At 38.7% G+C, this 111,641-nt stretch overlaps 1 protein-coding gene across 4 annotated transcripts; it reads left to right on the top strand.

The window, feature by feature from the left end:
• Positions 1-11,543: 11,543 nt before the first annotated feature.
• mtss1 (MTSS I-BAR domain containing 1) lies at positions 11,544-91,973 on the top strand. 4 transcript variants are annotated; one of them, XM_085160459.1, is made up of 15 exons: positions 11,544-12,385; positions 35,802-35,863; positions 41,847-41,920; positions 59,310-59,394; positions 61,537-61,628; positions 61,713-61,787; positions 73,900-74,057; positions 74,160-74,267; positions 75,232-75,329; positions 75,985-76,060; positions 76,948-77,124; positions 78,497-78,625; positions 80,583-80,733; positions 81,232-81,258; positions 82,550-91,973. In XM_085160459.1, exons 1-15 carry the CDS (start codon positions 12,314-12,316, stop codon positions 83,653-83,655), a joined length of 2,490 nt encoding a protein of 829 aa, XP_085016585.1. In that variant the 5' UTR covers positions 11,544-12,313; the 3' UTR covers positions 83,656-91,973. The 4 variants fall into 4 exon arrangements, with proteins under 4 accessions (XP_085016585.1, XP_085016586.1, XP_085016587.1 ...); XM_085160462.1 differs by lacking the exon at positions 11,544-12,385 and adding an exon at positions 21,191-35,459; XM_085160460.1 differs by lacking the exon at positions 81,232-81,258.
• Positions 91,974-111,641: the final 19,668 nt, after the last annotated feature.

Raw genomic sequence — 111,641 nt, 5'->3', positions numbered from 1 at the left:
GATGATACATGCTAACTCCTGATGGCCTCAGCTAGGTTCCTCAAGACTAAGTCTGACCAAGAATGTGGATCAGGTCGTTGAGGGTTTTTTTTTTTAAATTTATAAACTGGCAACTCCCATTGTTTCTCCTCTTCCCACCAGTTCTTTAGAGACTTCCTCCTCCCCAGAATGGAAAGAGATCTTTTCTCCAAGTGAGGCTGAAAACACACAAAACTTTTAGTTGGGTATTTAAAAAATGTTGCTTAATGCCTGCCGAAGGTGGAAGTGGTAATTTTCATTCAGCATACCAGTACTTCATCTATCAGCTGAAGTTGTGATTTTCTGTATTTATTTAGATGAATCTTCTCATGGTCCCCTGAAACGTTTCTCAGAAGAAGAGCTCTCAGACCTGAGTTTTATCTATTTGTTGTGGATCATCACAGCAGAGATGCGTTTCATTTTAAGGTGTACATTTGGTTTATCAGAGCATGTTTGTTGGGTCAGTCTTTTCATTTCTTCAAAGTTGGCTGTTTGGTAGTCTGTGATTTATAAATAGGAGCAAATTAGAAAAAGACAGTACACTTATGCTGTGAAATTACTGCTGCCACCTTTTATTACCTTAAACATTAGTATGTTACTGGTGTAATCCAGATTTCCATTTGTATTTCTTTCTAACTACACCTTTCTGTACTTTGGCCTTGAACCCATGTTACTTCAAAGACTTCATCCCCTCTCCTCCAGACTGTTGCTATGAATGATGACATCATCCAAATAGGTGGCTGCATATGGAGTTTGGAGGCACTTGGTCCACGAAGCAATGGAAGGTGGTTGTAGCCCTAAATGGAAACCTAAATTTAAGTGTCATGAGCTCGTAAGTTTTTTTTCCTAAAGGGAGTTCACACAGGAAGTGTGCAGAGATGAGGTGATCACATCACCACAGACCACAGAAAGTCAACCAATGATGGGTGAAGAAAAAGTTGGGGATAGAAAGTAGGCATAACCCAAGTTTAACTTCTTTCAAATTTGAGGCAAGTGACTGAGCGACTTCCAATGAAAACAAAGGATACAACTGACTGACATATGATAGATATGTTAATATATTACAGGGTTACCTAGGCAACTGCAGTCTTCAATCAACTCTAGCAACCAACCGCCAAAGGGACAAAGTGATGGATGATGAGCAAATCAGCTCCTGTTTGGATGTCCCTTTGGGCTCTGAAAAACCTGGGGATTAATCTGAATCCTGAGTCATTCACCTGACAAAATCCACACAGAACTGTACAGACCAAATCTTCTTAACCACAAGAACAATGAGGCTAGATAAGAATATCGTAACAACCCATCTTGCATTTTCAGACTAGCTTTCAGTTCTTTTTTAAATTTTCTGCAAGAACTGGTAGCATGTTGATTGCACTGACACATACAGGTGAGTCTCACTCCCCCAGTCTCACTGTTTATGATTTTTGTTTCATTCGCTGTGACACCACAGAAGGTGTGTCCCACTTGGTGAGCAATTTAGAGCTAGAGATGAAAGCAATATAACTATCTCCCCTTGCAAGTTTTCTAAGCTTGGTATTGTAATGTTGCTGTTTCTTGCCCTGGAGCAAATTATGCAGTGTAAACTACCTTGATAACTCTCAGAGCCAGAACATACTGAATTTAATCCCCCGCCCTCCCTACCAGTTTTCCTAAAGTAGCCAACAAGGGTTTCTTTTCTCATGGAACCCACCAACAACTCCTGCACTGCAAACAACATAAAGTTGAGCCACTGCATTCATCATTGTGTATGAACCTACAAGTCATGAATTTTACATGCTTTGTCTAATATTCAGCAGTTCATACTTGGGTCACTACCTTTGCAGAGATGTCGTGTAAAGGGAATTGCTTTAGCTCTAACTCACCCACAAAGTCTGGATTTTATTGTTTTATTGTCAGAACATTTTTCTGTTGGAGTGAACTGGTTTGCAGTAAAATAAATTGACCACAAGGTGGAGACAAACACAAACTGAACTTAAAGATGCAACCAGAGATGAACAGCCAGCAGTTTGTGGGCTGTACAGGGTGGGCGATTTATATGGATACACCGTAAGAACATGGGAATGGTTGGTGATATTAAAGTCCTGTTTGTGGCACATTAGCATATGTGAGGGGGCAAACTCCTCAAGATGGGTGGTGACCATGGTGGCCATTTAGAAGTCGGCCATCTTGGATACAACTTTTGTTTTTTCAATAGGAAGAGGGCCATGTGACACATCAAACTTATTGGTAATGTCACAAGAAAAACAATGGTGTGCTTGGTTTCAACGTAACTTTATTCTTTCATGAGTTATTTACAAGTTTCTGACCACTTGTAAAATGTGTTCAATGTGCTGCCCATTGTGTTGGATTGTCAATGCAACCCTCTTCTCCCACTTTTCACACACTGATAGCAACACCGCAGGAAAATGCCAGCACAGGCATCCAGTATCCATAGTTTCAGGTGCTGCACATCTCGTATCTTCACTGCGGAGTGTCTTTATTCTTTCATGAGTTATTTACAAGTTTCTCTTTGTTCACAACCATTGACATGTCAAAGAGGTTGACACGTGAGGAGCGGATCGAAATTGCTTAGATATCTGGTGAACGCAGTAACCGAGTCATTGCAGCAGATTTCAATGCAAGACACCCTACGAGACCACCCATCTCCCATGCTACAGTTAGCAAACTGCTTGCTAAGTTTCGTGAAACTGGTTCAGTGTTGGATTTGCCAAAATGTGGACGCAAGAAAACTGTCACTAATGAAGAAACATCAGTGGCTGTCCTAGCTTCATTGAGCAAGAGCCCACAACGTAGCACTCGCCGCATGTCACTGGAGAGTGGCATTACTGCAGCATCTCAACGAGGATGACCCAGATCGGCGCACAGAATTTGCAGAATGGGCAAAACAAAAATTGGAACAGGACCCTCAGTTCACGCAGAAGATTTTGTTCAGTGATGAGGCAAACTTTTATGTGAATGATGAAGTTAACAAACAAAACCACCGCTATTGGTCTGACACTAACCCACATTGGATGGATCCCTCCAAGACTGTGGAACAACAAAAGTGATGGTTTGGTGTGGTATATGGGTGTGGCGAGAATAAGGCACGGCGGGTCCAGGGATCAGTGTTTTGAGCCATTTTATTGATTTACATCTCACCACAATACAACACACACCTGAGTCCCCGTGTTTTAACCTGGCGGACGTGATTGCGGATGCCGTGCAGGTGCGTCTGCCCTCCCTGCACGCCCCGCAGACCACGCCCCACCACACCCCCCCATCGCCCGTTTGAGGCCGGGGAGTCATCCGGCCGAACCTACTCCCCCACCCCACCGGTTCCCAACCTCGGAACAGAGCAAAGTCCCTTGCAGAGGCCGCCCACACCTCAAATGGCGGCGAGGCTTGTCCGGGGGTCGGCCACGCCTCCCGCAGCAGCGGCGAAACTGGTCCGGAGGCCGGCTACCTGGCAAGCCGGCACGACCCCGCCGGCCCCGGGAGGGGCTCACTGCCGGGCGCATCTGACGCTCCGGGGCCGCTCGATCCTCGACCTCGGGCCCAGGTCGCGCAGGCTCCCCTGGCAAGGGGACCGCCATCTCCCCTCCCGGTTTCTCCACCTCTTCCGGCTGGAATGGCTCGTCCACAGCTGGCGGGGGCGGCTCGTCCACCGCTGGCGGGGGCGACCGGGGGCGGGAGCGGCTCGTCCACCCTACATCCGGCTGTTCCCCCTCCTCCGGCAGGCGCAGATCCCCGCGCGCCTTGTCTGCCACGTCCGGCTGCTGAGGTGCCTCACACGGCTCCTCCACCGCTTCACTGTCCTCGGGACACACATGTGGGGGTGGCGCCCAGGCCCAGAGCAGCGCCGCCAGCTCCCCAATCCGTTCCAGGTGGCGCTCGGACTGGTCCCGCAGCTCTGCCTGCTGGCGACGCACCTCCGCCGCCTGCTCCCGCTGGGCGGCCGCCATTTCGGCCACCCTCTGGGCCAACTCCTCCCTTCCCTGGCTCCGATAAGGACCGCCTCCTTGGTTTCGGCACCACTGTGGCGAGAATAAGGCACGGCGGGTCCAGGGATCAGTGTTTTGAGCTCTTTTATTGATTTACATCTCACCACACACCACAATACAACACACACCTGAGTCCCCGTGTTTTAACCTGACGGGCGTGATTGCGGATGCCGTGCAGGTGCGTCTGCCCTCCCTGCACGCCCCGCAGACCACGCCCCACCACAATGGGGTACAACAATAGTGGGTCCATTCTTCATCAATGGAAACCTCAAGGCCACTGGATATTTGAAATTGCGACATGATGATGTGTTTCCCTCTTTATGCACTGAAGCTGGCACGTTCCCTGAGTTTTTCCAGCAAGATGGTGCACCACCACATTATGGGTACCAGGTCCAAGCATTCCTAGATGAACAGTTTCCTGGAAAGTGGATTGGTCGTTGTGGGCCAGTTGAATGGCCCCCAAGGTCTCCCGATCTGACCCCCTAGACTTTTATCTTTGGGGTCATCTGAAGGCAATTGTCTATGGTGTGACGATACGAGATGTGCAGCACCTGAAACTATGGATACTGGATGCCTGTGCTGGCATTTCTCCTGCGGTTTTGCTATCAGTGTGTGAAGAGTGGGAGAAGAGGGTTGCATTGACAATCCAACACAATGGGCAGCACATTGAACACATTTTATAAGTGGTCAGAAACTTGTAAATAACTCATGAAAGGATAAATTTACGTTGAAACCAAGCACACCATTGTTTTTCTTGTGACATTACCAATAAGTTTGATGTGTCACATGGCCCTCTTCCTATTGAAAAAACAAAAGTTGTATCCAAGATGGCCGACTATTAAATGGCCACCATGGTCACCACCCATCTTGAGGAGTTTCCCCCTCACATATACTAATGTGCCACAAACAGGACTTTAATATCGCCAACCATTCCCATGTTCTTACGGTGTATCCATATAAATGTCCCACCCTGTCGATTAAATTTAACAATAATTTTCTTACATGACATTTGACAAAGGAAACACTGAACCCTGTAGATTAATCGGTTTAGACTATAGGTATAAAATACACACATCAAAAGAGTTTGTGTATTATGTAAAAAGATGTTTCAGGCATTGCAGCAGAGAACAAACAAATGTTTCCTGCAGCATCACTTCAAGTAGTTATAATTAGAGTAAATCTGCTGCTGGTTATCCTCCTAAAGGATATTTTTTATCTCATTAGAAAAACCCTCAGTTTAACAATAGTGGTTTAGTAAGTTGTAGTATTCAACCTTATGTTTTGATGTATTCATTTGTACAATTCAAACAGCAAAAAAATCATTTGATATGAATAACTGGTTTAAAAAACGCCTTAAAATATAATGAAACACATTTATACTTCAACCTAAAATTCATTTTTGAATGTTTTTCCTTGTTTCTCTGATTATTTTACTTGAGTACAGAATCTGAACTCTTTCTCCACAACTATTTTTTTTGTTCTGTGTAACTCATGTGCTACCTCTGAAAAGTCTAACTTTATTTTTTAAAAATGCACAATGATGTCAGTGTTTGCAGATGTTTGATCAAATTTCTAAGTGAACCTTCTCTCTGGTTTAAAAATAGAACATTTGCTGCTTTATTGTTGTTACATTATTCTAAGCAGATGTTTTGGTCTCCATGTAAACCACATTTGTGTTTGGTATATGGTAGTCAGTGATTAGGCACACACGCAAACACACACACACACACACACACACACTTACTTACTTTCAAACATGAGCACATACCATTGTGGCATGCTGGTAGCCATGGGAACAAGATTGGTAGGAAGGCTGGTGTAGTGGTGACTCAGCTTGTTGCCGGGTGAATCAGGAAAATACACTGAGACACACACAGATGCACGCACACACAAGCATTCGTACACACTTTGTGTTTATTATGTGCTCGTTGCCACATAATAAATATGGAGTGAATGTGAACAGCCTGCATGTTTGATAAAGTGAACTGACAGCGCATAATCGCTGGTGAGTCATTTAATGGTGGTTTCCTGTCGCTTCCAGTGGTGCTTAAAACCGGAACAGACCAACACAAAAGAACTAAATGGGACATCTGAGAAGGCTTTGGCATTTATCAACAATACCCAAGCACATATATGAACATTTTTAAATGTTCATTAATGTAAAAAAAGCCTTCTATGAAGACCTCTTTTATGTTACAACACCTGTCTCCATTGGGAAATGGGAGCATTTTCCTTCATTACGCAGACTACTTGAAATTTGGGTCATCTTTGAGACATGCAAAAACAGTACATGTGTACATAGTACAAAAAATGCAGCCACCACATCATAAACACAAGTATCAACTATAGTTTTACTATTAAAGATAAGTGATTCTGAATATTCAAAGCTCTTTAGTCTATGAGCCACATTTGCACATTAATAGCATGTTTTGTTCTATGAATTTTATCTGCCCCACATCCAAAGCTAATCTTGAATCTGGGAGGAGACTGTATTTTTAGCATTTCCTACAACTAAAGTCATACAAACTCCACACAGAATGACCCCAAACCCCTAGCCCTGGGGGCAAAGGTAACACTAAAAGAAGTCATTTTAAGAAGCCATATTAACCCTCCATTGGGCATGGGGAGCAAAATTTCATACTCACAAAAGGGAAAATGCTCAAAAAAGTTCGGATGACCAAAATGCTGAAAAAGAACAACATGACATCAGAGCTTAATCTTTACTCAACTCCCACACAACCCTGACTTTATTTCCTATGTGAAGTCAGCTAAGGTTTTAAGGTTTATACAGCTTTGTTCAAGTTCACTAGCCAAGCACGCATTGCTCATGAGGCCTATTTTTAGTAGGCAATAAAACAATATTTGTGTGGCTTTTCTGTTGTCTCATACTAACAGCAGCAACCACATTAAAAAAAAAAACATGGCAACAAGATGCACTCAAACTTATACATAACCCTACATAAGTAAAGGTTTTGTGAGAGCTGTTCGCAATAAACTTTTGAGCTGAATGAGTGAGTTTGGATTTACAAAGGTAGGAAAAATCAATGCACTATTTACTTATATCCAGTTATAGTAACATTGCAATGCTTTTTTTTTTTGCTTTTAATGCTTTTTATGCTCATTTTAATCTCGATATTTTTTTTTTTTTATCATTGGACTCTTCTACAGGGGGCAGCAAGGTGGGGTAGTGGTTATCACTGTTGCCTCACAGCAAAAATGTCCTGAGAAGATGGCCTCTGTGACATCATCAAGAGCAAAGAGTAGAAAAAAAGCTCTTTGCTCTTTCAAAGATCGAGCTGGACTGGTCTGAAGTGAATTTGTAATTACCATATTTACTTGTGTGCATGATGATCTCAGTATGTGAAACTTTGTGCATAATACGAACGTCCAACATGACAATATAAAAATACTGAAAACCATAGGTTCCATTATAAATATTAGCATTTATTAAATGTTGTTCTGCACTCATAAACAAAAATCCTGCCTGCCATAAATGGCAATAAGAGCCACATTTTCAGAAAGTCTCTCCTCTAAAGCATTTATGGTGCTTTCCTCTGGACTGTTCTCACTCAAAAGACCTGCGTCAAGAATGAAAAAACAGAGTTCAGTCACCTACTTTCACATCTGGCTAATTGGTCCATGGCTTGGATGTGACTGTTGGGTTATTTGTTTCTTAAAGCTGCAATCTAAAAAAAAAGTCTCACTCAGCTGCAGACAATAAAGAGGAAACAGCTGGACACCACTATAATTACAAGAAAACAAATGACTCCAAATGATTAATTTCAATTTTTTTAAGAATTAAAAACAGCAAGTGTGGCCTGTAAGATAACATGACCCTTGAGACGCCTTTTTCCTGTGCAGGCATTATGGTTTGAGCACACTAAACCGTTCAGAGACAAGGATTTCTGAAGCCAAATGCATCTGTGGCTCCTCACGGACAAGAGTGCTATAAATGTAATCCAACTCACACAACTCCCAAATTTTTAAATAATCATCAGGACAAATGTGGAAAAGACAGCTCAGAGGCGAAGCGTTAGAGAATAATATAAGCAAAACCTGGTAGCAAATCATCAGGTGGCCCTCACTGAACTGCAAACCAGGTGTTGGAAACTGTAACTATTTCCTCTTTTTCAATTTCACTTCATTTAATTTCATATGCAGCACCACTTCACAACAGTCGTCTTCAGGTGCTTAATACAATAAATAAAGATCTTTCAATATTTGAGAAAAACTAAAACAATCTCATAATCCACTATGAGCAAGCACTTGGTGGTAGTGGGAAGACAGAACCTTGTTTATAAACAGGAAGAGACCTCAAACAGAGACATATAAGCACATGGGAAGTGAAAAGAAGGGAGTGGAGAAAAAGTGTTGATTACATCACGGGAAGTCCCCCAGCTTGCTGAGTCTATTTCAGCATCACTAAAAGTTGGTTCAGGGTCACCTGGTTCAGCCTTAAATACAAGTTTTATCAAAAGGGAAGTTTTAAGCCTGATCTTAAAAGTAAAAAGGGTGTTTATCTTCCAAATCCAGACTCGGTGCTGGTTCCACAGGATCTGCCTCCCATCCTACTTTTCAATTTTCTGGAACCACAGGTAAGCCTGCTGTCTGATGTTAAGATTATATGGTACTATGAGTTCTCTAAGATATGATGGGATCTGATTGTGAGAAAGAGATTTTTAAATTCAATTGTGGGTTTAATAAGGAGCCAATGAAAATAAGCTAATATGAGAAAAAATATGATATCTCTTTTCTTTAGTTTTCTTAGTTTTTTTTCACTTACATGTTTTTGATCAACTGAAGGCTCTTCAGTGAGCTGTTAAGGCAGCCTGACAATAAAGAAGTACAAGAGTCCACCCTAAAAGTAACAAATGCACTTATTTTTCTGCATCATTTTAATTTAATGCTGTTTTAACAATAATGTGCAGATGACAGAAGGTATTAGGGCTCGGCCATATCATACCGTTCAGGTAATGATAGACATATCAATGATATAATGATAGACAACGAAAATGAAATAACGCAATAGAATATGGGTAAAACGAGCACGCGCAGTGTCTTTGTTTTCATACGCACATGGTAAAAAGCATGGCGGTGACAGAGAATTAGAAGGTCGAAAGCTGATCGTTGATTGAAACAAATAAACCTGAATTGGTTTGTAAAAATGGTGCCAACTTCAGTGGTGTGGAACTGGTTTGGTTTTTGTCTGTCAGATACACACCAAAGCACAATTTTTGGTAGAACATCTAAGCTGCCTTTAACCTGGGGCTGCACGGCGTCAACGCATTAGTGCCGTCCAGCCCCACACACTGGGCAATCCGCGTTAACTCGCTAACGCGAGATTTGCAGCGTTAACGCGGTTATGGCGTTAATATCATTTTAACAAGATTAACGCTGACAGCACTAGTTTTAATACGACTTTAATAAGCTACAAAGCCGCATCGCTTGATTCATTGTCGGAGTATTACGGCTACCATTTTAGGAGTCTTGTGGAGTAATACCTACTGTGCTTCAACATAATATTACGGTATTGTGTGTGTATAACCTCTTTTTAAGTTTTGTGGATATTATACATGGTTATGCTCAGGATATGTTGGCCAATTTCCACTGGAAATGATTTTTGGTTAAACTGTCAGCAAGGCATTTGCATTTGCGCTGTTAAAATTTTATATAGCTTTGATGCACATAATAAATAGCTGCTTGTTTAATTGAAAATATATTAATGGGTTTTTTTGTACTAATAAAGTTGTGAAGTATGTAAAGCCTGTAAAGTATTTTGTCTCACGTCAATTATATCGTCAGTTGTATCTTTATCGCAAATTTTCAAATATATATTGTGATAAATATTTTTGGCCATATTGTCCTACTCTAGAAGGTATTCCTAGATATTTGTTTAATATGCAAGTTAAAGGACATACCCTGCTCCAAACTCACTCCAAGGTTCCTCACAGTGTCAGTGGAGGCCAAGGTAAAGCCTTGAGAGTAAATACCTCCTTACACAGTGCGATTCTCAGATTTTTAGAGACAACTTGCTACAAGTCAGTTTTGGCAGAAGTGATGAATAAACAGGCACACGTACGTTTTCTGCAAAGACTCCATTCGTGTTAAACTGGCTGATGACCAGTTTAGCTCTTAATGTCATCTCCCAGTAAAGTCACATTAAAGTCACAGCTTGTAGCTCCGCCCCGGCAGACTGCCGCGTCTTCAACACACAACAAACCTCCACTATGCACGGAGGCAGCAGCTTCAAGTGAGCCGAACGCTGCCTCGACAGGAAATTACGTGGCACTACAAATAAAAAGCCCCAACAAAGTAAACGTTTAAAAACACATTTTGACTCAGGTCTACTTATCAATGCATTTCAAATGCAACTTTTCAAGATAATTTCTTGTATATAAAATAAGGGATTGTGCAAGATGTTAAGGACAAAAATAAAGTGAGTTATTTTATTTGTTTGCTTACAAAAAAAAAATGAATTGCCGTTACTGGAACCTTGGTAAAAGTATAATGGTTTAATAAACTTCACACAGAGGCAAAATATCCATTTATCACATTTAGCCAAGAAGACTAATTTTCACTTGGAGTCCCCAGCCAGGAAAGAGGTTTATTAGAATAAAATAGCAAAAAGAAAACAAAATAAAATTATAAAAGTTATCCCAAACAAATAAATGTTGTTGCTGTTGTTGTCAGATCATGCGACCTAATTGATTGTTCAAAAGGAAACATTTTAAGGCAATATATTCATATTTGGAGGTAATAAATTCCAGGCAAGAACTGCTTGAGATGAAAGTGCTGACTGGCAAAAAAAATTGTTATCCATAATAATATGCAACAATTAGCGGTTAAAACTGACCACATGAGTCAATCTGTAGATGCAGTCACAAACTCCTAAAGTACTGATGGAGCAGCTCTATTTAAAATTTTACTATCTAAGAGAAGTCATCTTAAATTAAAAGTAATCCCATCTCAAATTACCAGTTCACAAACTAGTTCAGTGGGCTTCAGGTGGTTGCTGGAGTGTGGTTAGGCAATTAGTAATATGAGAAGGGATTGTATGCTATTATCCTCCATGTACAATATTTTTGTATTTCAAATGCATTTTGTTTTAAAGTCTCATTTCTACACAGGAACAGACAGGTAATTTTAATCAAGTAAAGCTGCGCAGAGCTGAAAAACTTACCTTGCTTTAATGTATAAATTTCCTGTAAAATAAGAAACAAAAAGTGCCTTTTAGAATTTATTAAATATACTGTTTAACGTTACATGTATAGATTTCAATGGGAACTGGAAATGTCCATCTCAAAATTTTGAGCACATTTTTCCCAGCCAGTAAAAACATGAAAGAAGCAAATAAAAAAACAGCAAGCACTTTGTGAGTGAGTTTGGTACTTTTTTAATTATAACTCGCCGAAACGTGAAAACGCAAATTTCTGTCAATGACAGAAAATTTTAAACTAATAAAAAAACCAAAAAACTACAGTGACTGAAATTTTAGATTGATGGCTTTTATTGTGAAACTCTTGACGGGATGTGGGCGCTGTCACTTCGGCTACCTTGACGCGCAGTTCGCGGACGCGCTCATTCACTTCAGGTTAGGACTCCCACTGGAGTAAAGAGAGAAGGACGGGGCAGCGTCTGTCGTTAAAACTCGCAGGAGGAAAACGTCAAATCACTCGGATACACTCCTGGAAACAACGACTTTCAGAACGTTAAACCTGAGCAGCACACCAGCCGAAAGCCGCGTCGGTTTATTTTTGGGCCAACGGATTGATCCCGGACTGTGTGTGCGCGCGTGTTTTCCTTTGGATGCACATACACACACAAACACACGCGCGCGCAGTCACACAGGTTGCTAGCGGAGTTAGCCGGGTTTGCTAGCTCGCTGTGGTTAGCTCGGCTTTCCGTCCGCTGGGAGTGAACGCAGAGCGGGGTTAAAGTTTAGAAACAGTGCCCGACATTTTCCAGACAGAAGGCTGCTGGTTCAGGCATGATGTGTGGGTTTTTCGGAGGTTTGTCAAGTTGGCCGGCTGGTAGCATCGGCTGACTGAAGCCCAGCATTAGTACCTCGGATTGGACTCATGTGTGTTCCCCCCCTTCTCCCTTTTCCACTGCTGTTTTTAAACAGTTTTTTTTTAAAAGCGGACTTTGCCCTCGGTGTTGTAACTCCGCTCCCTATATTAAATAAAAGCCTCAATTGATTCTTCTTTTGGAGTTTCTCAACACTTTGCTGGAAGTTTTTATTTCTTTCTCTTCAAGGAGGAGGTAAAAAAAGTTTTTGGGAAGTTGAGAAGGATTTTTCCGAGTCTGTGGAAAAAATGGATGCGGGAATAGAGAAAGAATGCAGCGCCTTGGGAGGGCTCTTCCAGCTCATCATGAACGACATGAAGGTAAAAAAAAAACAACGGACATACAAGTCATCTCATTACATGTCTCTACATCTTTTTTTATCAAGCCCCTTTATTTTTTACATACTTATCCCGATATATTGATCCTGTAATATCAGCCTTCACTTCAAGTCATATCTGCTTCATATTAAGTAACTTCATGGCAGCAGCCTGTAATATTGTAAGCCTGTTATAATATTGTATTGAAGATTTGACCCTTGCAATGCTGATTTGGCAGTTCTATTTATTCTCCGTGAGACTTACACTTTAAAAAAAAATTAAATATATTTTTAAAATTATGACTGTCATGAACTATTTGATTGGGACAGATTTGGACATAACATCTAAAAAAATGCACAAACAAAGTGGAATTTAAAATATAGATTCTCAGGAAAGTACGAGTAAGCTTGAAATTTAGGTTATTAAAGGCTTGACATGGGATTTCTGGATGTGCAGTGCTGCTGATGTTGATTAGGTAATGAATGAGCAGAGGTTAAAACTGGAAGTGGGCCATCTGAGAGGGTAAGAGAGCTGGATGGGGGTGGATTTTACCAGCTGTGCACCCTTTGATGTTTGTCAAGCACTCTGCCCTTTTGCTGCCTGTCTGTCTGAGTTCCACTGCTCTCAGATGTTCATAGTTAGCAGCTTCTCTTTTCCAATCTCATCTCTTTTTTCCCCCCTTGGTCCAGAATAGGCAGCAAATGGCTCTGGTTCTACTGGACTTTCATGTACTGGCACTGGCATGGGTGATTTTTACTGATCAGGTTTAGCCATTTGTTGACATTTTGGAATCTGTTAATCAGACTTTGGGAGTTTTTAAATTTTACTTTTCACTGTGGATTTCCTTTAAACTCAGCTTATAAAAATAGATGCATAAATATGATCTGAAGTAAACTCGGCACAGCCTGCTGTGCTTGTTTGGGCTTTTAGGTCATGCCAAAATGAAGGTAATGTATGCAATGCATTTAAAACATAGGAGCCCATTGTGCTATGTTTAAGAAAAAAAAGGTGTCCAGTCCAATTGGTGTGCTAAAATGTCTATATTTGGGTAAGGTTGGGTTGAGTACAGTGGGTCGTCTACCAATGGGAAGGTCAGCGGATTGATCCCTAGCTCTTCCTGTAGAAAGGAGTACCAATATATAAGTACCAGTCTGTTTACCAAATCACCATGATTTTTCTAACTTTTTTTAAGTGACCTTTAATTTACAGAAAAATCCATAGCTTACTTTTAAGTAAGGTAACTTTAGCAGTCTTCTAGAGCAGTTTATGTTTCTCATTTACATTTTTACCATAGAATTACAGATTAAAAGATGGAACTGTATACTGGGAGGCATATTGAGCCATGTTGTTGGACCAGGAGGTGACCATGAAGGGAGTAATGGATGTATATTCAGTCCTGTTCTTGGTTTTTATAGGGATGATCCCTGTACTTTTTGAGCATGGCTGTGTACTTGAGTGCACCTGTTATTAATTATTTATTTTTAAGCCCAAATGCCCTTGTTCTTGATATATTTCTTCAATAACAACATTTTTTTTTTCTTTGTCAGTATTTGCTGTTATGTATTGTCAGAGGGGGTGGTAAGAAGTAATATTAATAGGTTAGCAAGGTATTCTAATGCTTAAAGTCAGAGTTTTCTGTGTCATGAAAGTTGCTCTCTCCTTACCTGGCTAAATCACCATCATAACTTCTGCTGAACATATAACCAGAGCAGGTTATGTTCAGAGTCTGGTTTGAAATCGCCTGCAAGCTCCAGGTTTTCACGGTTTCCTTTATTCATAGCACGTTTTGTGTGCAATATAGATTGTTTGTTGGGGAAATGTTAAAATGTGCAGCCTGATGAATAAAGACTGCTTTGTATTCTCACTGTGATGTGCAGGATTCAGCTGGTGATGCAAAAATGTGTACATGTTTTAATACTTCATTCTGCAGGTGCTAGAACACAGAACAAACAGCAAGAATACCAAGTCAGTTGGTCAAATTAATTAATCATCTACTTTATTATACTATGGGACAGTAACATTTAATGTTTAAATTTGTCTGGTTAATGTACCGGAACTCTAATGCGCCACCACCTTGTTAAACGCACATACTCAGCCATAAAATAATAATGAAAACTGAAACGTTTTACTAGAGTATTGATTTTCTCCAGTAGCTTGTCTTATTTGCAACAGTGTTGCATTTTATTGTTATACATTTTTATGTTTCCTATAGGTCATCATTATGTAGATAATATTGTGGTAGGTGGCACTCATAGGGATCATTTTGTTATATGACATGTGAGCGCGCACAGAGCCTGAAGCAGATGCTTAACAGAGGAAGTTGAAAACCACCGTTGTGTTACCTGCCATCTCTAACTGGGGGTTTTAGCTTTTGTCAAGCCTGGTAATGCAAAAGAAGGTTGTTCTTACAAGTTCACTGTATCTTAAAGATACAGTGAATTTGCTTCACTGTATCTTTATGCGTGCTCAAATATCCAGATAACTCATCCAAGTGACTTCTTCGCTACGTGCAGATGAACAGAAGCAACTTGTTGGGATTCCTTCATTGTACACTTTTCTGGTGTCCTGTTACGAAAATGACCTGCAGCAGATGATTCAGTCTCAGAAATACAGCAAATTGTGTAACAATGGATCTTCGGGTGACTCACGGAAGCTATAGCAGCCCTACTTTGAGCTGTTTTTATTTTTCTCAACATTGTAATGCACATTCTTGGACTGAATAATAGACCTCTGATTGAAGCTGACCTTCATCTCTAATAGAGGGGTCATGTTGCTGTAGTGAGTGAGTGTTTGTTGTCTGTTACTGGATCTCTGTGTGATGAAGAGTCTGAGGAAAATTAGTTAAACGTTTTGCGTGTAACATGATGGAACTTGCAGACGTCCTGTGGTGAGAACAGCAAGCAGTACACATGAGTCACTTCTGCTGTCAGATAACAAGGAAGAGGAATGGTTATGATTGAGTGTATGTGCGTGCGTGTGTGGCATCATATCCTAGTTCACCAACATGGCACAGACCCAATAGGGGCACTGCTACCATCTGCCACACACACACACACACACACACACACACACACACACACACAGTCATGTCTAATTAAGTAGAGTCTCTCTTCAGATAAATCTCTCCTTCGGGCATCATAACATGCCTGTGAAGATCTCACACTTCTGAATTAACCAATAGGCAGGGAGGCACAGATGCTTTTAGCAGATTGTAGGTCATTTTGTGATGCACTTATCCAACTTCTTCCAGTTCTGTTACTGAGTACTGATCCAGTACCGGTGTTAATAGTCAGGATTATCCCTATGTAGATTATGCTTTTCATCAGACTGTAAGGAAGAACATGAGAATATTATTTCCTGTGTAAGAGAATAAATCAGGAACTAGCAGGACCAGGATGGATTAAATTTAAAAAAACCCATGTATTTACATTATTTACCTAATTTATTTACACTAGTGTCAATTCAGCTCTGTGTGAGAGTTTTATACTGGATGCTGTTGTCATTTAATGTTAGCAGATCTCACTTATGTGTTTAGACGAAACTTCTCTCCCTCTTCGGCACTTGTACAAATAGGACTTAAGAGTTGATTGGTGCAGTAGTAGTCCTGCATTTCCTCTCCCCATTGGACGGCTAGGAAAAAAAGTGACAGTGTTTCAACTCATGGTGGCCAGGAAAAAAATTACATAATGGAAAGGAGAAACCAGTTCAGTTAATCTAGTTACAGTCTGGATTATTAAGTAGATATTAATGGTAAATATAACTTCATTTTTTTGCCCATGGACTCCTCAGAAAAAGGTGATGGGTGTGTCACGACATAGCCCAGCAGAGTGAATCATAATAGCACCAACAGCCCTCTTTCCTTCCAGGCTATTGTCCACACATCTGTCCTGATGTGGTTATGCGTTGCTCCAGTGGAGTGGTTATTCTTACACTTATTCTTCTTTCTTACAGCAAAAATCTTAAACACAATTATTTTGAGAAATATTGGGTTATTAATATTAATTACTCACTGACTTTGGAGAAATTGTGGATTGATTGAACTCTTCATTGCATTTAAGTGGATTTCCTTGAAGTTTATTTATAATTTTTATGAAAACGAGAAAATAAATGAATATGAGCTTAATTAAATTTGTCTGCCAGAGCGTTAACTTGGACCTCCACAGAGTAGCAAAAGCAAAGGAAAGGGTGTCGTGAAAGTTTGAGCTAAAAAATTGCAAAGCACAAACTTGCATACAGCAATTTAACTTCTATATTTAAATATAGCTTAACTGTGCTAGGTAGTGGCATTGTCATCTGCTTTACATTTGGCCATCATCGTTTACAATTAAGAGAGAGAGAGCAAGGGCTGCAGCATTGGAAGCTTTGACTAACATGCACGCCCACACAAAGGACCGGATGTTGCCTAATTTAAATGGACTATGGATTGCAGTGAAATATGTGGTTGATGTTTCACCATCATCTCAAAAATGTGTTGGATTGTGTGTTTTCCCCACATTATTACAATGCTGAATCAAGCATAATGAACTTTTAGATCCGAATGCCCCTTCAGTTCCCATTGGTAAATGAACACCGAGACGCTGCTGGGAGTTAAAGTGTCTTTCTCTCTCACCTCCAATAAAATAAACAGTGTGTATGTTCTTTAGGTGTTACAATAAAGTTGAACATTCAGACATCGATTCGAGGTCGAGCAAGTTATGGTCAGGCTAACATAAAAAAATTAGCACAGGGGAAATGGAGGATGAGGGTAATTTTTTTTTTTTCTGAGTAAATGTCCATGTTGAGGGTCCTTGATGGACAGTGATAATTAGCATCATAGAAAACAAAGGAAAAAAATAGACCAAACTTTAGCCAAGAAATCATCTGAGATGATACAAGATTAGTAGTTCAAGTGTTTCCTTGTCATTTGGATTATTTGGTATTGGTAAAGTCCCGATCCTAAGGTTAATGTTCACATAGAAATTTTAGTCTGACGAAGGGGGAATATTTTCTGAAGTGTTCTAATAGCACGAGTAAAAAAGCTGAAGAGTCCGAGAATAACTGTTGAATAGTTTTGCGAACTTGTGTCTGACAGAGCTCGGCAGAATGTTTACATCATCAGTTAACACATGGACTGTCTTAATATGGAACGCCAGGACTGCCATAATGAATTAATTAAATACACCATTAAATAATTAATTAAATGTGTCAATAATTAATTAAAATGGGAAATAATTAATTAAATAAATAGTTATGACACATGTAATTAATTAATTATTGACACATTTAATTAATTATTTATGTATTTCACATTTTAATTAATTATTGACACATTTAATTAATTATTTATTGACACATTTAATTAATTATTTATGTATTTCACATTTTAATTAATTATTGACACATTTAATTAATTATTTAATGATATATTTATTTATTTCATTTTGGCAGTCCTGGCGCCTGGCTCTCATCATGAAATAATTTTATCTGTCAACCTCACCCATCAAACGCAGGGGGCGGGGTTAACGCTGCCCATGCAGCTTCTCTAACATTTGATTGGTTGCCGTGCAAAGTAAGTCAAAACAGGTCGATCCTAGATAATCGATTGCTTGTGTAGACTTGGGGCAGCCAGGTATCCCAGAATGCATTTCAAATCACAGGCAGCAATGTTGGTGGTGTAGTTTTAAAATACCCCGTTTTTCTGTCACCAACTACACTTTTAACCGTGTTTTAGCCGCGAATGTCGCGTTGTAATCTTCACATGTCGGGTCAGGTTGTCAACCTTTGCAAACATGTTCTATACATGTTTGCAAAGGTGCTCAGATGTTTTCAGAGATTTCAGTAGCTCTGCTAACAGTCAGCATGCAGAGTGCACCGAGGGGGTTACGTTAACCGGTTTGTTTACATATTCCACTCTCCGTGTTCCACGTGTTGCATTCGCAGATTCTCATTTTCACCGAACGATCGTCTCTTTCCACCTGGTCTTGTGTCTCTGTGCTTCTGTAACATAAAGAACGAGCTGACATTTTTCTCACGAAACCAGCGATCAGCTCAACAGACCCTCAGTTTACCTGCATGCATCCTCCTCCTCACCTGTCAGCTGTTTAACACCTGCTGCTAATTCAAGAAACACGCCCACGTTATCTGGTGATAGTCACAGTTTAACTGGGCAGCCGGTGCTCGATATTACGCAACGTCAGCACATTTTTCTGCACAAGATAAGTAAATATAGTTTTTCCCGAGCGCAGAGCTGCTGGAGCTTGTTTCCCAACAGAGCACTTTATTGGCGAACCCACTTCATCAGCGGCTGATGTCCAATCACCGGCACAGCTTTGAAACCTCAGCTGAGTTTTAGCTCTCAGTGGTTAAACGCTGGACTTAATTCACTCAGGTTCTGTCTGTCGGGTCACGTTTACTTCGCTGTTTTATTTACAACTGAGCAAATCGGTTTGGCTGAGGTTAAAGTTACGTTTCATAACTGCACAGTTTTACAGACGTTTAATGGTTCACTGGCACATGTGTTAGACTGAACCATTCGCTTTTCTTTATCTGGTGTGTTTTGGATTTAACAGTAAATTTTGAGATTAAACTGACTTTTAAAATGTTTTTATACAAAGAGGAAAGAGAAGGCGCATTTCCACCGAGAGGAGCAGAGTTTCCAACTACATGTTCATAATGCAGACTGCAACCTGGACAGAAATATTATATCATCTGTTTTTAATAGGTTTTCTAAGCACCAGCGATCTGTTAGAATTTTTAGAGTTTACTTAACTAAAAATAAATGAGGTTAACATATAATTTGTGTGATTTTTTTCTCTCTCTCTCTTTTTATTTATTTATTTATTTTTTTTGCTTTTTCGGTCATGTTATGTTTAACTGTCAAAGGTTTGTTACAAACTATGAAACACATGGTGCAGACTTCTGGATGTTAGAAGAAAACTAATACTGCTAATAAGGCAGGAAGGTGTCCTTTAAAACTAAACATGTTAGTAGGACTTTAGTATTTATATCATAGTTTATGAAATAGCACGTGTATTTCAGTAATAGCCTACTGATTTCAGTGTAGTGGTGAACAGTCACACAGCTCACGTGGGTGTTATCTGTGATACTCCTTAACTATAATTTATCCAGGTTAACTTCAGTTAACTCTGAGCGGCTGGATCGACGGAGGTCAGACAACAATTTTACATGTATGATCTTAAAACAGGACACAGCCATTATCCGTCCTGGCCTCATATCAAATGTGAACGCAGACTGAGTCTATGTTTGACGATTGCTTTATATCTAATCTTCCTCTCAAACATTTAAACAGTCTGCAGCTGAGGGAATACAAACTCAAATTGTCGGAACAGGTTTGCTCGTTTCTTGCGTTCATTTGGTAATTTATTAAATGTATAACTGTTATAACTGCTGAGTCTCTTACGCTGATGAAAATGCAGAAAACACAGATCACGAACACCTGTTCAACCAATCGCTTTCATTCCACTTTGACAAACTGACGCGTTCATCTCTGTTACAGTGTTGCGTTAGACTGCTATATTTTTGTGTTCTTTATGCTGTAGATTTTCACGTCTCTGGAATAGTTGGCAGTACTAAGGATGCTTTTCTGTAAAATCATATTGATATGACCCGTGAATTATTCGTAGATGACAGTTAGATTAGTCAGCTGGGAAACTCTGTGTTACCTCAGAGAGCTGAAGATATCGTGGATATGCTGACCTCGCTCTGTGGTGTACAGGTCCATTTACCCTCATGATTAATATTCACAATAAAAATATTAGCCGAACATCATGAAGTCTGTATGTGTGTCATAGTTTCGAACAACCTTTGTACAGTTAAAGCCAGCAGTTACTACATGAGGAAACACCAACGTTATCTCTTTTATGCGTTTATACACAGGTCACACTGATTACTGAACAAAAACCCAAAGATCAGCTGTTAATCGAATTTATTTGCTCTCTCTCCTCCTTAAACATGTTTTTAATGTTAGTTATAATTCAGAATTATACTGAAACATGTATGACGAACATCAGGAAATAAAACCCTGATAAATATAACCTCAGTAAAAGAAGTCCGTGTCAGCGGGGGTTATTACAGCTGTGTACCGGGGCCTGAGCTTTGTCGGTGGTAATAACAGCTCGTTTGCTTGTGAGGCGAGCGGGTCTATCCACGCTTTGCCGTGAGACTGGGCAGACATCTCCGAAATCATCGAAGCACTTTTGCAAAGAGGCTCTATCTTGAGAAACCGACCAGACACATGAGGATTAAACCACTACATTCTCGGCTAAAAAAATATTAAAACTGTATTTGGTGACACACATAAACAGGGTTTTCAAAGTTCAGTTCTGTTAGTTTCCACATGCTGGTTGTTGTGTGCTAAAAACAATGGCCACCAGGCCAAAGCAATGGTTTTGAGTCGATCAGCGTTAACCCCGCCCCCTGCGTTTGATGGGTGAGGTTGACAGATAAAATTATTTCATGATGAGAGCCAGGCGCCAGGACTGCCAAAATGAAATAAATAAATATATCATTAAATAATTAATTAAATGTGTCAATAATTAATTAAAATGTGAAATACATAAATAATTAATTAAATGTGTCAATAATTAATTAATTAAATGTGTCAATAATTAATTAAATGTGTCAATAATTAATTAAAATGTGAAATACATAAATAATTAATTAAATGTGTCAATAATTAATTAATTACATGTGTCATAACTATTTATTTAATTAATTATTTCCCATTTTAATTAATTATTGACACATTTAATTAATTATTTAATGGTGTATTTAATTAATTCATTATGGCAGTCCTGGCGTTCCATATCTTAACAGCATGTGTGGAAATGCGTCTAAGAGATAAAGAGGCTCTCAGTGTTTATTCACTTAAGACTCCTTAGCGAGCAGACTTTCTGTGCTGTCTTAAATTGAGGCTCCAGTCCGCAGCTCTATAAGATAATGCAATTATCTTATAGAGCTTACAAGTGGTCAGCTGTGTTTTAATCTCAACTCATTAAGTTATTATATTCTCCTCCAACTTCCTCTTTGATGCAAAGACATGTTACATATCAGAAGAAAATCCATGCTGCTGCAGCTTCATTAGACCTTTGAGTTCTCCTGGAGAGAGACAGACGGATTATTGATTTCTGTCTCGGCTATATCAGGAGTGGCGTTATGAGCCATCGACCCCCCACACTCATCTGTTTTTGCTCACATCTATCCCTCCATCCTGACATCCTCAGTACTTCTGTTTTCATTCTCTGACTGTATCCCCCCCGTCTTTATTGGTGACGTCACACTGCATTTGTCACATTGCTCATATAACGTTTATGGTTCCTCATAGTTTAGTGTGTGTGGGAGCGGCTGATTTCAGGGAAGTCTAGTGTTGTTGACAGGATTATAGGCAGCCTCAGGTGAATGTGGGCGAGGACAGACACTCTTAATGAGCATGCGTTTCTTCAGAACTGGCCAAACAAACTCACATGTAAAGGTGTGTCATCTCTGTGTGTTTATGTTTTGAGGGAAGGAGACAGAATAATTAAAATGAGAGCAAATACAGAACTGAAGGAGGGACATTAGAAATAACAGGTTGAGAAATGGATTATTAGGAAAACAGAAGACAAAGAAGAAAAAGAAAAAAGTAAATGAAAGAAGAGATGTGTTTTAAAGTTGAGACAATGAACAAAGACCTGAGCCTCCTCCCTGGATAAAATGATCAAACAAAGTAAAGCTATGATGCATTCAGGTGCTTTTAAATCGATCATTGTCATCAGTAAGCTGCCCTCTAGCGCATTAAAAAACAGTAAAATCCTGCTGAGAAAAGCTTAGTGCTCACCAGCTTACACTGTTATGATTTTTCTTCTGAGCATATGATAGATTAGTGTGCAGAGTTCATTGCAGCTCTGAACTTTTCCAGATATTACTCAATGGAGCTGTAAGGAGAAAAGTGAACAAACTGTGCACATTAAAGAGTGCTAGCTTCCTGAGTACAAGGGTAAAATGATGTTTTATTGTGCCAATGTGAGAATAAGCTAGCTAATTGAAGCTAAATGTAGTGTCAAGTTTCCTTCTTGCCAAAAACCAGTGTATTTTTCAGGACTAAGAAATGTCTAACTGCGTGTTGAGCTGGGGAATTGATAAGATTTTAATTTCATGAACAATTTTGTCTTCCATCAATTATGAAAACTAGATAATCTAGTTAAGCTCTTCGTTGCTGTCTTCATGGCTATCATGCAAATCCCTGTGAATCCCTGTGAGCAGTCTAGACCTCTCTTTCCCCCGTCTGTCTTTTATCTCCTTTAAAAAAATCTCTTGATAAAATTAAAGTGTAAATATACATGTAATTTAAAAGTTAAGTAAATTTTAAATTTCAGTAAGTATATGATATTGAAGTTAATAAATAACTGAACAAATGAACAACATTGAAAATATTGACTAAAAATAATAAACATACACCTTAATAAAAAGGTTTTAATGTTATTATCCAGGGCTTTTATTCATGTGGTCTACCTCTGTTCAAGCTGTCCTTTATGAGGCACTAAGATGTGTTAAACATTCTGGCCTAGCGTATTGTATTTCTTAATTACTGAACTTAGAAGTGGACAGATATTAGCTGCAGTATTAAGGTATGACATTAACCTTATTTATTATCTCTTTATCAAACTTCCTGTTTTGTTTTTTTTTTAGTTGTTTTATGTGTAAAATGGTTAAAGGCAGCAGTAAGATAATAAGTTTATAACTTTTCTATTTAAAAAAAAAAAAGAAAGATTATTAGGCTCTGTGGAAGGTCACCTTAGGTCATGTAGGCTGCTGAGCTTGCAATGCACTGGTTTAAACCCTGAGTAAATTAACCTAGTCTCATTGCCTTAGCTATATTTGAACCAATAATGCTTAAGCATACAATCACCCCTGAAGGCAAATTTGAGCAGGAAAAGTCCTGTGAAGACAAACTGATCGTGCCCGTCTTATTCAGTTAAACAGACTACATTTCTCAGATTTTACTGCAACCTTTCAGGTCAGGCTGATCTGTTCTAACGTGCAGAAACGCAACCTCACGAGAATCCAGCTGATGAATCAGGATACAGCAACAGACTTGACTGTGCATGGAGTTCAGCTTAAAAGAGGGTGTTGGATTTAACTTACAAACACCTGGATATCATTACATACATTACCTATGAACAGTAGTCATTACATACTTATTTGGTAGTTCTTGATGCAGAACCTTTAATTAGGTGCTGGAAATCAGTTGAAAGTTTCTTCCAAGAACTGGAAATTTTCATCATTTTTGTTTTTGTAGCTCTGTAATGCTTAATGTTTTTTTTTTATTTTTATGAGATGTGGAGAAATGGATGCCTAATCAGAAGGAGATTAAGTGGCAAGACTGAAGAGAAAGAGATACTCAAATCATATGCAAAGAAATGGTCACATGGAGATCTGCTGTCCTTTACTTCCTCTTCTCCACCCTAACGGGAACCCCTGTCAGCACTTTGGAAAACGACAACTGAAGATTAAGGAAAGAGCCAAGAAAATTACTTAACTGCTGGTTTGAGAACATGAAGTGATGAAATATTGAGCGTTTCAACATGAAACTACAAGAAGCCACATATTCAGAAAACATTCAAGGCATCTGTTCAGTCTGTCTACAATGCATTAATGATTTTCTGTAACTGGAGTTAAAACAAACTGCAAGTACATCAACTAATGGGCCTAAAATAATATAGTAAAGAGTTTAAAGTACTACAATGTTTTTCCACAGTTTTATGTTCTGTTTGTTGCAGGACAGCTGCGAGCGCCTATGATATCAACCAAAGCTGACTCATAAAGTGGTAGATAACAGACTTCTTGAGCCTGGGGATTTCATCCTTCTTTTCTGTAAATCTATAATTAGCAATTTAAAAAAAAGTACATTTACCATTTACTAAACAGGGCTGAATGGGGACAGCAACAATTATATTTTGATCTGCTGTGTTATCATCTGAGCAAAAGCAGCCTGCTTAGGGTCTCATCTCACCAAAATTAAAGAACTCTTTAGACTCTTTATTCTCATTCTCATTAGACTTCGCCTGTGGTAAAAGAGAAGCCATACACAAAGGGGGGTCAGGTTTAGTCTATTGCATTTTGGAAAGCAGATGGTTGTCCTTATTCTGCTCTGCAGCCTTATGGGTCCTGGTTTGATGGATCTAACCAGGACATATCTAGTACTAACTTTTTCAGTTATGGAGAGGAGAGTTGGAGTATGACTGACTATGAACCAGGATATTCTTTGGGGATGAAGCAGAATGCTACATTTCTACATTTCCAAAATGAGAATGATACATTCTGCACAAAGAAACTGGCCATGGACTGTGTTGGAGAGATGGAAAAATAGAAGTGCTATATCTTGGAGTCACAGCTTACCTGATATGAAAATTCAATGTTGAGTTGAAGTGGCCACTGTTGTATAAATGAAGAGGAAGCGCGTGAATAGAGAAATATTATCTTTCATCTCTTTTAGTTCCTATTGTACTTCTAACTGTTCAGCATAATATATTTAGTCTGGAATCAACTGACTGAGTCTGGCGGGTGTTTGTGGACCCTAAGGAGTAACCTTTTTGGCTCTTAAATATAGCAAACTACGTGAGCAACTTTATGGTATTACAAATGTTATATGAAGAAAGTAGGGAAAGATGCAGTCCAAAGAAAAAAATCATGAAACAGAGGAGAGAACAACAAAGTGTACGGGAACAAACTGAAAGAAAAAATATTTGCGTGACATCAAGGAATGTATAATAAAAGAAGAGAAAGTCCCTTTTCCCCCTGCCATTTTCTTATGAAAAAGAAATTCAGATAAAAGATCAGACTGCTGAGTGTGGACCACGTAGACTTTATAGAACAAACCATTAACTCTGCCTTGACACATCCTTCCATCAATCCCCACTCCTTTTTATTCTTCTGTCTTTGAGTCAACCAGTGTTACTCAAACATAACGTCAAACAAACTATCAATGTGCTGTTTGAACAGTCTCACCCTCTCTCCCCTTTGCTTTCTGATGCCTTCAGCACAGTTCCTTTGAGTGCGCCGACTGCCTCCGACATAATTGGCAGGCCAGTGGACAAAATGTCTAGTTTATATTTCCAAATATATATATTTAAGCTAATGTAGTAATTATTAAATTAACTTCTAAGCTTCAGCTGTGCTTTATCCCAGATGAGAAAACTTTGTGGTTATGTTCTAGTTTATTTAAAAAAAATTCTTTTAGTATCGCCATACCCTTCCATTATTGAATGAACAATCTCAAAAACAAACACTGATATTCCTGTGCCTTAAAAGTGCGACCAAAATAGGGTTGTGCCAGTGAATGATGGTCTTTTATTTCCAATAGCTTGATATGAATCAGTCTTTTATTTAAAGAAAAAAAATCAAGCACATTCCATTTCTTTCTTTACAGTTTTGTGTTTTTGCTCTTCACTTAAAGCTCACTCACATCTTAGTTCGGCTCCAGTCAAGAAGACTAGAAAAGCCTGTGGCCAACAAGACAAATCGATAGAAAGTAAAACTCTAAAGGTTTATGTGGGTGGGATTATTGAAGGGTGCATTTTTCTCCAAATTACTCAGGGTCTCTCAACTTCTGTGACTGATGGCTTTGACTATCCGTCACTTGCACTGTTGTTATCATGCAGGTCTCCCAAGGTGTGAACATCCGCTGCCCCTGGGGCTTTATAGTTTGAGCTTTCGGATTATTGCTACTGATTTTTGTATCGACAGATGGTTTGTCAGATTAGTTTTTGACATACTTGACATACTACTTTGGGAACCCGTGGTTCAGTTGATATTTATAAACGGGACAAGTTCTTTATAAAGAACACACAGAGATATAAATTGTTCAAGCAATTAAAATGTCATTTATTTAGCTGCAAACTCAGATTGAATTTTCCAGAAGGAAAAGGCTGCATACAAAAAGCAGCCAAGCAATATTGCAATCAAGAACAACTGGACTCTTCAAAATTTCCTAACTTCACCGTCTGCAAGTATTTTCGTGCCCGAAAAATGTAATTTATTGAACAGTTTGTGTTGCATAGACTGCATAAATTGCACTATTTTGAATAAAATCCTCACTCAGCGACCGTCTCAGCTGCCAGGGAAAAATGCCAGACAGTGAAATTTGCCCCCATTGTGATGCTGGTAACTTTTCCATCTTTAACCTGTGGGGACTGTGGTCGCTCAGCGGTTTCTTATAAACATAGTGGAGTTGTTTTTCTGTTTTGTTTTTTTCATTTTTTGTTTTTTTTGTCAGAAGTTCAATCATGTAAGAATGTGCTACAAGTGAGCATTTAGCCATTTGTATTTCTAATAAATAATACAATACGGTTTTACATTTTTAGGTTAAGAATTCCTAGAAAATGAGCATAGATACATTTTTGAAACCTGAAAAACACAAAAGGTCTTCTTTTTTGAAAAATTTCTTTTAGCTCTTTTAGTATAAAATTTTCACAAATGGATCAGTCTAACTCAAAATGTATATCTGGGTTTTCTAGATAAGTTTAAACATGCATCCAACAGATTTTTGGAGATTTATTGAAAAATATAAAACAAACAAAAATAATGATGCTCAGAGTAAGAGCTCATTAGAACATCGTGTGCATTATTCAGTAGGTCAGTGAGATACTGAGAATGAAATGCAACCATAAAGCCTACAACAATGTTTTCTGTTAATGAAATGAAGATGAAATAAAGGTAAAACTTAAACATCTTAGTGGTGCGTAATCGCCAGGTTTCGCTTTCAAACTGGTTTCTGTGGAATTTCAGCCATCATATTGTTTTAGCAAATAACTTTTCCATGGTGTGACACTCCGTGATTTATGAGAAGGTGTGTATCAATAGACCCACACATGTCAAGAGTGGATTTTTCCACTAATAAAACTGTGGAATTAGAAGTAAAAGATGGGAAGGCTTGCATTAGGTGACCAGATGTTTTTTTTTTTTTTTTTAAAGTAGATTGATGCTTTACTCAAACAGTGATTAGTTTCCGATGATTAAGTTAACATTTAAACAGACCATTCTGCATTCTTATCCGATAATCTGCGACTTGGTGAAATTGGCAGCGAGTAATCTTCTAGGTGTACTCAAAGACACTGAGGTCATAGGTAACTGTGGGTTGTTTGGGCAGTTTGCAGCAATGCTTTGTTCGGCCCTGCTGGTGAAGCAAGACAATTGGTTGATTCAGCTTCCTATGTGAAAGATGGAAACCAAACAATGCCTGTTAATCCATTTCACTAGGGTAAACAGGGGTTTTCCCCGTACAGAACTGCCCTTTCAGGGAGTGAATATGGATGCAAGAATGATTAGTCCACATTTGAACTGATGAGTCTGTGTTACCTTACCATTTCATCAAAATGAAACTCAAATAAAAAAACGTAAATTTTTTTTAACCTCTTAAAAATATTTTTTATTACAGCTGTCTGATTTTCCTTTGGAGGATGGTCAACGCCTCTTCCATAAAATCTCTTTAAAATTTCTTATTTTAATTTTTTTAATTTTCTTTTTTGCCTATATAAATTAATTTGCGTGCTGACTGATGGATACAAATAGAGAAGTGAGGTTTAGCCTTAATATCATCCTTTCATTAGGTTATGCTTGTTCACTGAAGTTCATGTAAAACCTGCTTGTTCTGGAAAATAACAGCTCCTGTCTGTCAGTAATACCCACATCTACACAAACTCTTCTCAGTTTATTTGTGTTTTCTAAAAGATGGAGCATAAAAAGCACACACACAAACTATGCAGTGAGCTGCACGCATGGCTGCACAAGTGCAAGTAAGACCTAAAGTACTTAACTGTATTTGTACAGCAGCAAAATGCAGTTACATGGACAGAAAGAAATTCAATGGGAAATGCTACACAGCGCAGAAGAAAAGCTTAAAGATTATTTTAAGTACTCCTTGAATTATTAAGTAGACAATACATAGTAAATAAACCAAGCAATATATATATATGCATATATGCTTCTGTTCTTCTTAATCTCTTGTTGTTCTAGCACTTTTGCTGTGCACTGCAGAAGTATTAGCAAGTATTAGCTATTTTTCCAGACTGTTTTGGGAACGTCTCAGACTACTTGATGCCTTGATTGTACTTTCTCGGAGAGCTGGAGACATGACAGCCAAATAGTCATTCCTGTTATTATATCCTGTTCTTATACTTCTTGGAAGTCCACCACATGGACAGAATGCATAGTTCATGCAGTGTAACGTAAAATCTCTGTTGCCGAATCCTAGCGGCAAAAAACAAACAAAACCTCAAAGACTAACAGGTCTGTCAGACTCAAGCAGACCGTAGTGAACTTGCAAGTGCAGAAAGTGTAATTGAAACATTAACTGTTCGCATAGCTTAGGGTAGCATTATGGTTAATTTACACTTTTGTGTTGAAGCATCATTTATACTTATTTATACTTATGTATGTGGTGTGTGTACATTGCTCTGCAATTTTGCCACCAAAACAATACTTGGTGCTGAGTTTGGCCTCTCCCGGTCAATTCAAATATTGGCGGTATCTTTGGAAATGCATAGGAGGTAGGAAACGCAATCGCAGTTATTCTGGGTTTCGCTGAGGTGACATGTAGTCTAATTTTTGGGGAAGTTGGGGCATAGGGTTTCAGGAGGGTTTGGTTACAAAATAGTTTTGGCATTGAAGCATAACCTCTTTCAGTATTTCTGACATGGCTTTGTTATTTTGATAATCCCAGTGACGTTAGTATGTTGCACCAGTAATTGTGCTTTTCACTGGTATCTGAACCTCATGTTATATCTCTGTCTGGCTGATTGAATGAATGAACCAATGAACTCAGTGGTTGGCTGACTAGTTGAAAGAGTGGCTGAGTTAATCCTTGACTCTAGGAAGGTCACCAGGGCAGTATACTCACTTTCCTGAGATGTCACGCCTATCTCTCCTCTGTCGCTGCATCATTTCTTTGTGTTGGTCAGTACAGCAAGTCAGGATTACCGTGGTAGGATTAGATGCTAATGGCAGGTGACTACACACACCGAGGTAATTCTATACCTATTAATGCTGCCCAGTTGACTAAGCAGATAGGATAACAGCCCTGTGTGTGTTTGTGTGTCTGTCTATGTATGTATGTATATGTGTTCTCTACAAGGAGAGCTTAGGCTGTGTGAATAGAGTTTACTGTGTCAGTGCCAGTGGGGGTTACGTACAGTTTCCACTCTTTGGGCAGAGCTTCAAGCAGGTATAAAAGCTGTTTGATTAAAAGAAGTGAAGATGTATAGTAATTATCAGACACCAAGTCTAACACTGATTTTAAAACAACTCAGGGATTAAATTTAGGTTACAACATTGGGGGAATTCCCCTTTAAATGTTTCCTTTAATCTTATTTATAGACTTTAGGGGAGGGATACTACCGATTGGAAGTACTATTCTTATCTCAGATTGTGCTTTGTCATCCTCTTTTCTGTCTTTGTTTTTTTTTCTTCTTTTTCTCTTGATCCCCTCTGTCCCATCACGTCACCACCTCAACACTGGTTACAAGTTGAACAGCTTTTTTAAACAGTATTTACATAAACATATTATAAGCCACTTAACCAAGAAATATATGTTTGGACTAATGGTTCACCTTGGCGCTACCTATATAATGTTCTTGAGGATTCACATCGTAAACGTTGGCTTCAGTGGGACTTACGTTTGAACTAATCGTTCCAGAGTCAGTCGTTTTTTGCTGAGGTGTTTCCTCATTGGTTAATTTGCATTTTAACTAACCGAATAGCTTGGAGTTTGCACATTTGAACCTGCTCCATCTGTCTGCCACTTTTCTGCTGGAACACCTGAATTATCCCAATGAGGAACAGTAAAGGATATTTCTGTTCTTTTCTATTCTATCTGTGTACATTGGCAAGAGTTTCATTCACATCTAAGGGAGATTTTTAGTCTACCTCTGCAGCACTTATTGTCAGTTGTTGTACCTGCTAGATTTGCAGGTATGTTGATATTGTTTACAATACCCGCAATTCAGAACTGAAATTCAAGCCCTGCAACCAGGTCAATAATTTATTTAGGATTTTCTTTAAAAAAATTGTAGACAAAATATTTATTTTATAAAAAAAATAGATTCTTATATAAACACAAACATTTACTAAGAGTACTTGGAGTTTTAACTATCAGAGCTTTTTTTTTTCCTTCTTCTACTGTAGATACCCATTACCAGTTGACCAATCAAGAAATCTTTTGGCTAATCTGCTGTGTGTAAACACATAGCAAACAACAGCTACCCAGTGCTTGATTTCCTGTTCCAGATGTTGCTCATTGGTTTTGTAAGCAGATAGATAAATGTAAAAAGCTAATTAAAAGCTAAATCAGCATACAGAGGGCTATTGTTTCCATGTTATATTTCGTCAAATGCAGTTCCCCTTGTTTTCCACGTAATTCATTTCAATTTGGACTAAAAGTGGACTACGAATGGAAACCAGAAAGCTTCCAAATCAAGGCTCTTTCACACAGATGGCTTATATTTCTACGCTGTGATATTCCCATGTGCTTAACAACAGCAGTGTAAAGAGTTACCATTTTGTTTAATTAAATTTGCCACTCTTGGAAAAGTTTTGGGAGCTTCAATAGGTGCATCTCTTTTGATGTTTTAGAAATGGACAATTTCTGATTTGGATTTAAACAGAAAAAAGACCCAAATGGCATTTTGGAGTAACAGTAAATACCACTACCATTTCCATTTGTATTTTCTACTAACACTCCAGAAATGTAGTAGAGTTAAAATGTAAAAATAGCTGTCCAGCCAGATGAGAGTAGACAGTTGTTTCATCGGCAGCTGTCTCGGGGAACCCGCTGGACATCATCAGTGACCCTTGTGGGTCCTGGGACCCTAATTTAGCAACCACTTCTCGAAACCTCTTAGTATCAAGCTGCAGTGGACCCTGATACTCTGGCTGTCTGCGGTCTCTTCAGCCCTGCCTGCTGCAGAACCAGTGCTGGAATATTTTGTCTGCAACCGACTGTGACATTCCTGGCAGTCACAACAAAGCCAGGCAGAATTTTAGGTTTAGCCGAGAGGTGGCAGGGGAACAAGAAGAGGCCTCCAAGAGCTGCACAGACTGAAATACAAGCAGCGGGATGTGCTTTTTAGGGTACGCATTCTTGGTTTGTAGCTTGACGTTCTTGTCCAGGATGACGCTTAGTGTCTGCTCAACTTTAAAAAGGAGTCCAAGTTTAATTAGTACGGATTACCAAGATTTGTATGCAGTATAAAAGAAAGACTAGATTTGACTTCAGCACATTGGTCATAATTTCTACTTTGAAATTCAAGCAAATTTTAACATAATCTATGGGAAAGAAATGTCAGTTTGACCAGATTAAATTTATATGAATGCTAATAAACCTGGGTAAGCATATGTGAACCCAAAAATGATCAGAGATTTGCAGCAACACAATTCAACAACCATACAGTACAAAACATGCATATACCCAGGCACAAGAGGTTAGACCTCATGCTATTAGATGTTAGAAATTAATTTCACATCAATTTCAGTGTTTCCCACAGATTTAGTGTAGTTTCTCTTTGAATATTTTGCCATGTGAAACTCAAAATCTCTTTGGACTGCCTGACCAGGCCGGTCCTAAATTTGCAGAGTATCTCCAGAGCATACAATGGACTACTGCCATATTACAAGTCATTGTTGTACTCTGTCTAGTCAGTGGAGGGAATCGTCACTGAGAATAAATCTGAATAATGTAGAGCATAGGTCTTCAGTTAAAATTTAAGGAGGTCCATTTAGAGAAAATGTCCTCAAACAAATGTCCAAAATGAGAGACACAGCACTACTCTGGAATCAACAGGTAGTTGGAGCCATTTTTCTGCAGAGCTTATGGTAAATATTAGGGATGTTCTTGATGATCAATTTATTAGTTGATTAAACTTGGAAAATATAAAAGCAGAAAAGCCTCAGAAAACAATCAGAACTCAGCACAGTCAAATGGACATGTTTAACATTGGCCATATATATTGTTGCTTAAAAAACTTTCATTATATTTAAAACAATTTGATAACAAAATTGTAGTGTTTTAAACTGTTTTAAATGTCTCTGAAATGAGTGTCACACAATGCCACGCCTATGGAGAAAACGGTTAGGCAGCACTTCAGTCAAGTGGTTATATCGTTTTACTTTGACAAAGGCGACATACGACTGCTTGTTTTTGACATTAAGGTATTCCAGAAACGGTGCTGGTTTGCTCAGCTGCCATCTGCTTGCTTTGTACCTTGTTCATTTCCAACCTCCTATCACTGAAAGAGGGAAGGGTGCGGTTGCCCATCAGTGCTACAGCCCTGGTTAATCAAAGCTGCATCAAAACATTGTTAAACCAACTGGTTACTGCTGTTATACTTTAATATAAATAAATATATCAAGTTGTTTCTCCACAGATCAACTCTGTACTGTGTTAATGCCAATGCTGATAGAGATAGGATAATTAAAGTTGACTTAATTTGAAAACGTACTCGCTTATATATGTTAGTATATATAAGTTTTCAAATTAAGTCAACTTTAATTATCCTAAGCTATATAAGCTTTTTCTTAAACCCCAGTACAAATTTACTCCAAGTTCATCCTATCACTCCTCCACCCACAAGTCAGAAATGGATTTGGAGTGTAGTCTTTCCTTTTCTCTTAATTTTTGTAATTTTCTATTCATCACAGGCTCGCTGTTAGATGTTCACCAGATACATTCTGCCCACCACCTGCAGTATTTCATCATGCACAGCTAAATCCCTGCAGCTAGTAAACCTGTCAGCCCCATGCTGCGTGCATACTTGGCTAGCTGTAAAGCGGGGGCTGGCTAACGGCTTTAGCAGTGTAGAGCTAAGAGGCTAATGTTGTTGTGTTAGGGGTTAAATCGGTATTATCCTCTCCTTGGTGGACCAGCAGAGACAGAGGACAGACAGGGTGACTGGGTTCATGAAAATAAAGAGAGAGAAAGTGGAATCGGACCTCTGTTCGAACAGGGCTTTCCTGCGTTTTAATTGAATAACCAGGACACTGCACCAGCAGCTGTTCCTTCAGATATAACCCAAGGTCAGAGCCTGCATGAACCAGCGTTACATTACATAATCATTCAGCTGCTTTTACAAAATGTAGATAAAGAAGTAGCTTTGACCCCTCAACGGTAAATGCCAACAAGATATGTTAATAATTAATTTTTTTTTCCACCTCCAAAACAATGGTCTCTTTATTTTTCTTTCTTGTTACAGAGACCTGCTGTGATACTAGTGTTAAATTTAAAAGCTGTTTTACTCACTTTGAAGAAGTGACTGAGCAATTATTCTTGTGTCTCAATCAACATCAAGTTCGGCTTAAACATCACTTTCCCAACTTTGGAAGTTAAATATAAAAGGTTGAACTGAAATGATGTGAGTGGAGTTGACTGCAACATGTTATGGTAGTGCAAACACAATAAAAGCTTCCTAATAAGTGTTAAACTAAAAGTACTGACAATGACACAGAGAGAATGAAGTCGACAGGGAGATTTTTTTTGTTTGCCACACTTTAACACAGTTTGTTATTTAAGTCACAAACAAATATACAAACTGCAAAACAAATTAAACTAAAAAATTTAAGAACTTATACAAAAAGTTAAATTGTAAATAAATCACAGATATGACACAACTATTTTAATAGCTGAATATTCTGGCTTTGTAAAAGATCCCTGAAGCAAATTCAGTTAAATTGTTTTAGTTTTAGATTTTTTTCCAGACAGAGTAGAGGGAAAATGAACACATTTCTAAAACAAATACTCGAATAAATCTGAATATGTAAATCAGTTACCAGGGCATGTTTGCAAACCTTGACAAGCGGTTGGACCTGGCTGATCGAAAGTAAGCATGGCCTCAAAAAGAGAGCTGGAATGCATTATACAACTCCTTTCAAAAAAGAAGTCAGTTTCTCGAGCAGTTCAGGCTGTTGAGCAAAGTACTGATTATGATATATATGTTTAAAGATGCAATTAATTAAACTAATTTGATTTGCTTGAAGTATGTTTCATAAAAAAATAGTTTTGCCTGTTATGTGGGATGTGTTTATTTGCTGCAAGTAAGCACATTTGGTGATCCCATGATTTTTGCAAGGGGTTTGTACAAAACAAAAAAAGTAGCCATGCCAAGTCTCCAAACTACTAACATTTTTCTAACTTTGGTATTTTAATATGTTGGCTTTCCAGCTAGCAGCTAGTGCACTGATGACGTCATGTGAAGTAGGTTTTGCATTGAGATCCCTGGTGTTCATGCCATCTTTTGTTTTTGTTGAGCCCTTAGGGTGTGTTAAATTGGTAAGGAGATTTAAAGCTTTAGGGATTAGGTAACTAATTCATTAATCAGTTGAATTTCTCATGTTTTCAGTGTTTGTTTGTTTGTTTTTTTTGAGTGCAGGTTAAAACTGACATCATGAACATTATGATGGATTCAGAGTGTGAACTGCAGTTTCATGGCAAATCAGCGACATCTGCACAAGAACATTAGTTTGCTCATGTTTAGCGCCACTCGGGTGTTTCTGCTCATTAGTTGTCAGGCTCAGAATCCCCATCCCCTGTCATAACACGCATCTAGAAGCAAAAAGTAACATGCCGAACAGCTGATAATTGCTTTGTTTTTTTTTTTTTTTTTTTAGAGAAAATCTGAAGAACTCTTAATATATGTGAATGTTAGATCCCCTAGGATTCAGTTAAGAGCTGCATTTATTGCTTAAATCTGTCATTAGTTAACTGAAAACTGGCAATAAATTATCCAGCAAAATAGAAAACAAGGTTTTTGTCAAACCTTTCACTTATATTCAGTATTTATTTTTAGATTTTCCATCTCATTTGACCTAAATGTTTTACTTTCTTTAATAGCTTCATGCCCCCCTCCCCCGCATTTGTACATTTCAGACCTCTGTTCTCTTTCTGTCATCCTGATTTTCATTTTGATTCAATCCCATATTCATTTAAGTGGAGTCCATTAATCCTCACTGGATTTAATACTGCAGCTGTAATGCTCTGCTAAAGCACTGACAACATATTTTCTGTAGCGCCTTTCTTTCTCTTAACATAGTTTGTTGGAATATGAACTCCCCTTAGGTATGTAATTTTTTACTGTTTTTGTTTCACAAAGTGTTGATGTTGAATGCTCCTGTTGGATTCAAATAGGTCAAATGTTTCAGCTTTACGCGTCTCTGTTCAGTTTTGTGTGATTTGTTTTCTGCACATTCCAGTCCTGTGCAGACAAATGTCCGGCAGGTTTAATACTAATACCTAAATAATGCCCCTTTCTCCCTTCATTAAGGCTACAACTCCTTCAGGATTATGGCTGTGAAAGAAATATTGTTAACATCTCTTTTAGACTTAAGGAATCTTGTTGCATCCTGACTTGTGTTATAGATGTTTAATGCCCTCATTTGTCTTCTCATTTTCCCCCCGCAGGCCAGTTATCCTACATGGGAGGACTTTGTATCCAAAGGAAATAAACTGCAGTCACAGCTCAGGTAAGAGGCACATTTTAACCCCTTTTTTGTGTGTGTTTTTAAATCAGCAGCTCATTATTAACATGAAACATTTTCACCTGTAGAGCAGATTAACCTGTAGATGAGGTCTCCTAACTGTATCACTAATTTTTGGTCATAACCTATTGTATAAAACCAGATATTGCCGTTTCACGCAACGATACTGTTTCAACCACTCATCAAATAATCAAAGACAAGCTGTTGAACATGTCATAAGTGTGTCACAGTGACATGTTAGTTTTAACAGTTTTGCATGTTTCTCCCCTATTTATTCTCTCGAGTGTTATATTTTTGTTGTTTAATAGTGACTTGCAAACAGTTTTTGGTGTTGGTAAGTAGGGCTGGGCGATATGGCCTAAAATCCATATCGCAGTATAATTTGAAGCATGTGCAGTAACGATATATATCGCAATATATTTTTTTCTTCCGTATTTTCTGCACTATAAAGGTGGAATTAAAATCCTTTAATTTTCTCAAAAATCGAAAGTGCGCCTTATAATCCGGTGTGCCTTATGTATGAATTCTGGTTGTCCTTACTGACCTTGAACCGATTTTATGTGTAACACGGTGCTCAAAAATCTATCAAAAATGTTTTAGTACCACTTTGGTAAACTATGAAGCCACACCGCTTGATGGATTGCCGGAGCATTATGGCTTCCGTAGTCAGGAGCCTCGGTATATAATATATAATGATGTGCTACGTGATTACTAGTGACACAGCTATGTTAGGATAACATTAGCACAGTGAAGCTAGAGGATGAACGCTAACTTCTTTCCACTCGATAAAAGTTAATGTGAGGGTCAAATGCAATCGCATGGCAGGATGCTGTAAAGGGACCAAACTTCAGTCAGGACAACAACTGAGATAATCCATCCACAATATGAGGTTAGTTATTAATATACTGCAACAACATAGGAATAGAGCAGCTGCGAGAGAATTCAACATTCAAGCGCAGTTTTTGGCTTTCCTCAAATTCCAAAACGTGCTTCCTCTCTTCACTATTACTGTCGCCCGGCATAATTTGCAGATGCTACTGCTTGCAGCTGCTGCGATGCTTTCAACCAAAACAGGCGCAGCTTGATGACTCTATCAACATGCGCTTTCGCGGTAGAGCGGTATAGGCAAAATCTCTACCGTTGGTCAAATTCATATTGTTTCTACTGTATACTGTTTCTACTGCCCACCCCTATTGGTAAGGGAAATTATTTATCTTAAAAGGGAAAAAATTGCTAAATGAACCAGAATTTTTTAAATAACTTCATAGTTTAAACATATGAAGGTCATGACCATCCCTATTTAAAATAGGAATGTGACTGTTTAATATCTTTTATCAGTCAGAAAATCTTGTTGATTATCCTGCAACTCAGCAGAAGATTGTCAGTTTCCCTGAACTATAATTGGATGGCATGTTGCCAAATACTTAGTCATGTTTTTTCAGTTCGTTTTTCCATTGAAAATATTTGCCCACGATGACAGATCAACCGCATCCTGTCTTGTGTCGTTGTGCCATCAGTTTTAGGTTGCAGATGAAACACTAACAGATTTGGGCATGCAAACGACTTCATAGGAAATGAAATGTATTGACTCATAATCTAATGTCTGTACTGGATTTGATTTGATTGTTAAATACATTATTTTAGCATATTTAAATGTCCAAGGTGATTTTTAGAGTGTAAGGTTTGTAATTTGGCTTTGATTATGAGAAATACCAAGGTTTTACTTTACAGCAAAACAACACTACCAGGCTTTTTGTGGTCCCTTGGGTTTTCATCCCGTAGAACTTCATAAATATATAATAAAATATTCTGATCATTAGGGCTGTGCAATATGACCAAAATCTCATATCCCGATATAAGAATTCTATCGTCCCGATAACGATATAAATCACAAAAATGTAACATTTTCTGTAAATTCTGTGAATCTCCGGCAGCTCGACTTGCGGGAAGTGTTTCCAGCTGCGCGTCATGTAGCTGGAGTCGAGTGTTTTAACAGATGCATGAAACTATACATTTTCAGACATAAGTTGTAACGGCCACTGTTTTCTTTCTTTGTGAGTATTTATTACACGGCGTGCTGCGGGGAAAAGCCTGTTCTAACGTTTGAGTCTAAGGTTTATTTTTTAGCACCTGGCGGCTCTTTTTTTTTTTTTACTTCTCATCCGTAAATAATCTGCTCTTTCACGTGATTCAGTTTATTTTGAAAAGTCTCAACAGGATCTTGAGTTTTATTGTGAAAGGTTTATGTGGAACATAAACAAGCGGACACGCGATGGTGTTACTGTTGTTGTTGTGAACGACAATGCATAAAAACAGGCGCTTGTCCGTCTGTAGTGTGGTTATATAAAATATAAGAGAAAGAGAGAACTTTAAGAAATGAATATAGCCACTACAGTGACCATCAGAACGATGAAAAAAATATTGCTGTAAACAGTTTATTTTGCGACACCACGAAACAAACGATAGCTTAAAATGAAACGATAGACGTTTTTTATATTGTCATCTGATATATATCGTTATATCGAACAGCCTTACTGGTCATTGTTGTATTCTGCCATGTTACATGAAAGCTGCACATGTTCTGACCCAGGCTAATTCTGTCCAGTAGCTGGCTTGGTTTAATGACAGTATAATTGCTGAATTTCCCAGTAGGCCAGTTTACTTTGATAAGTATCGCTCTGCTTGTTGTAGCCAGTCACAGTCCATTAGCCCTGCCAGTCAGCTAGCTACGCACACACAAAGCTACAGATACAAGCATAAATAAAGGGCACCCACTTTGCTCTAATGTTTAATGCTACTTAAAAGATCAGCTGTGGCTAATTTGCACACACAAAGCTTTATTTCACACATTAACTTCACAGTTATATTTATTCATACAGCCACCAATAAAGATTGTTTGTTTGTTTATTAATTTACTTTTTCTCGATACCTTCTAGCCTCATTAACACTAAAACTTCACCAGGTAGTATTTCATAGCTTGAATTATGAAAACACAAAATACAGGCATGTCATGATTTGCAAGAGGTCCAAAGGCCTCAAAATGGAACATTGTCTGATGCAGTTTAGCTGGTAAAATGCTGCAATTGTAGTCAAAAGGAGGAAGTTTTGACAACAAATAGCTTGAGGCATGCAGAATTGTTGGACTCTTCTGCATATTGGGCACACATTTAGGATATATGTGAAAATATAAATATTCACTGGAATTCGCATAAACGTATTTCCTTGTAGTAGAGAATTGACAAAATAAAGTTTAACTTTCAGGCTGATCATTGAGGGTGATGAAACCGTTAACTCCATTTTTCCTGTCTCTTTTCATGCATGAACTGTTAAGCTTGACTAGCAGAGAAATTTTGCTGATAACAGACATAATGACATAACACTTCTTTAAAAATGAAAGATTCAAATGAATTTACATTTATAATAAATATAACAAGTCCGTTTCACTTGACATCTTTTAACAGTGATGGCTCATCGCTGCACCATTTTTAATAGCAAAAAATATGTTTCTGCAGTTGGGCTAATTAGAGATTTCAGCTAAAAAAAACCAAACAAAACAGTCAGACTCTGGTCTGTAGATCTGTAGTTTAACTTTAAAGCAGCAGTTACAAGCTGAAAAGACAAGCTGAAGCCTCCCTTGGGCTCCAGTGGGGTTTTCAGTCTTGCTGAAGTATTTGGGACTCTGTGTTTTTCTGCAGCACCACCAGAGTGTTCATTCAGTGAGGGATTTAGATAGAGAAGATCAAATACATATATGCACACACAGAGCTTCAAGAGTGTGTTTAATTATATTATATATTTCTTGTAGTCCGACTGTGTGTCTATGTGCTACAACACATTATTGTCAATGCTGGGACTGTTATTAGGTGTTTTTGGAAAGTTATTAAATTAAATTATTGTTAGTTACTTCTGTTCAGTTATTATATATAATTATGGACAGTGTGCACCAATTAACATGTACTCTGGTTAATGCACCAGATTTATTCCTACCTTTATAAGTCTACTGCTGGTGCATTGATAGGACAACATGCAAAATCATATGGGCACAGCAAATTGGTAAATACGATTTAAACAGTGTGGTATAATAAAATGTATTTAAAGGCACTTGAGCACAGACAGTTAAGAAAACATGACTCCAGTTCATGCTGTCTTTTTTCAAGATGGTATAAAGTTGGTATGAAGATGGAATTCATTAAGTGGATCTAAGCATCATCAACTAAAATTAAACCAATCTCTGCTACACTTGATGTAACCTAACTCTGACCAAGGAACCACAGCCACTGTGCACCAGTCCAATACACTGTTGTTTACTTTAAATCCATCACACTAACCTGTATCCTGCACTAACCTGCAGAGTGTTTAATGCAATCTTTAAATTACAAAATTAGTCTGTCTCAGTTTGTTTTGCAGCATGTTTCACAATAGGAAAAAACATAATGTCACATATAGGACTTAGATGTGAGCTTTATATTTCCAGCTTATCAAATAACTACTGAACAGTGCTTCTATAGCATTTACTATTATTGTAGTTATTATTATTATTATTATTGTAATTGGTTCATTAATTTGTTGAGTCATTTGACTATTTATTTTTTAATGTTTACACTTTTATTCTTCCATATTTTCTAAAAAGTTGTTGTAAATTGGATTGTCTTCAGCCTATCCTGTTTGTGAACTGCATTGTTAAGTGTGTGTGTGTGTGTGTGTGTGTGTGTGTGTGTGTGTGTGTGTGTGTGTGTGTGTGTGAGAGAGAGAGAGAGAAAGAACTCTTTGGTCTTAATGTGAAAGAGAATTTCCACTGAGGTCAGATGCACAAACTAGAGACAGGAGTGTCATATGATCTTCTTAGTTTGGTTTTCAGAGATAATGACTGTGTGTGTGCGTGTGTGTGTGTGCGTGTGTGCGCATACATGCACTTGCGCAGCTATAGAAGCATAGACCTGACTGGTAATTGACACACATACACAGACAAAAGATCCATTGATGTAGCTGATGTGTGCCTCTCAAGGTCTCCAGTTGCACTCCTAACATTGGCCTTTGCAGGTGATTGGACTCATTTATCTTCACCAGACTGACTTTCATAATAAAAGTGGGTTTTTTTCTTTTTCCTAGAGTAGTGCAGAGGCTTGTTCAGGATGCATCTTCTGATTTGGTGTGTGTGTGTGTGTGTGTGTGTGTGTGTGTGTGTGTGTGTGTGTGTGTGTGTGTGTCTTTCAGATTTAGAAAAAGTTCTTATGGTGGCACTTATGTGTCTGATTACCTGACCTATTTATTCCCACTGTTGCAGATTTTAACAGTTTGTCCAAACCCCAAAGGTACATACTGTATGCTGTAGTCACTTTGTTTATGATTCTGTATCAAATAACCCATGCCTGATACCAGTGTGCACCCTCTGAAATGGGAACCTCTGATAAACACTGCTCAAGTATGAACTGATTTAAGATTTCGTCCTTCTCGTCACATCTAATTTGTTTGCGTTGGCTGCTTCGTGGTCCCTCAGTGAGTCTGAGCGTGACCACAGTTCCACCCTCATGCAAATGTTCATCAGAGAGTGAGAGACTTTTTTTCGTTTTAAACGTTGCCATCCAACGGAAGTGTGGACGCGATGCCCATTAAATTGTGAGCCTCTTTGAAACTTGATTGAGACCCTAATAAGCTCTGCAAGACACCTCATCAGTGCGATAGTAGAGCGTATTTACTAAAGCTAGTAAAAATCTAAAAAGGAGGTTTTTGTGTGGTATTTAACTTAATTCATCTAAAGAGTTGTTGGTTCTTTACAATGTCATGCTTGTGCTTTCAACCAGTTGATCGTCTACCTACACATGTTGCCATGACACTGTGTGTTGGGCTTTTCTTGGAGGAGTTAATGCAGTGGCGTCTTTTGTTTTCTAAACTTGAACAAATGATAGCATGATGGAATGATATTGTGTGTACATTCAGCACGACAGGTAACACGTGTTGTTTGTTTCAGAACGACCATCGTGGTGACCGGAGCCTTCCTGGATGCTTTTCAGAAGGTGGCAGACATGGCGACCGGAACCAGAGGTACGCGCGCGCGCGCGCGCGCACACACACACACACACACACACACACACACACACACACACACACACACACACACACACACACACACACACACACACACACACACACACAGTTGACACGTTACTGTCTGTGGCCCAGTCGTTATCATCTTGCTCTGTGTTTTTATGTGACTCACAGCACAGTGCGATCTTTCACTGTTTCTCTTTTTATCATAAATAGTAAGATCGTGAGGGAGCTAATTAGCGCTGTTAACTCTCCGTGGACAGTATTTGGGTGGGATAGAATATCAAGTAAAAACCATTAACCATTGTGCTACTAAAGGATGGTATGTAGCAGGACAAGCCCCTAGCTAATTGTCAGTACATTGCTCGTTCTATCTGCCTTTCTTTGATGGCCCAGTGATTGAGTGGCAACCTGTCCAGGGTATACCTCCTCACCATAAGTCGGGCTAAGTGACAACATGGCTAATTTTGTGTGTTAAAGGACCTTCGATTGCGTTCTATCAGGCAAATGCCATAATAAAGTGCTCTAGTTCACCAGTAAAAGCTTTTTGCATATCAGGTTTAATCTAATGCTATTTGTTGTTTACTTCAACTGATGAAGATTATGCCGTTGATGTTAATAAATACTGAACAGTTAATTAAACATTTTTAACGGCTGTGATTAGTCTGTTGGACATACTCAACAAAAACTTGAACAAAAAGCAGTCACTAATTCAAATCCTTCTGTAGCCTGTGGGTGCTTTTCGGTTTGCATGTCCTCAGGTAACTGTTATCTGGGAAGTCTAATAATTTTGTTGAAAATGTATAGAAGAAATGCAAATTTGGCTCTGTGTCATGGTTAAGACCATGGCACATTTTAATGTGGGATTCTCTGTTTAGTCTCAGCCAAGGTTTTGAAATGATTTCTTATAGTTCTGGTTATTATTGGAAATATTGAATCAGGAAGTGCTAAAGAAAATGTGTGTGTATAAGTGAGAGGGTTGACAGTGAATTGATTAACAGCCTTTAGGATACAATCTGTAGACAAAATTCATAAACCGCCTCATCACGTGTTTCCTTCATAGGTCACAGATAAACTGTAGTTCCTGCTACTTGAATCCAAGTAGCAAAAAAATAAATGAACGAACAAAAGGGTTGTCATTTGATCCCATTTTTGCATTCTGAATCGATCAAAATCTCCAACATATATAAGGTTTACGGTTTTTCATATACTCACCCAGCTGGCATAGGCTCCAGACCTCAGCAACTCTGAATCCATTAAGATTGGGTTAATGGTTGGAATTTCTCAAATGTTGTTTTTTGCTTTTCTTTGGTTCACAGAATGGGAAATTGAATAACTTTTTAAAACATCACATGCTGTACTTAGAGGAAAAAAGCAAAGTATCAATCCTATTATGATGGTATGGATCCAGTACCAATACCAGGGTTAGTATCATGTCTGACTTGTAGATGTTGGAGAACGGTCACTTAAACAGAAATTACAGCATCATGAATTACAGAAGATAAACTTGCATACAGATTAGTAGAGTGGTGAAAATGTGGAAGGTTTTAGATACATTCCTCTCGACTTGCATAATCAGTTTTTCCAGTAGTGTCACACTACAGTCATTCAGTGGTAGAACCTAACATGCCAAGAGAAACTGCAGTGTGCCAAGAAGTCGGGGCTTGATTGCAAGCTAGTAAACATGGATGCTGTAGGTTTTCAATTTTTTCTTTTTGTAAGACCTTTGCAGGTGGCTTATAGCCTAGAAAATACTGCAATTCATTGATCCCCCAGTGAGCAATGTTGAAGCATAATTTTAGTTTACAAGAAGACTTCACACAGCCTGTCAGCTCATTCAAGTTTGTTTAAGAAGGCACAAAATGTTCCAGTTCAGGTTGAGAGAATTGTTAATCAGAACCTGTTTGGTACAACATCAGAAGTCTGTTCTGCCTTGTATAATCTGTATCTTGGTATTTCTGAACTTGCAACAATTATATAAATGACATAATCGGAGGGTATTCATAGTTATTTTATATATTTATATATTATATATTTTATATTCATTTTCACTACAAAGCTTGTGTTTTGTTTATTATTTCATTAAAGACTAATGAATTTAGAGTTTCTAACTGTCAGTGATGCCGCAGTGTTTGTTTGAGTCTGGAAACTGAAGAGGTGTCTGGACTCGGAAACTGCTAATGATGTATGATGTAAGAAGCAGATGGTCACCTGCTCACCAACTTAGCCGGCACCCCGAAATCACGTGCTGTTTAATGCAGCCCTAGAAGAAGGACATTACTCAGCAAAATCTATCTAGAAGAAATAGAATTTGTAAAAAGTTTTAAAATGTGAATCTGTAGAAATGTTTTTACTGTTTATAGCTATAATAGTTGTCTCTGGATCTGTAAGGGTCTATCACCCAGTCTGCATTTGGTGCCACATGACTGAGGGTTGGGTTGCCTTAGGGCTGTGTGATATAACGAAATATAAAAGTCTGACATGGACCAGAAAACTGTACTATGCAAATTATGCCGCAAACTGGTCAACACCACAGACTCAAACATGACAAACCTCTTCTACCACCAACGTGAGAATCGCGTGAAAGTGTATAAAGAGAGTTTATGGATGAGAAGCAAATAAGAGCGGTCAGGTGCTCAAAATAAACCTTAGACTCAAATGTTAGAACAGGCTTTTCCCCGCAGCACGCCATGTAATAAATACTCACAAAGAAAATGACAGCTATTGCAACTTATAAATATACACTTTCATGCATTGGTCAAAACACTCGACTCCAGATAAACGACGCCCAGCTGAAAACACTTAACGCAAGTCGAGTTGCCCAAGTTTCACAGAATTTACAGAAAATGCACTATTGTATGAAATATATCGTTATCGGGATGAGAAATGTCTTATATTGGGATATGTGATTTTGGTCATATCGCACAGCCCTAGGTTGCCTTGTTTGCAGTCAGCCTCTGTTTGGCTGCTGTGGAGATCTCCAAAGAATGTCTTTTCCTGTTGTTTCCCAATCTATATGTTGTCAGGAGGGAAGGCAGGGACCAGCTGTTGCCCTTTTAAGATGGACTTTACATCCAATACGTTGCTCTGAACTTTGTGCCAGACTCCTGTGTATCCCTCATCAAATCATTCACCTGTTTTTTTGCTATTTTATGTTTGTTTTTCAATTTAAATGGGCTATATTTAAATTTATATTTAAATTTCTTCTAAAATGTCTTATAATTCCTAAATATAAAATAATTTGGAGCTCACCTCAAGGGCTTTAGGAATGTCACCATAAGTGTAATTAAAACAAATGGTATTTAATTCACTTGCACACAGAATACATTTTGTTCATCAAGAAAATGGACATACTAAACATCCAAGTCAGACCCCCTGTTTTAACTATATTGACCATGCACCCTTTCATGCTTTTGTGCTTGGTCACACCTCCCAAAGGAAAGTATTAATTTAATGAGTAGTCATGCTAAATAAATGAAATTATAATTACTATCCAAAATAACATTAATTATACTTTGTGCCGTAATCAAACCTTGGTTCTTGTTTGGCACAGCGGTGGATGTAGGAAGGTTACCATCTGTTGGCACTTAGTTCAATGTGAAGCTGATATAGCCTTCACACACTGCACATTGATGAGACACATTCCTCTGTTGTGCGTGCACGCGCATCTGCATAGTGTTTTGACAGCTGCCTCATCCCCCTCATTCTCTGCAGTCTCAACTCAGCTGTCCAGTGTGTGAGAGAAAAGGCAGAAAAAGGAACCGCTGACTTTAAGCAGGGCCAACAGTGACCTCTCTTATGCATTTAACACACACTCCTACACATATTCACTTTTAACACTTGCAAGTCCTGGCATCTTGTAAATTCCTTAATTGTTTTCTCCTTTTCAGCCCCTTGAATTGCCTGCAGGGGACTACATATATGTCAGAACTGGTTTGGCGGGTCTATGTGTAGGCACTTTGTTTGCTTTTCCTGGTAATACTCATGATGTCATAGTTTTGTGGTATGGGAAACGGAGAAGTTGTGCATTTGAATTTTTTTTTTCTTTCTACCAGGATAGACAGACAGACAGACAGACATGAGTGACAGGTATCAGTTGGTGTCCCATGTTGCTGTTTCTCAATGTGGAAACGTGTCAGGACAACTTTCAGTGACAGCTGACTTTAATTGTTCGTTATCCACTTTCATGCTTCATAGACACTGACAGCATCCTTGTGTTGTGTCAATACCTGTAACATCAGTCGTTGAATACAGCCAGAAAAGGCATGCAAAATAAAACCACACAGGTAAACTGTTGTAATTGAAGATTTTTTATTTATTTTTTTTGACTGGACAGTATAGCTTTATTTAAAGTCTGCTTCCCACATATGCAACTTAAAAAAAAATATGAAACTGTCTCTCTCTCCAAACGTCATAAAGACACATTTATGCCATAGGATGCCATAGGGCTGGGCGATATGACCCAAAATTCATATCTCGATATTTTTTAGCTGGATGGCGATATAAGATATATATCTCGATATTTTTTTTTATAAAGCCACAAGGTAAGAACAAAAAGAGAGTTCTTAGTCAAAGCTGTGTCCCAGATGTCACACGGGCACTTATTAACATACAGCATAGATGTACATGAAAAAAACAACTCAAAAATAAATTCTGAGCATTTATTAAATAATAATGCTCCATAAATAAAATAAAACTGTTGTTTTTGTGCATAACAAAAAGCTCACAATTGTGCAGTCAAAATGTAAACTAAAAGACGCTGAGCATAATAACAAAGACAGATTTCACAGCTGCTCTGTTCCCAACTTCTACTGTGTGACTGACAGCATTGAGTTTGAAATCCTCTTTGTAACCACGTCTCTTAACAGGTGCCATTTATGGTCCTTATACACACACAATACGGTAATATTACGTTGAAGCACAGTACGTATCACTCCGCGAGGCTCCTCGGTAGCTCGGTACTAAAACATTTTTGACAGATTGCTGAGCGCCGTGTTCCACATAAAATCGGTTCGCGGTCATCAAACACAACCAGAATTCATACATAAGGCGCGCTGTCAACTTTTGAGAGAATGAAAGGATTTTAGGCCGTACATGACGTTAGCGTGGTTAGCTCGTTAGCGTGGTTAGCTCGTTAACACGTTGACGCCGTCCAGCCCCACGCACGGGGCGATGCGCAGTAACTCGTTAACGGAGATTTGCCGTGTCCATCTTGTCGCTGCCTGCAGGTGAAGCAATGGGGGAGGAGGGGGAGTTGTGTTCAGTGAAGGAGAGGCGAGGCCGAGTAATGTTGCGTAAAGACAAAAGTGGACGAAAGAGAGGCAAACTTGTGGCTCCACAAGTATAGTTATAACGTAACATAGACTATATCAATATAAACCATATTGTCACATCTTATATCTTGTATAAAAATATATCGATATTTTTAAAAAACTCGATATATCGCCCAGCCCTAGGATGCCATTTGATTGATGGCAGCCGATTCTCACGTGTTGATTTTTTTGTTATAGGTTCCTATTACAGGCATTGGCACACTTTAGTAAACATCCAGTTTTTAAAAAATATTCTAATAGGTGACCTCACAAATCAGCAAAGCCAGAAAATCTTTGTCCTGTCAGACATTTCATCCTCCTTTATCTGCTTTTGTTGTTGCTTACCAAACTGAGCACTTTGGCATGCTTAAAATTGAAACTGGCAGATTATTGCTAAATCCACAAAACTATGAGGCATCTTTTCTTATTGAGCTGCAGCTACTTCAGACCTTAAGGTGGTGTGTTAATATCTATTCATGCATTCATTTTCATACGCTCCAGTTTAGAGTTGTGGGGGCTGGAGCCTATTCCAGGTGTCACAGGGTGAACGTTTGGGAACGTCCTGGACAGGTTGCCAGTCTGTCACAGGGTTAATGTGTTAATGTAAGGCCCCATAATTCTCAACAAGAAGCTGGTTTAGAAAATAAGTCGGAGCTTTTAAAGCCACTTATGAACTCATTGCATTGAGCCATTGGTTTAAAGCAATCAACACCTGATCGGTTAGAGTATCCCTAAATGGAAGAGGTGATACTGTCTATGGCTGCTGACTAGCTAATGTCACCTCTTTTTCCGATGCGTGTGTGGGGGGGATAGGGTGGGTTATCCAATTAAATCACATGTGATAAAGGCTCTCCTCTTTCTCATGGCTTTAACTGCTGCTCCATCCATTCATTTTCTGAACCAACATTTTGCTAGAAACAAGCGATGGATCAATTATTAGTGCAAATTTAAAACCTATAGAATAACAAAATACTTTGTCAATATAGTTTCATGTTGTCTCCTTTGACTGCACTCTTTGACCCACTCAACAAATTTGTCCACCAGCAAATACACTAATTTGTAAAATTCCATAGAGACACAAACTTAAAAAGGAACTGAGGCAACGGTAAATGAAGCCACACTTTTTGCAAGGTAAAACGACAAGGTTAAATTGAGTTGGTGTATAATGTTGCACCTTCTTGTCAGAATTACCTGTGAAAGTGAGGTGAAAATGTTTTAAATATAGCGCGCACAAATTGATTCTTGTATTGCTAAACTGCATGTAGCTTTACAACAACCCCATTTTCATCCATTTCAAAGAAACAGAAGCTCTGTACTGTTTCAAGTAGACATACTGACATGCAGACATGAATCGCAAGCTAAAATCCAACGCTTTCTCGCTTAATTTTGGAAAGAAATTTAGGAAAAGAAATGTCAAAAGGGGACACAGCAGTCTCAGTGAAGTTGATATTAATCTTCTGAATCCTCATTCAGGTAACGCTAAAATGAGTTGGATGAAGTAGTAGTCCAAAAATAAGTTTCAGAATAACTAACCCAGAATGTACAACAGTGGCGTGAGCTGCTTTCTGAAAAGAAAGTCACAAAAACAAATGTAGACAGGGGAAATTACAGTAAAGTTGTATCTGAAGAAAGCAATGGAACGCATTGGAATTACGAGAAGTACAAGACAGTGGGCAGGTAGCATGGCTGCCAAAATTTGCGAATGCAATAACTTGAGAACAAGGCAACGTAGGATTTTGAAATTGATACCTTGGGTGCATCTACTACAAATCTCAGAAGAGTTTGAATCCTGGTGACCTGGCGAGGTAAAGTTTTCTGAAAATCTTGGCGAATATGATAAATCAAGAAGGAAGTCTCCTAGGATTTTTAAATTGATGTCACACATGCATCTACTAATAAACCAACCACTGACAGCCGCCAGTAATTTTTTAAAATATGAATTTAATGACCTGTAGTGATCAGAATGCTATGAAACACAATGGAGGGGAATTATTTAATATATTGCTTTCTTAGAAAATGCCAAGATACATGCACTTTGTTGTCTCTGCTCGAAAATAAGATTATACTTCCACCACTATGTGTGCTGTTTAAGAATTCCTGCATTGATTTAAAGTCTTTGAGTGTCTTCCTCTTCTAATTTCTATGAGTAAAGGAATGCCAGTATTTATTAATGTTAATTTTAAAGTGTGACAATAAGAACAGCACTAGAGTTCAATGAATCTCATCACAATCAGCTGATTTTCAAAGCAGGTTCCCCTCATCTCTTGATTCCACATGACTGGTTTCCTCAGTAACCAAGGAACTGTTGACGTCTTTAGCATCATGGGGCTTTCAAAGCGCACACACACAGTTACACACACAGAGATCACAAGACGACCTACTGAGTCCTGACTAATTCCACCAGAGGTTTCCTAAGGTCAGCTTTCTCTGCATGTTTGCTTGCTCAAGTATTGCAGAGGTAAACATGCAGTTTTCTCTATATTGACTGGTCAGCTGGTCAGTTAATCAATAACAAGTGGATCAATAGAGGGGGAAAGGTTAAATGAGCCACAGTGCATGCAGAAATTGAAAGGCCTTTGAGTCTAAACTGATCAACTATGTAAACTCATGGTACATAGGGTTTTTTTTCTTCTCCTGATGGCCACAATCACAGTAGGTTTGGAGGAAAAGAAAACACTGGCGGCTAGTCTCGGTGGAACAACTCAGGAGCATAAAAAAATGACAGGAATTAATTCACACATACACACTTACAGGCTTTTCTGAAAGGGCCACATTATGAGCAGTGAGGAGGAGAGTGAAGCTGGAAAATCTGGGTTTAGGAGAAGGACGAACAGCCCTCACTCTGTTTCTCTGGCGTCGTCTTTGGAAAATGGAGGGAAATTATCAGTGACTGGAGTTTTGTTTTTCCTTTTTTTCCCCCACTTAAGACTGATTGTAGTCATGTAATTCTTATTTACTTACATATAGCTTGTTTTGGTGAATTATATTTCAATATTTTTAGAACACTGTGTCTATGTCTATGGTAAAAAATCCTAAATAATAATCCTAAATTAGACAAAAATAAGATCAAAACAGTTTGATGCCAATGCTTTGAGTATTAATTTGTCTGATGTGGTTTCCCATCAAAATTTTTGAGTGTGTCCTTTAAGTATGGCTGGGCAGTTGATCAAATATTCTTTTCAGTTATTATTTATGGCTTCTGATAGTTGAAACAAAGTCAGTCCCAGAGACTGGTCAGTGATCCCTTGGTGATCACAGGTTACTAAGGAAAAATTGGTATTCCCCAGCCAGTTGGCGAGTAGTTGCTAAAAGTGACATAAGTTGCAAATAGGTATAAAGTACTGTACCCCTCCTCCTCGTGATTGTTTAGGTCTCTAATAGATTGCCACAGTCGGCCACAACGCCAGTTTGTTTCCAGTTTGTTTCCAGTTTGTTTCCAGTTTGTTTCCAGTTTGTTTCCAGTTTGTGTTTTTCACGGTTTCATTATCACTCATCAAGCAGTTGGTGAGTGTTTGCAGACGTCAGTGTGTTCCATGTAAGCTACAGGTGACCTTAGCAATCTGCTAGTGACGAAGGAGCTTTTAAAAATGTATTTATTTATTTTTATTGCAGAACCCTGTTTGTGACTGATTTCACCTAGCAACAGCGAGGAGTGTCTAGCAACTACTTGCTAACTAGTCAAGCAGTAAACATTTTTCCTCAGCAACCTATAGTTTTCAGGGGGTTGCTGATGGGCTCTAAGCTTGTGTGATTGAAGCCTAAAATAAACAACCTCTGTATACGATTCCTGCTTCGTCTATGGGCATGTGAAGTTTAACTGCCGGTGTTTCGTCAAAAGGATGTGGAAATCAGTGTTGGAGGTCATTAAGGATCTTCTGTAAAGTGGAAGTTACAGAACCACATTTAGGGTGGTGTTTTCAAACAATAGTGGCAGTATTAATGTTATTATGTCAGCTGATGTAATACACATTCCAGCTAATGGCTTCACACAAATCTGCTGGCACACAGATGGCAGGAATATGCCGTCTGTGTGTTGGCTTTCTGTGCCAGAAAATTCAGCAAAGAACATCACAAGTTAACAACAGAGCAGGATTTAATTTAAGAAAGAAATGCTCCTGGCAAAAATATTAGAAATGGACCGCAAATGGCATATATCAGGCCTCACAAAGACACAGCGTTGTATGATACCCATGGTCAAGCATGATTTACTGGTAACCAAATACTTCTGACCTTTTGGTGTATTTAAAAAAAAAAGACTTCAAATTCATAAATGCAATTTTTTAACTGCTTCAGAGCTTTAAATCTGCATTATGTCAAATTTAGAACACAACAAAATGTGAGAATCAAAAACAAACTCACTCCCACACTGAGTCTGTCTGATCTTGTCAGGTTACATTTTTCTCTGAAGTCAACTCCACGCCACACGGAGCTCTGTTAGACATGTCTGAACACAATCTCAAGAACCGCCTACACTGTTCAATACCTGGTTGCACACTTTTGTTTCACTAGCCCTGTGGGCATATTTGTTATTGATATATTGCATTTGACCTTTACGCTAAAATGATCCATGAAAACTGATTGCCTAACCCCAACCTTTCCACAGCCTTTTCACACCATGTGTGATTCAATGGCTGAATCGCACATGGTGTGATTCATGTCTTATTAAATAAATGTTCACACCATGTGTTAGGGTTAAAGGTCTTTGATTGTTGTCTTATATGGAGGCAAAATAGTGGGAGGGTGTCATAACTGTAACTTCTAGGAAATGATGGAAGCACTGGGTTATTTGGAAAACAAAATGAAAGCTATCTACATTGTTGCTTTAAACTTTGGAGACCTGAAACTGCCAAATGGAAATGTAAAAAGAAAACAAAATAAATAAATAAAACTGGTAAATATGGGAACGTCTGAACGATGCTGTGAGGAACGTTACCTTAAAGTGATCCATATCTAAATGACAGAATGTTTCCACTTTAACATCTGGCTCAAGCTGTCCTTTTTTACCTATGCTACAGTTAGGGCTGTCAACAATAACAAAAATATATAAATCAAATTTTATAAATTAATATTTCAAAAGAAATGAACATTCACTTGAAAAATATTTAACAGTTAATAGTACCAATAAGTGCACTGTATATGCATCATGGTAGTACAGTAGTTAGCACGGTCACCTCACACCAAGACGTCTCCTGGTTCGAACCCCAGGTGAGGCATTTCTTTGTGGAGTTGGCATGTTTTCCCTGTAGCTATGTGGGCTCCCCACAAGTACTATGGCTTCTTCCCATTGCCCAAAGACATGCATGCTAGGCTGGTGGTTAATTGATCAAAGCTCTGTATACAAGTATGTATAGTTGAAGAGAGAATGATTAAACTCTTCTTTGGAAATACTTTGGATGTTGGACAGAGAATGGCAAAAATGTAGAACTTGAACTGCACTGATTGAACAGATATTGAAAAATCTTTATCAATTAGCTCATGATAGAAGCGTCATTGACCGCAGCTGTTTTAATGGCTTGGTTATTACCATTTAATTTTGATGAAAAGGTAATTATTTTTCTTTATGTGAATGTACTCAACTATGACCTATTTCATTCTGTGTAGGTATGTATGACATGTTTAAAACATGTTCAAGACATTCAAACCTGTGTGAAGTTTTTGAATGATCTGGTTTATACAGCAAGGGTTATTTGAGCTTAACTTGAACCATGACATGAAACTAAAGTTATCTAAAAGAGCCCAGAAAATCTTAGAAAATGAACACTGTCTGGGCTGGTCCCTCAGTTCTGTCTACTGTAAGCTCATTAGCCATCGTTATGTCTTAGAATTTTAAATAGAGATTTAAAACGTATTTAAAGACTTAAAAAATATTTTTTAGGCCTATTTGGAACATCTGCTTTAGCTGTATTAAGATAATGATGATATGACTGTAACATTTAAGATTTAATTGATACCTGAGCTGAGAACTGGAAGTGCAATAGGGAAATAAACACACCTTGCCCCACCCATGAAATGAACCTAAACTTCATACCTGAGAGTACATGTTTATGAATGTTACACGTGCTGTCCACCATGTTGCTGCACGTGTTGGGCTCATTGTTTAGTTACAACCAGAGGAGGTTGAAAGGAAGTAAAGGGGATAACAGAAGTCTGGAGGAGGGGGGCACTGAGGATGGATAAGAGAGAAAGAAAGAGGATCTATAGAAGCAGATGAAATGATGGACGATAGATTGAGTGTTAAGGAGTGAGTGTTAATGTGATAGTCAGTTCAGTTTTACTCTTAAATTGCTCTGTGAGTGGATGAGCAGACACACCTGATCTGCCAGTGTAATTGTCCTTTTGTTTTAAGCGTGTCAGTTATGAGTCAGCTTTGCGGCCTATGTGAGCCTTCCTGCTTCCTCCCTGTGCAGGTCTCTGATTTAGATATTCAAACGACACAAAATGAGTCAGTGTGAGCTCACACAGCTCAGTCTCTTTGCTGAAAATCTGCTATATCACTTTCATCACACTAGAGCTGAGTAAAGTGGATGTCACTAATTGTTCGATTCAGTGTCAAAGTAGGAGAGCTGAAATCACAGAACATACCCACACAGTCACAAATCATCAAAAGACCTTTGCTAGAGGCCTGAAAAACATTGAAAGCACCTCCATATTGGTTTTAAAAGAGAAAGGACAATCTTGCTCCTCAACACCATTGCAAACTCCTGTCTTTCATAAGTAGAATTAATGGTTCCATAGTAGTGTCTGTTTTGTTTTTGGATATGCAGCCGATGCAGACCTGCTTGAGGCCTGCTTTATATTTAAAAAATTGCAGTTGGGTAGTATTAGTCAGTGTAAATAGAATTGGTGTGCCAAAAATGCCAGTTAAATGTCTTATCAAAAGAAAACAAAGGACCTTGAGACAACAGCTACGTACGTTCACTTGCATCATAATTAACCTAATTTTAGCCTTGATGACTTTGTGCCATTTATATCTTTTAGACTTCTAATCAGCTGCTGCAAATAGCTTGGAAAGGCACTTTTCAGTTCTTCAAATGAATTTATATCCAGTTTTCACTGAGTACTCCAGGTTCCAGACATACATGTTAGGTCCGGTTTATTGATGAATCCTGTTGGTCAGAATGTAAATTGTTGTATGTCTGACTCTGGGTCATATAACATATTGCTGACTTATCCAGGGTATACCCAGCCTCTTGTTCTTTGAGAAATAAGATAGACCCAGGGATCTTAAGTTAATTGAATAAACAGTTAAGAAAGTAGGTGGATGGAAAAGGATGATCGACCGACCAGATCAATCTAAAAAAAACCAAAACAACTTCCACATACCTCTGGTGCTTAGGATCGTAACCAGTTTAGGAATGTAACTGCCTTTGGGTTTGTTTGTTTTTTTAAATTTGAATGAATTAACAGGATTGGTTTGTCAAAAGTTGTCATTTTTGTTGCACAAAAACAAAACACAACAAAAGGAAAATGGGCTGTGGAAGTAACGGTTCTGTTTGTTTGTCTCAGACGCTAAAACATTAACAGTTTAACAGGAAGTGCTGTGTCCACAGACACACTGAGTCACACAAAGAAACCTTTATGATGAGCAGAGGACGACAGAGGACTCACTGTTGAAATGAAGAGGCATTTCTGTCCCCCCTCTAGTTCTTCTGCCTCAACATTTATGTGACCTCCGAAATGTGGAACAAATCTGAATAAAGGTCCCATACACCCACCAACCACTTTATGCCCAACTGCTCTTCATAGCAAATACCTAATCGGCTAGTCACGTGGCAGAATCTCACTGGTTTAAAGAATGTAGACATGGTCGAGACTACTGCTGGAGATCAAGTGTAGCATTGGGAAAGGTAGTTGAAACAGCATGTGTGTCTTTTTCAGAAACTGCTCATCCACAAGGAATTGAATGCGTACTCACTTTTAGGCTTCACATATCTGACATGTATATCTATCTATAGATATCGACCTATCTCTCCATAATAAAGTTACAGAAAGTCTTAAGAAACAATACAGACTGTAAAAAAACTGGGCATGTATGATAGATATCAATAGGCTCAACACAGTGCAACCTGGATAAACCTTAGATATTCATTTTAATAATACAAACATCTGCATATAAGCATCTCTGTATACATTTTTGCTGTATCATTTAGATGACAGCATCACAATTTGGTGTAAACAGTAAAGAATGGTACCTGTCATGATTGTATTAACATCTCATGCTGCTGTGGTTTTTAGCCTCATGGTGGCAGCTGAGCAAGATTTAGTCATCATAGCCTTTCACAGTGTTGTTGTTGACCATGTCTGTCCCTGCATGACCGCAGTGAACTCATCTCTTAATGGCAGCTTTGAACAGGATACCACAACACTCATATCATCCCAAGCTGGTTTCTTAAACATGAGTTCACCAGGGGCTTTTTTTCCCTGTCACACAGGCTGCTATGCTGTAAATTCTGTACTAAGAAACACTTGGTACAGAAACTGGTGCTGTGTTACACTGACTTGATGTGTTATGTTCACGCGTTTTATATAGTGTTATGAAAATGTTCTGAAGAGGTCCTAAGGTTACGTAAGCTTCTTCATTGTCTAGTCATTCTGTCATCCCTGCTGAAATACACAAATAGCTGCCAGAGTTGGACAAGAGATGCCATCAAACTGCACTAATGGCAGTGCTATCCATCTTTCATACTGCGTCCTGGGTGGCCTAAAAGCAAAATGTGTAACCACAGAGAGATGGACACACACTGAGAACTTTATTTCCTACTTACTTTACAATGGAAAGGAAAGGAAGCTATATCAGCAGGAGAGCCTTGTTGTTTGTTTGTTTTTTAACCTTGAATGAATAGGCCTACTGTAATTAGTGACCATTAGGCTACTGAATTAATTTCAGCTGATCAGCTAAAATGTTACTAAATCATAAAACTTGCCTGAATTGTGTGGGGGTTTTTTTTCCCCTCGCTTTTTTTTTATTTTTTAGGCCTATAGTTCTAACTCTTTTAGTCTGGTTTTTGTGTGTAAATTGGCTCACCGTGGCGTCCCCACAGACCTCACCATTTTACTGACGAAAACAATCCCGGTGAAATAAAAAAAATGTCTCTCCAAACTAGGGATGTCTCAACACCAGAAATTTTGTAGTCAGTATCAATTCCACTAGAATTACATGATTCTCAATCATGACACTCAACTTGATACCAAAACAAAGTGATCATCCCACATACAAAACTCCTTTATTAAAAGCTTGTTTTAAAACATAGACACAGTGGCCGATCTTTAATTACATTTTGTTGGAGAGGCTTTAATGGAAATGTTAGGATAGTTGTCCTGAAGATTGCTAATATTATAGTTGCATTACATTATCATAAGCATTTAATACTTGGCATTGCAAACATTTAGCCTATGGAGCAGAGTTGATTTCACAGCGGCAGTGCCAGCTGTCTCAAACAAAATGATAACATGTTTTCAGGAAAACATATATATTGGATGTCGGTCTTTTAGGTGCTTTGCTAAATTGTAAGTATTTCCTCCCTTGATCCAAAATACACGATAACATAATTTGCATATTTCCTTTTGCAAATCAGTTTCACCCTTTTGATCATTCCCCCTCAAATGCAAATTACTTCCCTAGCCAGCTCAACCTTCCTTATCAATTTTATCAGTGTGTCGCAGCAGAGCTGTCGTGGCAGCTGCACCAATCACCATTTTCCACGTGTACTTTTTACTGTTCTTGTGGGGTATCTTTTTATTTTTCTTCAAGTAAAGTTGGACTACAACACTTGTAGCTGTACGCTGCCTGTTTCATTTCTAGAAGAACTGTCACCTCAGTACATTTGGTACTATGGTAACAAAGAAAAACAAGTACCACTGCCTTTTCAGTATTTTGGCATCTATTGGTATTTATTCTGGTATTTATCCCTACTGCAAACATAGTGTTACATCAAGCCTAAATATACAATCAAACTAACAGATGCAAACACTTCTCTCTATTTTGGGTTTGGAGATTGTAATGGTTGTGTTCATATATGATGTCTCGATTCATAACATGAAAAAATCACAGCTCTGGGCTCTCACCCACTCAGATCATTGTTCTTTAAAGTGGGAGCAAAATGGGGAATACCTTTTATAAATGATATAAAGATAACCTCCCGATGTGCACACAAGCTCATTATCAAATGTGTATTAGTCAGTGTGTTTAAATGTGTCTTGGCCGTGTTTGCATTTGTCATGCTTTTGTGGGTGTTTCAACATGAAGCTAACATTGTAACATCATATAAACCCAAACTGGTTATTAAAGGAGGTGGTGTCTTTCTTACATAATTTATTAACAAAATGAGACACACACCTATTATTTCAACATACATTACACCACTCGTCATAAGATTTTAATCCGATTGATTTCCAAATAGCCTTTAATGAAGCAACAACCTCACACAAACTGCTACAATGTTCAAGAGCTTCAGTTCAGCTCCTGTTTTTGTGTTTTACAGATCATGCAGGCTACGGGCAACAACTCATTTACTCATCTCAGAATTTTTTTTTCAAGACTGATATCTACTACAATTTTACTCTATTTACCATTTTTATTTTATTTAGCATTAGTATGTTTCAAGCTCTTTACTAGACTTTTTTTTTAAAACTTCATTTAGCTTTTTTTATGACATCATGTTCGATTTTGTTGATAATTTTCATTGATTAGTTTTTGTCTGTTGTCATGACTGCAACTTAGTGAGCAAATTCAAATTCGAAACATAAATACACTTGATGCCTCTTGTCAAAGTCCTTCTATGTCTTCACTACGTATGTTAATATAAATCTGAACAATCAGACATAAATTGCTGCTGCAAGGGTTGCCAGACACTCAAAATCATGATGTGGAAATTTTGTTTAGTTCCATGTAGAGATATCGTTTAGATCTGCCGAGCTCAGAAACCTTTAGGTTTTTGGAGCCCTTACGTTGTTTTGAAGTATGTAAAGTTTAAGGTGGTGTGTTATACACAAACCTGACGGATATCCTGTCATCTGCTCATAATGAGCTAGGTTATGATCTAGATTTCCTTCACTGGATTTTCAACAGCAGCAGTAAAAAGCTTTAAAAAAATAAATTAAAAAAGAGTCGCCACATTGATGATAGTCATCTGGGTAAAATCGCAGTGATAAGAGCTCCTTTTAAAACTGACAGAGGTGTTGACTGTCTTATGTCTGGTCTTTCAGCAGCTCCTTTGATGTCTTTCACAAATATACAGTCAGCAAATACCAACAAAATCCAACCAAATCTCTCTAATAATGTGGATTACATGTCAATTTATTTAATTCCTGCTAAGAGCATGCATAGCAACAGGTGTGCGTCTTGATGAACACACAGATTTTTTGCATTGCTGGCAAATCCTTGTTTTCCTTAATGATCAGCCTCTGCACAAAAATGTTTGAAAACCACAGAGCTGGACTAGCTAGTTAGCTAAGATGGGTTTTTCCTGACTCGGACAGGAAACTTAAGCGTGGGAGTGGACTCCATCCGTAACAATGATCAGTCCCAGGCAAGTAAAGCCACTGACTGTGCTTCTCACACAAAGTGCTATTTCTCAGATTAAAAATAAATCATAAATGCTTGGGTGAAGATATCTTTACTGTTTTATTAAAAACTGTAAAAAATATGTTGTTCTGTGTTATTTTAATTCATTTTCCGTCAGGTCTGGTTGAAGCTTTTTGTTATTATGTGGATTTAAAAAAAAAAAGAAATGAATTCCTTGGTGCAGGAAACATGTCCTGAAAGGAAGATTGTTCTTCTCCTCTTGTTTTTTTTTTTTTGATCAGCAGTGTTGGACCCTTAAAAAAACAACACTAACACTTGTTAGGAATTATAGATCAATAGAGCCGTGACTGATAACTCCTGTGGTTCTCTGTATCCATTTGTACAGTTAATCTCATAGAAAAAAACTATATAAGCTATATATCGTAATACCTAATACCGTAATGTAATTGCTTTACATTTTATTATTAAATTTTGTGAGTGCTTTAAAATTAACTCTATTCTGATTTTTTTTTTCTTTTTAAAAATAAAACTTATTTTCTGATTGTTCCAGGTGCCACCAAGGAGATAGGCTCAGCGCTAACCAGGATGTGTATGAGACACCGGAGCATCGAGTCCAAACTTAAGCTGTTTACCACGTAAGACACTAATTCTCACTCTCCACTCACACACAGCTTTGAATATAATCTTTATGTAGGAGGGCGGTAAGGCAGGTGAAGGTTTGAATGATGGTGCGGTGACACCATTTATCAGGCAGTGTGGGAATTAGGTAATTATTTCCAACAGACATATGTTAACACCAACTGTGTGTGTGTGTGTGTGTGTGTGTGTGTGTGTGTGTGTGAGAAAGCTGGACTTGCATGCTATCCTGATTTCACCCATTATCACTGTCACTGCAACATTACAGCTGTCCTGTCATTACTGTCTGCTGTCATTAGCAGAGGTGTCAGTCAGTGACGCATATATTGTGTCTCATGCGGATCACGGCACATGCACTCAGAAGCCACATTATTAGGTATACCTGTGCTGCCTGTCTGGAGTCCCCTACAAGTTTTGTTCTTCCATCTTCTTTCATCTATATAAATGAGAATGTTAAAGAAAACATCTTATTTAAAGGCAGCAGATATCTGCTATAACAGCTGCATTATTAAATTGTAAAGTTGTCTCTTTCCAGCCTGCTGAGGTAATGCTCAGGTTAATTATTCTGTCCCTTACTGAGTAATAAAGTTGTGCTTTTACAGCCTTATTTAATATTTAACTCAGCGGCTTCATAGTAAAGACACAGCAGCAGCACATAATTTAGCATCAAGTGCACGCAGGCACAGATTCCCAGTTCAGTTATTTGAACCACTCATTTGAAGAAAAAGAAGTCTAGATTAAAGTTACTATTCAGATTGTTTGTTGTAAACTGCTTTTGTAGGGTGTGGCCAGTTTGTTTATATTATGAAAAACAGTGGAACAATGGAAGCACCTAACACGTATACCAAAACACATTTGGGCTCTCATTCACTAAATATGGGGCCGTATTGTAAAAACCTTGGTGTCATTTTTGATCACTTCAGTCACAAAAAGCATGTTTTAGGCAGCTCCGGAGACTCAGTAAGGTCAGCTCAGGTTTATACAAAAAGGAAATCTAGAGATGGTCATGGATGCTTTTATTTCCTCTTTTATTTTGAAAGTTGTTATACATGTAAGTCTACATAAAGTACAGCTTATTCCTATCATTCTTATTACTATGTAATTTTAGAATTGATTTTAAGATTTTAATTGATGACTTGTTGCCAGTCTTACTCAATAAAATGTGTGAACCATGAGTAAATAAAGAGTAAATCAATAAAGATTGATACAGTTTCATCACAAAGACATTTGGTGCCGTTTCTCTCCTGATATCCACAGTAACATGAGCGTATAAAAGCATTGAATTCTCACACTGAGTTTGTGAATGCGATAACTCAAGAACAAGGTGATATGGGCGCTTCAAATTGATACCATGGGTGCATCTACTAAAAATTTTGGATCTTAGTGACTTCTGACCTCGACTGACCTCTGGTTAGAGGTTACGTTTTCTGAAAACCTTATGAATGCGCTAACCCAAGAACAAGATGATGTAGGATTTTAAAATTGATACCATAGGTGTATCTACTAGGAGGCTGAGTAGTAGAACCTACAATTGCCGGTATTTTAAAAATTGATAGAGCACTGGTCAACATGTAATTAAAGTTTTGTTTACTATTCCTTTAGTTTAGTTACTGGAAACGGATGGACAAAAGTCAATTTATAAGTATCTTGATGCATTCTCAATCATCCAGGAAATTAAATCTCCAAAAGTTGATTCTGTCCATCTGGACGTAGCGTTTTGTGGGAGAAACGTTTCGTCACTCATCCAAGTGACTTCTTCAGTCTCAGCTGACTGCAGGTTTCCCCAAATCTTATAAACAGCACATTTGCATAATGACTGAAACCAGCCCACTGAAGGAACAATGGGCTGGGAGGTCAGTTCCTTAATCATAATTATGCAAATTCTCATGACCATTGATCAACAACCACTGACCAAAACTCACTGATCAAAGCCCACTGATCAATGGCCATGAGTACCATTCACAGGTAGTTGGGGAATGGCTGCAATCACAGCATTGTAAGATGGCGAAAGATGTACCCTTAGGCCCTTATTGGAACTTCACTAAAGTGCTCTTTTGATTTACAGTGTTAATTATTTCTAAAAAAACTGTTTCCCCACAGTGTTTTAGAAAGTGAGTCTATATATCTCTCTTTGCCCTCAGGTCCCTCTCAGAAGGTCTCATCACACCTCTGGAGTTGAAAATGGAGGAGTGGAAAAAAGTGGCCAGTCAGCTGGATAAAGACCATGCCAAAGGTATGTCAACAGGCTAGCGCGCACTCACAGACACTTAGGCAAAGACAAAAGCTTCCTCACTTTCTGCTTTTTCCTGTGGTTCAGAGTACAAGAAGGCCAGAGCAGACATCAAGAAGAAATCTTCAGACACCATCAAACTGCAGAAGAAGGTGAAGAAAGGTAAGAATCACCACCTTCATTTCACCTCCAGCAGGTTTTCAGCTGTACTCGGACAACAGAAAACAAGAAAAGGACAAACAGTTTATTTCCCATGTATATATAAGTTGTAAAACATGGAGTTATCACAGCTTATTCATAGAAGGCTTCACCTTCTATATATGTAAGCCATCTTCCACAGTGAGCTAATCTCCGTAGTAAACAACATGAATGTTTTCGATCCTGCCTTCATTGTGTTAACATGAGCGTTGTCAGCTCTCTGATGGGTTATTTCATGGCCATCCTTCTGTCATCTGTGCCCCAAGAAAAATCCAATCTTAAAACATATTTATGTATTAAAAGAACAGCTATGCACCACTTTGGTTTTAAGCATATAAAAAAACGAGCTCTTTCAAAGTTTTGACATTTTAACTCTAATACTGTCTCACCCCGCAAAGATCAATAGTAAACAGTCATCCTTGCTTATTTCTTTGTACTAATTTGGAGCATCTGGAGAAATAGTGGTCTCAAAAACTCATCTATCAAATATGATACACCTAACTTTATTGGGTTTAGAAATAATCTGTAGTACTAAAACTGCACTGTTAGTTTTGCACTAGAAATTCTCATTGACCTGGCCTGTATGGCGATGGAACTTGTTGTTCCTTAAATTGTGTTCGGACTTTGGGGTAAATAATAGAGCTGGGCGATATATCGAGTTTTTAAAAAAATATCGATATATTTTTATACGAGATATAAGATGTGACAATATCCTTTATATCGATATAGTCTATGCTACGTTATAACTATACTTGTGGAGCCGCAAGTTTGCCTCTCTTTCGTCCACTTTTGTCTTTACGCAACATTACTCGGCCTCCCCCTCCTCCCCCATCGCTTCACCTGCAGGAAGCGACAAGATGGACACGGCAAATCTCCGTTAACGAGTTACTGCGCATCGCCCCGTGCGTGGGGCTGGACGCCGTCAACGTGTTAGCTAGCTAACCACGCTAACGAGCTAACCACGCTAACGCCATGCAGCCCAGAGGCGCTGCACAGCCTAAAATCCTTTCATTTTCTCAAAAGTTGACAGCGCGCCTTATGTATGAATTCTGGTTGTGCTTGATGGCCGCGAAGCGATTTTATGTGGTACACAGCGCTCAGCAATCTGTCAAAAAATGTTTTAGTACGACTTTGGTAAGCTACGGTGCCTGCAGCGCTTGATGGATTGTCAGAGCATTACGGCTACCGAGGAGCCTCGCGGAGTGATACGTACTGTGCTTCAACGTAATATTACCCTACTGTGTATAAGGACCATAAATGGCACCTGTTAAGAGACGTGGTTATGAAGAGGATTTCAAACTCAATGCTGTCAGTCACACAGTAGAAGTTGGGAACAGAGCAGCTGTGAAATCTGTCTTTGTTACTATGCTCTGCATCTTTTAGTTTACATTTTGACTGCACAATTGTGAGCTTTTTGTTATGCACCAAAACAACATTGTTTTATTTTATTTATGGAGCATTATTATTTAATAAATGCTCAGAATTTATTTTTGAGTAAATTTTATGTACATCTATGCTCTATGTTAATAAAAGTGCCTGTGTGACATCTGGGACACAGCTTTGACTAAGAACTCTCTTTTTGTTCTTACTTTATGGCTTAAAAAAAAATCGAGATATATATCTTATATCGCCGTCCAGGTAAAATATATCGAGATACGAATTTTGGGTCATATCGCCCATCCCTAGTAAATAATGACTTGTTGACATGGGGCTTGTTGTTGCTACCTTGCGACTGTTTGATCTTATCTGAGGGTGTATCTCCTTCGGGCTTGTTAATCTTGTTTGGTCTTGTTGGTCTTGACTTTAGAATTACGTGGATTTGTTTCTACTTACTTTGTGCTTCTTGGACTGCTTGTGTTTGATTTGGGGCTTGCTGCAATTACCTTACTGTTGTAAGGTAATTGCCACTTTTAGCACAGTCAATATGAGATTAAATGTCTTCCCTACCCAAAATGAAGGGGTATAGTCAGCTATTGTGCTTATAGTAATTTTGTAATTGATCATTGTTTTAAATCTGCCAATATTTTTTCACTGAATAAATACTGTGAGAGCAGCCTCTGTACAGTGAGGCCTGAGGTCGGACTCCAGGCTTGTCAGTTGGACTTGTGCCAGAAACCAGGCATACTGGCAGGCAGATACCTGTGCCACTCCCTCCCCTGCTATCAAAGTAACACACCCTGCAGTTGCAATTGTTGCAGCTAGCCTTGACATCCCATTACCAAACAAACTGAAAGCTTGCTAGGAAGGACTGCAGAAGGCCTTTTGTGCTAGAAAGAAATAAATTAAAAAAACAAAACAAAACAGAAATGCCACAAATGCACATGCTTGCATTCATAAACACACATGCATACACGAAGATTGAAATGCAACCTCAAGGCCTCTATACAAATATCTTCTCTGTCCTGTGGCTCTACAAAATCCAATGGGCAAATGCAAAGATAGAAAAATAGTTTGAGCACACATCACAAGTGCAGACCCGCCCAGGGTAAACAGTGATGCCTGTGAATTTAACATCCCTGAACATGTTTCTGCTACTCCTATTCCTTTTTGGTCCTTAACTCTGTTTTCTGTCTTTTTTCTGCAACATTCCCTTTATTCTGACTTCTGAGCTCAAAATGACTGACCACATTAGTTTCAGGCAGTCTAAAAGATCAGTAGAAAGTCAGAGCATTTGAAGAAAAGTTTGGGTTAATTACAGCTTGGGTCTATGGTTTCAGCTGTGCTTTCTACTTGTAATGATAACGCTGTGCTGAATATGTAAAGTTAGAGATCTCACGTATCCGCCCTGAGCTGGTGCTGTTATGCGGGAATTTTTTTTATCTAAAGCTAAAAAGCTTTAATCAAGTTGATGCTAAAAATGTAGCTTCTCTGAATGTAGGTCAGTTTGAAAGTGACAAGCATATAGACAAGGCTGGCAGTGTTTCTAATCATCCCATGTTTTACTGTAACACTGAAAGTATTATAAAGTTCTCTTTGAAATAAGCTTGTCCAATGCAGTAATTGTTTAGAGAAATGATGGACAAGGCTGCAAAACTTGAAATTGAGGTTTGAATGAACTGTACGCTCTCTATGAGAATTGCAAAGCTGTGAGAGACCATAAGTAAACAAGTAAGCAAAAGCAACTCAAAGACAGAGACTGAACCACAGCTTCACATGTTGTCACCACGTAATCACAGAGTACACACGCACGCACATGAGAGCATTTTTTTTCCCCTCCCCTGCACAATGCACCAAAACAGTCACCAATCAGGGCTTCACATTATAATTATCCTGCTGTACAGTGCTCTCTGTGTGTGTAGACACCATATAATAAGTAGGGACAGACTGAGAGACTAACTGCTGAGCCATTTGTTGGTACAAGGAGTCTTAAACAGAAATAAAGCCCACCGCGTTTTGTCATTTTATGGATTAGCTGTATTGAAGATGTTGTTTTTTTGTTCAATCTTGTTCCCAGTGAAGCTTTGCAGTATTGGAGTTTTTCTGCACGATCATAGTCCAGACATTGATATTGTTGTATCATAGTTACACCTACATGAAACTATGTTGAGCTCCTGTATTTTTAGCAGTTTTCTTCGCTGTGCAATCATCTTTTGCCTCCTCCTCCTCACAGGCTCATTTTTGTAGTCTGTTTTTGCTGATGTATGTTTGAATTAAAAGAAGACCTCATAACGGTAAACATCTGTTCCTTCACTAATCATCTCATCCCATATGATTCTCTGTGTGTGAATGTGTACAGTCTATCATTATGTGGTGCTTAACCACTTTCGGATAGGGAATCTACAACTGGTGTGCGTGCGTGCGTGTGTGTGTGTGTGTGGGAGAGAGGCAGATGATGGGAAGAGAATTGGGGAAACATAAATAAGACATAAAGGGGATTTTAAGTGTTTTAGAAAATTGATGTCATGTCTTTAATTGTCAACACTAGTTCATAGCTTGAGTTTTACTTGTTTTCACATTTTAAAAGTTGCAGTACATGTCATCTACTACCTAAAAACATGTTTGGTTGAGTAGAGGTTAAGTTGTTGCAATGATTCACTGCATTACAAGTGTTTTCCTCAGTAAACAGCACTTTCAAATTGTTGTTTTTCACGGGCGTTTGTTGGCAGCGCAGAAGATGTCGAGGAAATGTCAGATATTGCCTTGAAATTTGAATTTCTGGTAAGTTTCCAAGCACAAGAAGGTCACTGCCTCAGCCCCTTAGGCCTAGAGGAGGTTTTTACATGTAAATAGCCATTCTGTGAGCTATACAGATGCAAATCAGGATAGTAGAAGTTACTTCAGTTTCTAAAAGGTAGTCTCATCTTTTATTTCTGTACCATTTATTTTCCATGATGCATTGTAATCAGTGATGGTTAACTAGACTTTAATAGTTAAATTTAGAAAATTGTTATGTTATTTTATTATTGGTTCAGCGCTCTGCCCTCTAACGTTTGCCTCTGCCACCTCACCAGCCTTATATTTATACATTTTATACTTGCTTTGTGTTTATGCTTTCTTTAACACGAGAAATATAAACTTAATTTATAACAAAATGTAGATACAGAAGAGGGTACATGGCAAGGAAATGAAGAGAGATTAAACAAATCTTGCGTGGTTGATAAACTTAAACATCCTTGTGTTGCTCTGTTAATAGAGGAGGAGGAAGAGGATGAGAGTGATGGGTTAAAGTCATCATCTCTATGACTCAGCTGTGTTTACTGTGTTTAAAAAAAGATGGATAATGGAAAAATTCATTAAGAGGAGGAGAAGTAGAGAGGTTTGTAAAGAGAAGACAGTTGAGACAGAAAATGTGACGTGTAAACTCTGGGAAGGGAATAAAGATAAAAGGTGGAAAGAATAACTGATGCCATCAGACACTGGGGATGACGACGTTCATAGTGAGGAGCAGGAGGAGGAAGCAGTATTGTTGCTTTGCTCTAAAAGGCAAGAAAGAGTTAAAAAAAAAAATCCAGAGTGTAAGAGAATCGAGCGCAGCTTCATGGCTGAAGATGTCGAAGAAGTGAAGAGAAGTATTTGATGGTGGAAAATAGTGAGGACAAAGGAAGAATATAATAAAGACGAGAGGTTGATAGAGCTAGAAAGCAGAGTAAGGTAAAAGGACAGCAAGAACAATGAGGTAAAAAGGAGGCGAGTTGATTTAAGAGATTAAGAGCAGGGAGGCTAAAGGACGTTAAATGTCCTCATTTGAATATCCAGACAGTTTTTGCATACAGCTTGTGCTGGTTTCAACCTGCCTTGGAGAGTGCTGCAGAAACCTTTGACATCACCTAAAACTGCCTAACCACCTGTCTCACACCAAAGACATCATCAGCATGTGACGCAGATGGTCTAGACTGTTTAATGAGTAAGCTTTTAAAGGCAGCTGAACATCAGCCTCAAAATTAGTCATTGTGCTTCAAAAATATTTTGCAGGTATCATTTGGCATTACAAGCTGTTGAAATTGAACAGTCTTCATAAAACTAAATACTTGCCCTCTATATATTTTTTTATTTTACTTTTGTGTGCACAGAAAGTCATTTTGGTTATTCCCCGCGCCCTTTTTTTTTTTTTTTTTTTTTTTTTTTTTTAAAGCATGGATGTTTTTACACTAGTTTTAGTTCTAATTAATAACCTTGCACTAAATATTGAGAGATGGTATCAATATATGGCTATAATTAAAGAGGTCTTAATTGATCTGCCAAGCCTCCAGTACCCAAGAACCAAACCTGAACCCCGGTTAATGGTTGGATTTGCTTTCTCTGAGTGAACAGATCATATTTTGGCTCAAGTCTAATTCCTTGGGTGTGTAGTTGGGTATGTTTTTTAGGAGTTTATTTCAGATTGTGTTACATTTTTGGTCCATGGAAGATGTAGTGGTGGCTGGGAGGTTTTTGAATTCATACTTGAGCCGAGTTACTGTTGTCACTATGAGGAATTTTTCAGATGAACTCCACTAACAAATGATAATAGCAAAGTTTGATTAGGAAAACTCTTAAACATTAAGTTAAATAACAGTCATGTCCTTTTTTTATTTTCAATTTTCAGTTTTGTTAGATTTTAGATTCTAAAGTCTAACAAAACTGCAAGTGACACAGAGCAAAGACATGTTAGTTTTTTAAGTTTGATGTGGAATCTGGTTAACCACATTTTAGACACAATAATTGCATTTAATACAAAGAATAATTCATTTTATAGCTGCCCACAGCTGCTTTTTCCTTTTGGGATTCTGTATTTTTTACAATTAGTAAAGTTGTATACAGTAATACGAATATCTTCCACATCTGCATTTACCTTTTCACACTTTTGTATTTGTATTTATATTTTTGATCTTTATAGCAGCAGTTTAGAGCAAAAGTTACATCATTGCACTTAACATATGGGAAGATAAATACCCTACAATATTAGTGAGAAAACCCCAATGGTCACATGATCTTACTTTGAATAAGTAGACACTTCAGAACCAGGCACAGTAAAAGGGGAGTGTTGTGCAACGGCTGGTTTTGGGGGTAAGAGGAAAGATAAAGAAATGGGATCATGGAGCGATGAGGCCAAAATACAAATTATAGGAAAGAGGAGACAAAAGTTAATGACATGCATTAACAGCATATAAACACACGGGCGGTGAAAAGAGTAGTAGTCTGAGCCTATAGCAGCATAACTAAGGGATGGTTCAAGGTCTCCTGATCCAACTTTATCTGTAAATTAAAAGGAAAGTTTGAAGCCTATTTTCAGAAGTAGATAGGGTGTCTGTCTCCTGAAGCCAGACTTGGACCTGGTTCCACAGGAGAGGTGTCTGATAGCTGAAGCTCTGCAACTAGTTCTACTTTGCAAACTCTAAGAACCACAAGGCTGCACTTAGAGTTAAGTGCTCCAGAGATAATATGATACTATAAGATATGATCATTCATTATTTAACCTTGCATTTACTGCAACCGCTGCACCACCACTGTGCATTATATATGTATTCGGGCCCTGATTTAGTCTATTCTTTTGTGTCATTAAGTCTTATTGTTGTACAAAAATAAAAACGCACTATTCAGCCATGCTGTTGCAGTTTACAAAGACAATATTCACTGCAGCTTGTGTGGAAGCAGCTCCACACACTGATAAGTGACCTCTTTCCTCATACTGTTTGACTGACAGATGATTACAGGGAAGTGCAGTCCAGAGGAAAAAGATTCCTCTCATTAACTTCTCAGGTTACATGTGTGTGACTTGAGTAGAATTAATTTAGGTTTAGCTCGGTTAGATTTTGGCTTGCCTGAGGCATTTTAGTTTGTGTGTTATACATTGTTAAGCCATAAAAATCTAGATATTGAGAAAGTTAATGTTAAAATGGCCACAGGAACAAATTCTCAAACGCATTGAGGTAAGCTGGAGCTACATTTGGAAGCATCCATGAGGTGTTTTTACATTATGTCTCCCAGCTGGTGAGAATTAGCTTTGCGTGAACTGTGTTTCACCTTTAACGGCATGAATTTGCAGGATGGAGCTTCTGAGTTCAGGTCTTTGTGTTTTTGTGGGTGTTGAGCTGGAGCCTTGTAGAAACAGCAGCATGTGTGTGTTTCCACAGAGCCTAGAAGTCAGACTAACAGCACACACGGACACTGAGCTTCTGTTAGAAACGTGAAATTATCCTCAGTCTTCTCCATGCTCTCACACACACCTGAGGGAACAGGCTGTGTTTAGGTTGAGCTTAACGTCTGCACAGAGTCTTCAGTGTGTGTGGGTTTGTGTTTGGCCGTGGAAATTGCTTCTCACTGTTTTTCACAGGACTTGCTGTCCCCGTCTCTGTTTTTCCTACTTCTCGCTGTTGAAGTTTTGAAAGAGGTTTTGTTTGCACCATGTTTGCTGGAAAAATATTTCAAGCTTTATTAAAGAACAGTTGAACAGAAATCTGGTGAACAGATAAGCCCGGGGATCAGTTTGTGGGATTTTGCAGGTGGCTGTGAGCTGTAATATGAGATGTTAGCTGGCTGTAATTGTTCATTTGAAACAATCATCTGCTTGCAAGTGATGGAGTTCAGTAAGAAAATATTGCAAATAAAATGTAGTCAGTATGAAAATACTCGCTATATTATATAGCCCAGTGGCACCTATCCTAACTGATAGTGTTTGTTAACTTACCTGCATTTAGGTTCTCAAACTAAAATTCATCTAAGGCTGACAGATAAAAGTGTCAGAGACTATATAGATATAGATATTCTTTGAGCAATATCAAGTTAGAATAATATGAAGAAACTGTGTATGAAACATAAAGGCTGCTGCTTTGCAAAACATGATCCTTTGAATTCTTTGAAAACTTCTTTCACTGCCTCTGGGCTTCATTTTTACATCCAGTGGTTGTTTCCACAGTTGGGTGGTCTGCAGGTCAGAACTCTGTTTGTCCTCTCTACCTGTGGGTCTGAAGCGCCAGACTCAGACCAGACAACACTGTACCAAACAGTTACACCTACAGACTCTGTTATTCCTCAGTGGCACTTAATTATTCCTGAAGGGAAATCTACGGGAGACTTTCTGTACCACTAAACCTGGTAGTTAACCTCCCTCTGGTCTCAAAGAGTGTGTTGTGTTGTGCTGAAGCATGTGGAAAGTAGAGGTTAATACAAGTTTCAAGTCTGTGGAGGCAGACTTCCCACTTCAATTTCCAGTGTAGGGGGTTGCCTCATAATTTGAGGGTATTTAAAGGCTTGAGATCATTGCGTTGTGGGGATGAGCCACAGATACTGATTGTGTTGTCACTTGTACTGAGGTTTTAATGCAGCCATACTGTGACTTCACATATCTCTAGTAGAAATCTAGACTATAGTGGAAAATGTTTTTAAACTGACCCTTTGCCTTTAACAAAGAAATAAATAAATAATCCATCCAGGAGTTTTGGACTGACAAGACTTGCTTCTAAAATTCATTTGGTTACATCTCTGCTCTGTCAGATTCTCCCCCATATCCTTTGAAATGTTTTTGTAACATTCTCCTCCTCCAGTAACATTGAATGATTCACAGTTCAGAAGTAATCCTTATTGCTTTGGTGACATCAAAAATCTGTTGAATTTTGTGGAGGAGCAGTTTGCACTGACATTGACTTTCTTTGTGCTCACAGTGGCGACACAAGGAACATGTGTTATAAATGCCATAAAACATTTAAGTCATGTCTTTTACACACCATTTCAGATTGCCTGAAGTGATTTTAGCCTAACTTCAGTTTCAGAATCGTTCTAGTGCAACAAATCAGTCAGATTCTTAAGGGAATCCTGAAAATTATCCTGAAGAATTTGGTCTCAAAAATGTGCTTTGCTTTTTGTTTCTCCACTTGGATGTTTGAACTTCGTAGCAGAATGACGTATGTGCCGGTTTTGACACCAGAAGGCTGTTTTTACGTTTGTCTGCTGAAGGGGGGAAAGTTTCTTTGCACTCACCTTAAATGAGTTTAGCACATGTATGTACAAGCAGGTCCAGTGTGCAGCTTACAAAAGTGTGATGTGGAAACTTGTGGGCTCCAGTGGAGAGACGCTGAGAATCTTGCGTGGAAATATCTGTTAGTTATGCAGCTTTGACCTTATACTACAGCCTGTCAGTGTGGCATGAAGACTGTTAGTTTGGAGTGGAAAAGAAAGAAATGAGGGAACGGATTTGATCACAGTTCACTGAAGAGACAGTCTTCTGTCAGCTGTTCTTTGACTCAAAAGTGTGTATTCAGGAGTTTTTGTTTTTGGGGGGGTTTTAATGGCAAAAATTACATTTTGATGATTGTCAGTGACGAGTCCATATTCATAAAAACAGCCATGAACGTGTGTGCTGCTGCATGATACAGTTGGCACATTGTAAGCTAGCTGAAAGCTGATGCAGTATTTAAATGGATTGTTTTTTGTATGTAATCTTTATATTGGAACCTTGGAGTGCACCAGACTGATACATAAATTTGAAGAAAAGTTGATGCTTTTTGAATCGAGGATCCAGGACGTTAGGATGTCAGTGTACCAAATACTTGGCATTTAACATAATTCAGCACTTTGTGTGTCATATTTGAATTCAGTTGTTCATATATGAGCCTTTGCTCACTTTATCTCAGTTAATGTGCCCTCTTCGGGTCTAATGGCTGGCGGTGTAGAAGAATAGACTCTGTATCAAAGATCAAGACAAGATGATGCCACCCAATACTTACCGAAGTTTTGTTGTGAAACTTCAAGCCGACTTTTTTTTACAGTTGCCATCTTGGTGTTATCTAATTGAGAAACTAGGGGATACTACACACTCAAAAGAGGCCAGCTGCTTTATCTTACTTTGTGAGTCAAATGAGGACCATAATCTAAAAAAAAAAAATATATATATATAATTTGGTTTTAATAACACTCGAAACCAGCATTTGAGATCAGATTTTCACCTGGAAAGTGTTTCCTAAGTTTATAGAGCAATAGGGTAATTTTGTCATGGACTAACAAGGAGTTTCTCCCTAATATCCATTAGAAAGGTTTCAGGGTTTAGGCATCAGCTAAGCATAATACCCAGTCTGCTTTACAGGGAGGAATAAGAGCTAAAATGACAGAACTGTAAAATATCATCTTCAAGGCAGATCACTCCTGAACTGTCCCATGGCTAGCTTTGTGAAGGCTATTATTGTCTAACAAAGACTCGAGGTTGTTGTAGTGGTAAACTGGGTTTCAGGGCTTCTCATGACTCATGTGACAAGCCTGGTATGTTTCACATGCTGGCATAGAGTCCAGTAAACAATGTAGTAAATCAAATCAAAGGAGTCAGAGAAAGGGAAACCAATGTCCGTTTCTCTTCCTCAAACTCAAATTCCATCCCACTCTAAAGCACCTCAATTACTCAGAGCCTTTTACTGACACGTTATTGAAGGAATTCTAAGCATGCATGATGCCTGTTAATCAACGACAAAACACTCAGTCTTGTTCATCTGAGCTGGGAAATCCTACATTGCCTTACTAATTTTCACATTTTAAGCACTTATGTTCAGCGCACACAGAAGGATAAGGTCAGGCAGGGTGTGTGACAAACAGCTGACTACTTGTGTTTGCGTGTCTCTTCACTGCTTTTATGTGGTGCTGTTCTACCCTCTGGTGGTAGCATATGGGTAACACATTGTGAGCCTGTGTGGTTTCCTTCACACACAGTAATGCTCATTATAAGGAAGAGATGTTGCACTAATGTTGTTTATAAGAACTGTGATACTTGCCTCCACACCATGAATACACCAAAAGCAAATATTTTTAGATTTAACATTAGCTGGTTGTTATATTGTAGTAGAAAGTTGATCAAAAAAGTTAGGGATGGATTTGTGAAAGTTTTTACCACAGATGGCGTGGTGGGATTTTTTTCACTGATGTGTAATCAAGCATGAGGACATTTGCATAATATCCTCATTTTTCAAAAAACAAATTAACGCCGAATCAAATTAAAATTAAACAGTGGGAAACATTGTGGTGATAATGTAATTAAGTGCAGACTCACAGCTTTCATTTGATGGGTTTTACACAAAATAAATGTATATACTGTTACAAAATTACAGATGTTTTTTAAACATAGCATTTTTCACAAGTTTAAAAGTGTTTGGAAAACTAAAACGATGCCTATCATTCATTTGCACGAATTTCTATGTAAAGTTTCTGTGTGGTTTCCTCCACACACAGCTGTTTCATTCCTTGGGATTCTTTTTGAGATCTTTACTGCAGCTGCCTTCTGTTTCTGCTTGTTTATGGTCATTTTATCCTCAGTTTTTCCTTCCTGCAGTGAAAAACATTTTTAGATGAGCTAAAGTGGAGAAGTCAGTTTCTTTACCTTAAGGATTTCTTGAGTTGCGTTTGCTGTACGTTTAGAGCCATCATCCGTCTGTATGATGGCTCTATCATGAGCCTTTTCTTCTACATACTCTTGTCCTCTCATCATTTTGCTATGAGTTAATCTTTTTCATCTATCCAGAGTCTTGTTCCAGGTGTGTGTGTGTGTGTGTAATACTGGTGATTTGTATCATGAAGCTAAAATATCAGAATTGCTTTGGCCTACAGACATTTCTGCTGTCTCCATATATTTCTATCATCTGGACCGGTCTACCATCAGTTCCTCCTGTTTGTGTTTTAGGGAAGGATGAAGCTCGGGGACAATTGGACAACGCGCTGCAGGACGTCAATGTGCGCTACGCTGTGCTGGAGGAGACCGAGAAGCGAGCTGTGTGCAGAGCACTGATAGAAGAAAGAGCTCGATACTGTAGTTTTGTCAGCATGCTGAAGCCTGTGCTGGTCAGTTGTGTGTGTGTCTGTGTGTGAAAGAGGGATACAGAACAAGACTTTTTCAGACTTTTCTAACCTGGCAAAGTAAAATAAAAGGAGCTTGTCTTGTAGGACCATGAGATCAACATGCTGGGTGAGGTGACACACCTGCAGACCATTCTGGAAGATCTGACAAACTTGACAGCTGAACCCAATAAACTTCCACCAGCCAGCGAGCAGGTACCTTAACCACCTTCTCCATCTTTACTTAGTGATCTTTCAGTTTTCTTCTAGCACCCTCTGTAGGCCTAATATTACCTTTTTTGTGCTATTACTCTGTTTTTCCCAGATTTGGATTCTCTGTGGTGGGAGACTCTCATCCACAAATATTTTAATTGCCAAGTGCTGTGACAAGTTGACAGTAGCTCTTGTTCTGCAACCTTGGTGAACTTAATGTTGCAGCACACAGATCAGTTTTTGCAACAGGTTATGATTTGTGGCTCTTCCGCTTACTGCAGATCAAAGCAATTCAACACATGGAGGTGGGGCTTCTCTAAAGAAGTAGCCCAGCATGACAAATCATTTAATCAGCAGGTCCTTGTCATTTAATTTAAAACAAAAAAAACAAAAAAAAAAACAAAAACGAATTTGCATTAAAAAAATACTAATATTCCTTTTTTCCCCTTGAATGAAAAAGATTAAAAGAACCTTAAATTTCAACATAAGAGTGAAGATATTGTTTTCTCTGACAAATTATAAAAAATGCTCAAGCTGCCAGAAACATTTAGGTGGCTGTTAATATGCCTGGAAGGCCCCGCCCAAGTACATTAGCAATTTCAAGGCAGATGATGTTTTGTTTTTTTATTTTGTGTCTTATTTTCAGCAAATGTCAGAAAAAGACTACAACCAACAGTGATTGGCTCTACTGAAAGTGCTGTGTATGTATGCAAAGCATGGTTTATCTGCGGAGGCCCATCTTTGTCCAAAAAACTACACACTGTAGTTTATTTTGACCCACACTTTCATTGACTAACTTGGTTCTGGTAATACCCACTGGAGTTGCAAATGTGTATTAATCCACCACTGAATATAGTTCCAGCTTCAGCACTTCCTGTATTTCTGAGCTTTATGCCTTCAGTAGAAACATCCCAACTTTGGAAAATAAAAGGAAAAACAACACAGCTGTCTTTTGTGTGTATTACAGGTGATTCTGGACCTTAAAGGTTCTGATTTCAGCTACACCTATCAGACACCTCCAGCTTCTCCCAGTAACACTCTCTCCAGGAAGAGCAGCATCAGCAGGTGGGTTACACACCAAAGCTGATATCAGTTTACAACATACAGTATTTCATATCACTTCATTTCACATTCTAATAATATCAGTGTGCATTGCTGTTTTCTTTTCATTTTGATGTTTTGTCACAGTGTTTGGAACTTTACTGTATGTACTGCACTATATTTAAAAATCACACCTTAAACTTTGTTTCTGTGCAAGTTGATGCAAGTCAAAGTTAAATCCAGGCTCAGACTACATATTTTTCTGAGTTGTGATAATCAAAGTGTCAGATTGGACAGTTACAGTCATAAAGTCGTGCCTTTTTATGACTGACGCACATGAGTGTGCACGTTCTGCAGAGGTGATAACTCGAGATGTCCAGGATGAGAGTGTAAACAGACAATCACAACAAAGCGTGTTATATTACTGGCTTTCGGCTCCATTTCAAACTTTCACTGAGCTTATACCAGCAACTTCTTTCCTCTTTCACTTTGTTGTGTTTTGCAGTGTTTATGGCTTTTAATTCTAGTTCTTTATTATGTGATTTTCACATTCCAGACAGTCGCTGCTTTTTTTTTCTTTCTTTCTTTCTTTCTTTCTTTCTTTCTTTCTTTCTTTCTTTCTTTCTTTCTTCATTTCTTCATTTCTTCATTTCTTAATTTTTGTGTCTTTGCCTCATAGCTACCAGTCAGGATCAGTGAGACATGTTCCCTCTTTGGACTCTATCAGCTGTGCTGTGGATGGACTACACATGCAGGTAACACACTTTTTACCTTGGTTACAACAATTTTATTTCTGTTGTTCTCAAAAATATTGTTAAGAATACATTTTACACTATGTGGCCAAAAGTACATGGTCATCCCTTTTAGCTCAGTTTTCTATTTCCAGGACAGTAATGGTAAATCTTTATTATATAATTGTAGAAAGCAACTTCCTTCTAATTCAGATGAACTTTCTGCACTGCTGTGCTTGCTAACGTTAACAGAGAATCACTTCATCCTCTTGTCCAAATATTTTAACATTTGGCTAAAAAAGGTGTATATATGTAAAATGGCAGCACCAAAAATGCTGTACTGACAGTTCAAAATGCAAAATATAGCTGAGGGAACGGTGGTTATGTCCATCTTTCTTAAATAGCTTATGGCCAACGCTTCCAAAGTGCATTTAAAACCAGCCTGACAGTTGTGTGTGTGCGCTCAGCTTTAGGCCAGACCCCCCAAAATCATTGTTGGACTTTAAAACCTTTTTGGCTGAATGGGAACAAATGTGGGCAAATGTTAGCAGTAGATTAATGCCCGGAGATCACAAGTGTAGCATTTGGGGGTGTCCATATATTTCTAGCCATATACTGTACATCAGGAATATTAAGATACTCTTATTTCATTCAAACTTATATACTTTATAGTTTTAAATCAAATTTCCGCAATAAATAAAGCAAATTCTGGTCAAATATTTTCAATATCTTTAAAGGTGCATTTAACTTAAATATACCATTCCTGCAATTCTGTACACTCCACATTCTTCAGGCTTCATCCACATTTTAAAATGACACTGTCAGCTTTAAGGATCTTCAAAATAAAAGCTTGTAACAGTAACAGTAACAACAAAAACAAACACATGCCACTCTAACCCTTTCCTGTGTAGCGCTGCTCCTCCCCCTATCTGCTCACCGGCTGCGATGAAAGCGGTCGATCTCTCAGCGAAGGGAACTCCCCCTCTCGCCTCGGCCGTCACGGCAGCCGTGGTCGCTATGGTTATGCAGCTGGCTATGGCCACCGCCCCGCTCAGAGTCGCCGCTTTAGCCGCAGGGATTTGAAAACTGTGAGGAAAAAACTATATGACTATTACATTCCTCCCGACCACCCGAGTGCCGTCCTGTGATTTTGACCCTTTTGTCTTCCATTGGTGTGAATCTGGTTTCAATGTCACATTGGCTCCAGCTATTTTACCTCTTTTGTTTTTTTTAATTCCACATTTTTTCATCAGCTCACACCTTCAGTTTCACCTTTAATTGTCTACGGCCTCCTCCACCCTCAGTGTCCCAGGATGGACCTCATATCTCAAATCCATTTTGTTGTAATTTTAGACGTAATTCTTGATCCCATTTCATAAAAAATGTTTCTGAGCCTTCACAAGTACAGTTCTAGGGACTCTGTAATTGTGTGAGTATTTGCAGTATTTGTTTATTTATCAGTGTCTTTTCTTTTTTTCTTTTTTTTTTTAATTCTCTTTAAAAGTGGTTTTGTGTCAGCTTTTTTATGCTTATGTTTCAGATTTATGTGTTACAGTTAAGTACTGTACTAATATTCAATTAAAAAAACCTTACTTTACTTTTCTTGATAGCTTTTAGACTCAAAATGACACTTCTTTAGAGTTTTGTTTTTTTAAGGTCAAGCTCTCAGGAGCACAAAAAAGGTCTCTTCCCTGACTGCTTTCTCGAAGCCAGGAGTTTAGCTGGAAATGCTGTGGTCATTTTACCCTTAGTTGATGTTGGATTTTTGGATTAGGAATTCTAAAAAAACTGCCCATAATATATTTTTGATATATGATCACCTGGACATTTAAAAGATCCATAACATCCCACTCCTTATTTTCAGTAGCGGTGAATTTAATAAATAACACAATTGCTTCATCCCACCTCAAAAGCAAGCCTTCTCCTTATCTCAAGTACCTGTTATTTGTCTCCCATCGCTGAGACGCCCTTTCTGTTCTTGAATTTTGGTGTAATGGCCTTTTAAACTGGTGTCATTATTGCTGTCAGTGGTGTCTTGTCAGTCGTCCTGTAATAAAAATGTAAGTTTATGTTTTAAATTGAGGAAATTATCTCAAAATTATGTGAGAAAGAACAAAATCATTAAGGGTTCATGTTGCTGTTGAATGAGGAACTTTTATTGATATTTTTAAAATGACAAATAAGTATTTTCTATGTAACATCAGCAGCCATTATGCAACTCTGATATATAGAAAATAGAGCTTGTTTCTTACACATCTGATTGAAATTGATGGCTGTGCTGACATAGATGTAAGTTACAAGCTTTTATTACAAATGTATATTCTGTCAATTTCTTTCCACCAGAGACTTTTATGATGGCTGAACAGAACTATACTCTCTGTAGTCTCTGCGGTTGATTTGTGATTCTACATTTGATGATTTGTACCTTTGATCCGCTTTGACTTGGTTTCTTAATGACAGGATTCAGTTGGGTCCACCAATCAGCTGGCCTCTGGGGGAACTGGAGGGGCGGAGAACGGCCTCTTGGCCCCTCCACACAATGCCTACATACATGGAGAGCGAGCTCGCGCCATGTCTGCATCTGGAAAGGTAAAACCCACAGAAAGCATATTTGGATTCTGGTGATTGTTCTTGTAAACTCTCATCTGTATCTTTCACTCTACATGAAACTAACTGAAACAGTATTTGTGTGCTGGCTAAAATAATTTCAAAAAACAACAAACAAACTGTGTTTGCTTGGAAAGCATACGGAAGGAATTGATGCCATCTTTATTGAGACCGGGAGGGTTTTTGTGTATTATAATGTAAACCTGTAACACTCACAACACAAATGTTAAAACAAAAACCCAAAATATTAAACATTTTAAACATCAAAGCTGTAGCAGCAAACAAACAACACTAAAGTGAAAAACTAATAAAAAGCTAAATAGAAATTAAAAGAAAAATACAAAACAATACATGAATGTATTGAAATTTCTGTTTAAATAAAACAACAAAAAACCCACACACGAATAACAGCTGAGTTAAAATGAGAAAATTTCCACTATGGAAATTGCTGAAATGAAATTCACGAGAACGAATTAAAAATCAAAACTAATGATAAATATTAAAGTAAAATAATACTGGACTAAACATCCCTGAAGACACGAGTTTATTTTATGTTTATATTTTTTGTTTACTGATCCAGTTAATGAACTAAGAAAAACAGTTTATTAAAACAAAACATAATAAATAAAAGTCAGAAAATGCATGCAAGTGTATTTTCAATGGTATATTATAGAGTTCAAAAACAGAGGAATTGGATATTTAAAATAACCAAATTATCCACCAGAGGGCAGCAGGAGATCAGAGGACTAAAATGATCTGCACCCCTAATCTTATGGCGGCTCCTCTTCTCTTTTGTTTCTTTCTACTGTTATCAGTACCTTGTCTGTTTTGCTTTACTCCTTTTCCTTGTCCTCCCATGTTCTTGCTTCCTGCTTTCAGGGAGTGACAGGAAGAACCAGGAGGTGCTGTTACGGCACTCCACTGTGACAGTTTAAGTGCTTCGGGGAAAAAAGAGAAGTTCTTTGTATTTCATCTGTGTGAAATTGTCACAGTTGATGTTCTCAGCCAGGATACAGATCCTTGTGGTGAACCGGTGTTTTTGGTGCTAAACAGGCTCTAAAAGGTGGTTGGTGGTTCTTGTGCAAACATCCCGTGGTTAAACGCACAGGTGATGTTCTGAGTCTGACAGTCATGGAGTTAAAACTACAAAGATGACATTCTGGCTTCCAGCCTGGATCCCAGCCTGAGAGCGGGCTGCTTCTGTGGTTTTTCTCTAAAGCAAAAAAATAAATAAAAAAACTTGTTCCAAATACTCAAATTACATTCAAAAAGTCACAACGCTAACAAAGTTGTTACTTTGTTTAGCTTTGTTAGCTTTGTTTGTTAGCTAGGTTGATCATATGCAAAAACTCTTTTACAGGGATTTTCCTCCATAGAGGAATTTTTGGTGTCTCAAGTTGTTTTGGCTGGAAATAATGACAACATTTACAGAATGTTAACACTTTAAAAAAATAAAACGTTAAATAAAACATATTTTTATTTTATTTTTTTAATCCTGTCCTCTCTGTCAGTTTTTGCAATCATGATTATGATCTAAATGCACTGCCTTTACTATATTGTGCTTATTTACCTCGTCACAATCCCGAAGGCCGATTATGAGCCAAGAAAACCCTTTTCTGTCCTATTTCTGCTATTGAATTTTATTTTTATAGCACTTTTCAATTCAAAGTAGTTTATTATAAAAAAATAAAAGGGTTGCTAAAAATTAATGCTGAATACGTTTAAAATGTTTACATAAAATAACACAAACACCCCCTGTCCTCCAACCACACTTTCAAAAGCTTAAAAAAAAAGTTTTGCGGATGTCACTTTGGACAGAAGCTTTGACCGCTGGATGGTCAACAGTGAATGAGAAGCATGATATTGCTGGAGTATATAGATCTTTTTACGTTAGTTGAAAAGTTGTAACCTCATCCGTCTCCTTCTTTCACTCCTTTAGCCCTGCTTGGCCCAGGATCAGCTGGCATTGTCACTGAGTGCGCTGAATTCTGACGCCCCGAGAAGCAGCAGAGATTCTCTGCACTGTTCCAGCGGCTATAGCACCCAAACAACCACCCCGTCCTGCTCCGAGGACACTATACACACCCACAGTGAGTACATTAAAGCACAACACTTCTTTTTATTTATACTAAACACAGCTCACTGTGCTGTTACGATTTTTTTGTTGCTGTTGTTTTTGTCCTAGAGATAATAGAAAATCTAATTGAGCTCTTGATTAAAAGCTGTTTGAACCAACTATATGGCCGAGACGAACAACATGTGATCCAAATACAAACTAAAGTGGCAGCAGCACCGCCAACAATAAAGCAATTAGATGTTGTGTTTATTATGAAAATGGAAACCCACTCTCTCATGGAGCCATAACCTTGGTGTGAATTGCTGCTTGTCTGGCTGAATTTCTCGGATTTACCCTTTAGTGGGTGTCATTTCTGATTTCTGACAGTGAAACTGACTCTCTTGACCTGCCTGCTGTTCACTTGTTTTTCTGTGCTTTTCTGGTGTATCAGCTCATCTTTACTTCTTTTCCTGTTGTATTTCTTTGAGTAGTTTTGTGTTTTCTTGGTTAAACTGCCTTCCTTCTCTTCCAGCTGTAAAGAGAGATCCTCCTATCTATGGTAGGTCTCTGACTGCCTGTATATCAGCCTGCCTGTCTGTCTGCTTATGTCACGTCCAACATACCATTAAATCTACTTTTGGTTCATCTATTAAAGATCTTACATCAGTTGAAAAAGCACTGTATATTTAAAAGAAGCAATAAACGTTGTCCTTATTTTCAAATATTAGAATCTTTTTGGCAACGATAAAATTATTAATTTTGGTGCCTGTCAGGGCACTTGTATGGCCAATTTTAATAACCTAATCATTAGTGGCTGCAGTTTCCTCCTGTTATCTCAGTTATCACGCACAAGGAAAGTAGAATCTCTCTTCTCACTTTTACAGTGTTAGTGTTACAAAACATAAGCATTTTCTAGGCTTCAGGACTGCGATTTTAAACATCAGCAAATTATTGAAGATTCACTTGTGAAGCATGGTGCCCAGGAGGCAACACTTCTCTGGATAGTCACTTCTTGCTTACCCAGCAGATCCTTTAAAATAAATAAATAGATAAATAAATAAAGCTTCTTTTCTATCAAAGTATAAAGTGATGTAAAAATTGGCTAAATCTTGTGGCACTGCTGTGAGGGCATCAGGCGGACAAGCTGACATTGTTTATTTTACCCATTAAGTTAATTAATACATTTTTGGATACAGCGTTAATCCAGGTATGGAATTTATTTATTTATATATTTTTTTAGCTTAGTCACCCAGCTTATAGGAGACTGAGGTTTCTCCCATCACACTTGCTTGCAAAGAGAAGACATTAATTACTCACATTTCATATTTCTGGTGTTGATGCTAGCAGATGAGAAGCTGTCAGATGCATTTAAATTACGTAGTCCCTTTTTTACTTAATTTTGGAACCCAAAATAAACAGAACATTAGAAACAAATTCAGCTGCTTTGTCTGTAATTTACTTCCTGTGTGTGTCTGTGTGTGTGTTTGACCTTTTCAAATTTAATGTCGTTGCCATGAATTGACGTCTGTTTTTAACCTTATTATTTGGAACATTATACTGGAGTTTTGCATGCGTTTTAAAAGTAATTGGGTTGCATGTTGCCCTGTTTTTGTTTGATAAGAGTTTCCACAATGATGCATCCCCTAATTGTTCATTCACAAACATGACAGTGAGTCACTGATGTGATTATGTGCTCCTGCTGTTTCTGTTGTTTGTCTGTCAGGTGAGCAGATGAGAGCCCTTTACAAAAAAAATTAAAAAAAATGTCACTGAGATAATCCAGAGGTAATGAAAGGTCTGCCTGAAAGCAGAGCAACTAACATTTTAACATTCTCTCTCCATCTCTGCAGTCGACTATGAGTCCATCTCTCTCCACGGAGACACTGACTCTATCTCCTTACATCACCTCTCCCACGGCAACAGCCAATCAGATTTTGACAAGTCATCGACCATCCCAAGAAACTCCGACCTCAGATTCCAGTACCGGGAGTTCATCCACTCCAAGCGTCCTGCCTCTACTGTCAGCCTATTGGCTGAGTCCAACTTGAGTGGTGTGTCTAATCGCCAGATGCCGTCCCACACGGCAACCATCAGGCGCAAACCTTCATCTAAGCCGCCTTTTCGCAGAGGAACAATCAGTGGTGGGGTTCCCATCCCCATCTCCACCCCGCAGGTTCCACTCAAAGCCCTCGGCGGAACCAACGGAAGCGATGAGAACGTTTTCAAAGTGCCCTCTTCTGTAGGTTTAGGTCACAGTAAACTCTGCACCTCCACCCAGAGCCTTAGTGCTTTACCACCCTCCTCCTCCCCCTACTACCAGATTGTCCCAGGCCAGATGCCCATCCCAGTGCCTGTACCCACTGTTCCTTCACTGCCATCTGAGGGAGGGAACAGTGTCAAACAACAGCAACAGAGGCAATACCAGCAACATCAGCAATACAGTCAACCACAGCAACAGCACAACCAGCAATTCCAGATTCAACAGTTACAGCAACAGATTCAGCAGCAACAGTTCCAGCAGCAGAAACAGATTCAGCAGCAACAGTTACAGCAATGGCAACAGATTCAGCAGCAGTTTCAACATCAGCAGCAGCTGCAGTTCCAACAGCCCCAGATTCAGCAAGCCCAGCAGCTGCAGCCTCAGCACGATCAGTATCAGCTGCAGTTGAACCAGCAGCAGAAACAGAAGCTGTTCCAGCAGCAGCAACAGCAGCACCAGGCCTACACTACTCAGGCAGAGCCCTCCGGTGTGCCCAACAACATCAACTACCAGCCCCAGGCTCCTCCACCCTCCAGCCAGGACCAAAACCCTGAGAAGGTCACCCTAGAAGAAGAAGAAGGAGATGGAGGAGGCAACAGAAACATGGTGACCCTTCTTAGAGGAGTAAAGCTCAGAAGGACCATCACCAATGATCGCTCTGCCCCTGTCCTACCCCCTCCAACCAATCACAAATGACGCTGACCAGCAGATTTTTATTTCTCTGCTAAACTGTTAAGTTTAGTTTGGTTCTGAAGAGATATTAGAGTGTGTCAGCACAGAGAAAACTCAAACACACTTTGAAAGTGTTGACAGATTGATTTTTTCCGCTGGAACTCAACATTGCTTGTTTTATTTTATAAATTTACTTGATTGCCCTTTTAAGTTTATGTTGTAAGCATTTTTGAGACTTTTCTGTTGTTGCAGCGACCGTCTTTTTGCCTTTTTTTTTTTTTTTCATGCATTTTGATTGTGGATAAAGTTTTTGTGTGACTCAGTCTTACAGAAAGAACTTTTGATTTGATTATTTTAGTTGGTACTCACTTCCTGGTCAGAAAATGTAACTAGGCAGAACAGGAAGCTGTTTGCGTCTTCGGCCTGGCTGTGTTTGATTTGCTTTCTGCCTAGTCTCCCAGGATGACGGGGTTTATCAGTAGTTCAGTGGACTCACAGTGGTTGAACCATAATCGTGGAGTTTCAAATTTACTGACTCGGGGTCAGTGATTGTCTGGTGTATTTGATCTGAGTATTTTGTTGGTTTCTGGTCGTCTCAAAGAGCCAAATGCTAACACTTGTGACTTTGCATCTGGCTTTAGATTTAAATAAGGTAGAACAAGAAAGAGTTTGAGGACACAAGGACTGGGTTTGAGAGATATATATATATATTTTTTTTTAAGTGGCACATGGTCTGAGGTCACTTGGTTGCTCTTACCTTAGATTGGAGATTTGTGCCACTCCTGGGACTCCAAATGTTTCCTCTGAACGTGAGAGTTTGTGGAATACAATGAAAAATGTTACTGTTGGGAAAAACTCTGGTTTGCTGTGTAAATAAGCATCAAATTTTTTAGAGCAAAACTCACAAATAGACAGCGGTTTGTTGGCAACTTTGAGGCAACACTGATGTTTCAGAAGAAGTGGCTTGACAAATGTGGGTTGCATTTTTGCTAAACATAGCTGGCTATGATGAGCTGAACTGTAGAACAAAACTACCACAGGGGACTGATGGTTTGAATGTACTTTATAAGGTAAACGCTGCCATGTTCCAAGACTTAAGTGAACCCCCTGAGACCACAGAATAAAAAGTCTTTAGATTTATTTACACAGATATTTGCATCAACAAGAATGCTTTAAACGTCATTTTGTTAAAGAGATATTGTGGACAAGATACTACATGAATACCAAGAAATAAGTTTTTGGCATTTCTTGTTACTTGGTGACCAACATATACATTAATTCAAAACAACTTTAAAGTAATTGTTTGTAGTTCTCTTTATTTCCACTATTATTGGAACCCACAGAACCTATGCATCGGTTTATTCTGGTGTCTTCTGTAAATGCATGACTGAATCTGGGTGGTTTGTAGGCCATGTCAAAAACTTAGGCTGTTTTTATGAACCACCTACTTTAACATAACTGCAAAGTTTCCCAGCCACACGAGGCAATGTAGAGTGATAATTCATGTTATGTGGCTTTGAAGTCCACTTGATGAGTGTGCATATCCTGGTTACAATATTTTAAGGAGTCTACCTTGTTGTTGTTCCCCTGTATAGTTATAGGACATCAATGATGCTGATTTAAGCACAGCTAACATGTTGGCACGAGGAACATTGAATAATACAGTTTCATTCACCAGTAGTAAAAGTTATGCTGAAGTTATGTTTGAAGGGCATCAGGAGCAGATGTAACTTGACAATTATTTCGATTTTTAAAAACAGTTATATTATTATATAAAATGTGAGAAAACCATAAAAAATGTCTGTCGTTTTTCTAAATTACTCAGATTATATTAAACTAAGTTATTTTTTCAGCTCTAGTTACAGGTTTAAAAATTGTTTTTGAGTATCAACAAAGATTTTGTGATTTTTCCATATTGACTATTGGAAAATTCAGAAGCTACTTATAGCACTATGCTTTTATCATTTAGACAAACATTTTTCAAATTAGTTTCTATAAACAAAGGATCTGCTATATTCAGTGAAGTTTAGGTTTTGCTTGAAGTTTTCAATTCAACTCCACCCACTGAAAAATCTCTGAAACATTCATTTTAACTGATTTACTGTAATCAACTTGGATAAAATGCTGCTGAGGCTCAAACTGTCGTAACTTTAAATTAAACATTTTTTCTACAGAGTTTGGTTGGACTGAAATAGCTGGTTCTATTTTTTCTATTATTTCTATTTTTGATCTTTGTTCCAATTTGGTAAAATGTTTACCTCTGCTAATCATGACCTTCTAAATCATATAAATCTCTTTATTTTATTTTTTATTCCCTGTTTTGTTTTTGTTTTATTTTGTTTTTTAGTTTATAGTCCTTTAAGTCACACCTCAGATGTTTTCAGTAATTAAACAGGAGTTTTGTCTTCTGATGCACTTCAGTCTAAGGCCAGGAGAAATTGGGAGCGCTCACTTCCTGTGCTTGAACCAGAAAAATATAGCATCAAGTGCAGGTTAATAAAAGTTGACTAAAGAAATAATTTGTAGCTTAGCATATTATACCATGGCAGCCTCCTGACTTGGGTGTTTCCTGCTAATGCAGCTGCTAAACCGATGTGTTGCTTCTAAAAGTTGTCCATCTTCTTCATTTGTGAGCTGTTAGCATGTTGGACTTGGATTGTCCTCAGTTAAAGATTTAGCGAATTTGACTGTTTAAATAATTTTTGTTGGAGCAACAGCTGATTACTTTTATAATAATTTAATGTGGTAGTTCTTCTTTTGATTAATCCAACAATAATTAGGTTTATAAAAAATCAGGAAATGGCACAAAACAGCCAAATGTCCAAAATCCATAAATAATCAAATTATAATCTTAGAAATCAAAGAAAAAGTTTTTTTTATTTTTTTGTGTGTGTTTGGGGGTCTTTTTTTTTTTTTTTTTAAATAATTGATTAATGGATTATTAATTTTTCCACATTGTTTTAATTCTTAGCTCAAAATTTTACATTCTAATCATGATACTTTCTACCAAAATTATTCCTGAAACTGCTGAGACGACATTAAAGCAGGAAAATTTAAGTTAATTCAACTGGTAATTTTTTTATTTTGGTTCGTAGCTCCTAATTTCTTTGGTGCGAGGAGCTCTGGGCCTCAGTATTTCTAAAGTTCTACTTTGAAGCTGCCTGTGAGAGACCTGCTGCATGCTGGGAAATGCAGTCTGCTCTGTGGTCAGCTGGTCCTGGTCAGTTCCCGGAGAGACTTGTGTATTTTAAGACTTCCTGCAGCTTCATTCTGATTCGTCTTTAAGCCTCTCTTTTTGATTGGACCCAATGAGCCCCACAGCAGTTGTGTATGTATATATTAGTGCTTCTATTCCTGGGAGAGATCTAAGTCTATAAATCTATATAAAGATGTACGTATACGTATTCTGATTGTACCTTTATTTTGTTGATTTATTATTGATCTGATGACGTGGTTGGATCTGACGCTGCCAGTGATCGTCGCTCATCATATTTTTTTTGTAGAAAAGCTTTAAAGGAGGAAACCCAGTGAACTTCCAGGTCTTTGAGGATCTGATACCTGATTGGACATCAGACTGTTAAGCAAAAGGACTGAAAGGACATCTAGATGATATAAACCAAGAGAATGTAGACATGTTCTGTTCTTCATCTTTTGACGCTCGCTGTGGGATCAACAACAATAATAATAATAATGCTGATGCTGATTGGTTCTGGTATTTTTTTTTGTTTGTGTTCTGTTTACTGTACTCTTTGCACCTGTAACAGTATAAATTTACTGTAGGAGTGCTCTGTTTCTATAAAAAGTTCAATATGCAGAAAACTGAAGGACTGCTGACAGCTATTCATAGAGCTGAAACTCTACAAAATAAGCAGTTCTGATACCTTTGGTCAAACACTGCAAGTAAACATTCATCTTTTGTTTTTGTCTTTATTTTTGTTGTATTGCAGCTACTTTATCATTTACAGTACCAGCCAGCACCTCCTCTAACTGAAGTGCTCTCACATGATCCTCTGGGGTGGTGTGGGGCACAAATACAAAATCCTTTCCACGGAGTACAGCGAACACACTTAACAGTGTCCTCAAAAGGGACCCTTTACGCTGTTCCTTATTTTATGCCATTTATATATTCTGTTAGTGGGGTGGATGTTAATGTTAAAAAAATGGCCAAAGTTTCAAATAAAGAGTTCAACATTTTTACAAGTAATCACCAAGAGCCAAAATCACAAAGTGCTTTAGTTCTTTTCTACTCTTACAACTGTATGATGTCATTATTAGCATATATCCCTACTGTGGTCATCTCAGGACAGAAGCCCCACCCACATCAGAAGATATGTATCCTAAAGGGGCCCTGTTCTGCGTATTTGTTTGCCTCACTACAGAAGCTCAGCAAGATTTATCCTGTAATGTTCACACTGCCATGCAAAAGCAGTGGTACCTGTGCTTCTGTAGGACCAGTGTAGTGGCGGACGAGTAAAAAGCGATTACAGTTATGTTTTTTATTGAATTTATTGAAAGGATCCTCAATAATCTGAATGATGGGCAGTAAAAAAAAAAAAAAACATTAAAAAATGCCTTTTTGTAAAATCAGATGATTTCATTGTGTGATAGGGAGGAGGAGAATGGTGGAGTCGTCTATAACACCTTAGGAGCGAGGATATGACCACTTATTTTTATTTTCATGGTAAAGTCCAAACTGCATCCAGGATGCAAATGGCTATATTATACTGCTGACACAACATTAGCTCTTTGCAAGCATCTGCACGGACAGCATGCTAACACAAAGGCAGCAAACAGTCCAGTGTGATGCCAAAGCTGAGTGTAAGCTGACCTGAGCCTACTGGCCTCATTTTCAGCAGGTAACAAAAGCATTGGGGCCTCAGGTCCTACCTGCACGTGGTTGGTAATGGCTTTGAAGTCTTATCGGGCTGGTTTTTGGTTTTGTGCTGAAACTTGAACACTAAAAGGAAGATCATGTGTTTGTGCTCAGTAGGATGTTTGGGTGGGGCTGCAGCTTAACTTTTATATTCCTAACTGGTTATCATCTTACACTGAATTTCAGAGCATGTTATGGACTGACACAGTAATGTAACAACACTGGCTACTGGGAGGCTGTTAGCACTCATCCTAGCTAATGCAAATAACATTCATGACCTCAGGCAAGATGAAGAGGAAGCATGGGTTTGCTGGCAGGTATTTTCCTCAGGTTACACCCACACAGGTGACTTTGATAAGATAAGATAACTCTTTATTGTCATTGCACAGTCATAAATAGTACAATGAAACTGGAAAACTGTCCCATGTCGGCACTATGTACAACACGACACAGTAACTTAACTTGGCTGCAACTCCCCTGAAGTCTTCACCTGTAAGCATGACTACTGCATTCACAAGAGTATGTGTTGTTATTGTTGCAGTGGAAGCAGTTGAACTTGGAATTTAGGCGAAAGTTGAGGTAAAGATGGCAGCAGCTGTGGCTGCAGGCTAAAGCAGTAACTCTGCTCATGTTGTCCTTTCATACAGCACTGAGTCATCTTCTAATCTTTGTCTTTTCTTTCTTCTTCTGCTCCCCCTGCTTTGTGTTGCTCAGAGTCATCTGATGCTCAGGGGCAGCAGGTGGGAGGCGAGGGACTTGAATTAAAGACACATGCATTTTTTTTTTTTTAAATCTTTGTGAGAACAGTTGTTGGTATAATGTATTCATTAACCCCTCTAATCCCAGCCTAAACCAGACTCTATTATGAATCCTGAAACCGAGACCAAACTCGCAAAAAAGCGCTTTGAAGATTTGAAGTCAGCACAGTCCAGACCCGTTCTTCTCTTTAAGAGGTTCAAGATGATACTTGTCCACATAAGCATACAAAACACACAAAAAGACAGGTGAGTTTGTCCACTTGTAAGGAACTTAGTCACTGTTACATAAAACCTTGAAGCTGTGACAGTGGTGAGTCACGCTGACCCAAATACCGAAGGAGGCAAACTCTGCCCAGTGAGTCAAAGCCCACATCACAGTGACAGTGCACAAATCTCTGTGTTACACCAGTGTTGCAGCAGATGGAGTTTCTCTCTGTACCAGCAGAGGATGCAAGAGACCAAAACAGTATAAAGCTTACCCTTTACATGCACCTCTGAGAGTAAACATGCTTAATTCTTTTTCTTTTTTCCTGTAATTTCACCTCCGATTCTTTGCGTTTCCTGCTTCACACTGTCCAACTTTGTGTTCTGAATACCACAATACTGAAAATAAACTTAAGGTATTATTTATGTTAAAATATACTCCTAATGATTAAACTACATTTTTAATAGTGAGACAGTCTGTGAGCAGCACTTTAGATACTGTAAGTAAAAGTTAAAGCCATCCTGGTACCTCGTATATCCCACAGTATTTAATATACTGTATATAACATGATCCATCCCTTTTCTTCCATTTATTGAATTTCCGGTCACTGTGGGTCTGGAGTATATCCCATCAGTCACAGAGTGAAGGGCAAGGATCACCCTGGACAAGTCACCAGGCTGTCTCAGGGCCAACACACAGAGACCTCTCATTATGAAGTTTTGAGCTGAGGTTTGTCGCTATTTTGTGTTTAAGGTGATTTGATCAGACAGAGAATGTGAGGAACACTGCAAGCTCATATCGCACAAGCGATATGTCGATCACAAAACTGTTTTATATTCCTTTATTACCCCTCAGCCGCAAAAGGCTGATTATGCGTCATCGTCATCCTGGCGGGGAGGTGACGTGGACGCCCAAGTTTGTGAATGCGATAACTCAAGAACGAAATGACGTACATGTTCCAAATTGTTACCATAGCTATATCTACTGAAAATCTTGAATGTGTTTGAGTCTTAGTGACCTCAGTCTTAAGATCAAGGTCATAGGTCAAGTTTTCTGAAAATCTTGTGAATGCGATGTAGGAATTTCAAATTGATACCATGGGTACATCTATTAGTAGGCTGAGGGGTAACACTGGCTGCTCTCAGTATTTTTATGAATCCCAGTGGAAATTCACTAAATCAAAATTCACAAAAAACAAACAAACATTTTATTAAAAAACAAACAAACTGAAGATAGCACCTCAACCTGTCAGAAAAAGTGTTAATGCCCCCTGCTGGCCATTACATTTCTGAGCTCAATTAGTCCATACTAAAAACAGATTTATCTCTATCCTGTTAATACTGCCATCTCATCAGGGGTTTTCAGCTTTTGCTAGCATGCTCTTTTTTTTTTTATTCAGTAAGTTGATGCTAATCGTCCCCGCTTGATGAAAGCATCATTATCTTCAAGAGGTTCCCCCTCTTTGTGAGAGAGAGAGAGGATTGAGGCTCGTGGATCGTGCCGAGTTGTTTGTTCCTTTGTGTGTTCTTGTTCATGGTTTTGAAGTAAAAAGTGTATTCATTAGGCTGAAATAACATTTTATGTGAATGTCCTGATGAGTCATGGTAAATGGATGATGGTGAACATTCAATCAGAGCCGGTGACTCATCCAGAGTGAAATGAGCTACAGCCTTCCCTGCGCTGTAGCACAGACACTAAAGTCCTTTTATCCTCTTCCAACAACACTCAGCTGGGTTCCTGCTGTGGATGTACAGAAAACCTGAAAGATCTCCACATATCTTTTTCCTGCTACTTGTTCTGCACCTTTTTTTTCATCCGATTTTTCCGAATGAAGCCCAGCTGATACTGTATAGTTTAGAAAGTGTCTTAAAGAGATGCTTAAAAAAACCTAATAAAACATCTCTAATCACTTTAATAAAAACACTTGTGCACCTGCATATACAGAATTATCCACTAACACAGTGTATGATATTCTAGTGCATCCCATCCTGCTGATACTTTCCGGATGTTAAATGTAGGCAGCTGATCTCAGAACAAAAACCCAGCAAGGTATTTAATCTGCAGCTCTGTAGATTAAACACTTTGCTGATAACAAAAGTCATCGGTCATATAGGTCGGAGCCGACAGAATGGCTTCAAGAACTCATGAAACCACTCGTTACTCACAAAATGTATAACCTTGATATGACAGGCTCGAACGGAACATAAATACGAGAGTGCAGTGAACACAAACCTGAAGATCATAGACTGCATATAAAAGATAGACATAAAACCACAGTGAGAAAAACATTAAAAGCTAATGCTAACAAGCTCAATTAGCAACCAGCATTTGTAAACTGTATCAGTGCAACACATACACAGATCTGCTACCTTAAGAAAGGCTTCAACAACACCAAGACAAATGGGGAGGTGAGATGAATTGACACAAGTAAACCTTAGTAGACAGGTATATGGTATAGCTGCACACAGTGGCACACCTGTCCATCAAAGCAAGCACATGTCCTTAAGCCTTAATAAAAACCAAAAAAAGCTGAGTCATTAAAAACAGTCCCCGCACATACAGCTGATAATAATGGAAACATAGCTGCAAGGAGTAGAAAGTGAACATTTCGGTTCTAAAGTGACTTACTTTGGGAGCCACCCTTTTCTTTTTTCTTTTCTTTTCTTTTCAGCATTTTTTTGGGTCCAGACAGATTCATGATTTATTACCTCAAGTTTCGCCTCCACTGCAGGAAGACCTTTCTTTGATTTTGACAGCATGATCAAATTTCACACGATGTGGACAAGCACATCAGGGGAAAAACAATAAACAATAAATGCAATTTACAAAAAAAGCTGGATCTGAATTTAAAATCTGAATTCTGAATATTTAGTCTGTTTTCCTGTTGATGTTTGGCTTAACTGAGATTATCACAATCATCTAATTGATAATAGGGAAAAACAATTTTATAAAGCATAATAAAAATCCGTGTTTATTACTTTTCTGATTTGATAAATTCATGTGTCTCACAGAGACAAGGGTCAACAAGGTCCTTGAAATACTTTAATAAAGAAACAAACAGTTGGGCTTTGTGATGCTTACAAAAAAATTGATGCTGAAGCTAAACCTCTAAGTTTAAAGTCCACCGAGGAAAAACCAGAAATTAAGGAAATAAAACATATACCAAAGACAAAAATGGTTCAAGGAGCTGTTATTAAAAATATTACAGATACAAAAACGTTTGCTCTGTCTGTCAGAATAAAGTTGAAAGCAGTTTGAGATATTCAGTCCTCTGACTTCCAGCATGATGTCTGAAGGTAATCATCATTCTGGAGGATCGTTAAAAATGAATTTACAATTGTCTGATTGCCCACGCCATTTATAGAGGATTACTAATGACATTTTCAATGAATTCATTTAAATGGAACAAACCAGATGTCGCAGCCGAGCTCATTCTTTGTTTCAGTGTTTAAAAACATTTCTTGTTCCTGGTGTTTTCATTAATAACACTTTTTGTCACTGAATGTTACTAATGATGTGATTAATATACATTAATGTTTTCATTAATATGTCGATTTTTCCTTTTGATCCTTTCAGGTCCTTTTCCTGAGATGACTCTATGTGACTGACCAGGATTTGCTTCAGTTCTGATCCTTGAAATTAAAATCTCTCATTTGCATCGTGATTTATTGTTTGTCCCCAGTTCTGCGTCATTGTGATATCACTGAGGGAAATGATGACCAGATCGGTGGTGCATGGATAGGAAGTAACACTGTGCTATTTTTAGCTGCTTACCTCAGATTGATGATAATGCGCTGTCATGGGCAGAGCAAGTCCTATTGTTCGTGTGTGATCGCATAGACTCGTCCCTATCAGAGATGGGCGCTAGAAGCAGTTTGTGAGGATGCAGGGTGAGTCCACTGCGGAAAGCATTGTGACTGGACAGGAAAGTTCAAAGACCTCAGGCTTGCTTTGGTAACGACCAGTGCAGTGCATTCGGGGGGTTATTTTGGCACACTGGGTTCCCTGAGCATAGAAAAAATTCAATGCCCCTTGAGGAAGTTATGACTCACCATTAATCATGTGCCTCATCACATGAGTCAAGGTGTTAAAAAAAAGGTGTGGGTCATTTTCAGCAGAGGTTTTGGGTGAAACCATCATGTGAGAAATGTATTACAAAAAGTACCCAAAGTTTAATGTGGATCCTTTTTATCATTATCATCATTATTGTTACTATTAATGATTAAAAAAACAAAATCATCGCAGTAAATGGGCTGTCGGCTGACAGAAAAGGTTTGATATCCACTGTCTTAGTCTGTAATAAAGGTGACTGTGCAGATTAATGTAAACTGTGTATGGAAACATATTATTAAGGCTGGAATAGCGGTAGTGCAGGTCACCTACTGATTGGAAGGTTGGTGGTTTGATCCCTGGCTGCTCCAGCCTGTGTGCCAAATATCCTTGAGCAAGATACTAACTCCAAGTTTCTCTCTGATGTGTAAATGTTTGATAGAAACCACTTAAGCCTAAAAAAACGCTATATAATAACTTTATGGCAGGTCACTCGGCGCTTAAGACATCAGCTTGCAAAGTTTCATATTGTTTATGTTTCCGAAAAGGTTTAAGTGCTTTGCCTAGATTATGTTTATGTTTATTCTGAACAGTGCAGACTGCTGGAGCTTAGTCACACATACACTGTGACACACAGCATACTTTTGTACTCTGTTGTACTTTTCAGACGCCCACGGGTTGTTTGCTTTTGTTTGATGTACCTGTTAGAGTCAGGTTGTGATGTTGCTCAGCAGGTGTTCAGCGGATGTAAGACGGCTGATGTCAGTATCTCCATGTGCGCGACAATCGCTTTTAAGTTCAGCGCAGTTTGGGAGTGTAACGTTAAAATTTAACACTGTTTATACGAAACTGTCCCTACAGTGTCTAACTCAACCGCTGTCACTGCTGCTTCACTAGAAAAAGCTATCATGATTCTTTATCATCAGCGGTGGCAGCAAAGTCAGGATGAGTCACATTAAAGGCTTACTGATAACATGAAAATCAAACACTGTGTGCTCAAACTGCCAGTTATCTGAAACTAAACAGCGGCAAGACAAAGGAAAAACTTGGCCTTTAAAATCCCACAGATAACGCAGGGATGATGAGGAAAAAGGAAGAAGAGAGAACTTTAAACCCTTTTAAAGAGAAATGATTTCCAGACTTTCCCACAGTTTACCAGATGTATGTATTTGAGAAACATGCACTGGAGCAACCCAGGCTCTGCCTCAGGTTTTGAATATTTGTAGATCTAACTTTTTGTAAATGAATTACTTTTCATTTTTCAAGAGTGATAAAAAAATCTACAATAAAAGTAATTCAGTGTTGCTATAGGAACCAGCCAACTGAACTCTGAGTCTCAAAAGCAGATGTGAAACCTTTGAGGCAACACTAATATAATTTATGTTTGACATTATTACTTGAAAAAAAATAATTTTAAAAGCAAATCTCCTAGACTTCGGCATGCTTATTTACATGTGTATGCTTTACAAAGGATGTTCATCTTAAACATGGTCCAAGATGAAACATTGAGGTTCACTGTGTCGTGATTTTAGCCAGAACAAGTGGATCCAAACGCAGACGCAGAGACACCAAGCAAGTTTCCAAGTATTTATTACAATGACTGGAGTTAGACTAGATGCCAAAGGGACTCACACCAAGGGCAGAGGTGGAGAGCAGGTAGGCAGGTACATTCTTCTAGAGGTGACTTGATTTTCCAGAGTGACCAAACTTTTTCCTACAACTCAAGCTGTAACGATGTGGTGGATGGAACAGCTGAGTGGCTGAACCGGTTGTGTCAAATAGTCGGAGGATGAGAACAGGAGCTTGTGGAAAGACATGCCTCATGGACATATTTTCCCTCATAATTCTCTGAAATTAGATAGTTTAGATTTCGCCCTTGAAGAAGAAGGGAACCAGCTAATGTCAGAGAGTAAGTGGACTCTGGGGCTACACCAAGACCCAGCTTAAGGCGAATAAGGATTATTTTGAATGTAGGATCATACAAAGCTGCTCTAGTGGGCTATGAGAAAAAGATATAGAGTTGGAAATTATCAAAACAGATTCTTAAGAATTCAGTTTATATCTCCATTACATGAAAAGTGGCCACTGTAGACGCAGACATAGACTGCTTCTGCTCTGACCTTCACCCGGATAAGCATTACAAAACGATAGATGTCCAATGAATACACCAGATTTTTGAGCCTCTGTTTGTACACAGGTGGTGGAGAGTTACCTGTTTGCCTAACTGTTTATGGTTTAGTGTTTGTGGTAAGGACATTCAGCTTTCCTTACTGATAACAGATGGGACACAGAAGGGCTGTATAATGGTGATAAAATGTGACCAGGTGATTGACTCTGGATCAGCCTGTGTTTACATTGATTAAAACCATTTCCATCACTATGAAGACACAACCACACACACACTCGCACACTGTGTTTTTGTATACTTGTGAGGACACACACTGTCCTTCATGACTCCCGATTTCTCTTAATCTAACCTTTACTGTGACCAAACAACTGATCCCAGCTTCAAATAAGTCCCTAAGCCAAACCCGAGTGTGTTTGCTTTCTATCTATGAACACTGTGTAAAGGAACTCTGAGTTCCTCTTGCATTTTTTCTTACATGACAGTGTGAATGTATAGCCTTTACTGTGAAACTCATTCATTTTGGGCTCTAAACCAGCTAAGCTGTCCTGAATCCACCCTTTTCCTGACTGTTTGGATCAGGTCATTGCAGTGCTGAAAGATGACCTGCTACACCAGTCTTGACCACACACACAGACACACTCAAACACAGTTTTCCTGCCAAACTTGGGTCAGCTTGGCCAGGGGACAGCATACTGGCCCTTTCAGGGTGCCCTCGCCATGGAAACTATTTGTGTCATGTTGCCGCCACACCATGTGACAAATGACAGTGTGCAGACATTAAACAGACCGGCACACACTGCTGACCGTGATCCTTTACAAACAGTCGTTTGTTAATGTAGTTACGAGCAGAGTTAAGTATTTAAGTATTTATTTGTGTAGCAATCATATAAAATATGGCTTCATAAGAGAAGTTTAATCAATGTGAAAAATTGTTGATTATTAATTATTAATGACTTTATAGTGACTACATCATCATCTCACTAAATGCTGGTATGCTGTTAATAAATGATTGAGTAGAAAGCAGTAAAACAACGGACCAATGGGAGAATATTTAACAGCAAAGAAGAGCTTGAGGTTCAGATAAATGTTGTGTTTTTGGTGTTAAAATAAACTTTTAAAATGCTTTTTAGTTTTCTAAAATTAAAAAACAAACAAACCACTTTTTACCACTAGAGGTCCTCAGTGGGTCAGTTTGGGCTGACTTCATAACAAACTCTTGTGCTGCTCTTTCATTTATTCTTGCAATCCCTTCCACTCTGATCCGTTGACTAAAGACAAAACCCCTGATCTGTCCAGTAAACACACGTCATCGTGTTCCTAACGGCCTGCCAAGTTTCACCTCCCTCTGTTTGCTTTCATTGATCTGACGCGGGTATTCCTTTTTTCCCCCTTTCCTTCCAGGACCTCAGGCTGAATGCATGTACACTGCTCCCTTACAGCTGCTGACTGGATTTGAAACCAGAACAAACTTCATGACCACCTGCTTTTCCTTATTAAGTTTAGTTAGATAAAACCAACGGGCAAGAAAAGAGAGAGCCACTACACCTAAACTAATTCAGAATAATGAGGGCTCTGTCTCACAGAGCCAACTCTCTGATGGGATGGAGGAAAGGAAGGGGAAAGAAAATCTAATAAAGAATTTACTTTTTTTATGAGATGTGTTCAAACCCACAAAACAAATATCAGTTATTTAAGATAATTTCCGAACAATTTATCCGGCTGCTTGAAAAAGCTCTAAATCCACCAAGAGATCATTTTAACAAAATAACAAGGGTTATTTTTTTTAAATTATGAAACTATCTTCGTTGATTAGCTTTAATGGATGGATGTTCCTGATGACGCCTCGGGGATTTGTGTACTTTCGTGATCCCAGGAGCTCTGCCTGTCTAGGGCAGTTGGCCCTAAAGTGCTATATAAAAATAAGTCCAGTCTAGTCATCTCACCTGCAAGTATCTCTTGGCCAGATCTTGGTACATGGTCCTATGTGGACGCACCATCTGCATTAGGTGCCATACAGAACTGGTACAATGTGGACCCGGCTGATGAAATTGGATCCTTGAACATTGTCGTTTGGTAGGGGGCTTGGAGTAGAACTATTACTCCACCATACTGAAAAGAGCCAGCTGGGGTGGTTTGAGTGTCTGAAAAAGCTCCATCGTGGGGACCTCTTAGGTGAGGTGTTCGATGTATGTCCGATTAGAAGGAGACCTGCCGGAGAGATTATGTCTCTGACAGGGAATTCTGGGCATCTCTGTCACCTGCATGACCTCGACTGAGACAAGCTGCAGGAGATAGATGAATGGATGCTGTTAATTTTTTTAATTAAAGAGACTTCATCCTTGAGCAAACAATCTATATCGACCTGGTAAAAGCCTACACACGGCTCACACAATGTGGCATGGGTAGCAAACAGTCATTGGGCAACCTCTTAACCCAAAAACAGTTACGCTGATGATGATGATGGTGATGATTAGGAGGGCGATATTTGATATGTGGTTTTACAACTTCAGGATATTTATAAATAGGAACATCTATATTAACAAGTAACGGTAACATAGAAGGCAACTTAACTGACCTAATTCTAAAATAAACCACCTGCAGCTTGAAGAGCCGTCACAAACCCATCTTTAAAAATAGATCACACATCAAGTGGTTGATGTCACAACTGCCACCCGGAGTTTGAATGCAGCTAAATTCAAATAATTGAGAGATTATTACTTATTATCTGAAACTAAACCTTTGTCGTCATATCTGTCTTTAAGTACCAGCATCAGGGCAAATTTCACTTGGGTTTTGCTCATATCTTGTCTATAAAAAGAAATAAAATAATACATTTAGTCCAAGACTGTTTTTGACCCAGTGAAATTGTCCTCTGTAGTTGGAGTCCACTGTGTCTGTGCACCCAGCTGGATCCCAGCTGGTGGATAATCAGCACTTGCCACAATCACTTATGTAGTTATGGGGTGAGGCTGAATTCTAGCACAGTGCAGCCACGGGCACAATCTGATGTTACTGCTGGTGTCGCTCCTAAAGCATCGTAACCCGTCTGAACCATCACTAGTTTGTGATGGTGTAGTTTTAAAAAAGGCTCCACATGGCAAAAGAAAAGGTTTGCCTCCAGAAAGCAAAACCAGGATGGCTTTTCTTTGATGGTTACTGCTATAAGAGAGGCTGTGAACTTCTTATAAACCTAAATAGCCTGTAATCAAAAATAAGTCCACTAAATCTAAAAAAAAAAAAAATGCTTTTGATTTCAGGAAATGTTAAAGGTCAAAGTCATGTGCTTGGCCTTTCAGCCCCATTATCCCATCTTTGAATGGACTTTGTCACGGTGCAGGTCTGCTGCTACAAAGCTATGCAATGATGGTCCTGGAGTTATAGGAGCAACACCACACACACACAAACACACAGAGGAGCCATAAGTGAATCAGACTGCATACATAAGTTGCACGTTAAGTTGAGGGTTTTCACTATGAGGTGTGGACCTGACTTTGAAACAGAGGACAATACACACTCATATAGTAGGGACTGAAGTATGATCTACTTTATCTTCCTTTTTGACTCTAATGGGGATCATAATTCACCAAGTGAATAACATGTTTCATCAAATAAAACGAGCAACTGAGAGCATAAAGTCATCGGGAGAGTGTTTGATGAGGTCATAGATTCAATGATCTGACAGCCGTTTTCCCACAGATTTCTATATAGTCAGACGTCTTAAAACCGCTCTCTGATAGGCATGAGAAAGAATGCAGATTTAATGGCTTCGCTACATCCATCCTTTGTATACAGTCTTTCTTCACCCTATACTATAAGTCTGATAAATTTGCAAACCATATCCACCATCGGCTAGCGCGCACCAGAACAAGAGTTATATTTTTTGTATTTTCTAATTAGCTTTTAAATTTATTCTCTTTAATTTCAGAGAGTTTCTAGAGTGGGCTGATGAAACTGTTTAGTTTTACTTGAATTATTATAATATGCAGGGTGCTTTTGAGGGGTAGATTTAAGAAGTTCAGCAGGTTTTAAGACGCCAGTTCACTCCATCCAGTCTCAGTGAATAAATTGTCGATTTCCACTTTTTATTTTCAACTAACTAAAATATGCAGCAAAAGGTGTATTGAACTTAACTCAGATACATAGGCAGATGCACATGAACTCTGCCAACTGCTGTTTTAAGAAGGAGCATTGAGTTTTAATTTCCCACTCAGACTTCTTGTGTGGACTCATCCATCTGTTAAACTGCTGCTCCTGCTGCCGCTGGTTTCAGCCTGCTGGCCTCAAGCCTGTGGCCTGTTTACAGAGCAGGTTGTGTTCAGAGATGCGTCGCCGGGGAAACCACCCTGCTGAACTTTTGTTCCCGTGTCCGCTGACTGTGGCGGCGGCAGCAGCAGTAGTAGTCATGTGGAGAGAAAAGCCCGCGAAAAAGTCAGCAGCCAATTGGAAAGGGGGAGGAGGGGCTGAGCTAGCCGAAGGGAAACAGAAGCAGCTGGGAGAGAAAGTGAGAGTGTGTGTGGGTGGTCACGCTGCAAAAAGTTGAGTTACAGTGCTGACGCGCTGTGTGAGGACATTTTTACACACATGATGAACAGCAATCACAAATGACCGATGACTCGGATTAGTACATGATCATATAAACTGTGTATGCATGAATGAAAGTTATTACCACTTATATCCAACCGAGGGTCAAAGAAGCTGGCCCTATTCATGTTGTCCCTACTTAAATGCTAAATACTTAAATAGTACTACACTAGACTAGTACTTAAATAGTGGTTCTCTACTCTAACTGAGCACTTAAAGTGCTTTATTTATTTTTTAAAAAGGGATTCCCCCACCCCAGTCACATTCACATATTTCATTATTCTGTGCCTTAAGTGGACTGATGAATGCTTGGGAAGCAATCTGGAGTTCAGTAACTTGCCTTGAGGACCTTACATATGGACTGGAGGAGTTGGGAATCAAAACACTGACCTACCAATTAGTATACAGCTAGTTGTTTACAAAACTAGCTGTGTCTACCACCTGAAATACAATTTGCGACCAAGTTTACAATGGAAATAAACCACAACAAAGTTAATGCATGTTTTTCAAATTATTACCCACTTTTATATTAATCAGTCTGAGCAGTGAGGTAAAATGAAAGCTGTCAGTTGTTCTTTTGAGATATTCATAAAATATTCTCTTCAGTGTAAAAAGAAAGCAAAAATAAGCCTCATTCTCCAGTTCAGCATCACCTTCATCACACAGCACAAGTTATCTATTTGCAAGCGCTTACAGATTGAAACTGTTAGATTCACTCAGATAAAAACAGTCTGGAAAGTCTTAAAGCTTTAAAATGAGGATGCAGCTGCATGTTATTTAAATTTGTTGACGGAGCAAAACTAGCAGCATCCTGTGGTGCAAATCCTCACAGTGACGGGACGAAAACATTTAAGAAGCATCCAAACTGATGCAATGTTTGACGTACTTTTAAAAGCATCTTATTAGAAAATTCATGCTTTTCATAATCTTCCTTTTTAAATGAGGTTCCAATGAGGTCTTTGTTAATATTTGTGCAGCATGCTCGTCGCTTTTTACAGTGTAGATTTTCATTTTACATTTTCCCGCCACTGAGAAGCTTCTGGAGCCCTTTGAAGAACGCATTCCTCCAAGGGAGAGAGCGAGAGGGAGGGAGAGGGTGTGTGTCTTTCATTCACAAATGTGAACATGTTCGTGGGATGAACAGGAGCCGTTTCTCTGTGTGTGTTCGTTTTGCCCTTAAGAAAAAAAATGCTGGTTGAGTTTCGCCTGAAAGTGAAGCTGCAGGGGAGGAACATGCTTTACGTGTGTGATGTGTGTGCAGCTGTACGTCTGCCTTTGTGAGAACTCGGTTCACTTTTAGACCTCAGGAATGAGGAAAGTGGAGCTAATTTTCTGACAGAGCGCTGGGGTCAGGTTAGGCGTATGTGAGGGTAAGGTTTCGGTTGAGGCATTCAGTTGTGTTAGAATAGGGGATCCATTATGTGCCTCTGTGTCCTCACAGCTATAGAAAGGCATGTGTGCATGCGGCGTTCATGTGATGCGAACGTGATAGTCAGGAAGTGAAGGTGTGACAGCAGCAGCAGAGTTTTATCAGAAATACACACACACACACACACACACACACACACACACACACACACACACACACACACACACACACACACACACACACATGCAGGATAATGTTTAAAAGGACAAATCAGCTGACACACTGAAGTCACCCAACCTCATTACTGAATAGGGCTGCATATAAAGGATATAAAGAATATAAAGAAGTGTTGTTAAAAGCTGGCAGAAATAACTCACAGATATGTTCAGATAACACTTTATTAGTGATAACACCATAACCACTGCAGAGTTGTGCTGTCACTGAATTTGAGTGCAAGAGTCATGTAACATCTCGTGCCAGTGTGCCACATCCAGAGCTGATTTAAGACAGTGTATGTGACTTCAGAAACTGTTAATGGAGTTTCAGAACATATATTACATAGATTACTGTGCAAAGGTCCCAAACCACCACTCATTTTGTTATGCGTTGCTAAGGAAATTGAAAATAGGTGAAATGCAGTAAATAAGGCAAAAGTTTTTGAAAATCAGTATTTGGTATGGCCACCTTTATTCTTTGACACATCCTGAACTCTCTTCCTCAAGGTGTCAGGTCATGTGAGGACTGACTCCCTGCTGGACTCCCACCCTCAAGTGGTCACTAAAAGAACTGCAGATAAAAGTTATAGATACAATAGTTCATTAAAATTTTTCAATGATTTAAAATTGATTTTAAATTTTCTCTTTTTTTCTCAAAAAGAGAAACAGACACCATGCAGCATGAGTCACTTGGACATAAGCAAGTTTCTGCTGTGTAAACTACTGTTTCTAATGTCTTACAATATCTGAAACATCTGCTGTGTTACTGTACTTATGCACTTGGGCCCTGATACAAAGACACAACAAAAATGTAAGTGAATTGTTAAATAATCCTCAATAAGACTTAAAGCTAACTGAATAACTTTTGTGGCACAGAAGCAAGAACCAGCACAGCTGTGTTTGTGTGTCCTTGCAACACTGTATCACATGCTGAATCTCTGGTGTGTTCTTAGCAGCACGTGGGCACATGTGGCTCACATGTGGCTCACATGTTCATGTTTCACCTCAGTCACTTTCACTCTCACACACACACCTACACACACACACACACACGCGCACACCTCAAAGTAAAGACGCTGACAGAAAGATATATTCTTTAATTTTTCCCTCTTCCACTGATTTGAAATGCATTTATGTTGCATCATGTTGCTTCACATTTTTGTACCTTGCTTGCTGAACCTGGTTGACATCATTGTCTCACTCAGTCTGTCATTGTTTGAGCAGCTGGTGGAGAAATGTTCAAAGGTTTCATTCACCAGAACTTTCCAGGAAAACTCGATGTAACGTGTGAAGTCCAGGTCAGCTGAACAGAGGCTGGAGAGCCTGACCCTCCACAGACCTCACAAACACAGAGCCGACTTTAAAAGTTTAAATAATGGTTAACTACTGAGGAGTTACACACTCTTCTGTGTCGCGAAGGTTGAGACTTTGAAGCATGTCCATCTCTTGCCAGTTTCCTAACTGGTCTCTCTATATATTTTTTATTTTTACTAAGTGGTACATAAATTTAATTTCTACACTTCTGAATTCAGAATTTTTCACTTCTTTTCAGCTCATGATGGGCTTTGACCTGTTAAGTTCACTTTAAAGTGCAATGGCAATCATGCATGCTGATGCTGAAACAAGATCTTGTACTGACACTTCGGCTGAAAGACTATTCCCTGAAGTTGTGTTTTTTGGAACATGGCAGTTTTCTTGATCCTGCTTGTACAGGATTTCTCAATATTCCCGACCCCACTGGAAAACATTCTTACTGTTCACGCCAAAACCGTAGACTGCAGTGGAATTTATGTCTTCTTCCATCCCACGGTGAAAACATGCTATATCACTGTGAAGCACTGACAATACTAACTCCAGTGAGAACACAACACAGAATATCTGTCCCTGGATCCATGCATATATATGTATAACCTCTCTTTGTGAGTACAATCATTAACATAATACATTTTCCAGCCTTTTAACCCAACAACTAAGAGGTAACTATCCTATTTTAGAGACCCACTTTTCCCCCACTTGTTGGTTCATTGTATTCACTCACTGGTTAGATTAAGGGACTGGGTTAAAAGACAGCCCTTCGCAACAATAACTCGTTTTGTTGACAGATGGTAAGTGGTAAATTAAGAGTGGATCTCCGTTGATCCTGTAAAGCAACAATGGTCACAGCACAGACTAAAGGACACCGTGTCCATAATTTACAAACTGGTATTAACTGACATCCTGGGGATGAGAACAAGCTGCGCAGGAAGGTTGGTACTACAGTGTTTGCCATCTAAATCATTGAAGGAAATGTAAACATACACACACACACACACACACACACACACACACACACACACACACACACACACACACACACACACACACACACACACACACACAACACACCCAGCTGAATTTCTCATCAGGGCAATACACTGCACACATGTGCCAAGTTTGTGTATGCAGAATTAGAAAGATGCACACACACATGCTCATATATTAAAGATTTGCATATTACACACACAAACACACACAGAAACACACACACGCACACACACACACACACTCACACACACACACACACACACACACACACACACACACACACACACACGGACGGTTCAGGTTTGGCCCATCAAAGACAAATATGGCTGTTAACATTTCAGGGCAGCAAATTAAGTGAAATGACATTTAATTAATATTTAATGATTGCAACACTAATTATATTTTTCCAACAAGCACTGTAATAACTTTCTGCTGTATTTGTCACACTATGAGAGATGGCCATAAGAAAATATTGGTCTCAGTTTGTGATTACGTACAATGTCATTATGTAGAATGGTGGGATGATGCGTTATTGATCAGCATCTCTGTCACCGTTTGGAAAGTCAGCAAAATGATGAGCAACTGTTGGTCACAGAGTTGAGAGCTTTCATTACAAACCTACAATCTACAACTTCTTGTCACCAGGTGCATCTTTTCAGGCGTGTTTCCTCCAATTGGCTCATTCAAATGGAGTTTATGCATTTCAGGGAGGTGGAGTGATTTCTAGAACCCATTTCTCGCCCTGATGATGCTGTTATCAAGCCGTTTAGTCTGAATCTTAAATTTAAGTTTCGTTCTTCTAGTTTTCATGTTTTATTTTTTAACATTTTTGCTTTTTTATGCTGATTCTAAAAGAAAACACATGGACTTCCTTGGAAACCCATAAAAACTGCTAAAATATTGAAAGCAAGGCACCACATTGTGAGGCCACAGTTTGCCTCCATGTTTAAAATTTTGGTGATATGTAAGATTTATTGTCATATTCATACAGACATATTTGTACTCGTAGTTACATTACATCTGTCGCAAAGTTGTAGACGTGGTTTAAAAAGTTACTTTCTTTAAGGGGTAAATAACTAAACTAAATTGCTTTTTGTTAAAGTTTTGTTAAAGTAATGCACAATGTGTACACAATGGAAATATATAGAATTTCTCCAGAATTAAATTAAGTGCAAGAAAGGAAAAAAACAGACAGTTTCTGCATTATGACACCTCTGTCTGTGGTTGTAACTGTTTCTGTGGCAGGATGCCATGGTATGTTTCCGGGAGTAGTGCTATGGGTTCAAACCCCTGATTGAGTCAGATAATTTGGGCTCTCCTCCCTCAGCAACAACCAACCATCTGCGCTGAAGCAACACAGGCTCCAGTCAACAAATGCTCACACTCGGTAACATAATCAGTTGGGCAACCTGCACATTTTCTGCAGCCAGCTTTGCATCTGTTTTAAAACTCACTTTCAGGTTGTGGTTGGAAAAAAGAGTGACTCTACTAAAGTTAGGTAACAGCTTGAGGTTTGGAAAGTAAGCTACACATTTCAGGATGTTGTATCATGAAAATTCATTTTTCAGTGGTTTTAGGACTCAACATATTCTGAATATTTAAGTTTGAGCTTCAAGTCCCCCTCCATGCTTTTTCTGCTTTTCTTTATATACTGATTAAAATTTCATATAATGTGTCAAACACCCCAAATTACTCTAAATGTTGATTTTTTTTCTGCTTTTAGCTTTCTATGATGTCATTGAGAGCACATGCCCCCTGTATGGCTGTCTCTGGCAAGGTGGCTCCATCTCCCGCCCACCTGCTGTTCATTTTTATTTGTGGAGGATTAGCCAATCAGAAGAGACCTTAAAGGGAAGGCGGGATTAACCAGGGAGTAGCTAAAGCACACAGTATAAAAGATTAAGTATAAAAGTCAAAGCTTCTGAGTTTGAAAAATGAAGCTGACCCATGAGCTAAACCTGCATTCTTAGTAATGGCCATTAGTGGGCGATAGCCATGATTGCAAAAAGACTTATTGTTCTAAAGAAGTCTATAGGAAAACGTTCCTCTGTCCGGACCTCAGTAATCACTTTCCGGCATAATAAGTTTTACTCATATTGGGGCATCGTGTTAATTTCTGTCATTCTGAATGTCAGAGTGAAGAACTATCCAGGATGTGCTCGTCTAATGACTTGTGATTGACAAGTCTCACCTTGAGGCTTCATATATGGACTAAACAGTGGGTGACACCACAGTAGCTTTAACATTACAAACCACATCATCCTTTTTAGTGTGTATGCTAAAGCAGCTTGTTTTAGACAGAAGATGAACCTATTGCCTGCTCCAAGGTTAAGAATCAGAAAATTATGGAGGAATCACTCAAACCTCTTCAAGTAAATTCCAGTAAATTTACTGTAAAATTGTGGCTGAAAGAGCCTGTTAACACCCAAACCAGGAAACATTAGCCTGTCATGTTTTTCTGCGCAGTGGAGGTTCAGCTGTTGGTGGCCAGCATCTCTCTCTACTCATCATCATTGTAAACATGTGGGTAAGTGTACTTTCCCTTTTCCCTTTGCTTACTGTATCTGTAATGTGAATTAACATGGCATTTGTTGAGTGCTCTGTTTGCATCAGCTCATGATTGAGCAGCTAAGCCACAATCAATTGAAAGTGTGTATATCTGAAGTATAAAAAACCTTTTTTTCTAACAAATTAAACTTTATTTTTGGAACAATGTCAAATATTGCTCAAATCTGGGTTTTTTTCACCCTAATTGTCCCTTTCGTATATAAATAAAAGGATTTGAAACAACAACCTGGATTCCTTTCTAGATGAAGATGCTTAGTTTCCAGACTTGCTTATTGAAGAACTTTGTCAGCAAGATTGCTCCTTTATAGTCTATAGTCTATCATGAGCTATCAGTTATCACGAGACAACTGTCAAGCAGCATCAGGACAGAACTGCATCAAACTGTCTGTCATGGCTGTCAGGAGCAGGAGCCATGACTTTAGAAAATACTGTTAGAAATCATCTTCTAGGATTTGTTTTTTCTAATGGAGCAACTTAAATAAAACAAAATGATGCCTTCAAATACTTTCAAGAAACCCGTGGGCTCATGATGATCCTGTCCTGAGCTGACATGGACAAATTAGGTCAGGGTCAAGCTCAATTTACACCCTTTGTTTTAATAAATAAAGGCTCTCAGTCACACACAAACACAAAGCTGCATGCAGTGCAAAAATGTAAATGCTAACTTCTTTGACTACACGCTTTCTTAGCACATGATAGAATCTTAACACACACGGTCACCACTATGACCTTTTCCAGGTACACTGTGTACATGCACACCTAGTAACACATTAACTCAGAGTGTTGCTTGTGCAGCTCCAGAGCGCTGATGTGGACACACCAGCTGACAGAGTGACTGTTGAAAAAAGACAGCACTACAAGCACAGCGCGTCTAAGCTGAGGGTGCAGCTAGAGTAACAGACACACTGAAATAGTATCCACTCCCAGGTAGAGATGACCTGTCACACGCTGCAAGAAGCAAGTCCAGTATCTGGCTGAAAGCAACCAAAATCATCCAGAGTGAATGACAAAGCAAAACCTTGCAACTCCTGTTTTTAATGTTGCATGGGAAAAATGGTTTCTCTGAGTGGCAATTTATTTTTTTATTAAATTCTTTGGTAGCACTTATAATAATGTCACATTATTAAGCATTATTAGGGTATTAGCAAGTGCCTATATAGCATTACTCCTCCTTAGTATACCATTTATAAATATCGATATATTATTATGACTATGATTATGATTATAATTATTACTAGCAGTGCTCTAGTAGCAGTGATAGCTGTACATGGTGTAACAGGAACAGATTTATAAATGTATTTCTAAATGACACACTAAGAAGGAGTAATGATATATAAATGATGAATTAAGCACTTGCTAATACTCAGTGTTGGGAAGGTTACTTTTAAAATGTATTCCATTACAGAATACAGAATACATGTCCCAAAATGTATTCTGTAACGTATTCCGTTACGTTACTCAATGAGAGTAACGTATTCTGAATACTTTGGATTACTTAATATATTATCATGCTGTTTACAACTACGTGAATGTACTATTGCTGTGATTTATTACTGTTACTGAAGGTCCGCGTCTCCGAACCGTAGTAAAGGGACCTCTGGCTAATACAGTGGGTTCTGTGTCGGGCTCGTAGCCGAAAACTAGCTTTACTTTGTTGTCTGGGTCAACTTTGCTAGCGAGAGACAGAGAGAGGCATTGAAAGGCTGCTCTAACGGGACTTATTGTTTCAGAGGAAAACACGAACACGGTGTACAGTCGAGTCTTAATAGCTTACTTACAACTGGGCTCGTCAGGCACTCTTCTTAGCTGCAGTGGTTATTATTATATTTACATGCTTCCAGCTCCCGTTTTTTCCTTTTCCTCGTACTTTTCCTTTTTTCTCCCTCCCTCGCTCACAGACACATAACGTGTATGGCAGTCCATTCTCCCTGCAGCACGGACTACACTGCCTATGATGCTACATTCTTTAGAGCTATACCTGTAGCATTCTGCCTGTTAGCTTAGCACAACAACAACAAAAAGGCCTCTCTCACCCAGGAAACACACAGAGCGAGAGCGTCACCCTGTAACCATGGCAACCGTAACACTGCCGCCTGGGACAACAGAACATAACTGTCAAACAAAACCCAAACAGGCCTGACCCGCCACAATATGAAACAGGGAAGTACCGCCGTGTAATCCATTTATTTCAACAAAGTAACTGTATTCTAAATACCACCTTTTTAAACGGTAACTGTAACGGAATACAGTTACTCATATTTTGTATTTTAAATACGTAACGGCGGTACATGTATTCCGTTACTCCCCAACACTGCTAATACTGTACTAAAGCTTGATAGTGTGACTTTATTATAAACCGCTACAAAATCTTCTCATTAGACACTTGAGAGGGGGGCATTGTCTGGTGGGGTTCATTCATGTGAAGATAAGAACTTTTGCTGTAGATGTTCTCTCCAAACAGCAACAACCAGTAACTACTGAAGAAGAAGGAAAACAAAAGCTATCAATACTTTACTCAGTTTTCTGGTTCAGATTCCACATTTATAGATTTAATATTAATGTTTTAACTGATGCTAACAAGTTTGGTAAGCTTATCCATGGTGGCCAAAACCATTCCTTGTAACAAGCTGCAAAAACCTGTATTTTTGGAGCCAGTTTGGCACTTCCTCACAGGTTTCTTCTTCTTCTTCTTCTTCTTCTTCTTCTTCTTCTTCTTCTTCTTCTTCTTCTAGCTGCATAGGTTTTTGCTTGGCCCCAGCATACAGTTTTTAACATTTGATTATATTTTTTAACAGTTTGGCTGTTTACGAGGGTATTCATATAACAACATCACTCTGGACATTACGTACACTACCATGTGAGCAGCACATTATAAACAGTACTACTCAACTGAAAACATAGAAACTAAAAACAAAAACAGTGAGAGATAGGGGTCAGGGAAACAGTACACAGATGGTTTATAACGCAACAAAGTAACAGAAAGCAACGAGTCATTGTCTTATGCTATAGAAACTTTTATGTTACTCTCAGTAAGTGGTGGCACATGGCTCCCCGTCATTGACCCTGCTGGAGGTTTCTTCCTATTAAAAGGGAGTTTTTCCTTACCACTGTCACCAAAGTGCTTTATGAAATGGGTTTATTTCTTTGTTGGGTTTTTTATCTGTACTATTGTATGGTCTTGACAATATAAAGCACCTTGAGGTGACCGCTGTTGTGTTTTGGCGCCAAGAGTGAATAGTTTCTCTATGGGTAGCCTGGACCTTTAATAAGAATATACCAGTCAGATATTTGAACATGATATTGGTCTGATCAGTGAGTCCATTTGTTCAGTTCATTTGTCGGTTTGTTGTTTTGTGTTTACTTCAACAGCAGCAGTGCAGAGGTTTCTAGCATGGATGAGGCTACCAACAAAGAGTGAGTCACGTGGAGGTATTTTCCCTTCTTGTCTTTGTGTGGTTGCAGTATCTTTGACTTAATCATAAACTGTGGTCGAGTCAGTTAATGTGACTGAAAAGCTGAGAAGACGAAGCTTTCTGTTTTGTTCACTCCAGTTTTTTTCATTTTTATCTGTGACACTTGTTGAAAACAAGACTCTCATTGCACTTAAAGAGATATAATGAATTCTCATGAAGTTGATAAAAACTTCACGATGAAACTAGCTTCCAGTAAACCCTCTCACACTGAGCTGACAGATGACTTGTGCAAATATATGTAACGCAGGTGTATTTGTTTTCTGTTTTTATATCTTGGGCCTGACATCATTTCCACTTTGTGTTTAAGTTGATATTAATGTTGCCTCACATATAAAAATAAAGTGCAATTTTTTTCTTCTGAGTAAATACAAAAATATATTAATTTAGTAAACAAACAAATAAAAGGATTGGTGCATATCTAGTCTTTAATGTCTGTGGGTGATGATGATAAGGGGAAGTTTGCCCTTCTTAATGAGCAGTGGAGATACTGCCCTTCTTTCTTATCCAGTGAGATGGTACTGAGGGACTTGAAATATACACTGGGGCGGTAGGTAGTGGGGGAAAGCCTCAACAAAATGACAATCCTTTTGTTTTGTGAACATACAAAGACAGTTTTTTGTTTCCACGCCTGTTCACCAAAAAAGTTGCACCTTTTTGTTTGATGACTCATTGTTGCTGAGGAGACCCACACCACGGTGTTATCTGCAACCTGAGAAAGTGGTTTGGACGGAAAATACAATGATGAATCACTAAAGTGAGTAAGCAGCTCATAGGGATCCTGTGCTCTTTGTGAGGGTCAGCGCCAATCCAACTTGCCCGAGGCCTCCCAGTCAGGAAAGTCCATGACTCAGTTACAGTGAGAGGTGTTGATGTCGAGTGAGCTCAGTTTTCCTGGGACGTACTGAAGCATGATTATGTTGCATGCTAAACTAGAATCTGTGAACAGTATTCTGACACAAGAACTCCAGAGGTCTTCAAATGTGATGAGGCTGAAGCAAGTGCAAGGAATATAGTGTCATCAGTAGAGTGAATGAATGGTTTCCAAACTGGAGAGAGTCCAGGGAGGTGGTTAGTGCAGACTGGTTTCAAGCCTAGCCTCCTGAAACAGAATAGGCTGCCGGGGGTGAATTTGAAACTGCCTGGCTCAGGTAGTTGTTGAAGGTGTCGGTCAAGACATCATCCAGCTAATCTGTACATCTGATCAGCACACTTACAGAGCAGAAGGTTTAGACATAAGTTGATTCCACACATGAACTCGAATCGGGTATGGATATGCAGTATTATAGTAGGAAATAGTATTCACACTACTGCAGTATTAGCTGTACTTTTCTTACACGACTACAACCTGACATCACTCAGACTTTGTAGCAGGGAGCTAGCAGGGTAAACACCGGATAATCTCACATGCAGCTGCATCCAAAAGTTAATGGCTGTTGTAATCGAGAAAAATCACAGAGAAAATCTTTTATGTGCAGTTTAAAAATGA

Source organism: Neolamprologus multifasciatus, chromosome 5, assembly GCF_963576455.1.
Source record: "Neolamprologus multifasciatus chromosome 5, fNeoMul1.2, whole genome shotgun sequence".
Classification (NCBI taxonomy): Eukaryota; Metazoa; Chordata; class Actinopteri; order Cichliformes; family Cichlidae; genus Neolamprologus; species Neolamprologus multifasciatus.
The sequence above is the reverse complement of the archived record's forward strand: the minus strand, read 5'-3'. Positions and strand labels throughout refer to the sequence as shown.

Excerpts from the sequence above, each read along its gene's own strand:
- mtss1 (XM_085160459.1), top strand. The coding sequence starts at position 12,314 with ATGGATGCGGGAATAGAGAAAGAATGCAGCGCCTTGGGAGGGCTCTTC. Across the intron at positions 75,330-75,984 it reads AGGAAGAGCAGCATCAGCAG|CTACCAGTCAGGATCAGTGA; the intron begins GTGGGTTACACA and ends TTTGCCTCATAG. Across the intron at positions 78,626-80,582 it reads CCATGTCTGCATCTGGAAAG|CCCTGCTTGGCCCAGGATCA; the intron begins GTAAAACCCACA and ends TCACTCCTTTAG.